At 46.6% G+C, this 144,179-nt stretch overlaps 1 protein-coding gene across 1 annotated transcript; it reads right to left on the bottom strand.

Annotated features, from left to right (window-relative positions):
* Nucleotides 1-36,948: 36,948 nt before the first annotated feature.
* On the bottom strand, nt 36,949-112,261 carry LOC144119724 (uncharacterized). Its single transcript, XM_077652275.1, has 7 exons — nt 112,091-112,261; nt 86,042-86,363; nt 84,497-84,808; nt 46,381-46,577; nt 42,608-42,929; nt 41,032-41,380; nt 36,949-39,319 (listed from the first exon to the last, which is right to left on the bottom strand). Exons 1-7 carry the CDS (start codon nt 112,259-112,261, stop codon nt 37,459-37,461), a joined length of 3,534 nt encoding a protein of 1,177 aa, XP_077508401.1. The 3' UTR covers nt 36,949-37,458.
* Between the last annotated feature and the right edge of the window lie 31,918 nt (nt 112,262-144,179).

Raw genomic sequence — 144,179 nt, 5'->3', positions numbered from 1 at the left:
GTGCTAAAACCGCATTCATATTTTTTCACGTGCTTGAAACGTGTTCGAAACATGGTTTAAGTGACGCATATTTCAGACGAATTAATTCAATATTTAGGAAAGTAAGTTTTTAATACATTGACCTGATGCTAAAACTGCATTCAAATTTTTTGACGTATTTGAGATGTGCATGAAGCATGCTTTAAGTGACTTATTTTTGGCAATTTTAGGAATATATTTCGAATAGCAAGCATAAAATTTCAGGAACATATTTCCGGCATATTTTTAGTGCATTCATGAATACAAAATATGTCTGAAATACGTATATATATATATATATATATATATATATATATATATATATATATATATATATATATATATATATATCCATAGCGAAAACTATTACGTTTGGAATACACTTCGGGATAACTGAGCTGCGGCGACGGCTGTCCAATCTGCTGCTTGCGAGGGTATTTAAGTTTACGGTTGGCCTATATATATATATATATATATATATATATATATATATATATATATATATATATATATATATATATATATATATCTGAGAAGCCAACAGGCTCTGAAACCAAAGAGCATAGGGGGCGGGCATTATTACTATTATTTGTGGTGTTGATTGATGGATGTTACTGGTGAATAATTTTTTTACTGCTTTTTAAGATAATTGATTATAAAAGCAGCAGAAAAAAACAACAACCGCATGCTGCCGGTGGGAACCCCACCCACGATCTTTCAATTACGCGTCCGGTGCTCTACCAACTGAGCTGCGGCGACGGCTGTCCAATCTGCTGTTTGCGAGGGTATTTAAGTTTACGGTTGGCCTAACATTGATAGTGTTCGCCAGCGCCACCCTCGTCCAGAAGCGGCGGACGTAGTACGTCCCTATTTACCGGTGGTGTGACGTGGAGCGCCACCGAACGGCGAGAGCGGAAGCTGTATGAGGACCCTCTTATGCTACCTATGGCATCAAGACTGCCAGTACCGAGACCCTCGATAAGCAAATAAGCAGACAAGGAAGGGGAAATAGGGGCTCGGTACACATATGAGAGAAGCCAACAGCCACAGAAACCAAGGAGCATAAGGGGCGGGCATTAATACTATTATTTTTGGTGTTGATTGATGAAGATTATTGTTGAATAATTTTTATTGCTTTTTTAATAATTGGTTTTTGGGGAAAGGAAATGGCGCAGTACCTGTCTCATATATCGTTGGACACCTGAACCGTGCCCTAAGGGAAGAGATAAAGGAGGGAGTGAAAGAAAGGAAGAAAGAGGTGCCGTAGTGGAGGGCTCAGGAAGGATTTCGACCACCTGGGGATCTTAAACGTGCACTGAGATCGCACAGCACGCGGGCGCCTTAGCGTTTTTCCTCCGTAAAAACGCAGCTGCCGCGGTCGGGTTCGAACCCGGGAACTCCGGATCAGTAGCCGGGCGCCCTAACCACTGAGCCACCGCGGCGGGTTTTATTGCTTTTTTAGATAATTGATTAGGAAAGCAGCAGAAGAAACAAGCACATGCCACCGGCGGGAACGGAACCCACGACCTCCGAATTGCGCGTCCGATGCTCTACCAACTGAAATACTGCGACTATCAAATCTCCTACCTTCGGGGGTATCTAAGTTTACGGTTTACCTCGCCTAGAGAGTGTTCACCAGCGCCACCCTCGTCCAGAAGCGGTGGACGTAGTACGTCCTTACTTACTGCTGGTGTGACGTGGAACGCCATCGAATATGTGCGTGTGCGTGTGTGTGCGTGTGCGTGTGTGTATGTGCGGTTTGAAAGGTCGTCCTCGATACAGCAATATATCTGTCGGAGAGGGCGGTCAAACGAACAAAAACACAAGCTAAAATAACTGCCAATTATAAATATATAGATGTGATTTTGTTCCTGTAAAATATAATGTTCTGCTCTTAAACGAGTTTTTTTTTTAATTAAGCACGCACCCTAACTGCGCCGAAATGAGCAAACACTGATCGCTGCCAATGGCTGCAAATGACAGAAACAAAAAAAGGCTGCCTTGATCTACGTTACTTGCTGATGAAAAATAGCGCCATTGAAAAATGAAGGATGGTTCCAACCAGCCGTAAGAACAGCAGCGGTAAAAGGTGGAGGAATACCCTGGAGTCCAAGGACGCAGTCGACACCCGAATGTAGGTAATACTGCCTGCGACCAGTGGTAGATTGTGTATAGCCCTTTGCTTCAATACAATTTCATCTTGACACCCTCTCTAGACGACGGGATATGCTAAAAATTTCGCCTATAAATCGCAAAGTTTTCAGAAAGCAATGCTTCTCACATGTGAATGGCCCTTTTCCAGACGATATTCGAGACATGCCTCGGTTGTTGTGAGCTACTGATTATTTGCCTCACTTCCCTTTTTGGTACTATCGCTCGAGATGTCGACACAAGAACGAAAATTGTTCCCAAGCTTGTAAATAAACCACAGCGAAGGATCAGTACAGAACACACAATTAAGAGGAATAGACTCTGTACATGCAGCATACAGAAATTTCTTTGCCAAAAATTAACACATTCCTCTACACAAAGTTTCACGAATTCTTTTGTTCTACATTATGCATCAAGATTTTGATTGTGATCTCCGAAATATACAAACAAGTTAATAACTCTGTCGTCATACATTGCTTTCGCAAATTATTAGAACGCTAAAGATTACCAGAGAGCCACTTTGCGGGCGAAGATCTGCTCAACAGCGGCAAGGTAGCCACGTCTACCCGAAGGCTAGTTTCACAGTTACTACTCATGGCAGATACCGAGACATACTCGATATTTCTGACAATGTAACATGATCTTTCGGCTTAGCCACGGACCTCATTAATAAAGAGGTGCGCCAGGTGGCTCGGATAACGGGAACCCTAATATAGCTTGAAAGACACAACGGTAACCAGCCGAAGCGTATCATGAATCCCGTAGATGCCACCACAGCCAAACAGCTTAACATCAGTCGACGACGGAAGCCTTACGCACGACCTGCATCATATACCCTTACTTTCGACCTTCTGGGCCTCGACAACAGAGGAAAACTTACGAAATCCACATATACTATAAGAAAACTTTTTGCGTACAGCTGAACGTGCACTGTTATTCCGCCACGCTAGCCAGTTTTTCTTTAGGTATAAAATATTCCCAGTAATAATTCTGGCAGACTACGCCTTGCATGCATTAGGAAATCAACGGGCACTGCCGTATTTACCGGAAATTAATATTTATCCTCCAGGGTCAACATTTCAGGACTTTTAACTTTTTTTAAAATCCAGATTAACCACGTGACTAGATTGTTTTGTAAATAAGTAAGTAGCATTCTTTTGAAAAAATATCGGCAAATCCCATGAACTTTAATTTCCGTGTCATATGCTTTTTTTCTTGCTTCCTGGCTTCATTTTCACCTGCACGAAAAATCAAAGCAGTGTATTCATTAGTATTGTGTAATCTTTATTTTGTTATTCTCATTAGTTTAGTTGCATTCTACTCTTTGTATTTAGATGCACGGATCGAAATATTTTTGATAGGCGTATTTGGGACCACAAGTTTTCCGCTGCCAAAGTGAGTGCTTGATGCGATGTCAAGCTGCCTTAAGGCAGATTTTATCCCAGCGCCCGCCAACATGTAATTAGTTATGACAAATAACGATAGTATTAGTATTCCTAATAATACTAATGATATTGGTGCATACTGCGCCACTGGACCGGCAATAGTTAGGATTTCGTGGTTTTACCACGTGTGCATAGCGACCATGACCCAGGCAGCAATTATGACAGATCAATGACGACTTCAGCCATTTGGAATTCATGCCGAGCTATATGTGCAGCAATTCAATTCAAGTACCTTTATTGTGGGGATGGCTCGAGGCCACAGAGGGTGAAGAGTGAATTCTTCGGGGAATAATAATGACCGCTTCTCATCCGAAGCACGAAAACGCGTCCAGTGCCTCTCTATGCCGCCCGCGAAGCCGAATATAGGATTTCCACCGCCGTCCAGCGCCTATTCCGTCTATCCAGTAGCAGTGCGAGCTAAGTATTGAAGAGCCGCAGGGCGCCCCAAGGCTAGCAACGTTCGCAGTCATACCGAGAAATTCCGGACAAACGCATTTTTCAACAGGAGAGTTCTTAACGTGCTTTTTGTCATATTTTTTAATATTTCACTGTTACAATCAATATATACGCAAGGCTTCTCGCGGCAGGCTTGCATTTTTTTCGCCATTAACGTTTTTGCTAGCTTCAGAAAGCTCCCCATTGTTTTTATTTGGAAATCTTAACTACTCGATGGGAACGACTGAAGAAGTTTAAAAGAAAGATTTTGCTAAGTGTCAGAAGAATGAACCATTAGTTTCAATATTTCCAAAACGTACCCTACAGTATTACAATATTCAAAATTCTTGTCCAAGAATCATGGACTTGTGTTTTCGCCTCGCGCTGAAGGACGGATATGCGTCATTGACGTCCACGCTTGAGTACGCACTGGTGACCATATAAGCTCACCACTGTGCAGGCAAAAACAATGCTGTCTGCAAAACATCTTACATCTTACATCGCACACAAAACTCAACCTGCCTGGCAGATAATTTCAATCGATCAGGCAAACGTGCTGCAACTCAAATCATCTACAACATGTGCCTGGAAGAATTGAAGGCGAAGGAGATAAAGGGAGAGAAAACCTTAAAATTCTGTCCACTCTGGAGTCGCTGGATCAAGCTAGGCAGTTAAGAACGCAGCTCTGCTCTGTCTGATGGCTACCAAGCACTCGTGCGGTGAGATCCAACTAGGGTGGTCATAGTGTGAGTCGGGTTTTGAAGATGGAACGCCCGATCTCTCCTTAGGGTAGGGTGCGTGTGAAGAAAAAAATTAGAAGTTTGTGCCGAAGTTCGGGTGTTGGCTGATTTGCGCGTGGCAGGACAAATGCGCACGTTTATTGTCAGATGGAGGCTGTGAATGTAGCCAAGGCGGCTCAGTATGCTGTGAAGTTTATAGATCTCACAAGGTAGGAAATTAATCTGCACTTTTGTGAGGAAATTAGTTTCGCTTGGAATGAGTTCTGGGGAAGAGAAAAAGGCGGTACGTATGTTGTTGAAGTTTGAGTGTTGTCTTACGGGTTTGCACGCTCGTCCTCGAAGGTTAAATCTTCAGATTATGCTAAAGCTTGCTCACGGAAGAGTCGCAGGAAGGGGATGTGACCCTTCCTTCCATTCAGCTTCTAGTTGAACGGGCCCCTTCATAGAAAGACGTGCAGGCAGGGATGATTGTGCAAGTAGGTCCGGCACGGTGAGTAGATATATGCTGTGGGTGTGTTGAGCATGAAGCCACTGAAGTTAATTTGACTTTCTATGCTCACTTTGATGATTATAGATATGTGTTGTGGGTGAGTTAACTGTGAAGCCACCCAGGTTGATTTGACTTTCTGTGCTCACTTTGATGATGTTAGCCAGGTGAGGGTGTTCGAGGGGGGAGAGGGCGGTGGCGATCATTTGTGTTTCAGCTGTTGTCGGGTAAGGAACAGCGGTATGGAGGCGGACGTTATGGTGGTGCGGGGAGCATATAGGCGCAGCTGCAGCGTAGGATTCTGAAATGGTTTCATCTTCGTGGTAGGTGCCATGGAGAGCAGTCTCCAGATTTCAAGCTCTGGCTTCACGGCATAGGAGTTTAGTCTTCACACTAATGCTCCCAGGAGTAGCAAAGATGATGACGTTGGGAAGGTGCCCCCATGGTGTTCGATATTAAGAGATTGAGATGGCCTCTAAAGTGCATTATTAAAGAGTTGTAAGTATTGCCCTACATTGGCGTGAGGGAATAAGCGACGTATTGTATCTTCATATGTTCTGCAGGTTTCTTCTTTAATGCGTAGTGTAACGCAGCCTATTTAATGAGAATTACAAATTGGCGTACTGGTACACGCCGCTTTTTAACAGTAAGAATATGGGGAAGATTGTTTCAGTTTTGCTGAGCTGACTTTTTGTTTAGGCTAAGCTATAGTTAAGTATTGTTATTACGATGAAAACTGCCGTGTGAACAATAGAGCTCATACCCACCTCGATGGCTCAGTAATTATGGCGCTCGGCTACTGATCCGGAGTACCCGGGTTCGAACTTGGCCGCGGCGGCTACGTTTCAATGCAGACGTAGCGCAAAGCCCCCCGAGTGCTGTCCGATGTCAGTGCTCGTTAAAGATCCCCAGGTGGTCGAACTTATTCCGGCGACCTCCACTACGACACCTCTTTCTTCTCTTAGTCCCTCCGTTGTCCCGTTCCTTACGGTGCGGTTAAGGTGTCCGCCGATATGTGAGACAGATACTGAGCCATTTCATTTCACCAAAAACCAATTTTCATTTCATTTTCAATAGACCTCGTGTTCATTGCCTTCTTGCTAGGCGAGGACAATGCGGACATGCGACGCACTGTTTTTCTGTCACGACTAGGGACGGCCTCACTCCATGCTTGCCATACTGTTGCCAGGTAAAGCCAATGATGTGAAAACTCCTTAGCGTAGCTTAGGAACACTATTGTGCATTAAGTTAATGAGAGCGATAGGTTTTAGGCAGCCCTACTCTTGCATTGCGGAAAGCCGTGCACGCGATTTTTCAGTTGTTCATTTGAGACCGCCTATGGTGGAGCGGGACTACGGGGCCTTATTGAACTGTACCTTCTTTATAGTCTCAGTTACCAAACGCGCACTAGGCCGGGATGCCATCCGCTTACACAACGGGTTTTGCGACCAGGAAGGCTGCGGTCTTAGCTGAAACATGCTTTATTAAGATAATATACAATGTTGAAGATAGGATAGATTACGTGGGTAAGAGTGGTTTAATAAGGAACAGTCACGACGACACATTAATTGAGGTTGAGACAACGAGGTGCTATCTAGAATTCAGTCGCGATATACCATCGGGGAATTGGAAATTGTTCATGTAAAACAAAGAAACAGAAAGACAAAAATCCAGTGTTCGGTGTTGTCGACTGCCTGTTCATGACAATCTTATGGAATAGATCCCTCTCCCCAGGGTAGATGGCAGGCGGGATCGCCTTTGCGTCAACCCGTATCTCTCATAGAAAGAAATGGGCTTGGGCAGGGCATGTAATGCGAAGGCAGGATAACCGCTGGTCTGTAAGGGTAACGGAGTGGGTTCCAAGAGAAAGTAAGCGTAGCAGGGGGCGGCAGAAGGTTAGGTGGGCGGATGAGATTAAGAAGTTTGCAGGCAAAGGGTGGATGCAGCTGGCAAAGGATAGGGTTAATTGGAGAGACATGGGAGAGGCCTTTGCCCTGCAGTGGGTCTAGTAAGGCTGATGATGATGATGATGATGATGATGATGATGATGATGTATCTCTCATTGATGGTCATCTTAAGTGCCGTCTGACATGTAAAAATTGAGGAGGAAGACCAGAAGAAGCGAGCCGTCGACCACGCTAAGTGGCTTCTTCAGTTTCAAGGTCACAGGGGAAAATGAACGAGCTACTTCTGGACGCAGTGGAAGCGAGCATAGAATAGCGGTTTCTTGTTGTCGACCCAATATTGTGGATTTCTTCGCTAAAACTTTGAAGATCACATGAAAGGCTGGAGTCTCTGCACTTTAGTATTTCTGTTCTCTAGGCTCAAATCGAATGGCGAGAAGCAGCACTTAGCCTTACGGAACCTACTTTGAAAGCAACAAATCCAGCAAACACTCAGTAGACTCCGACACGATTTCGTCTCATATTGCGCAAATCCCTTCCCCAGTGCACAAAATATCTTGGCACACGTTCCTTCGGATTTGGCGCATATTGTGGAGGGTTTCTGAAATCCTCTTAACGCATCGCTTGAACACCCTCATGAAATTGTCGAAGGCCTGCGTAAGATACAAAGAGGAATACCGATCCGCTGCAATTGAAAAAAAAACGCCTGAAGACTTAACTGCACGCTCTAGCCAGCAGCGTGCGCCTACAGGTGCATCTCTCGCCTGATGGAGCACTGCCCCGACAAACTGCCTATGCTAGGCGCACTATTTTGAAGACGGAGATTTCTTTTCGGGTAGAGAAAGGGTACCCTGTGAATATTTGCGCCACGTTGAGATTCCATCTTTACCTTTCCTGTGGATTTTTTGATAGTGAGTGACTACTGTTTTTTGTCCGGGCTTGTGAACTTGCACGACCCGTCAGTATGGTCAGCTAATTGGAGCGCTCCAAGAGTTCGAATTCAATGTTGCCTTCAAATATAGACGAAACGACTCAGATGTAGACTGGCTTCAGAAGAGTTTCTGCTGAACAGGATCCGTGAACTGACCAAGGCCAGTTTCGGAAATGCTAGCGCAACCAATTAGCTAAAGCAGGTGTACACAACCTCTGTCTTACAAAGCTTATTCCCATAACTATAAGCTACGTCATCTACAGCGACACCTTTGTCCATTCCAAAACAAACTAGGGCTTAACCAACATTCTTACATTCTTTTTGTCCTAAATAAGGGATCTAGAAATATTTCTGAACGTTTCATATAGATAACGGATTTACTCGCACCTTTCACGAGCTTGAAGGTCATTGATACAGGCGGCGGCTATTCGGTGACGTCGCAAGATGCATAAAAATAGACAAGATAGTCTGCCATAGAAGCCGCGACTGATCAATGCAAAAGTTCCTGAACCCTGTACCGCCATAGAGAAATGCTTTCCAGCAGATTTGAATGAGCCTGCTATGCACGTTTTCAGCGGTGACATTGGATAGGAACTGAACCGTGATTCGGATCCATAACCCGACTCTAAATGCGATGTAGGCACTTTGCCGAATAATAAGTCACTCAGCCTCACAACAGGTTTCACCGAACACGTCTCCTGTGTGATGTCACCCGCAATCTTCCCATTGCGGAAATTTTACAGCCAGTTTCTTCTAAGTCGACAGGAGCTATGGGTATATGCTGTGAAAGAGGTCAATGCTGACCACCTGCAGCGCATCTATGAACTACAGGCTCATGAATGGCTTGAAGAAAGCCAGTAAAAATATGACTGTCATATTTGGAATAGTTTGCAAGGCTTGCATTAAGCTGGAATTCAACCGGACAGAAGCCTTCGGATGGCACAACTGCTTGCGGAGTTTTCGCGACCATTTGCTGCCCTTTGACATCTTACTGCTTCATGATGCATACACCAATATGCTTGCGACGCAATTGTCGTGCTGAAGGCGCGCGTTAAATTGCTCGGCATCGGCTTGACGCTTCTCAGACCGCTCAAAAACGTCGTCCCGTCCTGCACTAATCCCACTAAGCCAACTAATCACCTGGCTGCCAAGTCCCCCTGTGGCTCCCAGTGTGTCATGTGGGCCTCTGTAAGAAACTATTGCTTTGTTACGTAAGTCCTTACCGCGTGTTGAGACAACTGAGCAACACGACCTAGGGAATGACTTCACATCACCCTGTGCTTCCTACCACAGCATCAACCTCAAAGGTTGTGCATGTCGGTCCTGTTAAACCCTACTAGTTCAACTCTTCGGTTCAGTGCGGACATGGACTGTGCTTCTACTGACAGGCGGAAAGGAAGAGGTAGTGTTGCGGTCCGCAGTCGCGAGATGAAGAGGGCATTACACTAACGGGGTACTGTCGAAGACGACAATGACGTTGCTGCCAGTGCTGGGGGGACCTGGTTTTTGTGCTCTCCCCGACTGCGGACTGTCACACCAACTACTCAGGTAAATCCTCTAGTATTATAAACACGATCACCTCAGGCAACGTGGACACAGGTTTTAAGGAATTAAACGCCGTGAGTATAACTTACAATTAGATGATGCCATTTTTAAAGAAATAATATTTCGAGTACATAAAACGGCAATTACACTGGATTAGTTTTTTTTTAGCCTACACGAAATGTTACTATCAGAGGAGCCCGTGTTATTATATTCCACGCTTAAAAGCTTTTAGCACTCATTAACATGAATTCGCGACACACCGAAAATGCAGCAGAACTCCTTTACTCGGGCAACTTTAGCAAATTTTTTGAATGACTAGGGCTATCAGAGGGCAGAGCTTTCTAAATGTATTCAGGGCACAGCTTTGAAGACACTGCGCGAAGCAAAAGAGATGGTCCATGGAAGACCGCTATGAAATTCATGCCAGTTTGGCGTTTCCCATCTTCAGTAACTTGTTGGCGGAGGGAGGAGACAACATAAGCACTACCATAAAATGGTGGCATTTATTGAGTCCATGAAAGCAGATTATGTCGTCACTAGACAACCGGCAAACGCCTTCTACTGAATTATAATTCGTTTCTAACTCGTCAAGAACGGGCGACAAGGTTCATTTGCGCCACTTGCCTTCTGCTCAAGAATATATACGGAAACTCAATGTACTCGATAGCTTTTCGTTTTTTCTGCAGCTGTAGAGTATAAATGTATGAATTTTGTAACACTGCATGTATTTTTAGTGCAAATTTAGGCTGTCATACCGAGAATATCCGTTAAAGACCCTTAACAGAAACCTGTTCACGAAAAAAAACAGTAGTTTCGGTTCTTGGGGCAGCTACGCCGGAAGTGTTATTAATTTGACCCTTCTCTTTAAAAAATCTTTTTAAAATGCATGCGGCTCATTATAAACTAGGTTGCTTATTAAACGAGTAAAGCAATTTAGAGAGGCAATTGTTTTCCCTTGTGAATGTGCACCGTACGCTCAGCGTTTTTTTTTTTTTCCTGCGACCCTGGATTCTCCAAGATGGTCGCAATTGTACTGCACGTGCGTTCTCTGCTGTTTTACCGATCAGACTTTTTGTGCAATAAGCTAAGCTAAGCACATTTCTTATGGTCTTCTTCTCCGCAGGAGTGGGCGAGGGTGCAATAAGACTGCTTTTTGGAGCACATACAGGCGGGCACTCACCGAAACTGGTGAGAATTCTCGAGTACCACTTGGCACTGCCGTAACCTACACGTTCGCTGGCGAGTGTTCAAAAATCATGCTAGTAATAAACCTGGAGTACTATTATTAGCGAGACCATTATCTCTTGCAGGTTTGTTAAATGTCGCCGTTTGAGACCCAACCTTGGTAGCTATGATAGCTGCGAAAAACTATCTATGGGTGTTCATATCAATTGTATTGTAGTCTTGCTTTATACAGATAGCCGCCTTCGATGAGTTTGCGTATTCGACCGCAATGTCTGTAATAATGCAATGTGCAAAATCGCAGATAAAACACCATTTGCAGGCTACAAAATATTGTCATCGACACAACTACAGTCCCTTGCAGGTTTTTATATAGGTTACTACTATCTCTGATTCCATAGAGAGCTGTGACATGTGCAGTATATATTAGGCATATATGTTTTCATTATTTGGCCGAGAACATTGAGATACTTTTGAGTGCGAATCATAAACGCGTCATTTACCACAGTTTTTGGAGGGGCACCAAGGAGGAGCCTTCAAGAACCATCCCCGCATTGGACGAAACGTTCCAGCGCTACTAATGTCACTTCAAACTTCATATTTAGAGTGTATCCTTACGTGTTTTTTTAAAGAAAAGTTTTCCACAAACCATAATGTGCACCTAAATAAGAAGAAAACAAAAGTTATACGCAAAAAAGCAGTGTGCGAAAAACGCAGTCTCGAAAATATGAGAAAAAGAATGAAAACCGAAAATACTAATTTCACCTATTTTTTGTGTTTGAGACGAGGAAATACGTCGTAAAAAACAACACGCTGGCAACAGAAAAACAAAACATCGCAGAAAACTTGTGTTTTTCAGAAAAAATATGTTTTATAAGGTACAGCAAGTTCGTATGTACTTTCATACTACGTTGTGTTGGGCAAGTTGGAAGTAATTCATATTGTAGACCAGCGCCATCGTCTCGCCAAGTGTACACTGCAAAAAAGCAAATAATTAGTTCTTCGGGAGGAAATCGAAAACTAGCATATACCTGTACTTCTGGAAAATAAATTTCGGTAATCCTTCTCCTGAAGCTCTTTTCGGAAACGCTACATCTTAATCAGCGTAAAGTTCGTTTTTTTTTATGGCGACAGTGTGCATGCTGGCATAAAGTACAATGTACAAAAACTGATAGACACTGGACTTTCAAAGGAAGTCCAGTAACGTCCGGTGGTGGGGCACAAAAATCCAGTCTTCTACATCCGGCGGTCGGCTCGTGGAAGTTCCCCAGGCAGAAACCCCGGAGCTGGTGTTTCTGTCGGATGCTACACAAAGAGGGCACGTCCAAAGCAAGTGTTTACTGTCCGCCACACAGGCAGCAGTGAGACATAAGGGGCAGAAGTCGCCGAAAGGGGCATTATACTGTTTCGGCCACGACCAGATTGACTCCGGGCTGTGGGCGACATGGAGGCGTAACCTTCGAACCAAGACCTCTTCCCAGCACGTAGGGCCACCCACCAGGTGGTTGCAGAAGTGCTCATTTGGCGCGAAGGGTTTTTTTAAATTTTTTTTCGAGGTGTACTGGTTACAGAGAAGTTGGGGCCGATTGAAGAAGACGTGGAGGAGCTCATTCGTGACTTGCTGCGTCCACCAAGGCTTGTGTGAGGTGGGCTTCTTGATGAATACATCTACATGTACTGTGAGGGAGATTTTGTCAATTATGTCCTGAATTTCCCGTGCCGATAAGTCGGTGTTCAAATCGGCCGCACATTACGAATTTCCTTTTTTTCCTATTCCCACAGAAGGGTCATTTAGACAGTTGAAATCATCACGGAATAAAGTTGAGTTTTTATGCGCAAAAGAACCTTGTGTACACAATGAGTTACACGGCGTCCAATTGAAAATCAACTACCGAGCAGTAAAGTGCTTTCTGGCTTTGTTGGCTCTGGAAGCCCTAATTGCACCCGTAAAACATGATGTACGGTACGGGGGTGGATTACCAAAGTCCACCAGTAATGTCTTTAGAAACAAGCTTTCTGAAGTAGGCAGGAAGGTTTTGCGGTCTTGTAATATCAATTGTATGGTGCACCGGAAGAAAGATGAGGCATCTTAGCATGTGGGCCGATGGTCGAATTGGTAATATTTAAATTTAAAGTATTACAGTGGAACGCCAGGTTTTAAATGCACATTTTTATTTCACTTTATTAACGGCAGTATACGTTTTCTCTTCATTTATTGGTTGGGCATCTGCATCGAATCAGAGCTTAGAGTTAGATGTAGTAAATTTTGGGGAGGTCCCGCAAGAATTTACTCTTTCTAAAGGCAAGGTATAGCTTTGATAGGCCTATGAGGGAGATCTGGATAGGTATCTTTAAAACCGCCGTGTCTATATTAAGCGCGCTGGACCCTGACTTACTGCAACTTTGTACAGTGTGTTATGTTGTAAACACCTTCTGCAACTCTTGCACAAGAGCAATTTGCTTAGTTGGTCGTTAGTGCGCTCCACGTCTCTGAAGCTGCTGAATTTCCTGGGATCGTCACAGCGGCTGCGCAGTTTATTCGCTGCCCACCCTTTCTTTCGAGTCACTCTTACTAGCCGCGGGCGGCGCATATACAGCAAAATGGCACTACGTTTAACAATACAAGCAAAGCAAACAGTTACATTCGGCACTGCCTGGTTTCACCAGTGGTGGTTTGTTACGATCTGTTCAACATGAAGGGAATACTTACTGCTAAGTTCAGTGAGTGCATGGAAGAAAACTGGCAGGCTGCGAAAATTGAGTAGAAATTTATGGTGTCGTACTTACCTTTATGATCGTATAACATCCCTTAGCGAAAAAAGGCTGTGCTATAAGTGCATTCCTAATTCATTGCATTGATTTCTTATTTTTGCATTTTTGTCCCTATGTCTAAATTGCCAAACGAATGATTTCTATGTATTCTAGGAGTACTACTTTGAACATTCTTACAACTGCACAAAAAGGCATTTTCTATCCGCTTAGTATAATATTTATACATAAAAAATTTAATGAAACATATAAACATATAGTAAAAATATAAAAATAATGTAATAAAATATGCTAAAGATACATTGAATACCTAAAGAGCATAATAAATAAATAAATACATTACTCTACATTAAAATACACTAAAATGTACAATTAATACATTGAAAATATAATCACTTCGGCTCGGCTTACAAAAGGTGTGCTAGTCGGATTCACCGTATAATGCTGATCAATGTTGACCACAGCAGAAGTAATGATTGAACTGGTTATAAGCATCAGGAAACATTTGTAAGATTGGGGCAATTTAAAAAAAATGAAAAATAATACGCCCTTGCCTGAATCACTGACGTACAACAAGCTTAATCCAATCTGAAAATAAATGAAAAGACCCGAAGGCAAAGATATAATTTTGCCGCCCGTAGATGGGGAAAATGAAAAAATGAAAAAGGGGAGGGGGTGTTGTAAAAAGGTACATAGCGACCCACAGCCGTGGGAGCGGGCCCGGGGAGACTCCCCTGATCTCCCCTGAGACGTAGCGGAAGGGGTTCGATGAGCAGGTTATGGGAATTGGGATGGGAATTGGGATGGGAATGGGGACAGCGAGTTTTTCGTTCAGATCCTTCGAATGTCTCGACTCCATTACTCGCCTGTCTGGCAAGGCCAGGGAGGGCGTCAAGATTGCCCAGCGGTGCGGCTCCGCTCACGGGATGCCCGACCACCCACAAACGCAACGGGAGCCTACCGCCGGACACAGGAAAATCTAACCTGGGATCAGCTACCTCGGGCTCCTCCACGACTTTGAGAGTCTGTTTCGGAACTGCCAGCTACTTGCCGTCGAGTGCTTTTCGCGGTATTTCAGACGATCCCAGAAAAACGCGTTGTCATCAAGAAGTGTATGCCATTGCAAAGTCACGTGACGGGGCCTGACCGGGAAAGATGTCGCCACGCAGCAAATCCCGACGGAAAGTGACGTCAACAAACAGGAACTGCTCCGGCAAGCGTGACATTTGGCTTGGCTTATATATACCCCCCTAGAGGACACACATTATCTTGCCCGGTGAGCTGCGTTTTGCGCGCAGACTGTAGGCCCCAAATTGCCGCCCCAAGTGTCAGAGTGGCCGCATTCGAACCTGCGGTCTATCTAGAGCCGAATTGTTAGTCGTAACTTGCGTCAGACACCGGTCAGGAGTCTGTCAACCAACAAGTACATAGGCGTCTATGGGAGCCGGTCGGCCTGGCCAGTCGGATTCCTTTTCGCTGGCATGTTCGGGCGCGGAGGCGCGCATGACGCCATCGCCGCTATAATGCTATCACGCTGTCGACACGTATTTTCATAATTTAAATAAGTGGTGATTGCTTTTCTGCTGGAAGTTAACATAAACGACGGAGCACAGAAAATTGAGATTTTTCAATCTTCCCGGAAACGTGATTTCGAGCACTAGGTTGTTCCACGACAGCTTGAAGTGTGCTGCAAATATGCTGACGCGGACAAGCCATTTTTTAGAATTGAAGTGTACTATGCATGAATTAATTTCGTATTTATGAAAGTACACTTTGAATGCACTGCCAACATGTCATTTCCCGAAACGCGATTTCCAGCACTCACTGTTCAATGGCAGCTTGAATTGTGCTGCAAGTACTATTACGCGGATAGCTCATATTTGTTTGAATTCACGCATACTTTCAACGAATTAATGTCGTATTTGCGAAAGTACACTTTAAATACATAGCCAACATGCAAAGGTCCGAAACGCGATTTTGAGTACTAGATTGTTTTACGGCAGCTAAAACTGTGCTTCCAATATGATTAACAGCACTGGCCATTTGTTAAATGTAAGTATACTTCAGGTGAATTAATTTCATATTTACAAAAGTACACTTTTAATACACTGTCAAGATGATAAAACCGCATACATATTTTTTCACGTGTATGAAAGGTGCTCGAAACATGCTTTAAGTGACGTTTACTTTCGATGAATTAATTTCATATTTAGGAAAGTACAGTTTTGAAATATTGGAAAGATGCTAAAACCACATTCATATTTTTACACGTGTTTCAAACGTGCTCAAAACATGCTTTAAGTGACGTATATTTCAGATGAATTAATTTCATATTTACAATAGTACATTTTTATATATTGACAGTATGCTAAAACCGCATTCATATTTTTTGACGAATTTTAAACTTCCTCGAAGCATGGTTTAAGTGATGTATTTTCGGAAAATTTGAAGAATATATTTTCAATACCAAGCATATAATTTCGGGAACCTGTTTCCGGCATTAATTTAGTGCATTTATGAATGCAAAATATGTTTAAATTACATTTAAAATATCCAGAGTTATATTCCATACGTATTGGTTTTCGCTAAGGGAGGCTGGTTCTTGTTTGAAGCGTAGTAATTTGCCCGCTAATGGATACCACACATGCCACTCAATATGTTTGTTATCTTGATGTATGCGAGGCGAGAGGTATATGTGTGCGAAATTAATGGCTTTCACAAAAAGGGTGACACGAGAAAACCCTGGCATTGGCAGTGACATTCAGAATAAAGACTTTTGACTTTGCTCCTGGACCTCACACCAATTAATTTGCTGTAATAAAATACTGCAGTTAAGATTTTCGTTTGAAGCGGAGAAACTTGACACTACGTAATTCTGCGTATCGCGTTAGGCGTGAGTGCTCGCAGTGAAAAAAATTGCTCAATTAACCGTATTTAAAATGCACAAGTTTTCTGCACATCGTGGCGCGAATTGACAATGCACTTGGAGGCGTTTGGAGGCGCCAGCATTTCTTCAGTAGTAATAGGATTCAATCGCACGTTTGACTGCTATATCAATGCTGCAATTATCCTGTTGCGCGCAATATCCAGCTGCTGCGAAACAACGGACTTAGCCGAGAGTTTATAGGGTCCCAGACTTAAAGCTTATCATTTTTAACAATACACTTTTCGAAATGCTGCGCACAAACCCTTATCAATTTTTGAAGTGCGTCAGTCTTAACTTTAGAAACAATAAGATTCTGATGATGATTGACTTTTAGTTTGTGAGCCAGATGTTGTAAATGTGTTAAACCGGACCTTTTGTTCGGTGCTCACAGCGAGCCAGATGAGGAGCTGCCTGATTTTTCGTGCTTTGTTTTCCCTGCTATGCGCGATGATTTATTCTAACAGCACGGTATTGTTAAAATATTTGATTCTTTGAAGCTAATCTCATCAGCAGGAACTGATAACATTATCTAAAATACACTAAAAACAAAACATGCCACTAGTGTTCTGTTGTCAGTTATCTTTGAATAATCTCTTCTTTCCGGCAGGCATTGTACTGCGTGTCCGGAAAGTGGGTAAAGTCCTTCCGGTACCAAAAAAAGAGCCTCGATCTACTCGTCATAATTACAGTTCGATATATATTACTAACGTTTCATCTCAGCTAAGTGAAATCTACTCAGCTCTTTTTATCAAAGACGTAAGCTCCAACCTTCATCTCAACATTCCAGTGGACGCCGTACGTGTTTTATATTTATAAAGGCTTTTGGCAATGTTCCACACTACATTACTGCAAAAACCAGCGTCCTCCAATTTCTTTCAACAAGAAACCAGTGCGCTTTTCGCGCTGACTTTGCTTGAATACACTGGCGGCCGACGGGAATGAAGACGAAGTTGTTCCAGACCAGAACGCTATCTCTTTGTGCCTGAAGTTTTATCGTTTTTTCTCACAACCAGGGAGGCGCCGCTCCCTCTTCGTGACGGTGATGGAAGTGGAGGACGTCAGGCCTCCTCTGAAACCGATGGGTCGACGGCAGCCGCCAAGAGGAAGCGCTTCTACCAATCGAGCGAGGCAAGCAGCAGGCCACCGTGCTGCACTCAGCCACAAGCGAGGACTCCTCGGCGGACGACGGGTTCGTCCCAGTGTTGCGCAAGAAAGCCAAGAGAAGACTGCGTAACAGTGAGGAATTGTCATCAAGTACATCTACCGTGATCACGACGCGTGGTGCATCAGCGCATGCAGTCCTGTTTACGCCTGAAACGCCCACCGACAACCTCAACCTGCTGAAAAGACAAGCTACTTCGGTGTTCCTCGAGTCTCGCGTCCCGGGGGTGATCAAGGACGTCAGGATAAACAGCCGAAGGAACCTCCTTGCCATCGATGTAACGGAGCGGAGCGCCTTGCAAAGTCTAGCCACCATCAAGAAGATTAGAGACATCCCCGTCTGCTCTCTTGTTCTTGAAAACAATGGCACAACCGCTGGCGTATATTACGAGATCGATGCGAACATCTCTGGCTCCGACCTGCCGATACTCATTAAACGAGCGACGAGCAGCAGCAAATTAACCAACGTTCAGCGCTTCGGCTAGTCAAGGTGCGTCAAGCTAACCTTTAAGGGCGATTGTATTCAATCGCACGTGAAGGTTGGCCACTTTCGACATGCAGTTCGCCCATTCGTCCCGAAGCCGCTTCAATATCGGAAGTGCATGAAAATTGGGTATGTAAGTGCTGCTTGCAATAACCCCATAGCGTGCCCGCGCTGCCCTGAACCACATAGCGGTGACAGTTGCCGCGCTGGTGTCTTGAAGTGCGCCAACTGCCGAGGCTATAATGACGCTTCTTCGAAAGTCTGTCCCCGCCTGAAGAAAGAACGGATGGTGTAAAGCAAATGATGCGAGACCATTCAATGCACAAAGTGGCCGCAGCTACGGTGCGTCGGCGTCGTTCTCGTCGTCGACGAACTGCTGGACAAAAGGCTGACAGCGGCAGGGAAGCCCCCATCGCTCCTGCTACTTCTCCTCCCCATCCACCGAGTAATGTAAGCCCGGTGACTGGTGAAGCCGGAACGAGTGCTTCAAAGGTGACATGGCCACCATTTCCGAAGCCACGCTCGACCTTGGTGTCTGAGCAGGCACCACGCCCCAGCTGACCCATGCCTACAGATGAGCGAGCACAAGGCAGAGATCCAGCCCTATGTGAGGAAGTGCGGGTTTTCGCCATCTTGAGGGCCGTTATGAACGCCATGCGTGTGATGCTGTCTATCTTTCACTCGCCGGCAGCAGGGAATGCATTGCAGGTACTAGACGAGCTAAATCCAGTCCTTGCAGCTTTCCAGTAGCAGACACAATGACTCTCCCAGCGTTACCATTTGAAAGCCAAGTCAGAGAAGCATCCATTTTCCAGTGGAATGACCGTGGACTCAATTCCCACGTTTCAGACAGTCGCGAATGCGTCTATAAACATAGATTTCCAAACCTTGTGATTTATGAGCCCAATTTACAAAATTCCATCCGAATTTCTGGCTATGAAGAGTTTCCATCCTCCTCGCACAAGGAAAATGGCCAGGTTATCCTCTACATTCGAAGAGAGCTTACTTACGTGCACCATACGGTTCCCCCTCACGACCATAGCCAGTACGTCTGTATAACGGCGAAAAGGCGAACCCTGACGCTTACGCTTGTGGGCGCGTACTTATCCCCAACAACAAGGTTTGACGCCGACAGACTGAGGGACTTGTTGGCTGTAACACCTGAGCCTTGAATCATCACTGGTGAGTTTAATGCGCATCACGCCAGGTGGAGAGGCATCCGGATGAATTCGAAGAGAAGAAGTCTTGTCTGTTTCGCATCTGACCCCGACCTACAATGCCTTAACGACGGTTCTTCAACGTACATTCGCGGGCTGTCTTACGGCAGTTGTCTGGACTTGGCGTTTGTGTCTCGGTGCCTTGCTTGACGCGTCCGGTGGTTTGCCGACGTAGAAACGTATGGAAGTGACCACATCCCCACATATATTATTGTTCCTGGTCTCCCTGGATACAGATCTTTCAAACGTTTGCAACGAATAGAATGGTCTATGTTTAAAACATTTATTGAAGAAGCCTAAAGAGAAAACATTAATACATGCATTGAAGAGCGTATCAGGCAGGCTACGAAACACGCGAGATGCTTCTTCACTTCAGTGCCAAAGTTCACAGACTTCGATGTGGAGCTGCAGCGCCTCCGATCACTTCGACGAAGAGAAGAGAGAAGACACAGGCGCACAAAGTCGCTGGACGACTTAAGGGATGCAAGGCGCACACAGAAGAAAATCCTGCGCAGAATTCAAATCTTGCAGGCTGACCGTTGGAAAGCATTCTGTGAATCACTGGATCCTCGAAACCCTCTCTCACGCATCTGGAATGTGGTGCGTGGTTAGCGAACATCTCCTCAGCAGCTCCAACCATTCAAGTCTCTCGCACTTCACCAAGGACGTAGCGAGGCGGAGATTGGTGAAGATTTTTGCGCAAGAATAGCAGGTCCGAGTAGCCAATCCAAAACAATGAATTGTTGCGAAATGCCTAGATTTGGGGAATGGCGAATGGACCTTCTTTTCTCCATGAAGAACTATACGCTGCCATGGCCGATTGCAGACGGTCTTCATCACCGGGCTCGATGGAGTAACAAACTCTGCACTTGCAAACCTTGGCCAGGAGGCTAGACGTGTTCTTTTAGACCACTTCAACTCATCATGATATGCGGGTACAGTTACGGACGCGTGGAAATAAGTCGTCTGGTTCCAGTCCTTAAACCTGGAAAATCGTCACTTTACCAAGCATCGTACCGTCCAATCGCATTGGCTACTTGCGTGGGCGAAATCATGGAAAGGATGGTACTTATGAGAATTGAGTGGTATCTGGAGCACTATCAAATATACCCAGATGTAATGTCCGGGTTTCGGCAGGGACGTCCGTCTATTGATAGCGTGATTGACCTGGTGTCATCAGTTCAGCATCAGAATCATCTGAAGCGCTTGACGGCGGCGTTGTTTCTGGATGTTAAGGGGCGTATAATAACGTAGCAGATCAAGCTATTTTGGACTCTCTGGAAGCTGCAGAACTTGGTGGTCGCATGTTCGGCTGGGTACGCAGTTAGCTATCCAACCGATCACTATTTATGCAGACTGAGGACGGACGAACATGTTCACTTTACCCTTCCCGTGGGGTCCCACAGGGTAAAGTACTCATCTTAACGCTTTTCAGTCTTGCGCTTGTCGGCATTGTCGATGTACTACCACAGTCGGCGAGAGTCTCAGTCTATGCAGACGATATTTTTATCTGGGCATCAGGAGTTACGCGACCACAAGTTCGAGCAACGCTTCAAAACGCGGCAAGCAAACTTGCGGCCTACCTCCTCCTGCAAGGCCTGGAGATTTCTACTGAAAAATGTTCCGTTGTTGCCTTTACACGCAAGAGCATATCCCATTACCACGCACGCATGAATGGGTCAACAATACCCTAAGAAAGAAGCCATCGCTTCCTTAAAGTAATCATCGATCGTAATCTCACATGGAGCCCACATGTCTCGTACATGAAAAGGCGACTGACATCGATCGTTCACGTTCTCTCCTTTCTCGCAGGGAAGTCGTGAGGAGCATCAGTGCAGTCGATGCTCCAGCTGTGCACCGCATTATTCATGGGATTCCTTCGGTACAGTATTCCTGCAATAGGAATCTTGAGGAGAACGAACATACGCTGTCTGCAGAGTGTTCAGGCTCAAGCTCTGCGGACGTGCCCAGGACTGCCAAAGTACGCGTCTACAGCCGCAACAGTACTCATCGCTCAGGAGAATTTAGTGACTGCCTTCGTCACAATCGAAGCCTTGAGAGCGCATATTTGTTACCTCTCTCGGATTCCCGCTTACCATCTTGCCAGTCTTCCTGCTAACCGGCCGAGTACATCGTTTGCGAAAATTATTGATGCCCATCGCGACTTACTCCCAACCCAATTTACACCAGCCACTGGACCGTCTTCTTCATTATGGGGTCTGCACCAACCTCGTGTGCTTCTTTCCATACCGGGCATCAAAAAGAAGGCTTATTTATCGACGAAAGCACTAAAACAGACCACTCAAGAATATTTGCATGAGAAACGCGGACACCGACTGCACGTATACGCCGATGGCACAGTGACCCCTTCCAATTCCTCGGGCTCCGTAGTCATCCCCGTAAGGACCATAGCTAAGAAAGTGAAAATATCACACCGGACTTCATAGACTGGTGCAGATCTTACTGCTATTCGTGTCGCCTTTGTGCATATCAGTGAAGAAACGCCCCATCAATAGTCTGTTTTCACTTATTCAAAGGCAGCCCTCCAAGCGTTACAATCTGTTCTTCGTCTTGGGTCCCATGAACAACTTGTCGCGGAAATCCGAGAGCTCCCCCATACAGGCATCAACAAAGGGCACGATATTGTTTACCGACGGCTGCCATTACACAGCGACATCGCAGGCAACCACCGCGCGGACGAGGCCGCGCGAACTGCTCACCATGAGGGTGATCGCGTGTCCATCCCCATCTCGAGAGCCGACGCAGCGGGTAGGCTTAGACCACTGTCGCGGGACATCACGCTTGCCGCGTGGAATTCTGGCCAATGCTCGCATTCGCGTTTAAATACCTTGGACCCAGATCTGAAGCTTCGGCTTCCATCCGGCCTACCACGACGTGAAGCAACTTTGTTGTGTCGCCTGTGGCTTGGTGAAGCTTTCACCAAGCACTACTCATTAATAAGTATGGCTGACAGCCTTGCATGTGCCATCTGCGGGTGTGATGAGACTATAGCACACATTCTTTGTGAATGCCCTGCCTACAGCGCCGAAAGACAGTTTCTCTGCCGTGCACTGGAGAATCTAGACCTGCGCCCACTGACGGAAACGAAGATTCTCGGCCACTGTCCGCGGCGGTCACCGGCGGTGAGGGCCTTCAAGGCACTGCTCCGCTTTTTGAGGACTTCTGGCCTGCACGATACGCTGTGTCTTTTCGCCTTCATATTTTTCTGCCCTCACCCCTTTCCCTCCGTGCAGTGTAGCAAACCGGATATTCGTCCGGCTAACCTCCCTGCCTCTTCTCCTCCTGATGGTCGGCAAAATTGACTGCAGCTGCGATGGGGAGACACTGTTTGAGGTGGTACCTTAGTGGAAAGCGCAGGAATCTGCTTTGCGGCGCTGGATTTGCCACTGGTATAACCCTCATGGCTCTGGAACATGCGCTGCTTGCGATAAGACTGCGCTAGTACCAGTATCATTTTGTAAATAGCCGGCAGTCCTGAAAGTGGGAGCCGGAACGTCAGAGAAATGAAAAATATTGTGCCAGCAAGCACTGTCTTTTTTTCTGTTGTCGTATTTCGTAGCTCAATAGAGAATGAAGGCAATTTCTTGTTATTTCCAGTGGTTAAATTGGCGAGCCGATAGTTGTTCAGCACTGCGATCGACGTTGCGCTGACCGTTATGTCAACCATTGGCGAGCGGCTTGCCACAAAAAAGTGAAATAAAAAATGTAGGCTATTATCAGAAACTTGAAGCATATGCTTCAAGACACTGAAATTCAATGGTTTCCCTCAAATCTGCCCAGCTAGCTTCATCGTACCTAGGCTTCAAACGAGGCCTACGAAGTAGCGAACGTATGCTTTCTATCTTTCCAACATCGGCCAGGTGGAATGAGCAGTGCAAATAGAATAATACAAGCGAAAAACCGCCTGCCAAACAATGGACCAGTGTAAAAATGGAAAGAGAGCAAGCACACAGCGCATGTGTGTACGATTACCTCCGTGTTTTTTTTCACTTTTGTACTCTTTCTTATACTAAGTATCAACTGCCGTGCCGTCGATCCCCCAACGCATCCTGAGATGTCAGCATATTTAAAAGGCTTAGTTAGAGCACAACCTTCGCTGCTCAGTAGGCCGGTTGTGAAGGTATGTCGCGCAATATGCCACTAAGTTTTGCGCTGGAGTTCCGGGTGTAGAGACAATTCTGTGCTCAGTCACGGCACGGCCAAGCAGCCAGCACTGTTGAAATTGTCACTTTAAAATGTTTCCGTGCATACCACTGTGTGCGTAGAAAATGAGAACATCAGTGGCCAGTCCCGAGAGCCGTCAAGCAGCTTCAACTTTTCAGTGGCGGTCGCAACTTCACTTCAGGGCTTCTTTAGCCGCCGCGGTGGCTGAGTGGGTACGGCGCTCGGCTGCTGGCCCGAAAGACCCGGGTTCGATCCCGGCCGCGGCGGTAGAATTTCGATGCAGTCGAAATTCTAGAGGCCCGTGTACTGTGCGATGTCGGTGCACGTTAGTAACCCCATGTAATCGAAATTTCCGGAACCCTTCACTACGGTGTCCCTCATAGCCTGAGTCGCTTTGGGACGTTAAACCTCTATAAACCATAAACCAAACTTCAGGGCTTCAGCCGGCGGCGCTGAATGATTAACGCGATGAAAATCCGGCTTCGTCATCGGTGTCGTTGACTAGGAGCGAAAAATCTGAAAAATTTCCTCAGAAGCAACCAAGGAGGCAGATGGGCCACCTAGGTCACGAGACTTTGCGGTGGTATTACAACATGCCCAACAGATTGTGAGCAAACTGCCAACTGTGACAGTTAAATTGATGATTGGTGGCTCGGGAAGCGCAACTTGGGTCGCACACGGTCCACACCTTCCATCCCCGGGGACTGGCGCATCGTTTAGCGCTGCACCACTGCGCAAAAAATGGCATAAGGAGTCCTAAGGATCTATGAACGTAACGTAGAGAATGGCCAAATCTGCATGCATAAGAATTAACCCACAACGATATCCTGTTATACCCATTAGGCGGAGCTTGAGTGTCCCCACCAGTTTTCAAGTCTGACGTTACATGCAAAAAGTAACCAGCTTTCGGCAGTTATCACCTCGTTCGTCTAAGAATCTGTGCGTCTTGGTTTGGAGGTTTATGCCGAGAGGGACTGGAAGCCTGAATGGTTGCCAGTTCTTATCGCATGTGTATGTCTCCTGCAATTTCGATGCTTATGTGGAGTGCACTGTATGAAGACATGACAATGAGTGTCTGCATTCCGGAATAGTACGTGTGTAAGTAAATAATTTGATAGCTCAGCGGGTTTGATTTTCATGGTTAGCGTTTCGGGAAGGTAGTCAAAAGGTGCTTGGTTCGAGTGCTGCTGCGGGCGACATTTTTTCAAACATTTTTTTTTATTTTTCAAGATCTTTTAGGTTTATCAGAACTTTTTATGGTTTTTAACTTTTTAAGTCGCGGCATTTTTTTGCATTTACTTTGGCAACTAGTGCTGCGTCCCCATATGTATCTCAGTATGCCGCGCCCAGTTTACGGCGCACACTGGGCCCATAATGAGGTATGGCGCAGAGACGGTCGCCCTAAGCGGCACTGCGTTTTGCAAATAAGGAAACTGCTCTTTTTTAACTTTCACGTCTTGAACTCAATTCATTTGTTCTTGACTGGCTTCGAAATATTCTAACCAATCGGTAACAGTTTGTTCTCGCTAATAAATTCTCATCGTTCCGCTCCTGTTTTATCTGGGGTACCCCAGGGCACAGTTTTGGGGTAACTCCTTTTTTTTATTTATATAATCGACGTGCCAGCTTACATACGCTTGTTTTCTGATGATCGTGTTGTTTACAGCCCTATAATTACTAACAGTGATCACCAGCCCACCGAGATTGCATATTATCTTCGCGCGATAAATGGCTAATGTTCCTCTGTACTTTCCTTTCATACGCGTCACTCAGAAAAATCTTCCAAGTACTTTATTGCCAACTCACAGATCGCCCCTGGAAACACATATAAATACCCAGGCCTTCATTTAACGCCTCATCTTAGATGGACATTCGACGCAGCATAAATCTCAAAAGCAAATCGCGTTCTCGGGTATTTTCGCCGAACAATACATCTAGTTCCGGCGTCATTAAAATCTTTAGCCTTAGCAGCAGTTATACAGCCCAAACTGGAGCATTCTTGGGCGATCTGGTACAGTCATCAAAATAATATTTTTAATTAGCCAGAAGCAATAAAAAACCACGCCGCTAGGTTTAACTTTTCTGTTTATTCTAATCATAAAATCCTCACCAAACTGAAATGCAAAGCTCTAGTCACAAATTTACCTAACCGTCGTCACATCGCAAAGCCATGTCTATATCACCAATTCTATTATTATGCCCTGCACTAGTCTCAAGCCTGCCTACAACACCTCCAGCCGCACGAACCATAAAAAGATCACTTTTCCTTTGCCTGCCCGCTTAACTGCACCTATGTCTTTACTTTTTGTACACACTGCGAAATACTAAATAGGTGCGACGTTGAGAGACAAGCAGAGCGCAGAGTGGGACAGGAAACAAACGCGGTTTAATTAAATCCTAGTAGAAATCAAGAGAAAGAAATGAGCTTAAGTGGACAGGACATGTAAGGCGAAAGGAAAGATAACCGCTAATCCTTAAGGGCAACGGAGTGGATTACAAGCGAAGGCAAGCATAGCAGGGGACAGCAGAAAGTTAAAGAAATACCACGGTGAGAAATAACACAGGAGCTATGATCATGCTGCAGCCGATTATTAGTAAGAGCCGGAGCAGTCTGCTACTTCTCTAAATGGCTGCGCTGGGAGAATCGGGGCTGCGAAAAGCGCCCAGATTCTCACAACCCCCAAAGTATTGAAAATCATATGATAGTACAGAGAGGAAGAGGAAGACGAATACGTTGTTCGACGTACTGTCGCCTCACCTCTATTTCTTTACCTAATTTTGCCTAATTTACCTAGTTTTATTTGAATATTCGAAGACGGCAGCAACTTGAAGGCGGTACTGTCCCTATGGAAAGATTACGGCTGCTCCGGCGTCGGCAAGTCTAAAGGGACCACGCCAATCTTATGAGGCTGACTCGGAAGAGGCGGCCATGGCTTCCCAAGCTGTGGAGCGACCAGAACGTGGAGACGACCACCCGTCCAGCGAGACCTCGTCGTTCAGTGGGGATGAGTCAACGATTGTGGACGGTGACGAGGCAGCGGCCGATATGGCTGACGTGGACAACGAGGGATTCAAGCTGGTGAGTCATCACAAGCAACGCACGGTCGGTATCCTGGCAGTGGTTGAGCCCATAGAGAAAGGGATTGATTTAAGAGAAAGGGGGGTGATCTGCAGGGTGATCTCGCCCTTTGTCGCCGAGCTCAACGACAAATAAAGCGCCACCTAGCGAGACTAGGGAGAGAACGTAGGAGGCAGTTCTGTTCATCGCTGGACCCTCGCAAACCACTGTCGCGTATTTGGCATGTAGCCAGGAGCTTGCGTTCACCCCCGCAGGAACGCTATCCTTTCCATGCCCTGTCTATTTACCAACGCCGTAATAATGTAGAGGTAGCAGAAGAATTCTGCAAAATGGTTGTGGGCACAACTATGATACCATCAACCAGTTTGGAGGCTTTTGTACCACCTTCACTAGATGACCACTACGACATGCTATTCACGATGCCTGAACTAGAAGCTGCTCTTTCCTCGTGTAGGCGTCCATCTGCACCTGGTCCTGACGGGATTTCGTACGCGTCCCTCTCTCACCTTGGCATGGAAGGCCGAACTGTGCGGCTCAGTTACTACAATGATACATGGGCTTCCGGAATCGTTCCAGAACACTGGAAGATCAGCCGCCTGGTTGCACTTTTGAAGCCTGGCAAACCTCCGTATGAGCTTACCTCATACCGGCCAGTTGCACTAGCAAGCTGCGTCGGCAAAGTTATGGAGCGAATGGTGCTAGCGCGGCTCGAATAGTTTTTAGAGCAGAATGCTCTCTATCCGGATATGATGACCGGGTTCCGGAGGGGACGTTCTTCGATTGACAGCGTAATCGACCTCATCTCGACAGTGGAACATGAAAAACGTAGTCGCCGACTCGTCGCTGCTGTCTTCTTTGACATCAAAGGGGCCTACGATAATGTACTTCATGACGCCATCCTTGATGCCCTTGACGACATTGGCGTTGGCAGCCGGATGTATTCGTGGATTGGGAGCTACCTCAACGGCCGGTCTGTTTACATGTCAACGCCTGATGGGGAGACTGCCCGTCATCAGGTTTGCCGTGGAGTTCCTCAGGGAGGAGTTCTTAGCCCAACCTTATTTAACGTGGCATTGATTGGACTGGTTAATGAATTTCCCACTAACATTCACATTAGTGCCTATGCTGATGATATCTGCATCTCGGTGTCGGGTTCGACACGTCTGCAAATGCGTGCAAGATTACAATGTGCCGTGTCATCTACTTCAAGGCACCTACGGCGTCAGGGTTTGCACTTGGCAGCTGAAAAATGTGCTGTGGTCGCATTCACGCGCAAGTCTGTCTGCCACTACCCGGTAACTCTTCAAGGGGTTGCAATACCATACGTCTCCCACCACAGATTTTTGGGCATTATCATTGACCGCGATATGTCATGGCCGAGGCATATAAACATGCTAAAGAAAAGACTCACCCTTTTTTGCCATGTGCTTCGCTTTGTGGCAGGCATTAAATGGGGCCCAACGGAGCGCTCCTTGCTTCGACTTTACTATACCCTCTTTATTGGTTACATTCGTTACAGCCTTCCTGTACTCTCTAACATGATTATTTTCTGCTTGCGGACATTAGAGAGTGTCCAAGCACAGGCGCTTAAGATATGCCTCGGATTACCACGTTGTGCCTCGAACAAAGGCGCGATTGAGGAATCTCGTGCGTGCCCAATATCGGTCTACCTGTCACACGAACCACTTCGTGTATATTTACGTGCGCTTACACGGCACCGCTGTCACCTGCTGACGAAGATTTTTGATGATCAACCGGACAGCAGTTTTGCACGCGCACTGCGCTTCCATCGCTCCGAATTGCCATCAGACTATGCCCTGCCGCATCATTCCTTGCAGCCCCCATGGGTAATGACTTAGCTTTCAGTCTGCCTGCATGTCCATGGCATAATCAAGAAGTCTGCGATGCCGGTTAGCGGACTGAAGCAACTCGCACTTGCCTACATCTGGTCAGAATACCACAACTGTGTGCACGTCTACACGGATGGATCTGCGTCTCCAAATGCATCAACAGCAGCTTTCGCAATCCCTGCACAACAGACGACCCGCAGATTCATTTTGGGACACAAGTCTACTTCAACCGCTGCAGTGCTTGTGGGCCTTCGGGAATCGATTCGCCACATCTGCGGAGAACCGCCTCAGGAGTGGTGCATTTTCACCTACTGCAAACCTGCGCTACACATTTTAGGAGGCTTCCTACGCCACACAGCCTACCAAGCTCTGGCTCTTGATATCATTAGTCTCGTGTCATTTGCTCAGGGAAACGGCCACCGTATAGTGTTTCAGTGGATCCTCGGACACTGCGGACTCGATGAAACTGAGACCGCCGACGCTGAAGCAAGGAGCGCCTTCAGCAGTGGCCTGCGTACAGCTGTACCGTTCTCTATAGTGGACACAACTTGTCTCCTTTCGGAATTGATGAGGAGGGCGACGGCTAGGTACTGGGCCCTGCCAGACACCCGCCACATCCGCCTTAAACGGATAGATCCGACGATGACCTTTTCAGTTTCTCGCGGAATACCTCGCCCTATTGCATGCGTTATCCGTAGACTACGTTTAAACGTAGCATTCACGCGCAAATACTTGCACTTAATAGGACAAGCGGACTCCCCGGAATGTACCACATGTGGCGTGCTAGAGACTATAGAACATGTTTTATTGGAGTGTCCAGCGTATGCACGTGAAAGACTCATACTCGCATCTGCTCTGAAGCCTGTGGACACATCGCTCCTCTCTGAAGATTTGATCCTCCACGCTTGGCCAGATAGTTTTAGAACTGTAAAGGCAACGCGAGCGCTCTCACGCTTTTTGAGCGACACGGACCTTGTCTCGCGTTTGTGATGTCAGAAAGTGTGCCTTGTTTTTTTTTTTAAGTAGTTTTTCATCTGCCTCCTCCCATCATCATCGTCCCCCATCGTGACCTTCTTTTATCTCCTCTACCCGTCCCGCAGAGCAGAGTATCAGGCCAGATATTTATTTTTCAGGCCAACCTCTCTGCCTTTTCCAATCAATAAACCCTCTCTCTCTCTCCTAAGAGAAAGGAATCCCATCTTGCTTTTCGCGGCCATTCAAAAACTTTTGGGATCAGCTCCGATTTGTAGTCGGTTCACCAGGCACGGGGCTCTTCAGCTGGAGGTCTCGACGGAAGAGCAGGTTGACAAGCTCCTGCAGAGCTCTCAGATTTTTGGCATCAAAGTTAACGTGCGGTTGCCCATTGCTACATGATGAACACCTGTGTTATTAAGGGTGCACCAAAGTGGTATTCAGAACGCGAACTACTTGATTATTTTAACCCACAAGGTGTTCTGCACGTGAAACAACTTGTGCGTCGTGTGCAGTCTCCAGGAAAAGAATGGGCTGCGAAACCTACCAACTCGATCGTGCTGACATTCGCTCCCAACTCAGAGCGCCCCGAAAAAATTGATCTGGGATTCACAAGACACGCAGTTGCCGATTTCACTGAAGCTCCTCCACAGAGTTTTAGATGCCAACGGTTTGGCCGCGTGGCTAAAGTTTGCACAAAGGATCGATGCTGTAAGTGGTGTGGAGGCGACCACGACTTTAAGACCTGCAAGGCCGAGTTTTTGCGCCAATTGCGGTGGTGATCATCCAGCGAGTTTCGGAGGCTGCCCCTTCCGTGTGAGCGCTCTGCACCATCGAATATCCTTCATTGCTGGTCCAAAAACCCCACCGACTGAGACGCCTGTCCCAAGATTAGACGAGTTCCCAGTGTTGGAGTCTGATGTTGCGTTACCCAACAATGTCCCTAAGAGACCTGAGCCCATAGACACAAAGATCCATTGCGTGCGAGTGGGTTGTTCGACCTCCAGCAAAAAGTGTCCATGTTGCTGAGCGACCGGATCACAGAACGACTCGACGGCGAGGGAGAGAGAGAGAGAGGGTTGATTGATAGTAAAAGGCAGAGAGGTTGGCCTGAAAAATAAATATCCGACGGCAAGGGGACTCTCATATGCACAAGTGACAAAAAAAGCAGCTAATGCGGCCAAGAGTGTGTCCCCATCGGCATCTTTTTTCGATGTTGTAAGAAAGTGCGTTGCTCAAAAAAAGGAGCTCAAGAATCAAGGTATGTCTGACCTTCTTCCTGGTTTGTTTGGAGCCCTGCGTTCACATGTTCGAGCGACGGCACCTGGTAACCTGAAGAACTTCCTACAGCTGGTGCTTTCTTTTGAGTCCCTAATTACCACCTTCGCAGCGAACTTCCTTGCGATGTAATATGGATGGGCTTAAACATCTAGGATCTAATATGCACCGAAAAGTGCCATTTATATTGCAATGAAACTGCGCTGGGATTTGAAGTCGGTTAGCTGAACTAAAACTATTCTTGAAAGAGACACATGTTCCAGTATTGGCCTTGTCGGAAGCTGGCCTGCCAATCTGGAGCTGTTTGACTGGATATGTCACACATTAAAACTGCAACATAAAGTCATTTCCTGCAGGAAGCGCCGCGCTTTACATAAGAAGGGAAATTCCACACGTTTCACTAAGCGTTGCCAATCTTTGCACGGATGACATTGATGTAGCGGCTCTGAGAATTCAACTCGGCTTTCGAACCTTTTCTATTGCATCCGTGTGTGTGTCCCCGCGCAAGAAGGTAGCATTGGATTTGTTTCTACAGCAGCTCTGCGACCGCTGCCCAGCTCCTCGAATCATCCGCGGTGATTTAAACGCCCATCATGCCGTCTGGGGTGAGCGGAACACGGATTCCCGTGAACGCAAACTCGTAGATGTTATTGACAGTTTGGACCTGTCTGTTGCCAATGACGGAAGCGCCACGTTCTTCCGGCCTCCAGCTTCTGCGAAAGCTATAGACCTGACTCTGCATTCACCTGACGTCCGCGTGAGGTGGTCAACAGCGCCTAACCGCATGGGAAGTGATCACTATCCAATTTTTGTGTTTGCTGCCGATTTTCTTATGCATGGTCCTAAAATTAGCAAAGTGGTCAACTGGGACAAGTACAGAGAGCACCTAGAACGTCTTTCTGGTGATGTTGTTGACAAAATTATTTCTAGTAAGCTAGCAGCAACTACGGCGGTCTAGTTACCTGGTCATTTTCCGGCCCCGGATTTGAAACTCAGGAACCTTTCCGCAGCGAGAAGGAGGGCGGAGCGCCAACTTGTGCGGAAGAAGGACGACAGGCAACTGAAGACGACCTTCAATAGGCTCAATTCGGCTATTAGACGGCACACGAACAAGCTCTACAGGTTGCAATGGGCCCAATTCTGTGCAAGTTTGACTCTGTTCTCAACGATGACTATAATATGGCGAGTTATTGGCAGCCTTGCTGGAGAATCTCGCCCTTCGAAGCCGTTTGAAGTTCTTGCAATACGGAAGGAAAAACATTTTGCGTGCTTGGCAGAGGAACTTGCAGACGCACTCGTTCGTGCTAATTCTGGAATAGATATATATACACCATCTGCTTCCTCCAGGTCTATCATGGACGTCCCGTTCACGCTTCGTGAGCTTCAGGCTGCGCTCAGTGGCCTGCGGCGCCGGTGCGCACCAGGTCCCGACGGCATCACAATCAAATGCTGAATAATCTGCCCTTGGAACTCAGGAAGGAGCTTCTCAAATTCATCAATCGAGTTAGGGAGACTGGCTATGTTCCTCCGTCATGGAAGGTGGCACATGTAGTTCCAGTAATGAAACCTGGCAAAGACATGACGGACCTTGCCTCGTATCGCCCTGTGTCATTGACCTCTTGCGTAGCTAAGTTGATGGAGAAGCCGGTAAATGAACGCTTATCGCGGTGGCTGGAGGACAGCAAGACACTGCCAACAAGTATGACAGGATTCCGCCGAGGTCTTAGTGCCCAAGATAGCGTCTTAGACTTGCTGAGTCACATTGAACACCAGAGAGCTTTCGGCATTTCCACCATTGCCATTTTTCTTGACGTTGCGAAAGCTTACGACAACGTGCTTCAGAGCTCAATTCTAAACAGTTTGCAAGGCATGGGCATACATGGCCGTATGTTAAGATTCATTTACAAGTTTATAAGTGATCGCACGGTTCGTGTACGATTAGGGAGTACATTAAGCACCAAAAGGGTTCTATCACGAGGTTTGCCTCAAGAAAGTGTTCTTTCCCCCACGCTCTTTAACGCCGTAATGGCTGGCCTTCCCGATTCGCTGAAAAAAAGTTGCAGGCAAGTGCGTATGTCACTTTAAGCTGACGACATCTGTATTTGGATTACTGGCTACCAACACAAGCGATTAGCCCTGATAGCTCGACAGGCTCTACTTTCGGCACAAGCTTACCTTCAAAGTGTGGGGTTGTCTCTGTCAATGGAAAAATCCGGCTTTGTTCTGTTTCCAGGTGTAGGAAGACGTCAAGCGCGGTTGAAGATAGACCTCGATCACTCTTGGATCCGCCAATTCAACGACACGCGTCTCCTGGGCGTCATTATTGACTCCAGTCTACAGTGGCGAAAGGCTGTAGACGCGATTGTTTCATCTATATCTTCTGGTCTCAATGTGGTCCGTAGAATTGCACGTGAACAATGGGGAAACCATCTACCGGTGCGTTATTCGGAGGTCGTAGGTTCAGATCTCACCGGCGGCATGGTTGTTTTTTCTGCTGGTTTATAAGTAATTTTCTTTAAGCCAATTGATTGTCATTACAAATTAAAAAATTAGCAACATTCCTCTTGAACCTTCGTTTAGGTGACTGTTGGCTTCCTTAATATATTTTCCAAACGAGCCCCTCATTTCATTTGCCTTGTCTGCTAATAGGTTAACGGGGGTCCCGGTTCTGGCAGTCTTGATGCCATAGGCAGCATAAGAGGGCTCTCGCACAGTTTCTGCCTTCGCCGTTAGATGACGTTCTACGTCACACTCGCGGTATTACAGGACGTGCTACGCCCACCGCTATGGACGAGGGTGGCGCTGGTGAACACTCTCAGGTTTCGCTTACACGCAAAATTATAAATACCCACGGAAGCAACAGTTCGGACAGCCGTCGCCGTAGCTCAGTTGGTAGAGCACCGGACGCGATATTCGTATGTCGTGGGTTCAGATCTCACCGGCGGCATGGTTGTTTTTTCTGCTGGTTTATAAGTAATTTTCTTTAAACCAACTTATTGGCATTACAAATTTTAAGAAATTAGCAACATTCCTCTTGCACCTTGGTTTCGGTGACTGTTGGCTTCCTTAATATATTTGCCAAACGAGCCCCTCATTTCATTTGCCTTGTCTGCTTATATATATATATATATATATATATATATATATATATATGCGCTTTGCCTCAGTGAATTGCACTCGTTATGTAGAGCGCTAAAAAGACGCAAGAACGACAGAAGGAAGCGAGGAAGAACACGCTCCAGAGACGCTTGAAGAACGCGCCGCACTGCTCGAGAAGCGTCGTAACGAAGATGGGGCTAGAAGTCGTGCCACGTCCCGCAGTGACTCTGCAACTGCGAAAGAAACCGGTTTCAGTTCTCGATAGCGTCGGAATGAGACGCTGCGTAGACGACGTGCTGAGGAAACGAAGCTTTCGCAATTCAACTAGCGTTAGCCAGACCTAAACCACAGCCAATTTTTTCACATTCATACATATCGAGCGACGTTTTCGAGCCGACAAGTTTTGCTGACGCATTTTGCTGACACGTTTTGCCGAGAGAGCTCAGCCATTTAATTCTTTCGGAATAATAAAGACGTTCGTCACAGTTTATAAGAGCCACCTGTTTATATTTTTCAGTCCGTTTTCTTTCAGTAGATCCAGTTCGGATTCAAACGCTTGGAAGCGCTGCCTGCATATGTTTGCGACAGTATCTGCAAACTATATAGATCTATTTCCTATACCCGGGAAGAATATAGTGAGAAAGGCGAATTCACTGGGTAAATACTAAATTTGGCACAAGGTTGAGATATCATCCTTGTTGGAAATGAGAAGGTACCCAGACAGTTCTATGATCTACCCTACGTTGAAGTTGTAGACTTAACGCGACAACGTTAAGAAGCTCGTGCCGCTGAAAAGCTGGTGTAGGCGTTGTCGACGTCAGAACAAGAGAACCTAAAAATAAATCAAAATCACATGTAGATACGGGAAATAGATCCAAGGTCTTTGAGAATGCGAGGCGAGCACGCGCAGAACACGCTACAAAGGCTCTTTTTTTAGCATGTTTCTTATTACAAGCGTTTGTATGCAGAAAAGACCTGTATACATTATTTACAAAGTGATCACCCAGTAGCCAAGCAAGTGAAATGAAAACAAAACCACACCTGCTCGGACTGCACAGCCTGTGGAAAACGCGCACGTTGGACCGGAATGCTGAGCCTGTCGTCTCCACGAGCACTAATTTTGGCCAGATGGTATATCGGCTGAAAGACACTTACGAAGACTATCAACCGGGCTGGTTCCCGTTATTGATGTGTATCTTTTCTTGCAACCGTTTTTGTTGAGTTGTGTTAAGACGTGTGTTTTGGTAGTGTGGTGGTCTTTGACATCGGGAAGTGTCTTGTATACTTATGCGTACTGTTGTGTACTGATCTATTAGTAATACCCTGGCAGCGCCACAACACGCTCTCGCGTTCCACTCATATAAGCGAAACTTATTCGTCCTCCAATTTTTTGAAACAAACAAATGGGCTACATTGCATGATTATAATCATCGGCGGCAGAAGAATACAGCGAGCAACCAACATCTCTACTTTTTATTGATCTAGTTTGCCTTTTTTACACGTAGAAAAGAATATGCTGAGATTGATCTTTACCCAAAAGGCAGAAAAGAGAGCACACCTTAACTGCATTTTTTATATTGTTTGCCATTTTTAAATAAACGTTAGCAGTTGGCGCTACCTGACAGAACTGCATTCAGTATCCTACAGGAAAGGTTTCACTGAAAGGGCCCGCTTGCCTTTTTAAACATCGCAAATTCGCTGCCATGGTAGACAGACCGCGTTGTGACAAGAACATCTACTCTATAATACATCTTCACACGCAGCAGGATACGTAAAATCACCAACGAACGATCGGTCGCACTTCAAACCTCTCCCTATCTTACGAGTAACGCGTGTATCTATATCGCCATCAGATACCACGTACGATCTGATCCACTTTTCTTACATTTCAGATAAAACGCATCCGTTCTGACGCGGAAGAACCTCCGGAAATCAGCACTGTGTTCTTAGGCAGCGTTTACTCAAGAACTACGACAAAAGCTACGCTCCGAGCAGCCTACCAAGATTAGTGTTTCCTATTGGAGTTATGCTCCCAGCGGCTAAGTCGCTCTCGAATGACTCGCACTTCGCAATTAGATTTTTAATATCTATTCTAGAACTCAATTAATGGTTATGGATTTACATGTGCCTCATAAGACTGCCTTGCATGATGATAAAGGCACAGAGCCCCATTGAATAGCGCGAAGAGAAATGCCAGAAAAAACTGCTGGGCCTAGAGCTGAGGCTGACTTGAGATGCATGTTTTTATTCACGCCAAAAAATCGAAAATTAGCGCGTGTCTGACGAGGTTGTAGGTTTCTAGAGGGCTATATTGTAATGAATTTTGTCATACACAAAGCATGAGCTACAGGTGCGGTCAGAGTAATACGGAGCATGCGATAGGCGGCAAAACTAGGAGAAACAGAGAAACTGCATATAACCGCCACCTATCAACGTCAGGAAGGAACACCTCGCTGTCCGCGCGAAGCGAGAGTGCCCGCCAGCGTGCCCTCCCCCCCCCCCCCCCCCTCCCTCCTTCAACCCTGGCGTTGTCAACGTTGGAAAGATGCCCAGTCGTTTTGAACACCAGCAGTGGTTTCCTTCTAAACGTGTTCAGTTTAGCGTCGATGTCGGGCTGAGTTAGAGTGGGCGAAGTGATGGCCACACGGCTGCGAACGGGCTAGATAACTGCTAGTGCCCAGCGGCAGTCTTGCGCCCGTTCCCAGCGCGAGCCACTCCTTATAGAGAGCGACGAACCGGTCTCTGCTGCCAGCGGAATATCATTTAAGCGGGGATGCTGTTAGGCCTACCGCAAAATGTAAGTCCGTGCCACCGGCGCCCTCTATACACGTCTGAACACAGATAGTTCATGACTCCACAGCTAAGCAGCGCGTAGAAGCAGTTATCCGTAGTCGTGCGGCAGTTCCTGCGCTCCGTATTATTCTGGCTGCCACCGTTCGTAGCAAAGTTGAATCCCAAGTATATACCAGGCTAATCATGGCCGCCAGGAAAATTTCCTGTGGCACTACTTCAAGTAACTGTCTCCCTGAAAAAAAAGCGAAGAAACATTGCGAGCACATATTAGTAGAAATTGCGAGGTTGGGGAAAGGAGCAGAGGGCGTTTCAATTTTTTATTTTTCCTTGCGTCCTATTTTAAGGTTTGAAAAATAATTAAGAACTAAGAATTTTAAAGAACTTAGGTTGCACAAAAGGATAAGACTTTTTAAAATATGCGAAGAAAAACAGGAATCGGACCAAGTTGAGAAGCCGCACTAAAAGCGAGTCATACTGTCTCGCATTTTTCTGCCACACCGGCGCGAAAGACTTCTTACTTGTAGCAGATACAAGCCGAGCAAATATGAGACGGTGTAGAATATAAAACTTTTATTACCTAACGCAAACGGAAACTGGGAAACAAAACCACTGGGAAACTGGGAAGCATGGAAATTTCCATGGACATGTATTTGGCCTTGGCAGTTTAAAAATAGGCACACAACACACAATCTGTAAACGAAGTTAAAATCTCGGTAAAGTACTCGTGGACTTTGTTCCACGGACAGCATTTGTAAAGCCAATAATGACCGCGAGAATGTTTGCCATAATAGCAGAATTTTCGGTGCCTTAAGCGAGCACATCGGGATCTTGATTTCTGAGAGCCTCCTGCAGATCCTTGCACAGCTTAGAATATCGATTCTCTTCCTCGTAATAAACGGCTCGTACAGTACTGTTCAACGCTCTGAGGCGCTCACCATATCGCCCATCGTAGGGTTCTGAAAATGGAGGCTGTGCAATCTCACTCAACCTCAAGACCTCGAAGACGCTCTGCGTCTCCTCGTCCACGTCGTCGGAAGTTCCAGCCTCGCCTACTTCGGACAAAAGACCACCCGCAAGTTCTTTTGTGAACACCAATTCTGCTTCGATCTTCTCAGTGCTCCACCCAGTCATGATCATTATCCACTTTCGAAGTTCGGGCAGGTCCTTAACTCGATTAAACGTCCGGGAGCGAGGGCGAGTGAGATGCACGTCGTAGCCAACCTCACCGCTGCCTTGGGGCAATTCTCGTTGCTCAACCAGGTCGGCGACAAGTTTCGCGGCGTCGGAAAGCAACTTCTGGTTACGTCTAAGCACCGCTGGGACTTTATCAAGGAAAACCTCTTCACGTTCCGTCCCGTGGGTGACACGGAATTCTAGCAGCGAGGAAATGTACTTCAGTGCATTAGGCAACTGATCTATGAAAGCGGCATTGCCTTTGTCGGCCACATTGGTCATGTGAATGTGCAGACGCTGCAGGGACTTGTTTGCCTGGCACATGTGTTGAAAGAAAAGGGGAGCAGGAGAAGCAAGGCCCCAGCCACTCATTGTAAGCTGGCGAATGGACACGTTGTCGGCCAGCCCTTCAAACAGGAGAATGGAGGTGATCTCGGAGGAGCAGTCGCCGAGCGTCAAGGTTAGGTCCACAAGGGTCTTACTCATGCAGGCCAGCATGGCGAGACCCACGGCTCCTTCATCCGGTATTCCGCAGGAATTCGATTCGATGGATACTGTCTCAAGCGTGTTCAGTGTAGTGCAGTAGGGAAGCAGGGCAAGTAGGTGTCCGAACTCCATTATTCGAGTGTTGCGATCTTCGTCAGGGTTGAGGAGGAAAACAAAATTGAGTTTTTGGAAAGTAATGTCGCTACAAAGCGCTGAGATTAGGTGCATGAGTTCCTCGGGAAAATGGTCTTTCACCACTCGGAAAGGGGCTGTGGGACTCTTCTCCGAACGGGCAGACCTTTCCGGAAGTGTCGCAGTCAAGTTGTCTACTATGGTCTTGGTGACGGCCCAGTGAGTTGAGCGCTCCGTTGCAGAGATTGCGCCGACATCCAGGACTTTGAGGAACCGGTTGTACTGAAGGCTTTCCACTAAAATGCTGAGCTTGTCGCAAGAGAGGTTTTCTCCTCTAAGGTGAAGTTCTTTCAAGAACGGTCGCTTTTCGGAGTCCTTCATAGCGGGATCGGAAGTAGCCTTACACACAAACTTTCCGTTCATCTTCAAGCCATTAGCTATGGCGCGAATGCATTTCTCTGTGAACAAAGTATTGTGGAACTTGAGCATGTCCAGTGCTGCCTCCTCTAGGAATGAAAGCAGAAGGACCTCGTACGATTCGTCTTTCAGCACAGACTGCATGTCAAGGGAAATGACTAGACGCCTGAGAGCGTTCTCCAATCCGGTGTTTCCCAACAGAGGTATAAGGTCCCATGCCTCTGACACCTTGTGAGTGATCTCGAGCTCCGTGACACATTGGTTTATAGCAAGGTATTCGAGAAATTCGCGATACGACGTATCAATGTGCAAGCGCAATTTTCTGAGGTAGCAAGGGTGGCCCAGCAAGCTTTCGAGCTTCAAGTCTTCGCTGCTAGAAGAACCAGGTTTCTCAACAGACAGGACCAGCTCTTCGAGGTCTGGCAGACGTGTAGCAGCGTGGACGATCTGTTTAAGGTTGCTAGAAACGAGGAAACAAAAAAACAAGTGAAAACAGACTCGTTGTCGGCAGGACTCACAGTTATACAATTGTTGGCTTTGGCTTTCAGAATGTGGGCTAATAGATAAGAGAATCCTGTTTTCGCAATTTCGCAAGAGTATCACTGATCCATGCCAGTATAAAGGAACGCGCATGCCTCATCCGGAAATATTAATACGGCGCGACTGCTTCACAAAAAAGCGGTGCTATAAATTTCGTCAAGAGTGCCTTCGTCCATGCGTACGCTCGCTATCACAGCCATCGCGTGAAATTTTGTGGTGAATATATGTATCATTTGAACGCCAAGTTTCAATCGCCAGCGTTTGGCAACTGGCATGATACTCCTTATTCAACCAGTACTGAAGCATTCGGTGTTGAATGTCCTATTCCTTGAAACGTACTTAAAACTATGAAAATGCCTATAATCTGTGCTTGGCCAACGTTACCAAGTTCACTATATATTAGGCCTTTTCTTCACTAAGCATTGAAAGTGGCTACTGTCGTGATTGTCTTTACTGCTTATTTCTGATCGAGGAAATGATTTGTTCACGTCTTTTATATTTTTAATATCTTTACAGCGATGCAAATTAGCAGAAAAAAGACAGTCAAAGGAAACCGCTGCTGAGTTGGGTTGCTTCTCCCTTTAGTCGCCAGCTTCTACATACAAACTGGTTTGCCTGTTGCCGTACCTACACTCACAATCCTCTATCTTTAAAAAGTGCGTTGTCTGCTTTACGCACATGATTGGAAATATCAAGTTTTCAGGCACCTTTTGCATCCTATGGAATCTTAGGTTTACATAGACTGGAAGCCCCTCGGCAATTTTTAGTGCAAGCCCTATCGTATTACCTCATTCTCCCATATGCGTCGTAATACAAACAAAATCCGCTCCGGTGTTATCTTGCAGTGTATATGACGAAGCGATATCCGTGTGTGAAATCTTCGCTAGCGCCATTAAAGACTGCGATATGAATAAGCTGAGCACATGTTATTCGCAGATCAGCGCGTAACTTCGCAAGGCATTGCTATGTTCCTTTTCGCCACCAAGAAGTCGCAGCACGGTTAAAATAGCCGGAAAAGTGTTGTTCCAGCGCAGCGATTTGAGGCGATTGTGTGAGGAGCAGAGTCGGTGGTAAAAGGTATACGCAGACATGAACCGTGGCTTCAGGAGTTTGCTCTCATACATCGCGGTGCACTGGCTGTTTGGTACGGTGGCCTTTCGTTCGGCCTCGGCTGCTCGCACGACTATTTTCGCCGCTACGACCATTCGCTTCAACCTCAGCGGCTCGATTATTTTAAACTTAACGTCACTGCTCTTCTTAGGCAGCATTCCTAGCTTGATCTGGGTGGCGCCGGCACTTAGCTTCAGCGCAATTACGTGGCATCTCAGAAGAGACTCGCAACTTCGCATGGCCTATGTGCTAATTGCAGGTGTTAACTCACGACACACAATAGAGTTCCAATTTATATACCCTTGGTAATCATGTTTCCAATGCATACAACAAAACAAAAGCGTCGCATGAGCCGTGTATTTGGTACGTGATCACGTTTTATGTTACATCAACGCTAGACCCAGTAAGCGCGCCCTTAATCGCTGCGTTGCAAAATTATTTCTGGTTCTTCACATAACGGGACCGCGGTTTCTTCAATATGTACCCGATCCGAACAGATAGTTCACAAGGCGACTACTGTACCTCTGATGATCGTGACACCGCTGAAAAGAGAGCTTACGAATCCGATCGTTTGATACCACTACGCTGTGGATCCGGACGCCATCCTCTTCGTTGAACATGTGGATCCCGAAGAGTGAGAGCTCTAAGAGACCCGTAGTGTCGCAGAGGAGATTGGTGAGTTGTTGGCAACGTGGTGATTCGCGTCCGGAAACGCCAATGTGGATGCTCCTGTAATTTCTGTGAAGTCTGAGGGCATCGCAGAATTCCGTTGGAGATTCTGTGATAGCCGTAAGGTCGAGGCTGAGGCAGCGAATACAACGGTGGACACGCAGCAGCCACTGCACAAGGGCATCCCGACCAGCGTCCATTGCTGCATGGAAAAAGGTGCGTAGAAAGTTACTTTGACACTCCTAACCTTTTAGGTATTATTAAGATTGGTTATGGTAAATGATTTAATGATTTGTGCATTGCGTTCTGTTAAATTGATACGCTGCACAGTGTCGACACTTGTCGGGTTAATTGCCAGTGCCATTCAAAAAGAACACGGTACTGCTACATTTAGATTGAACTGGCATTTGTATTTCGGTGAAAGCATTTATGCCGATGCTTTCGAATGCCAGGATGTCCACCCGGTACCTTAACTTTCACACCCAAGTGTGGCAAGCAATAACGAAATATGCACGAAATGTTCTGCCCACTTCTTAAATTAATATTGCTAAGTAGACAAAGAAAACGATTTCCCAAATTTTCAGTAAGGGAGGAGGTTGCCATTGCGCAGCGCAGAATGAATTTCGACCTTGAACACGACACGCTCCATGTAATTTCTGCACAAAGTATGGATGACACCTGCTATAAGGCTACTTCGACTGCTGGTTCATAGGTTGCAGGTGCAACAGTCTCTTTCCTTTCCTTTTTAAGCGGAGCATAGATTAAAATTATATGGGCTGAAATTTTGATTTGCAGTATTATATCTTAATATTTGTAACGAGGCTACAACGTCAGCCAGCTGGTGGTTGGAATTTATTTCGCTTCATGCGGGAGATTGTTGGAATCAGTATGGCTGTCATCCCAGTGTGTGTGGCTACCGGCGAGCCTACTCTTGAATGCATGTTGAAAACATGTTGAATGCATAAGAAATTCTCTCCTATTCATGGCTGCACAGCAGGACGCTACCTTGAAGATTCTCTATGAGGAGGTATTGAATGGCACGGAGAACATGTAGGCGAGTTGGCATCCAACTTCAACGGAGGTAATAGATTTACCTCTGGAGGTATGGAGAGCGAAAACTACTTCACTGCAGTTGTCATTCTCCTCTTCATTAACTGCTTTGCAAGGGACGCATTTTTTGGCCGTAAATTTTTCAGAAACACAGCAAGAAAACAAGCATGTGGCAAGCCATGTTCAGTCTCCAAAGATGAAAAAGACTCCGTCAAAGGGTCATCATTCCTTGACAATCGTAGCTGTCAGGGAGTTGCAGTTAAAGACAAATCATCACTGGCGAAGTGCTCAGATACAGTGGGAAAGAGGGCTGCAATGATTTTTTCTAATGGAACAGTGCAAAAGTGCGAAAAATTGTGTTAACAAAATCGCCGCTCACGTGTGTTGGGGCTACCTTCCGATGTCGTGCCGTGTCCCAGATGCCGCAGCGTGTAAGTGTTACAGTGCAGCTCGACGATCTCAAGGTTGTGCAACACCAAAATTTCGTTCAGGGCGTCCTCATGCCTTAGGAGCCAACAAGCATTGTACAATGTGTGGGTGCAAAGGGAATCCAGGGAATTGTCATCGCGCTCCTCAATGGTATGACCGATGTTCAATATGGAGCGAAGGGCACTCTCAGGCTCCGGGAATAGAGATGGGTGTTCCTTGTGGAGCAACGCCGAAAAACTGCCCAGGTTCTGCATCGTCGCATCTGACTGTTCCTGAAATGAGATATAAAATTGCACCAGAGGCAAATACAGGATATTTTGTTTCTTGCAAAGCCGCGAGATGTTTCGCACTTCAACCACTTTGAAAGACTGCGCTTTTATAGGAATATAGGATGCGTTTTAAGATACCCAAGAAAGCTCTCGCACTTGCACCTCCTTGTGCTTAGGGGGTACTTTCCACGACTGCATGACACTTTCCATGTGGACGAACTGAAATCCTGCTCTGTCGATTCTAGATCCTTAAAGGCATTGCTTACTGCTCAACAACAAGCGCTGCACCACAACTACGCACCATGAAGGAATTTCTGTAAATCTTAACTATACCAGGTTCTGCACATGGAACATGCAGAAAACTGAAACTTGGTACACTTAACACAAAAGTTTCGGATAAATTGAGAGACTTTTTCCAGTGCCCAGCAACGGAGTCGAGCAGTGATAGCTGTCAGGGCAAGCCATCAGGGTAGTGCAGTAGTACTACTTATGATGGGCATTAAGAAACTTACGTCCTAAACGCATTTAACCAAACGGCCTTTTCTCTAAAGGCCTTATACGTAACGGTCTTCTGTCTAAAGGCCTTTACCAGCAAAGCATTTACCATGAAGGCCTTCACCCTAAACCTATTTACCATAAGGCCTTTGACCTAAATGCATTAATCTAGAAGGCTTTCACCAAGTTTGCGCTTCACCCGTGTGAAGCCCTGGCAGGTGTACAAGCCTTTTGTCGCAAAAGGATTTGGTTGGCTCCGTTTCATGAGCACCGGCAATTTATCGCATGTATATATTTGCAGTATGCCGAGATGTGCTATCGGTGGCGGGTGCTCTTACATTCGCCCCTGCTGGTGCACATTGTGTCATTAGAAAGGAAGAGCTGCTCGAATAAGCCAAGTTGTAAGTATTCTACTCTACACATTGAAGTGTTGGTCGTTTGAACACTTAATTACATCGAAAACTCTAAAAAGCTATTGTACTGATAGTTATCCTCTTGCACTAAAATGATATTGTGAGCGACACACGAGAAGGCGTGCCTGCTTTTCATTGTGCTCGGCTTCGCGAAGGAGCTTGCGTGACTTCAGCGATATTTGATGTTGTTATCAGTTGGCATCTTACCGCGGAGATTGGCCTATTTTGTTTTCAGTAGCACGTGGCAGCATGAGGAGCGGGCATAGAAAGACAGAAAAACAAGCAACATATTGTCATATTCAAGCATATCTAAAGTTCAGTGCGCACTTTTTCTTAGTCCTTTGCCTCAGCGCTTGTTTGCCTTAGTGTATTTCTCTGCGCTATCATCCTGCTTTCATGCGTTGCTGAAAACGATTTCACACCAACTAGCCCGCCAGCTTGTCTTTTAACTATTTGTCGAGGTTATACAGTGCGACTGGTCCACCTAAATTAATTGAGGTTGCACTGTCACCAGATGCGCCTACAAGAACCCCGGTTACGACGGTTCATACTAGGCGCCTCCGTATCTGCCTAAAAACGAAGCTAAATTTCGCTTCATTTTAGGTCTACAGTTAAATCAGCTGGAAATACCACGTCGCAAATTGCCTACTGTGCTTGTGTAAGATTTGCATCGGGCCGATATATGCGGCGTGACCTCGGATCTTTAAACGAAAGAAAGAAACTTCCTTTAGGTACCGTTTATGGTTTATGGGGGTTTAACATCCCAAAGCGACTAAGTCTGTGAGGGAAGCTGTTGTGAGGGGCTCCGAAAATTTGTACAACCCGGGGTCCACTAACGTGCTCCGGCATCGCACAGTACATCAGCACCTAGAATTTCGCGTCCATCTAAACTCGACCGCCACGCCTGGGATCGAACCCACGTCTTTCGGGTCAGCAGTTGAGCGCCATAACCACTTGGCCACTGCGGCGGCTTTTTAGGTGCCATACAACGTTAGCCGGAGAGGTGACAATCTACAAATTGTGATTTCTTCTGTTATTTACGTTCCTATACTTGCGCAAAGGAAATAGCTGAGCGTCACTAAATATCAAACAACTAATCTTAATTATAAAAACACAGGCAGCTTGAGTTCCTTTCCACCATTCGATACGAACAGAAAAGACACTTGCAAAAGTCGATCAACCCTTCAGGCCCTGCTGGCGTGAGTTGACACAGAAATATTCCGCTCGCGTCTAAGTAACAGAGGCAAATGCCAATAATCCTTATTAGGATAGTTCTTCCGGAATATTCGTTGCTATCAGCACCGCTGTTCCAACCTTTCCATTGGACTGTGCGGTCCAAGGAAGAAGCGTATAGCGAAGTATAGCGAATTTATAGATATAATGAGCCGGGAAAGAGCGGCGGCAAAGGCCAATGAGCTCCTGGAAGATGGCCCACCCAAACATTCTGTACATTAACCGTTTTTCTCCTTTTTAAATCTAAGTAGCAAGAGCGTTATCTAAGTTGTCTAAGCTGTCAGAGCGTTAAACGTTTTATGTTTAAACCGATTATCTAAGCATATATCTGCGTCGCAAATATTATTGAATGTGTAGAGCCTGCGCTGCAACACGTGGTTGACATGCGCGATTATGACACCACCGGGGTTCAACAGTTGACAGTGGCCGCTATTGTACGATAGCTTATCTTTCTAGAAGGAGTTTTGGTAGTCTTTTTGCGGATGCCCCGTATACTGAAAAGTTTGTTGGATTCTGGAATAAATTTTTCTCGCGGCTAGACGACGAAATCTTTTAGCTTTGTGATGAAGTTGAAAATAGAATTTTTAGCTATCGTAGAAGGTAAGCTTTGGCATCGAACCTCGCAATGACAATGCGGATTTCGTTGGACACCAGCCGGAGCAAAGGAACTGGGGGGAAAAAAATGAACGCCTGACCTTTGCGCTTTTATTTCTTTTTTCTACTGCTTTCCCCCTCCTCTGAGCTGCAAAACGCTAGGGTGGCATTTGCACTGCCACTCATGCACCGCTGCTCCCGCGGCACGTGTGGCGTACCCTCAACGCTGGGAACGATGCGGCGCGTTTGGCTCAGCGTGCCGCTTTCCCCTGGGCGCTTTCCCATCATTCATCATTTGACCTTGCTCTTGTCGTCGACAGGTTTGTGTACACTCTGATAATCCATCCCATGTCCTTGGTCTAAACGGCCGAACGCCTTTGCCACTAGAGCACCAAGGCTGGTGCATATCATAGATGACCATCATAAAGATGTAGGAGCGATGATGTGCAGCTCGATACATTTAACAGCGCAGTCAGCATGCATATGTATGCATTCATAAGCTGTACACAAAAGCAAACAACACAGACCCGCCTAAGCATTGAGTGTCAACTCCTGAAAGGAAAAACAGACCGCGGAAGCGTCAAGTCCACTCATAGCAACATTTATTGGACTTAAATTATTAGAGAAGGCCAAAATGAAATGAGGTTTCTGTACCTGTAGCCAATGCCAGTGATGCATTGAAAGTCACGTAAAAATTAATTTACAAAACTTGCACTAACCGTGTGGCTGCTGCTTCTGCTGAAGGAGCCTCCGCAGCGGATGACGGCCCTGGCGCATAGAGTGATGGTGCGATCTGAACTTGCGGGACGCCAGCGCCTGGTGACGTCACAGGGTGCGGCGCGGAGATCGATAGCACTGTGCCTGGGAGGCCGGCACGCAGGCGACCGTTCGTTCTCTTCAAAATCGCCTGACCTTCCTGCCAGCACGACAAGAAGCGCCACAGCTTTGTCATGTCTTCCCCGTCGGGCAAACCTACCCTTTGATGAATGTTGCAATAAAAACGACGCTGTCAAGATGCTGACGCCCTTTATTTACGATCCATGTACTGTAGTTACATATTGACCCTGGGATATGCGCATTTTTTCCATCACATTTTAAACAGCGGAATCGCAGTCGCAGCAGCCTTTTAAGGACGTTTAGTGTCGAAAAGCCATTTGGAGACTTCTTATTGCACTTCCACAATCTACAAATTACGGTCAAAGCACGGGATGTTTTACATTGTGCGCAAAAGATTACGAGGACGCTTAAGCTTCGCCTTTAAGAGTGGAGCACGGCGGCGTGTTGCAGCACTGCCGGGAGTCCACAAACACCATCGCCCTTTCGGCGCCGGCGAGTAGCCGCCATCTGTCGGGGCAGCGCCGTACATTGCTCGGAGGGGGTCTTCTGTGTTTGCCGCATGATGGCGATGTGTGCGCGCCAAGCGCAGTAAAAATATAGCGCGAACGTACTTCGCTACTCGCTTAACTCCGACTCCTGTAAATTACATGCTTATAATTACCGATATACACCGCAGTATAACATTCTCAGGCACATTTCTAAGTGGCACATATAATAGGGAGTCTAAAATAAAAATTATGAAGGAAAGAGGTTTGAAGAAGACGGCGTGGTTTAACCGAAGACTAAAGAAGGTGAAAAGCAAGCATTCGGTGTCTGGAGAGAGATGATTGGTGGAGAAGAGAAGAAGACGATGACAAGGCTTACGTGGACTAACACAAGGCTATAAAAGGGCGAGGGAGAGCGAGGCACGGGGTGGGGGGTGGGGGGGGGGGGGGTAAGAAGAAGAGAGAAGCTGAGGCTCCGGCGGGCCAGGGACGCTTCGGCTGGAAGAGAGCGGCGCCGGCTACTGCTCCGGTGAGCTCGCGTTCTACGGCTTCGTATCGTGGACTTCCCCCGTTCCTGAGCTAAATATGCATTCCCTGTGCAGAAGACCACTTACTAATTGATATTCGAATGACGTATGACTCTTCTTTCTTTTCTCTTTTTCCCGGCTCTTTCGAAGCAGGCCTTCAAGCCCGGGTCTTCTCTTTCCCTAATTGCACATTCGTCCGGTGCTGCGCTCAGGCACATCGTAACAGGAGTAGAGAGCGGACGCTGCGTTGCTCGGGCTGTCGCTTGAGCTCTTGTCTGCATTGCCGATGACTGCACCCGTCTGAGCTGTCGCGGGCCTTTCCTCCTTTGGGTGTTCTTCAACGTCGAGCATCCTCCACTCGGGATCGGGGTCTTCGACACTTCTTGCACCCGTGATGTATCCCATGATGGGATGGTAGAGGGGCGAGCCCTCTCATCTGCTTCGCGAGCGTCTGCGCGTTTTTGCGCCCTTTCCTCTCTGCCTATCTGCCTCCTCTTTCTGCCCCTTTCCCTCCTCGTAATAGATACGCATCAGGAGACACCCTTGGCCATAGCAGGTGGTAGCGTCCTCCGTTGACTCCCAGGAACGTGCTCAGGAACGGCAGGAAGTCCACGATGCGAAGCTTGTAGAACGCGAGCTCACAGGAGCAGATTTCTGTGAGTGGCTTGCTTGTCATAGTGTCCCTTATTTCGTTCGCGCGCCCTTTCCAGGCCTTGATGTTCAAGCCTGCATGTTTCGTTCAACCTGTCCCGCAACTCAAGAACGTACGAGTATGTTGACTTGAGATCTGATGCAATCTCTCTTTATTACCCCACTGCTCCTTGAGTATTGCGAGTGGCGTTCTAACGGTTCTCACATATAACATCTCGAAAGGCGAGAAACCAAGACTCGTTTTCGGTACTTCGTGTTGAGCGATCAAAAGAGCTGGGAGATATCTATTCCAATCAGTAAGTCTCTCCTGGCACATTTTCTTGATCATATTTTTGAAGGTACCGTTGAACTGCTCTACAAGCGCATTACAGATGGAGTGGTAAGGCGTCGTCAGTAACTGCCTTATTGACAAAAGGCGGTTAACCTCCTTCATTAGTTCCGATGTGAAGTTCGAGCCCCGGTCACTCAAAACTTACCTCGGGAACACATAACGCGAAAACATTTCCACAAGACCCTCCGCCACTTGGATACTGTCAATAGTTCTCGGGGGAACAGCGTCAGTATAACGAGTAGCCACATCAACCAGAGTAAGCACATATCTATTGCCTTTGGCGGATACTGGAGAGATTGGCCCCACAATGTCAATAGCCACTCGCTGAAACGGTTGGTCGATGTATGGTATCTTGCCCAGAGCTACGGGACCAACTCTTATCTTCGGAACTGTGCGCTGGCGCACGTCGCATGAGCGAACAAAGCGCTTAACGTCACTCTAAAAACCCGGCCAAAAGAACTCCTCGGTGATCATAGACACCGTTTTTTGAACACCCTTGTGTCCGGCCATAATGGCGTCATGTCCTAAGCGTAGCACGGTCTCTCGCATATCTCTCGGTAACACCAGTTGTTGGACCCGCCTTCCTGAGCTAAATAGGCATTCGCTGTGCAGAAGACCATTTACCAATTGATATTCGAATGACGTACGACTCTTTTTTCTTGTCACTTTTTCCCCGACTCTTTCGAAGCAGGTAGCCGCAGCGGTGTCTATCTAGTTATGGCACTCGACTGCTGGCCCGAAAGACGCGGGTTCGATCCCGGCCGCAGTGGTCGAATTTCAATGGAGGCGAAATTCTAGAGGCCCGTGTGCTGTGCGATGTCAGTGCACGTTAAAGGACCTCAGGTGGTCGCAATTTCTGTAGCCCTTCACTACGTCGTCCCTCATAGCCTGAGTCGCTTTGGGACGTTAAACACCCAAAAACCATAAACCATCTTTCGAAGCAGGCTTTCAAACTCGGGTCTTCTCTTTGCCTAATTGCAATTTCGCCCGGTGTTACGCTCAGGCACATCGAAACAGGAGTAGAGAGCGGACGCTGCGTTGCTCGGGCTGTCGCTTGAGCTCTTGTCTCCAATGCCGACGAGAAACTGACTGCCCCATCACCCGCCTGAGCTGTCGAAGGGCTTTCCTGTTTTGGGTGTTCTTCTACGTCGAGCATCTTCCACTCGGGATCGGGGTCCTCGACACTTCTTGCACCCATAGTGTTTCCCAAGAAGAGATCATATAAGGGTTGCTCTACGCATTTTGCCACTGGCTGTCCAGTATAATATGGCGTAGACACTAGAATCCTGGCTTCGGGAAGGTACCTTACTGTGCTATCTACAACAGTAACGGCCGACGCTTCCCCTGTAAGATCCTCGTCCTTCACCAGGCTTCTACGAACCGAAACTGTGTTGGCTGCGCTGTCTCTAAGAACCAATATAGGACGGTCCCCTATTTCCCCAACCACCATCGGCGTTGCTGCTTTCGACTTGGGTGTTCCATTCACCGTTCCATTTCCTAGCGGTGTTTGCTCTTCTTTTAGCTGCGGCACTTCAGTAGGTTGACAAGTTCTGCCCGAGAGTCGATAACGCACGCGGCTCGGTCCTGCATTCTGTATCGGCACTCATCCATAGTATGACTCCTCCTCTTGCAACCTTGACACACAACCTGTGTCTTTTGGACAACGCTACTAGTCCGACAGTCATCTGCACGGTGTCCGACCTTGCCGCCGAGAAAACACCTTACTGGCGCCTTAGATGCACCGCCATATGCTCTTGGTATTGTAACATCTGTCTCTAGGACCTTTTGGCTTTCCTCCTTTGCCCTATTCAAATTTCTCGCCCCTTGATCCTCGAGGAATTGGTCTGCAGTGTCGGCAACTCTTCCAATGAACACAATTTTCTTTGTTCCAGGAGTAGCGCTAGCTTTCAGCTGCAACACGCTAAAAATTGCTCTGTGACCAGCTTGTAACGCACCCCTTCATAACTGTTTTCTGTGTTTGACGTATCAAGCCACCTATCAATATAGTTGGGCAGCCTGCAGGAAAACTCCTTAGCGGTTTCCGAAACCTCAGGTTTCGCGGTGCGAAATCTCTCACGAAAACCCTCTGCCGTAAGCCTGAATCTTTGAAGGAGTGCTTTTTTGACTTTCTCGTAGTCCATGGAATCAGCCGCAGGCATCCTTCCAAACACATTCAGCGCCTCTCAGACTTAACACATGCTCAATGCCGTGGCCCATTCACTGCGCTCCCCGCCTTGCCCCAAAGCTATCCGCTCGAATCGTTGCTGATATGCGCCCAGATCATCTCTTTTGTGATCGAAGGGAGCCATCAGCTTCCTTGTACAAACTCTGGCCGGTCTAGGAGAATCTCTACCGCTAAAGAACGCTGATCACTGTCCGTGATCTCCTCATATCCTCCCGCGATATGCGCCTGTTTCCACAAAATAAATTCATTCTCCCGTTCTATCCTTCTTTTCTCCTGTTCTACTTCGCGAGCTCTTCTATCTTCTCTCTCTTCTGCCTCGCGAGCTCTTTTCTCTTCTCGCTCTTCTGCCTCGCGAGCTCTCTCATCTGTTTCGTGTACTCTTTTATCTGCTTCGTGAGCGTATGCGCACACTGGAGCGGCCGGGGACGGCAGGGGCGGACCGCAAGCCTGCGCCTTAATATGGTGATGAACGCCGGTGGTGTCGGCGCCGCAAAACGGAGAGCGAGTGTGCTGCCCGACAGAGACGCCGACACCATCGGCACCGTTGACTCCGCCGCCGCTAGCAGCTCCTCCGCCGTCCTGCGCCCGTCCACACCGAAGACCAGGCCGGAGCTTCGGTTCGAGTAGGAGGCTCCTTGGCGCAGACCGGCAGGCCGCGGATGACGGCTGTAGATAGCAGGGCCTGGAGAGCATCGCTGCTCCCCGCGTCCACTGCCACCACATTCCGCCGCATGTTTACCCGGACGGCGAGGACGCCCGGGCGGGATCCGATCTCCTCGGCCAACTCATAGCCCTGTTCCCTGGTGAAGGCGGTGCTCCGGTTCGCCGGCCGAAACAGCACCATCCCCACCAGGCTGGACGGGACCTCCACGGCAGCCGCGGCTTGCTCCAGGGCAGCTCTCCGACGCCGCTGCGCCTTGGTAGTGATGGTGCGCCACGGGACCAGGCTGGCCCCAGCATCAGCGTCACCGCTGTCTGCGGCGCATTGCTGCGGCGCGCCGCGGAGTTGGGCGCGCTCGTTGCCAGCAGACGAAGCCCCAGCCGCAGCCTTGTCTCGTGCGGCGGAATTTGGAGAGGTCGCACCCTGATTTCTTCCGGACGCCGTCGCCCCAGCAGCAACAGCAGCAGCATCAGCAGCAGGCTGGAGGTGGGCTCCATGGGGCTCGTGCTGGGCAGGCCCTGCTCCTTCGAGTATGGAGGGAGAGGGAACAGTGACGGTGGGGGGGGGGGGGGGGCTTCGAGCTTCCTGCCTGGCCACCGCGATGTCCCTTTTGGTTTCCGAGTCCCTTTCCTCCTCGGACCCCGTTGAGCGTCGCCGTTTCCTGAGAACAGACTCGTCCATCGGGGTGCACATGCTCTCCTCGGCTGCAGGTGCCCGCAGTGAGCCCGCAGCAGCAGCGTCAGGGGGAGAGTGTATCACAGCCGGTTCCCCAGGTGTAGCAATGGTGGCAGGAAGCGCAGGGGTGGCCAGAAATGGCGGGGAGGGAGCCGCCAGGGAGTTCTGCCTCTAGTGAGCGAGCGCCATGGCGTCCCTCAAGGCTAGAAAGCGTGAGTCCGCCGGCGATACGTCCAAGGTCCCGAAGACGGACTCGAGGTTCTCCGAGGTGGTGATGAGCGCCGCCGTCAGGCACGTCACCGTGTCCCGCAGATCAGCGCCAGCCTGGGGCACGCCACCGAGGTGTGTCGCGCTACTGCCCGATGCACGCGCTGCGGCGGGCCGCACGAGCGTGGTACCTGCGCGAGCAAGCCCCGCTGCATTAACTGCGGGGGGCGGCACGCAGCCATTGACCCAGCGTGCCCGCACTGGCAGCGAGAGCGTCACGTGGCCACTTTAATGGCCACATCCATGGCACCGATGTCCAGGCGGGTTGTCCGAGCCGTCGTCCAGGCTGAATCAGCGGCCCCGCCCCAACCCAGCAACATCAGTAGACGCCCCTGGCCGTAGCAGGTGGTAGCGTCCTCAGTTAACTCCCCGGAACGGGCTCAGGAACGGCAGGAAGTCCACGATGCGAAGCCGTAGAACGCGAGCTCACCGGAGCAGTAGCTGGCGTCGCTCTCTTCCAGAAGCGTCCCTGACCCGCCGGAGCCTCCGCTTCTCTGTTCTTCGCCCCCCCCCCCCCCCACGTCCTCCAGCTCGTGCTTCGCTCTCCCTCGCCCCTTTATAGCCTTGTGTTAGTCCACGTAAGCCTTTTCGTTGTCTTCTCCTTCTCTTCTCCACCAATAATCTCTCGCCATGTTACCGAATGCTTCTTCACCTTCTTTAGTGTTCGGTTAATCCACGTCGTCTTCTTTACACCTCTTTCCTTCATAGTTTTATTTTAGACTCCATATATGTGACACTAAGACAACACCGCATTCACTAGAGGCTTTTTTGTTCACCCCAAACCAACGAGCTGGCGTGGCGGAGTGGTTAGCGTGCTCGTCTCGCACTCCGGGCTCGATTCTCCATCTCGACCAATTTCCTACCCGGTTTTATTTAGCGAAAAATTCTGGGATTTCTCGCTCATGCCGTGCTTCTGAGATTTTTAGCTAACGGCCGACGCCAACGACACCGGCTTTTGTTCGACATGAGCTCCTGAACGCAGCCGCGTTAAAAAGAATACCAGCCGATTCATAACTACTCCAAAGGGCAGTAAACCGTTTTGAACCTGCAAAGGTACAAACAACAATCTGCAGAACTGATGGTTCCTCCTTTTCCTACCTTCTTTCAACGTGTCATTTTATTAACATAGAATATTAACCACCCCAAAGAAAAAATTTTTGTATGTTGCAGATGTTTCTACCACGCTTCGGAAACTGATGCTCGTATCAAAAGCGTTGAATTGCAGAATATCCGGCACTCAATTTGCCCTCCGGGCGCAAGGCGGACAGCTTGAAAGCATTTGGCCCGTTTACTTTACCAATGAATACCATTTTGATTGCTTCCCTAGCTCATTAGGCCCCATTTGAGTCCTCAACGTAAGACAGAGACATGCATTTGTATGAAGTATCTCCTCCGTTCCGCGAACCAATTTCTGCGCCGACGCTCCTTAACACCTCTCAAGAAATTACCTGCCTGCCCAAACCCACATGCTTCAATTACACCTGGGTGGTTCCACGTAAGATTGTACAAAGGGTGGCTGGAAAACCTTATATTTATTTGATATTTTTACGTATTGTTCCCTAATCACTGGGAAAAAGCGATTCGCAATTTTTTTTTGTCCCGGAAATTTTTTTCAAGTACGCCAAAATACTAATGCGGGAGAGGTGGAGTTCCGAGTTTGTGTGCTCTGCTGTTTTGAACAACTTTAGTTATGAATTACAGAAAATAATGCTAGGTACCTGAGAAAATTCTAAGTAAATATACTGATGTTTTTATTTGAGCCCCGTTATTTTTCTGTCTGCAAGCTATAGAAGTATATAAAATTTGTCAAAGTCCGGCCAAAGAACGTTTCTCTATCTGGTTTGCAAGTCATTATATCAGAAACGACTTGAAGGAGAGTCACAGTAATTGTGCGTTATCTATGCAAACAGACATATTAGACTGGTGAATTTGATATTTGATCAAGATATATGGTCATGCTAATTGCAAGAAAACACAGAACAATAAAAATTTCTGACAGCAGTAAAAAACGCTTTTTATATTTTTAAACTTTGTTCATATGTTGTCCTTTATAGCAAACATTGAAAGCATTAAAACTTGTTGAAAAAAGTTGGCCTAAAGCTTAGCTAAAGTGCTAAGTCTGGATATCTGGAAGCGAAAATAGTTTAGCAAGGCGTGCCTCTCGTGATTCTGGAGTTTCAGCCGCTTGTTTAGCCTTGCACTTTTCATATCTTCGCTGCTTTTGAGCCAACTCCCACGCTATCACTTCTGGGTCTTCTTCCCCTCCTTCCATGGCGAAAGTTGAGACGACGAAGGCAGCGCGCGGCGGCGACGACGGTTGTGGCAGCATCGACCACCTGCGCTTCGCGTGACGTCACTCGGATTCACGGTAAGACAACGGAGTCAGCGCGCGGTGGCTACGACGGCTGCGGCAGCAGCGACCACCTGCGCTCCGCGTGACGTCACTCGGTTGGACGCTAGCGTAGCTGTGGCAAATCTGTAGTGTACGTGGCTCACGCGAAGCCCGGTGTTGAACAGCCTAGTCAAGCTTCTCGCTTCAAAATTTTGTTTGTCTACTAGTTACAATCCTTCCAATGAGACCCTTGAGCAAGTATTGACATATGATATGCTCATGATAATATCTCGCCTGTTTCCACCACCTGGAACCTACGATGTATATTGGCGTTAATGGTCCAGGGCTTATTGTGGGCTAAGAGGTTGTGATTGAGAGGTTCCGATTATTTCCGACGACTAGTGATTCCTTTCCACGCGCTGACATAGCGCAGCAAGCTACAAGGCCACGTTGAAATAGAACGCTGCCGCTGTGCCTAGAACAACGCTTCCGATGTACAGGCAATAGAACGACTGCACGTTTCGAAGCCATGGGCTGCGCTCTTTTACCTTTTGTACTCTTGTCGCATCCATAAAATGGTGACTGTATGCCCTGTCTTTTAGGTGTCAGCACCCACTCGTCCCTGTGCCCTGTATTCGTCTAAAAAAGATTTCCACTCCGCGTGTCGATGAAATTTCATAAGCAGGCCTGGTGTGCGGCCTGAAGTCAGTGACCAGAACCGACAACGCACTCCCTCACCAGATCAGGATTTGGCCACCCTGATGTAGTACTTGGCCACAACCTTCTATGAACAAACCAATTACCCTCGGCCCTCAGTACCCAACGGCTGCGGAGAAACTGACTAGAGCGGCGGTCAGACCTGTTACGGAGCGGAGGGTGCAAAGAATTTCTGGCTCCGAACAGGCCGCCATTAGAATCTCAACCTGGCAACGTTTAACGCTAGAACCTTGTCTAGTGAGGCTAGCCTAGCAGTGCTGTTCGAACAACTAGCGGGCATTAGATTGCATGTCATAGAGCTTAGTGAAGTTAGGAGGACTGGTGAGGCGTATACAGTACTCAGGGACGGGCACATACTGTGCTATCGCGGATTAGCAGATGGATCAGAACTTGGTGTGGGATTCCTCATTGATCAGGATGCAGCTGGCAACATAGAGGATTTCTATAGTATTAACGAAAGAGTGGCCGATATTGTAATTTGTGTTATTAAGAGGTACAAGCTGAAGGTGGCGCAGGCCTGCTGATGCAGGTCGTCATGATGACCAGGTTGCTGAAAGCTTCTATGAAGACCATGGAATCGGCAGTGAACAATGTAAAATCATTTACACTGTGCTGATGGGTGATTTCAATGCGAAGGTGCGCAAGAAGCGGGATGAAGACCAGGCTGTAGGCGACTACAGGATAAGTTCTAGGAATACCAAAAGAGAGCAAATAGTAGCGTTCCCAGAAAGAAACAATTTGCGGGGCAGAAACGTGGAGGCTAACGAAATGGGCTCAACTTAAGGACAACACAGCGAGCTATGGAAAGGAAAATGATAGGTGTAACGTTAAGCGACCGGTAGCGGGCAGAGTGAGTGAGGGAACAAACGCCTGTTAATGACATCCTTGTCGCAATAAAGAGGAAGAAATGGGCTTGGGCAGGGCATGTACTTCGAAGGAAAGATAACCGCTGGTCCTTAAGAGAGACGGAGAGGATTCGAAGAGAAAGCAAGCGTAGCAGGGGGTCGCAGAAGATTAGGTGGGCAGATGAGAAGTTCGCAGGCATAGGGTGGGCGCAGCTGGCAAAGGGCAGGGTGGATTGGAGAGACATGGGAGAGGTCTTTTCCCTGAAGTGGGTGTAGTCAGGCTGCTGCTGATGATGTGATGATGGATCACGCCTGTAAATTATCGCGAAAATTTAATCTACCTGCAGATTTTATGAACTACTTACTTGTCTTCCCGTGGCTCATCCAGCATTCCTTCTGCCAAGCAGGCTTTTTCCTCCCCGTGGAGGTAAGGGACTGCGCTGTTTACTGAGCAGTGATCTTTGGAGGTGGAGGCACCTGCAGGTGGACAAGCAGTTAGAGTTAGCACGATAATCCCCGCGATTTTGGTAATGTTGAATACAACATCCACAGATAACTCAGCTTCTTCATTTGGGCACTTAAATGCGTTTCTACTAGTTACATTGTCGCGCTTAAGAATAAATATATGAGAAAATTCTTACTAAAGCTGAAAGGCACGTCTATTAGGCACGTCATAGCAAAAACGCCTAATAAGTTTAAACTCTTGAGGTAACTTTCGAATCATTTCATATCATGTGGATGTTTCTCTGAATGCATATTCACTTTTATGCATCAACTGGCATTCAACTTTGACTGCATGCAGCATACTGTAGCAGTTAAAGGACACCGCGATGCTTTCCTCAGTGCCAAAAAGCTCATTACACGTGTTCATCATGAATTCAAGAGAGCAGTGAAAACAGACTTACTTGAAACGGAGCTTGAATACAAACGAAACTTTACAAACTTATACAAACTAAAGACACTTTTCACTCACCCAGTACTGAGACTGGGCGCTACCAATCTGAACCGCCTCTAGCACACACGCAGCGGAAGCTTGCATGAAATTGTTGCTTTGCTGGGTAGGTCCACAGCCGCGCATTTTGAGGGCGTCGTCCCCCGTTGCACGCGCCGTAGACAGGGCCCGTGTGACTAAACAAAGGAAGCTCCCCGATGTTTCTTCGTTGATATAAATGGAAGGCTGCCAACCCCCTTTCCCGCCCTCGCCTTCTGTCCGGCATTTCTTTTCCCATTTTTGAGCAAGGCGTGCGGACCATTTATTTTTTCGCTGGTTTCTTGGTGTTGTTAACAGCGTCCGCCCTATCAAAAATGAAGCGGAATGCAAAGTGTTACCCCGGCCGTTTCTCTTATTAATTTTCACTCCCTTTCACTGCTTATTTTCAGTTTTTGTGGCATACGAACAGCTTGCAGCACTCAGACATATTTTGGATTCATTTGCAGTGTATAAAGAAACGAGATTCAAGCTGGATGCCCAACCAATCAGAAAGGCACCGGCCAATATGAATGCCACCTCATTTCCGCTGTCGAAAGTGGACGCTGCGCTGGACATCATCGGCTGGAAACCAGCGTTTCTAGAGAAATTAAAACATTAATTATTACCATTTCGGTCACCTCTTGGGACATCCAGGCATCACAATACCCCTTATTCTGCATAATAAGAAAGAATTGATGCTTTATCGACGTCGCAGGGACCTTTTAAGTTCTAAGGGACCTAGAAATATTCATTGTATGAAATTAAAGGCAAGACTATCAAAGTATCATTTCTGCAGAACAGCAGGTTTACAAAGTGTCTGGGTTAAAGCTCCAAGTCATTTAAACACACACTGGCTTGATAATTTCAAACTGACTTTTATTACCTGTATGGGTGGCCTCCGACATGGGATCGCCGACAAGTTCAGAAGATTCGCTCACTTGTTCTGGGTGCTCTCCACCTGCTTCCTTTTGCTCTTGGCTCTGCTGCGGCTAAAATGAAAACGATGCTATCAACTCCCGTATCGCGAAGAGCAGTATTAACGGTCATGTGTTTCGAGTGTTAAAAACGTTACGCTGTACGTAATTACGATATTTATCGGCTGAGAATTTGCCAAGTGGCTCAGTGTTAGCTGGTACTTGTATGTGCTGGAAACATAATGACAATGCCATATGAACGTATTTGCAACAGCTGCCTTGAAGACATGGAAGGTGTCGACCTTAAAATCATTTACCGATCGAATTTCTGCATTTATAAAGCATTTAGAAGAAAAAACAGAAGGCACGGGCTAAAAAAACTTTTTTGCCTTTTTAGTATTCCTGTGCTTCGTTATAGACGCTGACTTCCGAGTCAGTGAATCAGCTAAAAGTGAAGCTGTTCCTGTCTTCGCAGTCATATCTTGACGATAATGGAATTTACTAGTCAAAGGCAGCTTTAGTCAAAGAGCGCCGTAGTACAAAGTATTTTCGTCTGCACATGGTGGGGAAAGAGAACTATTTCCCAGGATTTCGCCCCAGATAAGCGGAGCAGCAGGCGCAAGGAAACCTTGTACGATTCTATCACCAGTGGGAACCCGGCGGCAGCGGGGATAGAGCCCTGCACCTCCCGCAAGACAGGCAGGCTGATTGTGAAACCTCTAGACCACCACAGAAGTAGACTAATTCATATCTTGGCACTCGTCTCACATTCTAGATGTGCCTTTGATTTATGTTGGTCTAACGTCCCAAAGCGACTCAGGCTATGAGAGACGCCGTAGTGAAGGGCTCCGGAAGTTTCGACCACCTGGGGTTCTTTAACGTGCACCGGCATCGCACAGTAAACGGGCCTTAGAATTTCGCATCCATCGAAATTCGACCGCCGCGGCCGGGATCGAACCCGCGTCTTCCGGACCAGCAGCCGAGCGCCATAACCACTCAGCCACCGCGGCGTCTCTCGATGGGCCTATATTAGCGAAGGATTGTACTTTGACAAAGAACGTTGATCCTCTAATATAATCGATTTATACAGCAGTCCCCCAGTGAAGTACTCACAAGGAGTGTGCAGATGCAAGTGAAATATTCGCAAGGAGTGCGCAGACGCACCGCCGTGGTTTCGCAACATACTCTTTATTCAACCCCTTGTTCAAACTTGAGAAAATCTCATATAGATTGCGTAAGACAGTAGAAAAACAACGCATCCATAGAGTTGGCACACCGAGGTTTGAAGGTGACCGGTGAAAGACTGCAGCGATCAGGAGCTAATCCTGGTAAAATTCGATGCATGGGACTGCTGCCGCAAACACTGCAGATATTCGCATGGCAAAATTAGCGGACCTGTAGCGAAGGCGGTCGATGCTTTAAGCAGTGCAGCGGTGTTTGGCTCGCTCCACCTGCAGCACAGCTATCAGACAGTGGCGACTGTAGCGTGGTTCTTGCATAAGAGCAGGTTGAAGGCGTCATCGGCAAACACCGACAAGAAATTGCCGCTTTATCGGCATGGTACACGTTGCTATCCAGCTTGCTGGTTTGGTTTGGTGTATGCGGGTTTTACGTCCCAAAGCGACTGAGGCTATGAAGGGCGCCGTGGTGAAGGGCTCCGGAAATTTAGACCACTCGGGGTTCTTAGACATGCACTGACATTACACAAGATATGGGCCTCTAGAATTTCGCCGGCATCGAAATGCGGCCGCCGCGACCGAGATTGAATCCGCGTCTTTCAGGTCAGCAGGCCAGCACCATAGCCAATTAGCCACCACAGCGGCCCTACAGCTTGCGGCTGAGACCTAGGGCTTCTTGGATATCGTATGTAGGACAGCTTGGTGGACTGCACCCGAGAAGCAAGATCTTTAAACGGTGAGCTTTCGGTCAACGTTCTCGGCAAAAAGCTTTCAAATGTTGTCTTTGGAGACGTCCTAACTAGTGAAGGCTTGCTCAAAGGCACCCAGACGCGCGTGGTATCCTCCACTTTCAAAAGGACATTGTCTATCATGACTATAGCGTCCAACCTGTTATGTCTGCTGACGCATTCATACATGACAAGGCAGCCGTCTGCATTGGTGCTACAGAACGGCATCGGATTCTACAACTTGTAGCGGGGTTCTGATATGCGAGTCTGTGGAGGTCTTGAGGCCCCAGACGGAGCTCAAACCTTAGGAAGGACATTATCACCGTTGTTCTAAGGTAGCGACCTTTCCAACCTTCAGGCTGTCATTGTATAGTGCACGTAAGACCTCCATCAAATTACTACTCTGAGTTATCAAAGCAGCAGGTATGGCAGCCCGGGGCAGGGAACATGGACAGCCTGTTTACGTTGCAAGTAGCTCCAATGTCGCGTAGTAAAGAGCGCAGACAAAGACGACGGCGTAGTCTTGCGACTCCGTACCGACTCAGTATCTTTCGTTTCCAAAGCAATCAAATATGTTACAAAATATAACCATTCCTTTCGGGATTGACGGCAGGTAGTGACCGCAGATCCGTACCACATGTCCGCATATAATGAAAGCAATATCCTCAATAGCAAGAATACAGCAGCTGTGTCATAACACTACTCATCGATCGGGCAGAAACACAGAGGCTAACAAAAAGTGTTGAACCTAGATTGAAGACAGCACAGAGCGGTGCGAAGGGAAAATTATGGGTGTAACATTATATCACAGGAAGAGAGCGCAGTGGATTAGAGAACAAATAGTAGTCAATGATATTCTAGTCGGAAATGAGAAGAAAGGAGCATGGGCTGGGCATGTATGCGATGGCAATATAACCGATTGTCGTTAAAGGTGACGGACCGTATTATAAGAGAAGGCAATCCTTGCAGGCAATCGCTAATGAGATTAAGAAGTTTATGAATATAAGGCACGTGAAGCTGGCACAGGACAGGGTTGACTGCAGAGATGAGAGAGGCGTTGGTCCTGCATTCGGTGCAGTTATGCTGACGATGAAGGTGGAGCCATTACATGGCATTGTGTCACAAGAGTCAGCTGTCGTAAGCGTGCTTCGCGCAGAGTACTCAAGCGTTGCGAGCCCCCTAAGGATTGAATAGACCTATTGTGCTGTGACAGAAAACGAAAGCGTCGTCGACATCCAGCACTAAATTTAAAGCTTTCGTTTTATGGGTTAGCCTCCCCAAGTGACTCTGGCTTTGAGACACGCCGTAGTGGTGGGCTCCGGATAGTTTCAACCACCTGGAGCTCTCGAACTTAGGACTTGATTGCAGGCCAGTTGGTAGGACATCGTGAGGAACAAAACCGCAAAACAGGACGGGACTGCGTCAGTCCCGTCCTGTTCGCAGCTTTTTCTCCCCCCGATGTTCTCCAACATGCACTTATATCGCACAGAAAACAGTTTTATACCGTTTTACCTCCATTGAAATTCGACCGCTGTGGCTTGGACCGAACCCAACTCTTTCGGGTAAGCAGCCGAGCACCAGAACCGCCATGCCTTCATGGCGGCTTTGGTGAATGCGATTTATATAATCGTTGATTTAGAAGAATACCATGCTTTGCATGCATAGGCATGCATAGGATCAAAAATATTTCTAACATGAGATCGCAATAAACCACCATAAAGACAAACCATTATTACCCAAGCAAGCCGCAAGTTAGACAGGAGAAGAAAACACAGTTCAAAGAAAGAAAAAGGTAAAAGTGAAACAAACAAGACAAAATAACAAAGGCAATCGAAGTTGACGCCATGGATTAAATAGTGAACAAACAAGAGCACAATGAACGCACTTCGACATTCAGTATAGGCCGCGAGAATGATACAGTTGCACAGTTAACGACATCCGCGGTTTTCGTATTCGACCGGCGAGCCATTCTAGGATTCTTTAAATGTATTAGCTTCGCAGGCATATTATTCAAACTTGCTAAAGTGACAGGAACGGGTTGCATGCAGTTTAGCGGCTTTAATGTGACATGTCATAACAAAGGAAGCAAAAACGTTTTTTATCGGGTTCTCTTAACGCCTTGGGGCCAGGTTGTGAAAGTTAGAGTCTAATAGTGGCTGTTTGCGGGATGCTGGCCAGTTAATGTTAATGTTATAAACGAAGTAGGTAATGTTATGAACGAACATCACCTACTTACGTTGTACAATCGGCCGGAAAAGTAAATGGATCACCACTGAAGTTGGCGGAGCGCCAGCGAAGCGAGACCGCGGCGCTGCTATCTCGCGTCACTTGCTTGTGGCCGGAGTGCGCCCAGCGACTGCCAACTTGGCTCTAGCTCTTTCATGGGGATTTGTTAAGCTTAATCCGATTGTAGAGTACACCGGGTATAAATTGCCATGCTTAAAGGTAATGAAAAACGAGGGTCAAGTTAAACTTGTCGGTGTTATAAAAAGTGTGGTCTGTCGCTCATTGCAGTCTTCAGAATGCAGTGCAGCCTCACTTGTCCCCTCGCCGCTTGACTTGACATAGATGCATTATCGAATACGAAGTGGTTCATTCTCTCGTGCTATACACAAGCCTCAGCAGATTTTTGGATTGATTATGCTTCTAGCCTTGAGCTTTTTCTTTTTTTTTTGCAACAGAATTTCCTAGCTCTTTGTATTCGAATGTTTTTTGTATTCACTTTTAAATATATATTTAAAAATAAGATAAAAAGCTCTTCAAATTCTAGGGGCGGCATGAGTTAATGTTAGCTGTAACATGCTTGCTCTCTACATTGCCCATGTGTCTGAGTACGACCGCAGTGTGGCATTTTTAATAGAAAGCATCGTATGGCTATGCCCCGAGTTTGGTGTGATTAAAACATTATTCCTATGATTACGTCGTTCTGTTAAGATAAATGTGCAAAAGTTTGATTGTGTTAGTCCCTGTGTGATGAGAACTCACTGTGGGAAAAATTTGATGGATGTTGTGTAATTACTTAATTAAACGCAAAAATTACACTTCGTCACAATAGTCATAGACGTTGACATAGCTTCTCTGCACGGTTGCGTCGTTCTGTAAAAATATATGTGCAAATGTTGGGTTGTGCTGGCTATAGTGCGTGATGAGATGTGAAAAAATCTTGATTCAAGAATTGTAAAAAATGAAGCAGGAAAATTACTTTGCTGTCACAAAGCCCGAGTTCATGTTCAGTGTTTCGTGTCAGCAAAACTTTCTCCGCAAGGTTACATCGTTCGTTTAAGATAAATCCGCAAAAATTTGATTTTGTTAAAAAGTGCGTGATGCGATCTTATTGGGGGAAACATTTGGTTGATGAATAGTACTTACTTAATTACACTTCAACGACACAATAGCCACTGACATCGAAATAGCGCCTGGACGTGAAAATTAAAATTATTAAAAACATAACAAACAAGAAAAACTAAATTGAAAATGAAAAAAATCAAAAGAATAAAAGATCGCGTACTGGAGTTGTGGAAAAAATCCGCGTTCTAGAAGGTTTCATGCTTGCATTCCTCTATGTATGCAGACTAAACTGCCCCAGTAATTTTTATTCTTAGAAAGGCAGCACTGTCGGACGACGCACAAAGAAAAGAAGTAGGCAGAGCAGTTGTGTCCACTTGTCCACCGTCCGCCAGCGATGTCAAGACGAGTAAGCCGTCGACGGCAGTTTTTCTTCGCACTGAGGACACTCATGCCAGTGGATGCAATTTTTTGTATCGGCTTCCTCAGAAACTTTTATGACTAACTAATTTTTGTGATTAGACTTCTATAAAATTTCTTGACGATACCCTCCACAAGGCAGTTTCATAAGAGACCGAGTCTAGCAGGCAATTAAAATATTTTTCAGAAGAACACGCTGAACAAAATATGAAACCGATTGATACTGCCAGTGCCGAAAAGACATCATCGAGCGAGCAACAGCGCCTGCAGGAAAGCTCGGTGCTTTTGTTACTTAACGCACGGGCGAGAAAAAGCGCGAGTCACGGTGTGGCCGTGCGTCCTAAAATCGAGGAGAGACGTACGGAGGACGCTGGAAAGTTATGGCAGCATAGCTGGCCAGAAACAAAACGGGTTTCCGTTACATCAGACAGCAGTGGTTTGATACCGTGCGGTCGTTCGCTTTCTGTGTTAAAACGAGACAGCAGTGTGCTGTACGACAAACGATGCGTGAACCCTTTCGTCGCGACCGTCGGCAGAAGAACAGGCGGCTGCCACACTAGAAAGATATCATGCGTCACAAGCAACCGCGCGAGGGCGAGGCCGCAGGTTGTTGTCACTGTAAAGAGCTTCACCCTACAGTGGAAATTAGCGGGGCTGATTTATTCAAACCATTGGGGTTTTAAGATTGTGAAGGAAAAGTAGATTTTAAGCGGGTTGAAGTGACCAAGCTGACTGGTGGCTAAAATCAAGTAAGAGTAAAATTTTACAAGTCATAGCTAGGTGGCTTTAAACACCGCCCTATTGCATCCATCCATTCAGCCATCCGTCCGTCCGTCCGTCCGTCCGTCCGTCCGTCCGTCCGTCCGTCCGTCCATTAATGCATATCCATCCATCACTCGGGGCATTCTTCCCGCAATAGCTGTGCCGGCCTGAACAGTTGTCCATTTAATTTTTCCACCGATAGTACGCTTTCAAGTCTAGTGATGATCATTTTTCTGTAGGTGTTCCAAATAGCAGCAGCATATTTCAGTAGCGGCCTAGCGTATGTTTTATGGCCGAAAGTTAAATGCTTACTGCTGATTTTGACAATGTTTTTCTCAAGTGCATTCAAAAAATTGGCATTGCCTTATCTCCGCTATGTCAGGATATACGTAGTGGGAGGTAGGTTTCTGTGGCTGAGCTTGTTGGCACTGTATGTTTAGCAATAAGAGGCATGTCCGCTTGAAATATCCGGGTCGCAGATGCACTTTTGGAAACTCTAATGGTGTGATCGGCCACACGATGGGCCTTAACACCCTCTTCTGTTGATTCCCTTTGACTAACGCCTTCCATGGACTTCACCTCGGCGCCTATGCGGCGTCTATTACGCTCGGCAGTCTAGCGTCTCCGTTTGGCAAGGCGCTCCTCTCTCTGTTCAATCGTCTCCGCTGCTCTGACTCTCATTCTCTGTTTGTTGAGAAGCCAACTGCCAGGCTACAACCTCAGGATTGAAAGAGTTTATGTTCTCTTGAACATACCGCCGTTTAGCAGCGGCTGAACTCTCCTTCAGTGCATCCATATCAAGCGTTGCGATAAAGCCGCCGATTAGATATCCGCTTTTTATACGGAATGCTGCGCATGCGACGACGTGCGGTTCTGGTGATGAACGTAGTGTGACCTCATACCAAACGGCGGCGGCGGCAGATGGCGCCGCGAGATCTCAAAGCATAGTAACCGTCCCACATATCTCGGTGGACACCCGAACCGTGCCGTAAAGGAAATAATAAATGAGGGAGAGAAACAACGAAGCGCGCGGTGCACCCACTCCTCCGTGATTGCAATGGTAACGGCGCATGCGCACAATTTACCTCCCGCATGTACCATGGTAGCGCATGCGCACAACTGGCGTCTCGCCTGTACCGCGAAATCCTCGACTGGTAGCGTAATGTAGCTCCCGCTATAAAACGGGATGTTTAGGACCAAGGAATGGGCAAGAAGCCTCCAGAATTTCATGATTAGCGAGGCTGCGGTCTGCGTGGGAGTTATCTAGAACAGAGAAGACGCCCACAGCGGCGACCCGGAACTTCTGTCACTTACGCCTACAGAGCGCCTACTTGTTTGTTATCTACCCTGCGGTACGATGTCGCACACATGGGTACAATGACTGCGAATTTATCTCACACTGCAAATATTTTAGATATGTGTTAAACACTGCACCTGCCTCTACCGTTCTGCTGTACATTTTGTTACTGAAACTATGTCGAAATATTACCGTCCTCAAAATTTACTCCTTACCGTAGCACAGCATGCGGCTCGGATATATGGATAGATTATGCATAATTCCAGAAAAGGTTTCCCGGAGAAAAGCATGAATGCTTGGTTTGGTTTGGTTTATGGGGGTTTAACGTCCCAAAGCGGCTCAGGCTGTGAGAGACGCCGTAGTGAAGGGCTGCGGAAATTTTGACCACCTGGGGTTCTTTAACATGCATTGACATCGCACAGCACACGGGCCTCTATAGAATTGCGCCTCCATCAAAATTCGACCGCCGCGGCAGGAGTCGAACCCACGTCTTTCGGGCCAGCAGCAGAGCGCCATAACCACTCAGCCACCACGCCGGCTAAAGAAAAGAATGAATGCTTCCTTTTCCAAAAGGTACACGTAATAGACTGAAGTCGACGTCTCAATACAGTTAACTAATTTTCGCGTGGCATAAAAGGTTGCACTCACCTGCACTTCGGGTAACGACTCCCTGGATGATGCGGATTCCGTTTCTTGTGAAACACTTGAGCTCGATTGTCCGGTGGAATCAGCCGTCGGCGCCGTGTCCGTTAAAGGGGAACGCTTCCGAGGGCGCTTCTTCGGACTAGCGGCAACAGCATCGGCGTCGCTTTCTCCATCTCGGGCTCTTGGTATACTGACAACGCCCAAGGCACAGCTCTTGCCCCGCCGAAAGCGTAGAAATAACTAGCCCGGAAAGCTAATCTGTTTATGCGTGAGCGAGAATATAGCATGCGCACTCAATGTCCGTTTGGGTGCCGTTTTGGGCGATAGGCGCACAAGCGTTGCGTATCAAATCACCCTGATCTATGAGTATAGCTCGCCACATCTCCGTGATTCGTTGGTTAGATAAACAAGCAAGAAGGCGCTGATGCCACGAGGGCAAATGTTGCATGTGGCCATGTCTCTGCGTATTAGAACATTCTGATCGTTGTCGCTTTCAGGTTAACTTCCTTGTCTTCAAGCTGAATGCCTGTACACAAGCTTCTTTTCAGCTAAAAAATTCTTAGACTGAATGAAGAGACTCATCGAGAGAAAAGGAACGGAATGAGAAAGCATTTTTTCCCTCCTACATTTCCATCGTGTGAATTATTTGCCTATTAAGTTCAACTAAGCGATAAGTGCGAGTTTAGGTCAATTCAAGCGACGGGCGCGTTGAACTCGAGGGCCATTGCGTGTCTATCGATCCAATGTTTTATGCTGTTGGGTCTCAGGTAGCAGCATCGCACCGCTGCCGCCAATTTTTGGGATTCAGGTAGCATGACTGGGCCGGAGAAAAGACGAGGACGATCGGAGGAAGAAAACTTGAAAAACTTTATACAAGGACTATTTACATTATGTACAAGTACGGGCAACTGAGAGTGCTTCTCAGTAAAGAGAGCTTCTTAGGAGTCGGGAGTCTCTGATACCTCTCAAGAAGGGGGCTCTCTCTGGCATCAAACCAGCAGCTCCTTAAATACTCTTAGCATTCCACGGCAGGGCGGTCCTGATGCTTCTTCGCAGCTTGGTCGAGGGAAAGGGAACAGGACCCAGTCACGTTGTCGTCCCCGCGGCTTCCAGGTGGCCGCGCACGTGCGTCCGGAGGGCAGCTGCATGACACAGGAATGCAGGCTGTCTCCCGCAGGTGTCGAAAGAGCTTGACTGGTGACCGGAACGCGGAGGCTCTGTCGCTGGTGCCGCACTCGGGCAATTGTTCAAATCCAGCGTGACTGAAGGGGACCACACTGATACCGCACTTCGTCGTGGCGAGGACCGTAACGAATACGCTTATGGTCGTCGCTGGCATTCCTGTTGAACTCTATCGTCGCTATGGGGACGCTATCGTCGCTGCTTCCGGCATACCTGTTCGAATACGTGGGGACGCTATTGTTGTCGGTCCCTCTGGCAGTCCTGCAGACACGTCCACTTCGCTGAATTCCACAGCAGGAAGGAATCGCGAGCAGAACAATGAGCACATTTCGTTCTTAGCTTTCGTATTTCTTGGAGAAGTTTTCACAAGCAAAAAAATAAAACAAAAGCACCACTGCGTTGTGATCTGGCTAACTAGCTCCGCTCCTGGGGTCAATACATGGAAGCGTTTCCCGGCCATGGCACCAGCATTTCGTTGAAGAGGGAGAAATTCATTGTTCCCTATTATGTCATCGGTTTTGATTAACCTAAACTGACTGAAATAATACGGAACACGCACGACAACGCCCCTTTTTTTCTGGCATAATTCAGTCTCATCTGCATGCATTCCCTCGCAGCGCGGTGGACGTGTCTACAGTTGTCGAGAAAGTTGCTCCATATTTTTTTTCCTGTCAGCCATTTAGCATTTTGTAACCAAACAGACGGTCTAAATAAGCTCTATTCTCGAATGTTAATCGCGAAAGCGAACCCTTACTAGTCTAATTAATTTCTAAGCTTCTTCTCTAACCGCTTGAACTCTTCGATATCTTGCTGACAGGATGCAGTAAGTTGATCAGTGTGAAAATTTTCGAGTTTTTAAGAAGCGCTTTCGTTCAGACTATTTTTTGATAGCATTTTGCCAATGTTACGGTAAGTTGGTAGCCATGAGTTGCTCGTTCTGTGCGGTAAGTTTTTTCGGCTTAAGACACTTATTCGGCCCTCCCATAAAGGCGCTAATTTCTTTTCAGGAAGCAAGAGCGGTGTCCAATGGCCGACGAAAGCGAAACTTCTCGAGAATGGTGGAGTCAACCATTTATGCACCCTCTCGCTAATTTTGGATATGCACAAGTCATGTCCTAAAAAGTAATCCACTTCTCTAAATTTTGGAAAATTGTTGAATATATCGAGAAAATTGTTAGAAAAGCGCGCGTTTTAAGGAGCACAGAGGAAAGAAATTTTCTCGCTCCATGAGTCGCATTTGATGGCTTCAGAGTAGAATGAGATTGATTACGACCTTTTGCAACGTGCACTTTTCACAATATGTTTGCTAATGGCCCCGAATGCACAGGCACTTGTAATATGACGGTCTTAGAACGGAATGAAAACATGTGCTGCATTTCGTCGCTCAAGTCGAAGTACAATAAAAAATAAATGCCTTTTTGTTAACGCAGGACGCACTTTCCATAGAATAACGTAGAAGCATGCTACGTTTGATTTGGTGGGAAGGAAGCGTCACGAGCAGGACAAAATGGCGCTAATGGCCATCGCAATCATCTCTCCTCAAAGGTGTCTATTTTGTTTTTACGCGGCCACGACTACTGCTAGCTCAAAGAAAAGACTAATCCGCGCATAAGCATCGGCCCCTAACATTAATGGAAAATTGTTTTCGCGGGAGCACTAATGTCACCCTTGATATAGTTTCATGTTGCGTCTCTAGAAAAAATCTATGACCCTCATTAAGGAGAACGGCCTTTTTCCTCTAAAGGCAGCCATTTGCCCATTAAACATTGTGATGGCATCGTTGCCAGAACAGTCCTAACAAAAAGACAGGGCACCGAAGGCACCTTTGTGGTGCTGTGTGCTAACGACACTCTTCGGGCGAGTTTCCGCCCCATATGACTCGTGTTGTCCCAGCATGAGACCATTCCTTTCCCTTCGAGAAAGCGAAACTTCACACCGGTCTCTATAGGCACATGAGATTCCATTGCGTTGGAATCGCAGTAGTGTCATTAAAGCATGGTTTAGATTTTCACTGCCACTCGTGGCTAGCCGAAAATTTGGGTTGGTTGATTTGCGCGCGACATCTATCGAGGGACGACAGACGTATGTCGGCGAATTTCATCGTTCTATTTATTGCCGCATACTTGCTCTACACTACCACATTCGACCATCTGCGCGATAGAAGTACAAAAAAAAACTGTTTCGAAGCATTCATGATTGCTCACAAGAGCAGTGAGCAGTGCATAAGCACTATCTTTATTTCCATGACATACGTGGAAGTGGCAATGGTAGCAAGAGCGCCTTCGAAACTGTTACGTTGAAAACAGACATTAGTTTTTCCGCGAATTCCTCTCATAACGTTAATACCAAACGTTTTTTCTAGCTTATCTTTTTTTTCTGCTTCTTTGTTTTCATCAGTATGGCCCGGTAACTTGGTGGGGTCTAAACAGGAAAAACAATATAAAAAAGTACCTGCTAGTTGCCGCCAAACTTCGCCTCTAGCAGTTTTGCTTGTACTTTACGTTTAGGCAGTGTGCTCAGAAAACAGCGCCTGCTTTTGAGAGCATCTTGCAACACCAGCAAGATGTTTAAAAACTAACAAAATCAAATTTAGAATTCTCGGCTCTGTCAACTGAAACTTGAGCCAATGCAGTTTCACATGCAGTTAACGAATGCAATGATGCTTATAAACAACATGGAGCAAGCTGTGGGCTTTTGGTGAGATTGAAAAGCAACATTATATATTTTTGTGCTTTGTGTTTACCTGATTAGCGAAGGCGTCATTGTATGTGCAATGATGATAACTTATCATTCTTGCAGGCGCATATATTTGGCAGTAGCTTGCAAATGACATGTTGCTGTAAAACATATGGAAAAGAGAGAGAAAAATGAGATTGAACACTATATTTTTACTTTCTGTTCCTCACTGAGCTCCAAAATAGATCAGGCGGTGACCGAATTTGACTGCGAGAACCCAAGCATGTTGATAAAGCTTGCTGCACCAAAGCTGATGTGCCTAGGTCTACGCACTTACTAACGACGTCTAAATATGACTGCAAAGCCAAACATCAAAGCTGCGACAAAAGTAGAACTATAGAGATAAGCAATATACGCACTGGTCTTTGTGTCCTGCATCGTCATTGCTAGCAATACACGTGACATGCATACATATGACGACAGTTTCAAACCATGCTTAAAGGCCTGCAACTACCGGCTTCGGCCGGAGTTTGATATCAGTGAAAGTAATTCTCTGTTTCCCCATGAACAATCTTTATTGGATCGCTATCTTTGCATGAAGGAATTCGATTTGTCGTGACTATGAGCAGGCCGAATTTTTTGTAAGATCTGTGTTCAAGGCAAAGAGTTCTATTATACAGGCGCAGCACATGTAAAAGAAAAGCATTGCATAAATTTGTTGAGCTTAGAAAAAAAAAGTAAACCTGTGTGAACCGCAGAAATTAAGCTTATGTCGTTTAATATTCATTTAAAGCACTTCTTCCGCTCTAATAACGCTTGTTGCTGGGCTAGTCGGTGCATAGTTCTATGTGCAAACGTTAGCGCAAAATAAGACACATTCACAAGATTCACAACATTCACAAGATTCACAACATTCACATTCACAACGCGCTACTGACAACTGATTTTTATTGAAACAAACACATAATACATAGGTTCACCGTCACACCACCTATCAGCTGCAGCAAACATCAGGAAGATGAATATGGTCATAAAAGCGATAAAAGACAAACACTAAAAACATGACTTAGTTAAAAACTAAGATCGGAGAAAGAACAATAAAAGGCATGACACGTGGTGTAAAGGGCCAAAGAAACAAGACTGAATAGGATCTGAAAGGATGAAGACAAACCAGAATGCCTTAAAACTGTAAAAACCATAAAAAGCACGTGATACAAGAAAACCATCTTATCAGCTTTGTGCAATCAACCCTTCAGATTACACTGGGGGAAAAAAACCACAGCACCTATACACTTGTTCGTATCTGGAAAACTTTCTTAAATGGCTTCTTCGCTTCTGTACAAGAAGATAGCAGCATGGCTAACGGCACTGAGGCCCGTTTTCCTTATTAAAAAGGCTTTTAATTCGCGGGACACTCGGTCCCGTCCTCTACCTAAAACTACAGTTCTTTCAAGAATGGGTCCTCAGCTGCTTTGTTCACAGTGCTTACAGTGAAGAGGCAGATTAGAACCTGTTCCCGTCCCCATCGAACGCTCATGCTCCCTCAGCCTTTCATTTAGGCAACGCCCCGTCAGTCCAATATACACTTTCCCACAAGCGAGTGGGATCTGGTAAACAACTCCTTCATTGCATTCTACGTACCTACGGGCATGCCTGGTTCCGCAGGTTTTTTCTCTTCTTTTTTCTGAGTTTACACGAGGACATAATGAGGTCAGCTTACAGGGAGCAGAGAATACAACTGGAACTTTGTATTGAGATGCACCTTTTTTCAGGTTACGGGCAACGCGGTGGGAGTTGGGCACCACTTCTGGCCTAATCCGCTTTTTCACGACGCGACTGCGCATGCGCCCATCCCCTGGCGGCGGTGTCGCGAAACATATTGGAAGTGTCGCGCGCTCCACTCGAGACCGCCCGCGGAGTGTAAACAAACCGGGTTCCTACGCGGGGTGCGTTGCTGTAGCCGTCGGGGGTTCAGCGCGACGCATTTGCCGATGCCTACGACATGTGTTGCATACGGCTGGAATGCCTAATGTGTAAAGGGAAGCAAACTCGGATTTTTTCGCTTTCCGAACGCTTCCCGGGACCAGCTTCGACGCGAAGCGTGGATAAAAGCAATTCGCCGGCTCGACGATCGTGGCCGCCCTTGGGCACCGTCAAGAACGTCAAGACTGTGCGGGAATCACTTTGTGACAGGTACGGACAAAGTACTGTGTTTAAATGCGTGTTCAGACTATCACGGAATGTTTTATTCATGACCCGCAAGGCCTCGAATATCAGCGCGGCTCCCAGACTTCGTTCCGACGCTTTTTGCTTTCTCAAGCAAGAAAGCCAAATGGGCGAGTGCTGTGAGCCGCTTTCAAAGGGCGATGAAGCGGACAACGAAAAAGAAGCTACGATAACATTCACGCATGGTGCTAAAATTTTGTCGCAATCTCCTATGAAAATTTCCTTGTTTATTCCACTACACCTTGGCGAATCCCCCGTCTGGGTATGTGCCATGTATTAAGAGGCAGAAGAAGAAGAAGGTGCATTATGCGTTTGTTCGCATCATAACCATGATGAATAGCTCTGCGTGGTATCGCTGGTACGGCTCAATGTGAGCCTCTCGCGCTCATCTTTGTGGACACGCTTGCTTGTTTAACCTATGCAGCGGTGTGCTGTGGGAAAATAAAGTGAAATGCTAGCAGAGCATCCATGTTGCGAGTACGCTTGTGCTTTTGTAGCTCGTGTAGCTATTCGGCAGTGCTTGAGCACAACGATTGCTTGCGAAAACTGCTGTCCCCAGTCGTTTTCGATGCTACGGCGTGCACGATATAGTATCCACCTTTCATAGATGGCAGGCATATACAGCGGAAAACGCCAACCTCACTGATCGGGGATACTTCGTTGAACAATATATCCCGAATGTAGCCTCCATCTCTGAAGCTGCGGCCCTTGCCAAGCTGGCGATCGCATCGCATGCCGGATGATCAGAGACACTGAAGAATTTGCTCTGCGGTGGGCTCAGCAGCCTGCCTCGGACTTCGAACCCAGCCATCACTCAATCCTAGAAATACTCCAGGTACCAGGTGCTGCCCACGACATGCCATCGCTGACAGATTCCAACAAAACATGCTCCGCAGCGGCACTCAGTCAGGCCGGGATGGGCGCACAGTACCCATCCAGTGAGCTTTCAGCGTTGTACGCGAGGTGGCAGCACAGGAAAATAAAAAGGCGGATTCTATCCTCAACAGGCATCGGCTCTTTACGTTCCACGCTTTTTATGCTCTGAAGAAGGGACTCCACCACACTAGTCAGAACAGACTGAGGGAAGCCTCCATCCTGAAGCCTTACCATCTGCAACTGGAAGCCCCTTTCCATGGTATGACAAGAGGATTTCGCAATGGTGGCGTTTAAACCAGACGTGGCAATGGCTCTCTTCACTGTCTTAGAGTGTGCCGATCCATATGACAAAATCCTTTCTGGGCACGAGGGTGGTACAACCAGCATAATTTCTCTTTGGATATGGAAAGTTACAGATCTAAGAATTGCAGTTTATCACTTTCAGGTAGCTCCTGTGTAAATTCTAACCCTTCTCCGTTCTCACTAAAAATTTCTAAAACCTCGTTAACTGTACCTATGTAGGACTGAGTGTCCTGTTTTTTTAGTAGGAATAAAAAGTTGTCAACGTATCTGAAAACTCTCATTACCCTATCCTTGTCTAACAGCTCATTCGCACTTCGATCAATCATTGTAAGGAAAATTTTTCTCAGAACCGGGGCCACACAGGAGCCAATACAAATCCCTTTCTTCTGTATAAGCGATCCACTTTCAAACTGTAGAATTGTGGCATTAAAATAAAATTCTAACAAAGTCATGAAATTCCCTACTGACACACCAGCTGCGTTTTGAAAAGATGTAACCCCCCCTTTCCTCAATGCATGCTTGAACGGCTGTGAACAATTCTTTATGGGCAATGGAATAGAAAAGATCTTTAGCATCATCAGAAAGGAAATACCCAATTTGCCGATCACCTTGAAGAAATTCAATTTTATCCAAAGAGTTCTTTGTTGCGAAAGGATCAGTGACCCCAAGCTGGTTAAGATAGTTCAGCAGGAACTAACAAGGCGTTGCCATGATCCCTTTTCGCTTACAGTACAACGGAATGGTACACCTTCTTTGTTGTTCTTAGCTGCAAAAAACATGCTAAGAGTTTTGCCCTTACAGTCAATTATAGACATTGCTAACCTTTGCAGCTCCAATTCGTTGCAGAGGGCAAAGGCTCTTGACTTAGCCTTCACGGGCTTGAGTTCAGACCGTTTGGTTTTTCTCAACTGCACGGAACGCTTTGCCATTATATACCCCTTAGGCACCACCACAAAAACACCTTCCTTGTCGGCTTGCAGCAAACGAATGTTGTTCTCTTTGAAGTATTTCATCACTTTATTGACCGTAGACCCATATCCACTGGCTCTCTTGGAAGCCTTTCTGGCTAGCGCGTCCGATGCCTGCTGGAAGGAGATGCAGGCAAACCCTAGCTCAGTAGTGCCGTAATGAAGCTTTAACGGAACAAAAAAATCTTTTTCGCATAGATAAGCCACCCAACTCAGCCCTCAGGTGGGAAAGGTATTTAACTTACGTGTCTAAATGACTACACAAGCGTACTGAGGGTTTCCTAAAAGAAATTCTTCCACAAGGATCTTCTGCACGTAATGAGCAGAAACCTCCAAGATTCTAGAATCTGGTTTCTCCGATTAGTCATCACACGCACAACATATTGCTTACTAACGTGGACTATTCACACATGTGGCCAGAGGAACAATCCGACGTAATGAATTCTTACTCGCTTCAATTTAACTCGGGAAATGAAAGTAAAACTTCCGAATTTTGGTGATCCCAGATCTTCACAGAGGTCTCTCATAACAATTACTGCCGAAGATAATAAAAAACTTATTGAAAAGATGAAATTATCAAGCAGGCCGGGTCGTGATGGCATTTCCGCTAAAGTACTCAAAGCAACATAAGTCCCGCAAAGTCGTATATTGCAGATAATATTTACCCAGCCCTTTGCTGAAAGCGCTCTTCCCGATTACTGGAAGATTAGCAAAGAAGTTCCGGCATTTTAAAGTAGTAACTCGTCGTATCCATCAGATTATGTCCCAATGCCTTTCACATGCACTGCGTGCAAACTAAGGGAACAGATAATTATATTCTTCACTTTCCTTTCACCTCGACAACAACGCATTTTTCTTCGCTCTTCAATGCGGCTTCTCTCGCTTTCCAGTGTATTGTAGCATTTTAATTCACCACGAACCTTGATTTAAATATTGATTTTATTGTTTCAAACTCATGTAATATTCTTAGACTTTTGTTAGGTTTTTTGATGATTTTGGGGAAAGTAAATGGCGCAGTATCTCTCTAGCATATCGGCGGACACCTGACCCGCGCCGTAAGGGAAGTGATAAAGAAGGGAGTGAAAGAAGAAACACACAAGGTGGGTTGCCCTTTGAGAGCCTTCATCACGGAGACTGGTTCACGGCAGAAGAAAGTAAGAAAGAGATGCCATAGTGGAGGGCTCCGGAATAATTTCGACCACCTAGGGATCTTTAACGTGCACTGACATCGCACAGCACACGGGCGCCTTAATGTTGCGCCTCCATCGAAACGCACCCGCCGCGGTCGGATTCGAACCCGGGAACTCCGGAATTTAGCCGAGCGCCCTAACCGCTGAGCCACTTCGGTGTTTGTTTTAATAGGCGTGTTCGGCATTTACGATTCATCTGTAAACTTTCTTCCCTTAGCCTAGACCCTTTATTTTATTTTGCATTATATGCTTCCTTACCGACGCTTTCAGTCCACCGTTAAAGGAGTTCGTCCATCAGCCTTAACCAAGGTATTTTCTGGAGTTCCACAATGCTCAGTTCTTGGCCCACTTCCTTTACTCATCCATATTGATGACTTCTTCAGTGCTAATTTATCTTCCATACGCCTCTTCGCGGATGACTACGTCCTTTACCACTGAATCTCACCTCTAACCGAGAAGATGTAGCTTCAGGATGGCTTAGTTTTAATAGATAACTGTTGCAACAATTGGCTGGTGCAACTTAATATTTATAAATCCAATTTTCCCGCAAGCGTTGTAACATCACCCAGGTGTGCTCATTAAGCTCGTTCAAAATTTCATAAGTTCACACCTATTGTTACCTCCGCGTCTCAGTCATAATTGATTTCAATTGGTCGAAACATCATGAAACTGGTCACTGACAGCTCTAAACAATAGGCTTTATCACAAGGACGTTATCGTTTTCCCCTCCTTCCGTCCGTAAACTTGCATATGAAACCATCGTACTATCGAAACAAGAAAACGCCTCCGAAATTTGGTGTCCGCAGCAGACTTACCTAAGCAATGCTTTAAAATATGCCCAGCGCCGTGGGGTTCACTTTATTTTTTCAATGTACGGCTAAAAAAAAGAGTATCGGCAGCAGTAATCACCGCTTGACTTCATATTTTCAATGCACAACTACAAAATCAGTATCGGCAGTAATAAATTATCACTTTATCTTCCCACATTGGTTTCTCGTCGCACAATAACGCGACTATGCTCATTTCAGAAGTTATTCTGTCGTTTCGTGCATCTGCGCCAATCTCTTTTTTTGCACACCAGAACGTTCATCATGACGTTTGTTCAATAGCATATGTTTACCGCGTGTGTGTGTATAAATGTCTGTTACAATAAATCATTTCTACCAACATCAATGCAGGAATGGAAAGTAAAGTATTCTAGAGTCACGGAGCGTGATCATGGTAAATTTCAATGGCTGTTACTGTCTAGCTTTGAAGAATAAGATTATCATAATTTCCTTTCACATTCCAAGTTTGAGGTACTTGAACAACTCGTATGTACTTCCTTTACTCTATTTGAGTGCATTCTTTGAGTGTTTTAACTGGATGTTTATTAGATTGTATTGTGTTTTGTTGATTGCACTAATATTTTATTTATAATATTCATTGCATATTTAAACTGTTTTACTAAACGTTTTTTACTCTTTTTTGATTCAACTCTTTCGACTTTGTCTTCCATATATTGTTAAATGGGCGTCGCCACTCCCCCCCCCCCCCCACCGTCTTTATGTAATACCCTGAAAGAGTCCTAAGGGTTAATAAATGGTGAATGAGGAAGAAAAAAGGTAGTTAGGATGTGAAGAGATTTCAAAGGATGTTGGAAGGCTTAGCAATGGAAGATGGGAGAGAGATGACGATATAGTTAGCAACAATACGAGTAACGGTGGCTCAGTGGTTATGGCGCTGGTTTCCTGACCCGAAAGAAGCAGTTTCAATCCTGGCCACGGCGAGAAATTTCGATGGAGACGAAATTCTGCTGGCCCGTGTGCAGTGCGATGCCAGTGCATGTTAAAGAACCTCAGGTGGTTGAAATTTCCGGAGCCTTTCAATACGGCATCTCTCATAGCCTGAGTCGGTTTGGGACGTCAAACCTCCATAAACCAAACCAAACCATCGGGAGATCATAAGGCATTCCTCATTATTGACTGAAATTCAAACGCTGGGTTGCTGAGCTCCCACACGTATAAACCTTTTCCCTTTAGCAAGCAATCTAAGGAAGAAAAAAGAAGCTGAGATGCAGAATTGTGTGATGCGGAACATAAGTACTGTCTTCCCGATCTAAAATGGAGAAACAAATTTCAGCAAGGGAAAACACTTCGACATTCAGATTTCTAGCCAGTAGCTGGAAATGGCGTCTTCCAGCCGGAAGCTGACGGTATTTTGACTGGACCTAACTTGAAATGGCCATTTTCCAGCTAGCTGTATGTTGTATGTACGAAATTTCAGCTGGATGAACAAACTATTCTTGATTCACTCGACTTCTAGACTTTTAACCAGTCTCAGCAGGTTACGGTTACGAATCCCTGCGGAAATTAGAGCCGAAGGTTTGTAATATTTCAAAGCCCAGAATGGACTGTAAGGCTATAGTTTTTAACGACGCACAGTTCGTATCCTAATATAAAAGATAGTTAATAGCAGCTGCCATAAAAAACTAATTATCTGATTTTCTCCACGTTTGCTCATTTTCTCGTGTAGAAACCATTCAATTCTAAACCCGCCTGGCGCCTGCTCCGCTTGAACGTAACACAATAGGCATTCCAGTGCTTCTTGACGTAGGAATTTAAGCTTTTGTTTCGGATTGGCAAGTAATCACAGCTTCTTGTCTAACCGGTGAACTATTTTGTAGGTCAAGCATATTAGAAAACGAGTGGTGCCTTTCGTCTATCTTTTTGGCAGATCCGATCATCCACTATTAAGAAAGGAAGGCGCTTTACTTCCCTAACATGTTGTAGGTGTCTGTGCTGTGTTCCGCTCTACCCTTTTTCTTTATGGCTTTTCTTTTTAAGCCCTCTGTGTACCATGCTATAAGAAGACGCGTTCATGCACTGTATGATCATTCTTGACAAAGACAAGTCCCTGGTCGAAACGTTGAATAAATTCGTTACGTTTCTCAGTGTGACTTCCCCAACTTACTATATATATATATATATATATATATATATATATATATATATATATATATATATATATATATATATATATATATATATATATATATATATATATATATATATATAACCGATTGATTGACACTACAAATTAAAAAAAATAACAAACATTAACCTATGCACCTTGGTTTCGGTGCGCTTTTTTAATAAAGCGCACCGAAACCAAGGTGCATAGGGGAATGTTTGTTGTTTTTTTTAATGTGTAGTGCCAATCAATCGGTTTAAAGAAAATAACTTATAAAGCAGCAGAAAAAACAACCATGCTGCCGGTGGGATCTGAACCCACGACCTCCGAATATCGCCTCCGTTGCTCTACCAACTGAGCTACGGTGACGGCTGTCCAATATGCTGCTTTCGTGGGTATTTATGATTTTGCGTGTAAGCGAACCTTGAGAGTGCTCACCAGCGCCACCCTCGTCCATAGCGGTGGACGTAGCACGTACTGTAATACCGCGAGTGTGACGTAGAGCGTCATCTAACGGCCAGGGCGGAAACTGTGCGAGAGCCCTCTTATGCTACCTATGGCATCAAGACCGCCAGAACCGGGACATCCGTTAAGCTATTAGCACAAGCTCTCAAATGTCTCGCACTTTGCCATTAGATTTTTAATATCTATTCATGATCTCATTTAATGGTTATGGATTTACATGTGCCTCATAAGACTGCCTTGCATGATGATGGCACAGAGCCCCATTGAATAGCGCAAAGAGAAATGCCAGAAAAAACTGCTGGGCCTAGAGCTGAGGCTGAATTCAGATGCATGTTTTTATTCACGCCAAAAAATCGGAAATTAGCGCGTGTCTGACGAGGTTGTAGGTTTATAGAGGGCTATATTCTGATGAATTTTGTCATACACAAAGCATGAGCTACAGGTGCGGTCAGAGTAATACGGAGCATGCGATAGGCGGCAAAACTAGGAGAAACAGAGAAACTGCATATAACCGCCACCTATCAACTTCAGGAAGGAACACCTGGCTGTCCGCGCGCAGCCTGAGTGTCCGCCAGCGCCCCCCCTCCCCCCTCCCTCCTTCAACCCTGGCGTTTTCAACGTTGGAAAGATGCCCAGTCGTTTTGAACGCCAGCAGTGGTTTCCTTCTAAACGTGTTCAGTTTAGCGTCGATGTCGAGCCGAGTTAGAGTGGGCGAAGTGATGGACACACGGCTGCGAACGGGCTAGATAACTGCTAGTGCCAAGCGGCAGTCTTGCGCCCGTTACCAGCGCGAGCCACTCCTTGTTGAGAGCGACGAACCGGTTGCTGCTGCCAGCGGAATATCATTTAAGCGGAGATGCCGGTAGGCCTGCCGCAAAATATAGGTCCGTGCCACCAGCGCCCTCTATGCACGTCTGAACACAAATAGTTCATGACTCCACAGCTAAGCAGCTTGTAGAAGCAGTTATCCGTTGTCGTGCGGCAGTTCCTGCGCTCCGTATTATTCTGGCTGCCACCGTTCATAGCTAAGTTGAATCCCAAGTATCAAGCAGGCTAATCATGGCCGCCAGGAAAATTTTCTGTGGCACTTCTTCAAGTATAGCTGTCTCCCTGAATAAAAGCGAAGAAACATTGCGAGCACATATTAGAAATTGTGAGGTGGGGGAAAGGAGCAGAGGGCGTTTCAATTTTTTATTTTTATTTTTGTCCTATTTTAAGGTTTGAAAAATATTTAGGAACTAAGAATTTTAAAGAACTTCGGTTTCACAAAAGGATGAGATTTTTTCAAATATGCGAAGAAAAACAGGAATTGGATCAAGTTGAGAAGCAGCACTAAAAGCGAGTCATACTGTCTCGCATTTTTCTGCCGCACCGTCGCGAAATACACCTTACTTGTAGCAGATACAAGCCGAGCAAATATGAGACGGTGTAGAAGATAAAACCTTTATTACCAGACGCAAACGGAAACTGGGAAACAACCACTGGGAAACTGGGAAGCATGGAAATTTCCATGGACATGTATATGGCCTTGGCAGTTTAAAAAAAGGCACAAAACATGCATTCTGCAAACGGAGTTATAATGTCGGTAAAGTACTCATGGACTTTGTTCCACGGAGAGCATTTGTAAAGCCAATAATGACCGCGAGAATGTTTGCCATAATAGCAGAATTTTCGGTGCCTTAAGAGAGCAGATCGAGATCTAGAATTCTGAAAGCCTTCTGCATTTTATAGCACAGTACAGCATATCGATGCTCTTCCTCGTAATAAATGGCTCGTACAGCCCTGTTCAAGTCTCTGAGGCGCTCATCATATCGCCCATCGTAGGGTTCTGAATCTGCTTGCTGTGCAACCTCACGCAACCTCAAGTCCTCAAAGACGCTCTGCGTCTCCTCGTCCACGTCGTCGGAAGTTCCAGCCTCTCCTGCTTCGGACAAAAGACCAGCCGCAAGTTCTTTTGTGAAAGCCAGTTCTGTTTCGATCTTTTCAGTGCTCCACCCAGTCATAATCATTATCCGCTTTCGAAGTTCGGGCAGGTCCTTAACTCGATTAAACGTCCGGGAGCGAGGGCGAGTGAGATGCACGTCGTAGCCAACTCCACCGCTGCCTTGGGGCAATTCTCGTTGCTGAACCAGGTCGGTGACAAGCTTCGCGGCGTCGGAAAGCAACTTCTGGTTACGTCCTAAGCACCGCTAGGACTTTATCAAGGAAAACTTCACGTCCCGTGCCGTGGGTGACACGGAATTCAAGCAGCGAGGAAATGTACTTCAGTGCATTAGGCAACTGAGCAATGAAAGCGGCATTGCCTTTGTCGGCCACATCGGTCATGTGAATGTGCAGACGCTGTAGGGACTTGTTTGTCTGGCACATGTGTTGAAAGAAAATGGGAGCAGGAGAAGCAAGGTTCCAGCCACTCATTGTAAGCTGGCGAATTGACACGCTGACGGCCAGCCCTTCAAACAGGAGAATGGAGGTGATCTCGGAGGATCTGTTGCCGAGCATCAAGGTTAGGTCCACAAGGGTTTTACTCATGCAGGCCAGCATGGCGAGACCCACGGCTCCTTCATCCGGTATTCTGCAGAATTTCGATTCGATGGATACTGACTCAAGCGTGTTCAGTGCAGTGCAGTAGGGAAGCAGGGCAAGTAGGTTTCCGAACTCCTTTATTCGAGCGTCTCGATCTTCGAATGGTGGAGGATGAAAACAAAATTGAGTTTTTGGAAAGTAATGTCGCTAAGAAGCGCTGAGATTAGGTGCATGTGTTCCTCGGGAAAATGGTCTTTCACCACTCGGAAAGGGGCTGTAGGATTCTTCTCCGAACGGGCAGACCTTTCCGAAAGTGTCTCAGTCGAGTGGTCTACTATGGTCTTGGTGACGTCCTTGTGAGTTGAGCGCACCGTTGGAGAGATCGCGCCGACGTCCAGGACTTTGAGGAACCGGTTGTACTGAAAGCTTGCCACTAAAATGCTGAGCTCGTCGCAAGAGAGGTTTTCCCCCTCTAAGGTGAAGCTCTTTCAAGAACGGTCGCTTTTCAGAGTCTTTCAAAGTGGGATCGGAAGTAGCCTTAAAATTAAACTTTCCGTTCATCTTCAAGCCATTAGCTATGGCGCGAATGCCTTTCTCTGTGAACAAAGTATTGTGGAACTTGAGCATGTCCAGTGCTGCGTCCTCTAGGAATGAATGCAGAAGGATCACGTACGAATCGTCTTCCAGCACAGACTGCATGTCTAGGGAAAGGACTAGACGCCTGAGAGCGTTCTCCAATCCGGTGTTTCCCAACAGTTGTAGAAGGTCCATGCCTCTGACACCTTGTGAGTGATCTCGAGCTCCGTGATGCATTGGTTTATAGCAAGGTATTCGAGAAATTCGCGATATGACGTATCAATGTGCAAGCGCAATTTCTGAGGGAGCAAGGGTGGCCCAGCAAGCTTTCGAGCTTCAAGTCTTCGCTGCTAGAAGAAGTAGGTTTCTCAACAGACAGGACCAGCTCTTCGAGGTCTGTCAGACATGTAGCAGCGTCGACGATCTGTTTAAGGTTGCTAGAAACGAGGAAACAAAAAACAAGTGAAAACAGACTCGTTGTCGGCAGGACTCAGTTATACAGTTGTTGGCTTTGGCTTTAAGAATGTGGGCTAATAGATAAGAGAATCCTCTTTTCGCAATTACGCAAGAGTACCACTGATCCATGCAAGTATAAAGGAACGTGCATGCCTCATCAGAAAATATTAATACGGCGCGACTGCTTCACGAAAAAGCGGTGCTATAAATTTCGTCAAGAGTGACTTCATCCATGCGTATGCTCGCTAGCACAGCCATCGCGTGATATTTTGTGGTGAATATATGTATCATTTGAACGCCAAGATGCAATCGCCAGCATTTGGCAACTGGCATGATACTCCTTATTCAACCAGTACTGAAGCATTCGGTGTCGAATGTCCTATTCTTTCAAACGTACTTAAAACCATGAAAATGCCTATAATCTGTCCTTGGCTAACGTTACCAAGTTGACTATATATTAGGGTTTTCTTCACTAAGCATTGAAAGTGGCTACTGTCGTGATTGTCTTTACTGCTTATTCTGATCGGGGAAATGATTATTTCACGTCTTTTATATTTTTAATATCTTTACAGCGATGCAAATTAGCAGAAAAAAGACAGTCAAAGGAAACCGCTGCTGAGTTGGGTTGTTTCTCCCTTTAGTCGCCAGCTTCTACATACAAACTGGTTTGCCTGTTGCCGTACCTACACTCACAATCCTCTATCTTTAAAAAGTGCGTTGTCTGCTTTACGCACATGATTGGAAATATCAAGTTTTCAGGTACCTTTTGCATCCTATGGAATCTTATTTTTACATAGACTGGAAGCCCCTCGGCAATTTTTAGTGCAAGCCCTATCGTATTACCTCATTCTCCCATATGCGTCGTAATACAAACAAAATCCGCTCCGGTGTTATCTTGCAGTGTATATGACGAAGCGATATCCGTGTGTGAAATCTTCGCTAGCCGCCATTACACACTGCGATATGAATAAGCTGAGCACGTGTTAATCGCAGATCGGCGCGTAACTTCGCATGGCATTGCTATGTTCATTTTCGCCACCAAGAAGTCGCAGCACGGATAAAATAGCCGGAAAAGTGTTATTGCAGCGCAGCGATTTGAGGCGATTGTGGGAGTAGCCGAGTCGGTGGTACAAGGTATACACAGACATGAACCGTGGCTTCAGGAGTTTGCTCTCATACATCGCGGTGCACTGGCTGTTTGGTACGGCGGGCTTTCGTTCGGTCTCGGCTGCTCGCACGACTATTTTCGCCGCTACGACCGTTCGCTTCAACCTCAGCGGCTCGATTATTCGAATCTTAACGTCACTGCTCTTCTTAGGCAGCATTTCTAGCTTCATCTGGGTGGCGCCGGCACTTAGCTTCAGCGCAATTACGCGGCATCTCAGAAGAGACTCGCAACATCGCATGGCCTATGTGCGATTGGCAGGTGTTCATTCACGACGCACAGCAGAGTTACAATTTATATACCCCTTGGTAATCATGTTTCCAATGCATACAGCAAAACAAAAGCGTCGCATGAGCCGTGTATTTGGTACGTGATCACGTGTTATGTTACAAACATCGACACTAGATCCGGTAAGCGCACCCTTAACTACTGCGCAGCAAAATTCTTTCTGGTTCTTTACATAACGGGACAGCGGATTCTTCAATATGTACCCGATCCGAACAGATAGTTTACAAGGCGACTACTGTACCTGTGATGATCGCGACACCGCTGAAAGACAGCTTACGAATCCGCTCGTTTGGTACCACTACTTTGTGGATCTGGACGCCATCCTCTTCGTTGAACATGTGGATCCCGAAGAGTGAGAGCTCTAAAAGATCCGTAGTGTCGCAGAGGAGATCGGTGAGTTGTTGGCAACGTGGCGATTGGCGTCCGGAAACGCCAATGTGGATGCTCCTGTAATTTCTGTGAAGTCTGAGGGCATCGCAGAATTCCGTTGGCGATTCTGTGATAGCCGTAAGGTCGAGGCTGAGGATGCGAATACAACGGTGGACACGCAGCAGCCACTGCACAAGGGCATCCCGACCAGCGTCCATTGCTGCATGGAAAAAGGTGCGTAGAAAGTTACTTTGACACTCCTAACCTTTTAGGTATTATTAAGATTGGTTATGGTAAATGATTTAATGATTTGTGCATTGCGTTCTGTTAAATTGATACGCTGCACAGTGTCGACACTTGTCGGGTTAATTGCCAGTGCCATTCAAAAAGAACACGGTACTGCTACATTTAGATTGAACTGGCATTTGTATTTCGGTGAAAGCATTTATGCCTATGCTTTTCAATGTCAGGATTGCACACCCGGTATTTTTAACTTTCACAGCCAAGTGTGGCAAGCAATAACGAATTATGCACTAAATGTTCTGCCCACTTCTTAAATTAATATTGCTAAACACACAATGAAAACGACCTTCCAAATTTTCACTCATGGAGGAGGTTCCTATTGCGGAGCGCAGAATGAATTGCGACCTTGAACACGACACGCTCCCTGTAATTGCTGTACGAAGTATCGATGACAGCTGCTATAAGGCTACTTCGACGGCTGGTTCGTAGGTTGCAGGTGCAACAGTCTCTTCCCTTTCTTTTTTAAGCGGAGCATAGATTAAAAGTAATATGGGCTGAAATTTTGATTTGCATTATTATAACATAATATTTGTAACGAGGCTAAAACATCAGCCAGCTGGTGTTTGGAATTTATTTCGCTTCATGCGGGTGATTGTGGGAATCAGCATGGCCGGAATCCCAGTGTGTGCGGCTACCGGGGAGCTTACTGTTGAATGCATGTTCAAAAGAATGTTGAATGCATAACATCAGTTATCTGCTTTTCGTGGCCGCCCATTAGGAGGCTACCTTGAAGAGTCTCTCTGAGGAAGTGTTAAATGACACGGAGTATAGATAGGCGAGTTGGCAACCAACTGCAACGCAGGTAATATATTTACTTCTGGAGATATGGAGAGCGAAAACTACGTCACTGCAGTTGTCATTCCCCTCTTCATTAACAGCTTTGCAAGGGATGTATTTTTTGGCCGTAAATGTTTCAGAAACACAGCAAGAAAACAAGCATGTGGCAAGCCATGCTCAGTCTCCAAAGATGAAAAAGACTCCGTCAAAGGGTGATCATTCCTTGACCACCGTAGCTGTCTAAGAGTTGCAGTTAAAGACAAATCATCACTGCGGAGTGCTCAGATACAGTGGGAAAGAGGGCCGCAATGATTTTTTTCTATTGGAACAGTGCAAGAGTGCGAAAATTTGTGTTAACAAAATCGCCGCTCACGTGTGTTGGTGCTACCTTCCGATGCCGTGTCTAGTCCCAGACTCCGCAGCGTGTAAGTGTTACAGTGCAGCTCGACGATCTCAAGGTTGTGCAGCACCAAAATTTCGTTCAGGGCGTCCTCATGCCTTAGGAGCCAACAAGCGTTGTACAATGTCTGGGTGCAAAGGGAATCCAGGGAATTGTCATCGTGCTCCTCAATGGTATGACCGATGTTCAATATGGAGCGGAGGGCACTCTCAGGCTCCCGGAATAGAGATGTGTGTTCCTTGTGGAGCAACGCCGAGAATCTGCCCAGGTTCTGCATCATCGCATCTGACTGTTCCTGAAATGAGATATAAAATTGCATCACAAGCAAATGCTGGCTCCTTTGTTTCTTCCAAAGACGCGAGATGTTTCGCACTTCAACTTTGAAAGACTGCACTTTTAAAGGAATATAGGATGCGTTTTAAGATACCCAAGAAAGCTCTCGCACTGACACCTCCTTGTGCTTAGGGGGTACTTTCCATGACTGCATGACACTTTCCATGTGAACAAACTGACATCCTGCTCTGTCGATCCTAGATCCTTAAAGGCTTTGCTTAATGCTCCACAACAAGCGCTGCACCACAACTACGCACCATGAAGGAATTTCTGCAAATCTTAAGTATACCAGGTGCTGCTTATGGAATATGCAGAAAACAAACTCGGTGCAGTTAACGCAAAAGTTTCGGAGAAATTGAGAGAGTTTTTCCAGTGCCCAGCAAAGGAGTCGAGCACATATAGCTGTCAGGGCAAGTCTTCAGGGTAGAGGCATGACGTGACAGCGTTGAGATTATTCAGCTCGTGAGACCGCGGTTGCTCTTCCCGAGAAACCTCTCGTGAGCAATCATTAATTTAACTGCCGCCAGCCACGGTGGGCATTTTGCTGACAATCCGACGGCAGATGGCTCCCTGCCAACTAAGAAGTTTCTCTTGGGGTTTTTCGAGGGCCTCGCGCTCACGGCCGACGACGACGACGCTGGTTCTTCTGCTACACGGGCTTCTTAACGCTATCGCATTAAAAAGAAAATTGGCAGATGGTTTAGCATAGCTAAGCGCGGAATATAGTGCAGTAGTACTACTTATGATGGGCATTTAAGGCACTTGCGTGCGAAAGGCATTTAACCGAACGTCCTTTTCTCTAAAGGCCTTCTACGTAACGGTCTTCTGGCTAAAGGCCTTTACCAGCTAGGCATTTACCATGAAGGCCTTCACCCTAAACGCATTTACCATAGGGCCTTTGACCAATAGGCATTCACCTAGAAGGCTTTCACCAAGTTTGCGCTTCACCCGTGTGAAGCCATGGCAGGTGTACAAGCCTTTTGTTGCACAAGGATTTGGTTGGCTCCGTTTCATGAGCATTGGTAATTTCTCGCATGTATTTGCAGTATGCCAAGATGTGCTTTCGGCAGCAACCTAAAAACTCTTAAAAGGTGCGATATAAGAATCACTGTCATTACGGTACAAAGGAAGACGACAGACGGACGAGGCGCTGGATTCAGCACTGACCAATAATCTTACAATAACGCCATCAAAGTTGGAAGCGTCAATGGAATTTACCAGGCTTTACACAACAGAAAAAAACGGCACGACCATTTTCTTTACAAACCTGTTTTTTTTCGCTCTAACTAAACAGCCAGGTGTGAGAAGACTGTGCGTGGAGAATGTATGCAGTGATTACAGACTACACGATACATTTTATGCACCGCGAATTAACGGGACTGGTGGCTGGGTAAGGAGAGAAAAGCGCATGGTGAGCGCACTGCGGTAATTCAGAATCTCTTTCTCTGCAAACTCAAGGCTCGCCAGATCGAATCAAAGATTGCCATTACACCGACAGCTTTCAAGGCATCCAGCAAAAAATCGCCACAGCCCTTCCTTACCGGAACTGGCACGGCCTCTTCGTCATGCGACCCAGTTGGCTTTTGAGGAGAGCGCTGGAGGGAAGATGGAGAGGTCGAAGGGCTGCGGCGCGAACTAGACGGGACGGGAGTCTCAGGAAAGGGGCGTTCGAACACTGCATCATGGGTGGCGGATTCAGGCGTTGTTTTTGCTTTCTTAGCTAAAGCCGCTCCTTCGTCCTTGTCGCGTTCGCTAGCGACACGCCTCTTCAGTCGACCAGGAAAGCTGAGTAAAAGATGCATAGTGCGTGAAAACCTACAACAGGTCAAGCGTTTAGCTCACTGTGCACAATCGGGGGCAAATGTAAGAGACCTCCCGTCTAAGTTCTGGCCCGTGCCTCTCTGCTTGTGGGCGTCACCTGACAAGCCATTTCTGGTGTAGAGACCGGCGCAGTGAGCCCGTTTAAACTCCAGAAGTGTTTTGTGAGATGACCCCCCTACGCAGAGTGAAGACGGTTATGGATTTTTATGGCGCAAGGGCGTCTATGGCGAAAGAGCGCCATGGCACAAGGTATTTTTCGACTTCTCAAGGTGGGGCCGAAGACCATTTCCCAAACATCTCACCCTAAATAAGCCGTGCACCAGACCAGGGGAAAGCTTGTACCCATTGCATCACCGGTGGGTACCCGGCAGCACTGGGTATCGAACCCCACACCTCCTGCATGCGAGGCGGATGCTCAACCACTTGGCCACTGCTGCGGTCCTACGCAGAGCGGCTCGGGTTGGAACTTGGAGGTGAGGTGGGGGGGGGGGGGGGGTGGCTCTTACTTTTACCCCTGCTGGTGCACGTTGTGTCAATAGAAAGGAAGAGCTGCTCAAATAAGCCAAGTTGTAAATATTCTACTCTTCACGTTGAAGTGTTGGTCGTTTGAACACTTAATAACATTGAAAACTCTAAAAAGCTATTGTTCTGATACTTGTCCTCTTGCACTAAAAGGATATTGTGAGCGACACACGAGAAGGCGCGGCTGCTTTTCATTGTCCTCGGCTTCGCGAAGGAGCTTGCGTGACTTCAGCGATATTTGATTTTGTTATCAGTTGGCATCTTACCGCGGAGATTAACCTATTTTGTTTTCAGTAGCACGTGGCAGCATGAGGAGCGGGCATAGAAAGACAGAAAAAACAAGCAACGTCTTGTCATATTCAAGCCTATCTGAAATTCAGCGGGTACTTTTTTTTAGTCCTTTGCCTCAGCGCTTGTTCGCCTTACCGTATTTCTCTGCGCTGTCCTCGTGCTTCCATGCGTTGCTGAAAACTATTGCACACCAACTAGCCCGCCAGCTTGTCTTTTCCCTATTTGTCGATGTTATACAGTGCGACTGGTCCACCTAAATTAATTGAGGTTGCACTGTCACCAGATGCCCCTGCAAGAACCCCGGTTACGACGGTTCATACTAGGCGCCTCCCTATCCGCCTAAAAACGAAGCTAAATTTCCCTTCGTTTTAGGTCTACAGTTAAATCAGCTGGAAATACCACGTCGCAAATTGCCTACTGTGCTTGTGTAAGATTTGCATGGGGCCGATATATGCGGCGTGACCTCGGATCTTTAAACGAAAGAAATAAACTTCCTTGAGGTACCGTTTATATTTTATGGGGGTTTAACATCCCAAAGCGACGAAGTCTGCGAGAGAAGCTGTAGTGAGGGGCTCCGAAAATTGGTACAACCCGGGGTCCTCTAACGTGCTCCGGCATCGCACAGTACATGAGCATCTAGAATTTCCCGTCCATCTAAACTCGACTGCCACGGCTGGGATCTAACCCACGTCCTTCGGGTCAGCAGCTGAGCGCCATAAGCACTCGGCCATCGCGGCAGCTTTTTAGGTGCCATAAAACCTTAGCCGGAGAGGTGACAATCTACAAATTGTGATTTCTGCTCTAATTTATTTTCCTATTCTTGTGCAAAGGAAATAGCTGAGCGTCACTAAAGATCAAACAACTAATCTTAATTATAAAAACACAGGCAGCATGATTTCCTTTCCGCAATTTGATACGAACAGAAAAGACACTTGCAAAAGTCGATCAACCCTTGAGGCCCTGCTGGCGTGAGTTGAGAAATATTCCGCTCGCGTCTAAGTAACAGAGGCAAATGCTAATAATCCTTAATAGGATAGTTCTTCCGGAATACTCGTTGCTACCCGCACCGCTGTTCCAACCTTTCAATTGACCTGTGTGGTCCAAGGAAGAAGCGTATAGCGAAGTACAGCGAATTTATAGATTTGGTGAGCCGGGAAAGAGGGGCGGCAAAGGCCAATGGGCTCCTGGAAGATGGCCCACCCAACCATTCTTTGCATTAAACGTTTTTCTCACTTTTTAACTCTCTGTAGCCATTGCATTTTTTCTTCACAGAGCGTTAGCCGTTTTGTCTTTAAACCGATTATCGAAGTATATATCCGCGCCGCAAATATTGAATGCGTAGAGCCTGCGCTGCAACACGTGGTTGACATGAGCGATTATGACACCACCGGGGTTCAACAGTTGACAGCGGCCGCTATTGTCTGATAGCTTATCTCTCTAGAAGGAGTTTTGGTAATCTTTTTGCGGATGCCCCATATGCTGAAAAGTTTGTTGGTTTTCTGGAATGAATTTTCTTCGCGGCAAGGAGACGAAATCTTTTAGCTTTGTGAAGAGTTTGAAAATAGAAATTTTAGCCATCGTAGCAGGTGAGCTTTGGGATCGAACCTCGAAATGACAATGGGGACTTCGTTGGACATCAGCCGGAGCAAAGAAACTGGGGAAAAAAAATGAACGCCTGACCTTTGCGCTTTTATTTCTTTTTTTCTACCGCTTTCCCCCTCCTGTGAGCTGCAAAAAGCTAGGGTGGCATTTTCACTGCCACTCATACACCGCTACTCACGCGGCACGTGTGGCGTACCCTCAACGCTGGGAACGATGCGGCGCGTTTGGCTAAGCGTGCCGCTTTCTCCAGGGCGCTTTCCCATCATCATTTGACTTTGCTCTTGTCGACAGGTTAGTGCACACTCCAATAATCCGTTACGTAAACAACAGACCTGCTATGAACGTTCTTAGCCTACCTGGAAAAGTGCATTGCAACGAATGGAGGCTTTCCGAACATCTATATCAACCTCTTGTGTCGTGCTTTTGCAAGCGCTTCAGTGGCGTTAAGCATGCAGCCCAGCACAGCCACGTGCTCAGCAGTGACGAAGCACAGTGTATGTGGCTCTCGCCTGTTTTCAAACTAGGTTGTCGCAGCGTAGAAGTTCATCAAATGCAATACAATCTGCAGTGTCTGCATCTGGACCGAATAGTGTTCTGTAGAAGAAAAATGTGATTTATAGCCATTATACAGCGGTGGTATTTCGTGTCCAAGAGGAAACCAGAACGCGTTTACGAGAGCATCGTATATGCACGTAGGCTGCGTAGGTAGCGTATCCTACACAGCGGCGATTTACTTATTTACAGCGTCGAGGACGCGTCATACTTTCTGCACGAGCTACAATACGCGAGCTGCATTGTACATACCCAGGCCACTACCTGTACATCACTGGCGATGTTCACAGAAAAGAAAAACAGTGGTGCGAAAAAAAATTGAAAGCGAAAGGTCTCAGGTTCTTTCAGTCTCATTGTTCATTTTCGCTGTTCGGCGTCACCAATATTCACAGTGGCATTGCGTAGCTAGATTCAAATACTTGTTTTGTACGGTAGCCGAAACTTTTTCGCCTAAAATGGTGAAGGTTATTCTCTCTAAGCGCTGCGAGGAAAAACGCTCACAGAAATACAACGAACTTCTCAGTAGGGGTACGTATGTTAAAAGGTAAGTAGAACATTCTCTACGGCAGACGGACCGTCACCATTTAATGGCAGCCAGTTGCAACCATTTGAGCCCTGGTGGCATCAAAACCGTGCATGTCAAAAATGGACGCAGCGATGCCGTTACATATCCGAGCACTTATATTTTGCCATTTTGAGCTTCGGAAATCATTACGCACAACCTACAAAAGTATACAGCAAAATGTTCATCACGTTAAAGATCACCAGGTGGTCGAAATTATTCCGGAGCCGTCACTACGGCACCTCTTTATGCCTTTCTTCTCTCACTCGCTCCTTTATCCTTTCCCTTACGGCGCGATTCAGGTGTCCAACCATATATGAGACACATACTGCACATAAACATACACATGCACAGACACATACACAAAAAAATCAAGGGAAGGCTATACACCTCCAAAGGGAACCACTGAGCGCTAGCTCTAGTTAAAAGGAATATAATTTTTAAGGCGTATTTCTTCTGTCAAAAACAGCAGCGGATGAATCCGGACTTGCCCAAGACTAGTGCTGCGCTGCAGTGGGCTTGTGTTTCGAACCAACCGTCTCCCGCAACCGAGGCTGAAGGCCAAGTCACTATTCGACCAGTCACTTCAAACCCTCTTCGTTTTTCTTTCCTCCCTTTCTATCTGCTATGCCCTAAAATTGGTGAGGAGGACTCGCTCTCTCCAAGTCGCTGCTCTCCAAGCTAACGTTTGAAATTTATTACCACATGCGGGCAAATTGAGATAAAAAGAAATAAGCAAGCGGGTGCCCAGTACTAGGAAACAGCTTACCATTTTAAATCGAGGAAGGCATAAAAGGGTATATGACAGATTCCGCCATTGTAAACGTAATCTGTGAAAACGAACCGAGTTTAATATGGGTGGCTTGATTGGAATACGAAAAAAAAAGTTAGTGATGAGTACTGAACGCAAGGTTTTTAGAAAACTAGAGGTTTTTCAACTAAGCCACTATTGCGGTGGCGTCTCTTGTTCTTAGAGGACGGACGGTAAGGTAAGCGATTTAACATCCGATAGCTGTGCAAGGTTTATGGCACGCGCCGCAGTGAAGAGCTGCACCATAATTAGGGCCACTTGGAGATATTTAACATGCACCGACGTCCAACCCTATAAAACGACGGGAGTCTTTTGCATTTAACCTCCATGTAGCCGCCATGGCTGGGATTCTGTCCCATGTCCTTGGGCTAATCGGCCGAACGCCTTTGGCACTAAAGCGCCAAGGCTGGTGCCAATCTTAGATGACCATCATAAAGATGCAGAAGCGATCATGTACAGATCAATACATTTAACAGCGCAGTCAGCATGCATATATATGCATTCATAAGCTGCACACACAACCAATCAATACCGCCCCGCCTAAACATTCAGTGCAAACATCTGAAAGGAAAAAAAAAGACCGCAGAAGCACCAAGTCTACTTATGGCAACAGGGATTGAATTTAACTTATTACAAAAAATCAAAAAGAAACGAGGTTTCTGTACATGTAGCGAATGCAAGCGATGCATTGAAAATCAAGTAAAAATTAATTTACAAAAGCTTGCACTAACCGTGTGGCTGCTGCTTCTGCCGAAGGAGCCTCCGCAGCGCATGACGGCCCTGGCGCATAGAGTGATGGTGCGCTCTGAACTTCCGGGACGCCAGCGCCTGGTGACGTCACAGCGTCCGGCGCGGAGATTGATTGCACTGGTCCTATGAGGCTGGGACGCAGGCGACCATTCACTTTCTTCAAAATCGCCTGACCTTCCTGCCAGCACGACCACAAGCGCCGCATTTTTGTCACGTCTTCCCCGACGGGCAAACCTACCCTTCCTCGAATGCTGCAATAAAAACGACGCTGTCAAGATGATGACGCCCTTTATTTACGATCCATGTACTGTAGCATACATAGTGACCCTTGGGTATGCGCATTTTTTCCATCACATTTCAAACAGCGGAATCAAAGTCGCAGCAGCCTTTTAAGGATGTGTAGTGTCGTGAAAAGCCATTTGGAGACTTTCTATTCAACTTCCTCCATCTACTAATTACGGTCAAAGCACGGGATGTTTTACATTGTGCTCAAAAAATCTGGAAGACTCTTAAGCTTAGTCTTTAAGAGTGGAACGCGGCGGCGTGTTGCAGCACTGCCAGGGAGACCACGGAACACCATCGCCCGTTTGGCGCGGGCGAGTGGCGCGCCATCTGTCGGGGCAGCGCCGTACATTGCTCAGAGGGGTCTTCAGTGTTTGCCGCATGATGGCGCTGTGTGCACGCCAAGCGCACAAGAAATGTAGCGCAAACGCACCTCGCTACTCGCTTAACTGCGACTCTTGTAATTTACATGCTTATAATTACCGATATACACCGCAGTATAAAATTCTCAGGCACATTTCTAAGTGGCACATATAATAGGGAGTCTAAAATAAATATTATGAAGGAAAGAGGTGTGACGACGAGACGTCACACCTATAGAAGGTAGGTGAAAAACAAGCTTTCGATGACTTGGAGAGATGATTGGTGGAGAAGATAAGGAGAAGACCACGACAAAGATTACGTGGACTAACAAAAGGCTAAAAAAGGGCGAGGAAGAGCAAGGCACGGGGGGGGGGGGGTATGAGAGAGAAGCTGAGGCTCCGGCGGGCCAGGGACCCTTCGGCTGGAAGAGTGCGGTGCCGGCTACTGCTCCGGTGATCTCGCGTTCTACGGCTTCGTATCGTGGACTTCCCGCCGTTCCTGAGCTAAATATGCATTCCCTGTGCAGAAGACCACTTACTAATTGATATTCGAATGACGTACGACTCTTCTTTCTTTTCTCTTTTTCCCGGCTCTTTCGAAGCAGACCTTCAAGCCCGGGTCTTCTCTTTCCCTAATTGCACATTCGCCCGGTGCTGCGCTCAGGCACATCGTAACAGGAGTAGAGAGCGGACGCTGCGTTGCTCGGGCTGTCGCTTGAGCTCTTGTCTGCATTGCCGATGACTGCACCCGTCTGAGCTGTCGCGGGCCTTTCCTCCTTTGGGTGTTCTTCAACGTCGAGAATCCTCCACTCGGGATCGGGGTCTTCGACTCTTCTTGCACCCGTAGATGGGTTGGTCTAAGCATTTTGCCACTACCTGTCCAGTATAATATAGCATGGACATTAGGATACTGGATTGAGGAAGGTACCTTACTGTGCTATCTACAAGAGTGACAGCCGACGCTTCAACTCTAAGATTCTCGTCCTTCACCAGGCTTCTCCGAAACAAAACTGTGTTGGCGCCGCTGTCTCTAAGCACCAATATAGGATGGTCCCCTATTTGCCCAACTACCACCGGCATTGATGCTTTCGACTTCGGTGTTTCATTCACCGCCTCATTTCCCAGCGGCGTTTGCTCTCCTTTCAGCAGCGGAACTTCAGGTGGCGTGATAAGTTCTACCCTAAAGCCGACAACTATTGCAGCTCGGTCCCGCGTTCTGTATCGGCACTCATCCAGAGTATGACCCCTCCTCTTACATCCTTGACACACTACCTGTGTCTTTTGGGCAACGCTACTAGTCCGACAGTCAACTGAGCGGTGTCCCACCTTTCCGCAGAGAAGGCACCTTACTGGCGCCTTAGATGCACCGCCATGTGCTCTTGGTTTTGTCGCATCTGTCTCTAGGACGTTTTGGGTTTCCTCATTTGCCTTACGCAAATTTCTCTGCTCTTGAGCTTCGAGGAATCGGTCTGCAGTGTCGGCGAACTCTTCCAATGAACACAACTTTTTTCTGAAATAGCGCTAGCTTTGATCTGCAACATGCTAGAAATTGCTCTGTGACCAGCTTGTCGCGCACTCCTTCAAACCTATTCTGTGTTTGGCATATCAAGCCACTTATCGAAATAAATGGTCAGCCCGCACGAAAACTGCATAGCTGTTTCACAATCCTCAGGTTTCGCAGTGAGAAATCTTTCACGGAAACTACCTGCCGTAAGCCTGAATCTTTGGAGGAGTGTATTCTTGACTTTCTCGTAGCCCATGGAATCACAGCAGGCATCCTCCCAAACACATTCGGCGCCTCTCCAACTAAACACGTGCTCAATGCCGTGGGCCCATTCACTGCGCTCCCAGCCTTTCCCCAAAGCTATCCGCAAGAATCGTTGCAGATATGAGTTCAGATCATCTCTTTCGTCATCGAAAGGAGCCATCAGCTTCCTTGGACAAACTCTGGCCGGTCTAGGAGATTCTCCACCGGCGAACGAACGCTAATCACTGTCCGTGATCTCCTCATATCCTCCCGCGACATGCGCCTGTTTCCACAAAAGAAACTCCTTCTCCCGTTCTAACCTTTTCTCCTGTTCTGCCTCGCGAGGTCTCCTAAGCTCTCGCACTTCTGCTTGGCGAGCTCTCTCTCATCTGCTTCGCGAGCTCTCTCTCTCTCTCATCTGCTTCGCGAGCTCTCTCTCTCTCTCTCATCTGCTTCGCGAGCTCTCTCTCTCTCTCTCATCTGCTTCGCGAGCTCTCTCTCTCTCATCTGCTTCGCGAGCTCTCTCTCTCTCTCTCTCTCTCTCATCTGCTTCGCGAGCTCTCTCTCTCTCTCTCTCTCATCTGCTTCGCGAGCTCTCTCTCTCTCTCATCTGCTCCGCGAGCTCTCTCTCTCTCTCTCTCATCTGCTTCGCGAGCTCTCTCTCTCTCTCTCATCTGCTTCGCGAGCTCTCTCTCTCTCTCTCATCTGCTTCGCGAGCTCTCTCTCTCTCTCTCATCTGCTTCGCGAGCTCTCTCTCTCTCTCTCATCTGCTTCGCGAGCTCTCTCTCTCTCTCTCTCACATCTGCTTCGCGAGCTCTCTCTCTCTCTCTCACATCTGCTTCGCGAGCTCTCTCTCTCTCTCACATCTGCTTCGCGAGCTCTCTCTCTCTCTCACATCTGCTTCGCGAGCTCTCTCTCTCTCTCTCACATCTGCTTCGCGAGCTCTCTCTCTCTCTCTCACATCTGCTTCGCGAGCTCTCTCTCTCTCTCATCTGCTTAGCTCTCTCTCTCTCTCTCATCTGCTTAGCTCTCTCTCTCTCATCTGCTTAGCGAGCTCTCTCTCTCTCTCTCATCTGCTTAGCGAGCTCTCTCTCTCTCATCTGCTTAGCGAGCTCTCTCTCTCTCTCTCTCTCATCTGCTTAGCGAGCTCTCTCTCTCTCTCTCATCTGCTTAGCTCTCTCTCTCTCATCTGCATAGCGAGCTCTCTCTCTCATCTGCATAGCGAGCTCTCTCTCTCATCTGCATAGCGAGCTCTCTCTCTCATCTGCATAGCGAGCTCTCTCTCTCATCTGCTTAGCTCTCTCTCTCTCTCTCTCTCATCTGCTTAGCTCTCTCTCTCTCTCTCATCTGCTTAGCGAGCTCTCTCTCTCTCATCTGCTTAGCGAGCTCTCTCTCTCTCATCTGCTTAGCGAGCTCTCTCTCTCTCATCTACTTAGCGAGCTCTCTCTCATCTACTTAGCGAGCTCTCTCTCATCTACTTAGCGAGCTCTCTCTCATCTACTTAGCGAGCTCTCTCTCATCTACTTAGCGAGCTCTCTCTCATCTACTTAGCGAGCTCTCTCATCTGTTTAGCGAGCTCTCTCATCTGTTTAGCGAGCTCTCTCATCTGCTTCGCTAGCGTCTGCGCGTGTTTGCGCCCTTTCCTCTCTGCCTATCTGCCTCCCCGTCATAGAGAGGCATCTCCTCTTCCTTGCTTAAACCTATCTTGAACGCCAGTTGTAACGTTTTCGCCAAATCCATACTTTCCGCCGTCGAGAGATCGGAAAGATCTTAGAGCAAAAAAGAAGCAAGGAAATGAATCCTAGCACAGGCTCGCCACTTATCTTTGTCACGGATCTTCCCACAGAACACTCGACAGGAAAGAATGGACTAGGCGACAGGTGTACCCACAAAGACGCGCATTTTATACACCCTACGTGACACACACACCAGCACACAAACCTTGCAAGCTAACACAAAACACAAACACCATATATACACGCGACCCGGGAACACCGCTCCCAGCGTCTAGTACTAGCGTTCGTGCTCACTGTTGGTTCGGTGCGGCTGCAGCGTTGTACGTGTCCAATATCCGGCGTCGGGGTGGCGTTCGACGTGCCTGGGCTGGCGTCTCTGGCGGCGTCGTTGGCTGCGTCGTACAAGCTGCCGGTCCAAGCGCCCGTGGAGGTGATGCCGGTGTTGTGGGCGTTGGGGACACCACCCGGATGGGTGGCAACAGCGCTGGAGACAGCCCTGGCCGTAGCACGTGGGAGCGTCCTCTGTTGACTCCCCGGAACGGGCTCAGGAACGGCAGGAAGTCCACGATGCGAAGCCGTAGAACGCGAGCTCACCGGAGCAGTAGCCGGTGTCGCTCTCCTCCAGCCGAAGCGTCCCTGACCCTCCGGAGCCTCCGCTTCTCTGTTCTTCCCCCGCACCCCGTGCCTCGCTCTCCCTCGCCCTTTTATAGCCTTGTGTTAGTCCACGTAAGCCTTGTCGTCGTCTTCTCTTCTCCACCAATCATCTCTCTCCACCTCACCGAATGCTTCTTCACCTTTAGTGTTCGGTTAATCCACGTCGTCTTCTTCACACGTATTTCCTTCATAGTTTTATTTTAGACACCATATTATATGTGACACTAAGACAACACCGCACTCACTAGAGGCGCTTTTGTTCACCCCAAACCAACGAGCTGGCGTGGCAGAGTGGTTAGCGTGCTTGTCTCGCACTCCTGGCTCGGTTCCCCATCTCGGCCAATTTCCTACCCGGTTTTATTAAGCGAAAAATCCTTGTGGTATTTTTCGCTCACGCCGTGATTCTAAGATTTTTAGCTCACGGCCGACGCTGACGACCCCGGCTTTTCTTCGACACGAGCTCCTTAACGCTACCGCGTTAAAAAAAAAACACCAGCCGATTCATAACTGCTCCAAAGGGCAGGAAACAGTTTTGATCCGGTAACAGTACAAACAATACTCATCAATACAAAGTGAAGAACTGATGGTGCCTCCTTTTCTTACCTTCTTTGAACATGTCATTATATTAACATAGAACATTAACCAGCCAAAAAAAAACAATTTTTTTTATGCTGCAGTTGTTTCTACCAAATTTCGGAAAGTGATGCTCCTATCAAAAGCGTTTAATTGCAGAACATCCGGCACTCAATTTGCGCTCCGGGCGCAAGGCGGACAGCTTGCAAGTATTTTTTCCGTTTACTTTACCAATGATTACAATTTTGATTCCTTCCCCAGCTCATTAGGCCCCATTTGAGTCCTAAACGTAAGACAGAGACATGCGTTTGTATGGAGTATCTCCTCCGTTCCGCGAACCGATTTCTGCGCCGACGCTCGTTAACACCTCAAGAAATTACCTGCCTGCCCAAACCCACATGCTTCAACTACACCTGGGTGGTTCCACGTAAGATTGTACAAAGGGTGGCTGGAAAACCCCTTAAATTTATTTGATATTTTTACATATTGTTGCCTAATCACTGGAAAAAAGCGATTCGCAATTGTTTTTCCCCGGATTTTTTTTTTCAAATACTCAAAATTAATAATGCGAGAGAGGTGGGGTTTCGAGTTTGTGAGCTCTGCTGTTTTGACCAACTTTAGTTATTAATTACAGAAAATAATACTAGGTACCCGAGAAACGTCTAAGTAAATATATTGATGTTTTTATTTGTGCTCCGTTATTTTTCCGTCTGCAAGCTATAGAAGTTTATAAAATTTGTTAAAATCCGCCCAAAGAACGTTTCTCTATCTGTTTTGAAAGTCGTTATATCAGAAACGACTTCTAGCAGTGTTGCAGTAATTGTGCGTTATCTATGGAAACAGACATATTAGACTGCTGAATTTGATATTTATATCTTTTCGATTAAGAGATATCATGCTAATTGCAAGAAAACACAGAACAATAAAAATAACTGAGAGCAGTAAAAAAACGTTTTTTATGTTTTTAAACTTTGTTCTTGTGTTCTTTATATCAAACTTTGAAATCATTAAAACTTGTTGAAAAAAGTTGGGCTGAGGCTTAGCTAAAGTGTTAAGCCTGGATTTCTCGAAGCTAAAAGCGTTTAGCAATTCGTGCCTCTCGTGATTCTGGCGTTTCAGCCGCTTGTCTATTCTTGCACTTTTCATATATTCGCTGCTTTTGAGCCAACTCCCACGCTATCACTTCTGGGTCTTCTCTCCTTCCATGGCGAAAGCTCAGACGACGGAGGCAGCGCCCGGCGGCGGCGACGGTTGTGGCAGCTGCGACAACCTGCGCTCCGCGTGACGTCACTCTGTTTGGCGCATGCTCAGCTGCGGCAGATCTGTAGTGTGGCTCACGCGAAGCCCGGTGTTGACGAGCCCAGTGAAGCTTTTCGCTTCAAAATTTTGTTTGTCTACTAGTTACGATCCTTCCAATGACACCCTTGAGCAAGTATTGGCACATGATATGCTCATGATAATAACTCGCCTGTTTCCACCACCTGGAACCTACGATGTATATTTGCGTTAATGTTCCAGGGCTGATTGTGGGCTAAGAGGTTGTGATTGAGAGGTTCAGATTATTTCCGACGACCAGTGGTTCTTTTCCACGCGCTGACATAGCGCAGCAAGCTACAAGGACAAGTTGAAATAGAACGCTGCCGCTTCGCCTAGAACAACGCTTCCGATGTGCAGGCAATAGAACGACTGCACGGTTCGAACCCATGAGCTGCGCTCTTTTACCTTTTGTACTCTTGTCGCATCCATAAAATGGTGACTGTATGCCCTGTCTTTTAGGTGTCAGCACCCACTCGTCCCTGTGCCCTGTATTCGTCTAAAAAAGATTTCCACTCCGCGTGTCGATGAAATTTCATAAGCAGGCCTGGTGTGCGGCCTGAAGTCAGTGACCAGAACCGACAACGCACTCCCTCACCAGATCAGGATTTGGCCACCCTGATGTAGTACTTGGCCACAACCTTCCATGAACAAACAAATTGACCTCGGTCCTCAGTACCCAGCGGCTGCGGAGCAACTGACCAGGGCGGCGGTCAGACCTGTGACGGAGCGGAGGGTGCAAAGAATTTCTGGCTCCGAACAGGCCGCCATTAGAATCTCAACTTGGCAACGTTTAACGCTAGAACCCTTGTCTAGTGAGGCTAGCCGAGCAGTACTGTTCGAACAACTAGCGGGCATTAGATGACATTTCATAGAGCTTAGTGAAGTTAGGAGGACAGGTGAGGCGTATACAGTACTTAAGACGGGCACGTACTGTGCTATTGCGGATTAGCAGATAGATGAGAACTAGGTGTGGGATTCCTCATTGAGCTATTAACAATGGTAGCCAAACAGATGCCATTTTTATGGATTTCGCCAAAGCGTTTGATAAGGTCTCTCACAAAAAGCTGCTTTCCAAAATTAATAGCACACTCAGAAATAACAAAATCATTAATTGGATTTCAGCATATTTGAATAACCGTCAGCAATATGTCTCTTTTGGGGAACATTCCTCTCAAACTGTTTTTGTTGACTCTGGCGTCCCTCAGGGCTCAGTGCTTGGGCCACTCTTGTTTATCATTTACATTAACGACACCGTGAAAGACATTCCAGTTAATATTAAACTATACGCGGATGACTGTGTGCTATACTCCGAAATTAAAAATATGTCAGATCAGGTAAAACTTCATGAGGCTTTTCAGAAAATTAGTGCCTGGTGTGATGCATGGCAGATGCCTTTCAACTTTCAAAAAACCGTGTATATGAGAATCACTCATAAGAAAAGTCCACTGATGTTCCAATATTAATTTGACAACAATATTCTTTCCGAAGTCTCACACTACAAATATCTAGGGCTATGGATTACTAACAACCTTGACTGGACTAAACACATTGATCAAACTGTAAATAATGCAAACCGTAGACTTGTCGCAATCCTTGTCGCAATCAAGAGGGAGAAATGGGCTTGGGCAGGGCATGTACTTCGGAGGAAATATAACCGCTGGTCTTTAAGGGAAACGGAATGGATTCGAAGAGAACGCAAGCGTAGCAGGGGGTGGCAGAAGATTAGTTGGGCAGATGAGAAGTTCGGAAGCATAGGGTGGGCGCAGCTGGCAAAGGGCAGGGTGGATTGGAGAGATATGGGAGAGGTCTTTGCCCTGAAGTGGGTGTAGTCAGGCTGCTGCTGATGGTGTGATGATGAATCACGCCTGTAAGTTATCGCGAAAATTTAAGCTACCTGCAGTTTTTATGAACTACTTACGTGTCTTCCCGTGGCTCACCCAGCATTCTTTCTACCAAGAGGGCTTTTTCCTCCTCGTGAAGGTAAGGGACTGCCCTGCTTACTGAGCAGTGATCTTTGGAGGTGGAGGTGGAGGCACCTGCAGGTGGCAACAGCAGTTAGAGTTAGCACGATAATCACCGCGATTTTGGTAATGTTGAATACAACATCCAAAGAAAACTCAGCTTCTTCATTTGGGCACTTAAATGCGTTTCTGCTAGTTAGATTGTCGCTCTTAAGAATAAATATATGAGAAAATTCTTACTAAAGCTGAAATAAATTGTATCAGGCCCGTCATAGCAAAAACGCCTAATAAGTTTAAACTCTTGAGGTGATTTTCGAATTAGTTCATATCATGTGGATGTTTTTCAGAATGTATATTAACTGTCATGTATCAGCTGGCATGCAACTCAGTGCATGTAGCACACTGTAGCACTCAAAGGACACCGCGATGCTTTCCTCAGTGCCAAAAAGCTCATTACATGTGTTCAACATGAATTCAAGAGAGCAGTGAAAAAAGAGTGACTTGAAACGGAGCTTGAATACAAACGAACCTCGACAAACTTATACAAACGGAACGCTTTTCATTCACCCAGTACTGAGACTGGGCGCTACCAATCAGAATCGCCTCTAGCACACACGCAGCGGAAGCTTGCATGAAATTGCTGCTTTGCTGGGTCAGTCGACAGCCGCGCATTTTGAGGGCGTCGTCCCCCGTTGCACGCACCGTAGACAGGACCCGGGTGACTAAACAAAGGAAGCTGCCCGATGTTTCTTCGTTGGTATAAATGGAAGGCTGCCCACCCCCTTTCCGCGCCCTCGCCTTCTGTCCGGCATTTCTTTTCCCATTTTTGAGCAAGGCGTGCGGACCAGACTTTTTTTTCGCTGGTTTCTTGGTGTGGTTAGCAGCGTCCGCCCCATCAAAAGTGAAGCGGAATGGAAAGTGTCACCCCTGCCGTTATTCTTATTAATTTTCACTCCCTTTCACTGCATATTTTCAGCTTTTGGGCATACGAACAGATTGCAGCACTCGGACATATTTTGGATCCATTTCCAGTGCATAAAGAAACGAGATTTAAGCTGCATGCCCAACCAATCAGAAAGGCACCGGCCAATTTGAATGCCACCTCATTTCCGCTGTCGAAAGTGGACGCTGCGCTAGACATCATCGGCTGGAAACGAGCGTTTCTAGAGAAATTAAAACATTAATTATTACCATTTCGGTCACCTCTTTGGACATTCAGACATCACAATACTTATTATTCTGCATAATAAAAAAGACTTCATGCTTTATCGATGTCGCAGGGCCCCTTTAAGTTCTAACGGACATAGAGATACTCATTGCATGAAATTAAAGGCAAGACTATCAATGAAATCATTTCTGCAGAACAGCAGGTTTACAAAGTGTCTGGGTTAAAGCTCCAAGTCATTACTGGCATGATAATTTCAAACTGACCTTCATTAACTTTATGGGTGGCCTCCGACATGGGATCGCCGACAAGTTCAGAAGATGCGCTCACTTGTTCTGGGTGCTCTCCACCTGCTTCCTTTTTCTCTTGGCTCTGTTGCGGCTGAAATGAAAACGATGCTATCAACTCCCTTATCGCGAAGAGCAGTATTAACGGTCACGTGTTTCGAGTGTTAAAAACGTAACGCTCTACGTAATTACGATGTTAATCAGCTGAGAATTTTCCAAGTGGCTCAGTGTTAGCTGGTACTTGTATCTGCTGGAAACATAATGACAATGCCATATGAACGTATTTGCAACAGCTGGCGTGAAGACATGGAAGGTGTCGACCTTAATATCATTTACCGGTCGAATTTCTGCATTTATAAAGCATTTAAAAGAAAAACCAGAAGGCAAGGGCTAAAATTTTTTTGCCTTTTTAGTGTTCCTGTGCTTCGTTATAGACACTGACTTCCGAATCAGTGGATCAGCTCAAAGTGAAGCTGTTCCTGTCATTGTAGTCATATCTTGACGATAATGGAATTTACTAGTCTAAGGCAGCATTAGTCAAAGAGCGCCGTAGTACAAAGTATTTTCGTCTGCACATGGTGGGGAAAGAGAACTATTTCCCAGGATTTCGCCCCAGATAGGCGGAGCAGCAGGCTCAAGGAAACCTTGTACCATTCTATCAGCAATGGGAACGCGGCGGCACTGGGGATCGAGCCCTCCACCTCCAGCAAGCCAGGCTGATGGTGAAACCTCTAGACTGCCGCTGAAGTAGACTAATTCATGTCTTGGCACTCGTGTCACATTCTAGATGTGCCTTTGATTTATGTGGGTCTAACGTCCCAAAGCGACTGAGGCTATGAGAGACGCCGTAGTGAAGGGCTCCGGAAATTTCGACCACCTGGGGTTCTTTAACGTGCACTGACATCGGACAGTACACAGGCTTCTAGAATTTTCGCCTCCATCGAAATTTGACCGCCGCGGCCGGGATCGAACCTGCGTCTTTCGGGCCAGCAGCCGAGCGCCATAACCACTCAGCCACCGCGGCGGCTCTAGATGGGCCTTTATTAGGAAAGGATTGTACTTTGACAAAGCACGTTGATCTTGTAATATAATCAAACTATACAACAGTCCCCCAGTGAAGTACTCACAACGAGTGCGCAGACGCACCACCGTGGTTTCGCAACATACTCTTTATTCAACCCCTGGTCCAAACTTGAGAAAATGTCACATTGATTGCGTAAGACAGTAGAAAAACAACGCATCCTAGGGTCGGCACGCTGCGGGTTGAAGGTGACCGGTGACAGACTGCAGCGATCAGGAGCTAATCCTAGTAAAATTCGATGCATGAGACTTCTGCCGCAACCGCTGCAGATATTCGCACGGCAAAATTAGCGGACCTGTAGCAAAGGCGGTCGATGCCTTAATAGTGCACCGGTGTTTGGCTCGCTCCACCTGCAGCACAGCTATCGGACAGTGATGACTGCAGCGTGGTTCTTGAATAAAAGCAGGACAAAGGCGTCGTCGGCAAACACCGTCAAGAAGTGGCCGCTTTATCGGCATGGTACAAGGTGCTATCCAGCTTGCTTGTTTGGTTTGGTGTATGCGGTCCCTCAGTCCCAAAGCGACTGAGGCTATGAAGGGCGCCGTGGTTAAGGGTCCGGAAATTCAGACCACATGGGGTTCTTAGACGTGCCTGACATTACACAGGATATGGGCCTCTAGAATTTCGCCAGCATCGAAATGCGGCCACCGCGTCCGAGATTGAACCCGCGTCTTTCAGGTCAGCAGGCCAGCACCATAGCCAATTAGCCACCACAGCGGCCCTACAGCTTGCGGCTGAGACCTAGGACTTCTTAGATATCGTATGTAGGACAGCTTGGTGGACTGCACCCGAGAGGCAAGGTCTTTAAACGGTGAGCTTTCGGTCAACGTTCTCGGGAAAAAGCTTTCAAATGTTGACTTTGGAGACGTCCTAACTAGTGAAGGCTTGCTCAAACGCACCCAGACGCGCGTGGTATTCTCCACTTTCAAAAGGACATTGTCTATCATGACAATAGCGTCCATCCTGTTATGTCTGCTGACGCATTCATACATGACATGGCAGCAGTCTACATTGGTTCTACAGAAGGACATCGGATGCTACAGCTTGTAGCGGGGTTCTGATATGCGAGTCTCTGGAGGTTTTGAGACCTCAGACGAAGCTGAGACCTACGGAAGGACATTATCACCCTCTTCCTAAGGTAGCGACCTTTCCAACCTTCAGGGTGTCATTGTATTGTGCACGTAACACCTCCCTCAAATTACTACTCTGAGTTATCAAAGCAGCAGGTAGGGCAGCCCTCAGCCGGGAACATAGAAAGCCTGTTTACTCTATAAGTAGCTCCAATCTCGCGTGTTAAATAGCACAGGCAAAGACGACGGCGTAGTCTTGCGACTCCGTACCGACTCAGTATCTTTCGTTTCTAAAGCAGTCAAATATGTTACGAAATTTAAGCATTGCTTTCGGGATTGAAGGCAGGCAGTGACCGCAGATCCGCACCACTTATCCGCATACAATGAAAGCAGTATCCTCAATAGCAGGTATACAGCAGCTGTGTCTTAACACTACTCATCGATCGGAACGAAACACAGAGGCTAACAAAAAATGTTGACCTTAAATTGAAAACAGCACAAATAGGTGTGGAAAGGAAAATTATGGGAGTAACATTAAAAGAGAGGAAGAGAGCACAGTTGATTAGGGAACAAACACTAGTCAATTATATTCTAGTCGGAACTGAGAAGAAAGGAACATCGGCAGGGCATGTATGGCGGTGGCAATATAATCGATTGTTCTTAAACGTGACGGACTGTATTCGAAGAGAAGACAATCTTGGCGGGGCATGGCAGAAAGTTAGGTGGGCGAATGAGATTACAAAGTTTAGGAAGATAAGGCAGGTGAAGCTGGCACAGGACAGGGTTGACTGCAGAGATGAGAGAGGCGTTGGTCCTGCATTTGGTGCAGGTATGCTGACAATGAAGCTGGAGCCATTACATGGCATGGTGTAACAAGAGTCAGCTCTCGTAAGCGTGCATCGCACTAAGTACTCAAGCGTTGCGAGCCCCCTAAGGATTGTAAAGACCCATTGTGCTATGACAGAAAACAAAAGCGTCGTCGACCTCCAACACTAACTTCAATGCTTTCGTTTCGTGGGTTAGCCTCCCCAAGCGACTATGGCTATGAGGCACGCCGTAGTGGAGGGCTCCGGATGGTTTCAACTGCCTGGAGTTTTCTAACATAGAAGGACTTGGTTGTAGGCCAGTTGGGAGGACATCGTCAGGAGAAAACCGCAAAATAGGACGGGACTGCGTCAGCCCCGTCCTGATCGCAGGTTTTTCTCCCCCCCCCCCCCCCCCCGATGTTCTCCAACATGCACTTATATCGCAGAGAAAACACTTTTCTACTGTTTTACCTCCATTGAAATTTGACCGCTGTGGCTTGGACCGAACCCAAATCTTTCGGGTAAGCAGACGAGCACCAGAACCGCCATGCCTTCGTGGCGGCTTTGGTGAATGCGATTTATATAATCGTTTATTTAGAAGAATACCGTGCTTTGCATGCATAGGCATGCATAGGATCAAAAGTATTTCTAACATGAGATCGCAATAAACCACCATAAATACAAACCATTATTACCAAAGCAAGCCGCAAGTTAGACTGCAGAAGAAAACACAGTTCAAAGAAAGAAAAAGGTAAAAGAGAAACAAACAAGACAAAATAACAATGGCAATCGAAGCTGACGCCATGGATTAAAAAGTGAACAAACATGAGCACAATGAACGCACTTCGACATTCGGTATAGGCCGCGAGAATGATACACTTGCACAGTGAACGACATCCGCGGTTTTCGTATTCGACCGGCGAGAAATTCTAGGATTCTTTAAAAGTATTAGCTTTGCAGGCATATTATTCAAACTTGCTAAAGTGACAGGAACGGGTTGCATGCAGTTTAGCGGCTTAAATGTGACATGTTTTAAGAATTTCACCCGGTCATAACAAAGGAAGCAAAAACGTTTACTTTATCCGGTTCTCTTAGCGCCTTGAGGCCAGGCTGTGAAAGTTAGCGTCTAGTAGTGGATATTCTGGGGATGCTGGCCAGGTAATGTTGATCTTATAAACGAAGTAGGTAATGTTATAAACGAACATTATCTACTTACGTTGTACAATAGGCCGGAAAAGAAAATGGATCACCACTCAGGTTGGCGGAGCGCCAGAGAAACGATACCTCGGCGCTGCTATCTCGCGCCACTTGCTTGTGGCCGGAGTGCATCCAGTGATTGCCAACTTGGCTCTAGCTCTTTCGTGGTGACTTGTTAAGGTTGATCCAATTTTAGTGTACACGGGATATAAATTTCCATGCCTAAAAGTAACCGAAAACGAGGGTCAAGTTAAACTTGTCTGTGTTATAAGAAGTGTGGTCTGCCACTCATTGTAGTCTTAAGAATGCAGTGCAGCCTCGCTTGTCCCCTCGCCGCTTGACTTGACATAGATGCATTATCGAATACGAAGTGGTTCATTTTCTCGCGCCATGCACAATCCTGCACAGAATTTCGGATAAGTTACGCTTTTAGCCTTGAGTTTTACTTTTTTTTCAACAGGATTTGCTATCTCTTTGTATTAAAATGCTTTTTGTATTCACTTTGAAAGATATATTTAAAAACAAGTTAAAAAAGCTTTTCATATTCTAGGGGTGGCATGAGTTAATGTTAGCTGTAACATGCTTGCTCTCTGAAATGCCCAGGTGTCGAGTGCGCCTGCAGCGTGGTTTGCAGTGGGCGCTGCTCGTTCATTGTCTAGGGCCCTATGAGTCGCGACAGTCTCGACCCACTCGTGCGGATCGAAGACTGGTTTCACAGGGCTGTGTTACGTAGAAATTTTCCTCGAGCACTTGATTCCATGTCTCCTGGACGGCCTGTTCCCAGATGCCTGCTACATAACGAGCAAATATTAACCCCATCAAGAACATCTTAGGAATCTTGAAGTAGCTGGTTTAATGCTTCTTTTGTGGTAGTTCAATCGATCAGCTGCGGCAAGCCGTCAAGGAAGAATGGCTAGTGGCGGCGCTCTAAGATTCGATGCCAAGCAAGGAATGTTGCTGCTCGATTTGGCTGGCATTTTTAATAGAAAGCATCAGATGACTATGTCCCGAGTTTCGTGTGAGTAAAACTTTATTCCTATGATTACGTCGTTCTGTGAAGATAAATGTGAAAATGTTTGGTTGTGTTAGGCCCTGTGTGATGATCTCACTCTGGGAAAAATGTGGTCGATGTGGTGTAATTAGTTATTGAAACGCGAAAATTACACTTCGTCACAATAGCCATGGACGTTGTCATAGCTTCTCTGCACGGTTGCGTCGTTCTGTGAAAATATATGCGCAAAAGTTTCGCGGTTTTAGCTAGTGCGTGATAAGATCTTGCTGTGTAAAAAATTTGATGCATGAATTGTAAAAAATGAAGCGCGAAAATAACACTGACGTCACAAAGCTCGTGTTTATGTCCCGTGTTTCTTGTCAGCAAAACTTTTTACGCAAGGCTACGTCGTTCTGTTAAGATAAATGCGCAAAAATTTTGTTGCGTTAGAAAGTGCGTGATGCGATCTTGCTGTGAGAAACATTTGGTTGATGAATCGCAATTACTTAAGAACGCTTCGACGATACAGTAACCACGGATGTCGACATAGCACCTGGACGTGAAAAGTAAAATAATAAAACTTGACAAAAACAAGAAAAATTAGAAAAACACAAAAGCCAATAGAACAGAAAGATCGTGTACTGGCGCAGTGGAAAAAAAGCCCCGTTGTTGAAAGTTCCATGCTTTCGCATTCCTCCACGTAAGCAGACGAAAGTGAACTGGTAATTTTTTTTCTTAGAAAGGCAGCGCTGTCGGACGGCGCACAAAGACAAGAAGTAGGCAGCGCAGTTGTGTCCATTTTTTCACCGTCCGCCAGCGATGCCATTATTAGAAAGATGTCAAGACAAGTAAGCCGTGGACAGCAGTTTTTCTTCGCACTTAGGACACTCATGCCAGTGAATGCAATTTTTTGTATCGGCTTCCGCAAAGAAACATTTATGACTAACTAATTTTTGTGGTTAGTCTTCTATAAAATCTCTTGACGATACTCTCCAAAAGGCAGTTTCATAAGAGACCAAGTCCAGCAGGCAATTGAAATAATTTTCAAAAGAACACCCTGAACAAAATATGAAACCGATTGCTGGTGCCAGTGCCGAAAACACATTATCGAACGAGCAACAGCGCCTGCAGGAGAGTTCGCTGCTTTTGTTACTTTACGCACGGGCGTGAAAAAGCACGCGTCACGGTGTGGCCGTGTGTCCTAAAATCGAGGAGAGACGCACGCAGGACGCTGGAAAGTTATGGCAGCATAGCTGGCCAGAAACAAAACGGGTTTCCGTTACATCACACAGCAGTGGTTTGATACCGTGCGGTCGTTCGCTTGCTGCGCTAAAACGAGACAGAGCTGTGTACTGTACGACAAACGATGCGTGAACTCTTTCGTCGCGACCGTCGGCAGAAGAACAGGCGGCTGCCACACTAGAAAGATATCATGCGTCACAAGCAACCGCGCGAGGGCGAGGCCGCAGGTTGTTCGTCACTGTAAAGAGCTTCACCTTACAGTGGAAATTAGCCGGGCTGATTTATGCAAACCATTGGGGTTTTAAGATGGTGAAGGAAAAGTAGATTTTAAGCGGGTTGAAGTGACCAAGCTGACTGGTGGCTAAAAGCAAGTAAGAGTAAAATTTTACAAGTCATGGCTAGGTGGCTTTAAACACCGCCCTATTGCATCCATCCATCCACCCGTCCATCCGTCCGTCCGTCCGTCCGTCCGTCCATTAATCCATATCCATCCATCACTCGGGGCACTCTTCCCGCAATAGCTGTGCCGGCCTGAACAGTGGTCCATTTAATTTTTCCGACCGATAGTACGCTTTCAAGTCTAGTGATGATCATTTTTCTGTAGGTGTCCCAAATAGCTGCAGCATATTTCAGTAGCGGCATAGCGTATGCTTTAAAGGCCAAAAGTTAAATGCTCACTGCTGATTTTGACAATGTTTTTCTCAAGTGCATTGAAAAAAATTGGGATTGGCTTAGCTCCGCTATGCCAGGATACACGTAGTGGGAGATACGTTTCTCTGGCTGAGCTTGTTGTTGGCACTGTATGCTTAGCAATAAGAGGCATGTCCGCTTGAAATGTCCGGGTCGCAGATGCACTTTCGGAAACTCGAATGGTGTGATCGGCCACACGAAGGGCCTTCACATGCTCTTCGGTTGGTTCCCGTTGACTACCGCCTTCCATAGGCTCTACCTCGGCGCCTATGCGGCGTCTATTACGCTTGGCAGTCTGGCGTCTCCGTCTTGCAAGGCGCTCCTCTCTCTGTTCGGGCGTCTCCGCTGCTCTAATCGCCTTCTAACGCTCATTCTGTCTTTGTTGAGTAGCCAACTGCGAGGCTAGAACCTCAGGATCGGAAGAGTTTATGTTCTCTTGTACATACCGCCGTTTAGCAGCGGCTGAACTCTCCTTCTGTGAATCCATATCAAGCGTTGCGATAGAGCCGCCGATTGGATCTCCGCTTTTGATACGGAACGCTGCGCATGCTACGACGTGCAGTTCGGGTGATGAACATGGTGTGACTTCATACCGAACGGCGGCGGCAGATGGCGCCGCGAGAGCGCAAAGCATAGTAACCGTCTCACATATCTCGGTGGACACCCGAACCGCGCCTTAAAGGAATTAATAAATTAGGGAGAGAAACGACGAAGCGCGCTGCGCACCCACTCCTCCTCCCCGGTTGCCATGGTAACGGCGCATGCGCACAACTTACCTCCCGATGTACCATGGTAGCGCATGCGCACAACTGGCGTCTCGCCTGTACCGCGAAATGCTCGACTGGTAGCCTAATGTAGCTCCCGCTACAAAACGGGATGTTTAGGACCAAGGAATGGGCAAGAAGCCTCCGACATTTCATGATTAGTGAGGCTGCGGTCTGCGTGGGAGTTATCTAGAACAGAGAAGACGCGCACAGCGGCGACCCGGTACTTCTGTCGCTTACGCCTACAGAGCACCTGTTTGTTATCCACCCTGCGGTACGATGTCGTACACATGGGTACATTGGCTGCGAATTTATCTGACACTGCAAATCTTTCAGATATGCGTTAAACACTGTACCCGGCTCCCCCATTCTGCTGTACGTTTTGTTACTGAAACTATGTCGAAATATTACTGTCCTCAAAATTTACTCCTTACCGTAGCACAGCATGCGGCTCGGATATATGGATAGATTATGGATAATTCCAGAAAAGGTTTCCCGGAGGAAAGAATGAAAGATTGGTTTGGTTTATGGGGGTCCCAAAGCGACTCAGGGTATGAGAGACGCCGTAGGGAAGGGCTCCGGAAATTTTGACCACCTGGGGTTCTTTAACCTGCACTGACATCGCACAGCACACGGGCCTCTAGAATTTCGCCTCCATCAAAATTCGACCGCCGCGGCCGGGGTAGAACCCGCGACTTTCGGGCCAGCAGCCGAGCGCCATAACCACTCAGCCACCGCGGCGGTTAAAAAAAAGAATGAATGCTCCCTTTTCCAATAGGCACATGTAATAGACTGAAGTCGACGTCTCAATACAGTTAACTAATTTTCGCGTGGCATAAAAGGTTGCACTCACCTGCACTTCGGGTAACGACTCCCTGGATGATGCGGATTCCGTTTCTTGTGAAACACTTGAGCTCGATTCTCCGGTGGACTCAGCCGTCGCCGCCGTGTCCGTTGTCGGGGAACGCTTCCGAGGGCGCTTCTTCGGACTAGCGGCAACAGCATCGGGGTCGCCTTTCTCCATCTCGGGTTCTTGGTATACTGACAACGCCCAAGGCACAGCTCTTGTCCCGGCGAAAGCGTATAAATAACTTGCCTCGAAAGCTACTCTGTTTATGCGTGAGCGAGAATAGGGCATGCGCACTCAATGACCGTCTGGGTGCCGTTTTGGGCGATAGGCGCACAAGCGTTGCGCATCAAATCACCTTGATCTATGAGTATAGCTCGCCACATCTCCGTGATTTGTAGCTTAGATAAACAAGCAAGAAGGCGCTGATGCCACAAGGGAAGACGTTGCATGTGGCCATGTCTCTGCGTATTAGAACATTGTGATGGTTGTCGCTATCAGGTTAACTTTCTTGTCTTCAGGCTCAATGCCTGTACACAAGCTTCTTTTCAGGTAAAAAAATTCTTGGACTGAATGAAGAGACTCATGGAAAGGAAGGGAACGGCATGAGAAAGCATTCTTTCCCTCCTACATTTCCATCGTGTGAATTATTTGCCTATTAATTTCAACTAAGCGATAAGCGCCAGTTTAGGTCAATTCAAGCGACTGGGCGCGTTGAACTTGAGCACCACTGCGTGTCTATCGATCCAATGTTTTAAGCAAACATTTTGTTCTTAACTTTCGAATTTCTTGGAGAAGTTTTCACAAGCAAAAAAATAAAACAAAAGCACCACAGCGTTGTGAGCTGGCTAACTAGCTCCGTTCCTGGGGTCAATACATGGAAGCGTTTCCTGGCCGTGGCACCAGCATTTCGTTGAGGAGGGAGAAATTCATTGTTCCCTATTATGTAATCGTTTTTGATTAACCTAAACTGACTGAAATAAAACGGAACACGCACGACGGCGCCCCTTTTTTCTGGCGTAATTCAGTCTCATCTGCATGCATTCCCTCGCAGCGCGGTGGACGTGTCTACTGTTGTCGAGAAAGTTGTTCCATATTTTTTTCCTGTCAGCCATTTAGCATTTTGTAACCTAACAGACGGTCTAAATATGCTCTATTCCCGAATGTTATTCGCGAAAGCGAACCCTTACTAGTCTAATTCATTTTTAAGCTTTTTCTCTAACCGCTTGAACTCGTCGATATCTTGGTGACAGGATGCAGTAAGTTGACCAATGTGAAAACTTTCAAGTTTTTAAGAAACGCTTTCGTTCGGACTATTTTTGTGACATCATTTTTCAGTATTTATGGTAAGTTTATGGCCATGAGTTGTGCATTCTGTGCGGTAAGTTTTTTCGCCTTAAGGCACTTTTGCGGCCCTCCCATATTGGCGCTAATGTCTTTTCAGGAAGCAAGAGCGCTGCCCAATGGCCGAAGAAAGCCAAACTTCTTGGGAATGGCGTCCACCATGTATGCACCCTCTCGTTAATTTTGGACATGCACAGGTCATTTCATAAAAACTAATGCAATGCGCTACTCTCACTTCTGGAAGATTTTCGAATATATCGAGAAAACCATGTTCGAAAAGCGCGCGTTTTAAGGAGCACAGAGGAAAGAAGTTTTCTCGCTCCTTACGTCTCATTTGATGGCTTCAGAGTAGGCTGAGATTAAGTTCTTTTCCAACGTGCACTTTTGGGAATACGCTTGCTAATAGCCCCGATCGCACATACGCTTTCAATATGACAGTCTTAGAACGGAATTAAAACATGTCCTCCATTTCGTCGCTCAAGTCGAAGTACAAGAAAAAATAATAAATGCTTTTTGTTAATGCAGCACGCACTTTACATAGAAAGACGTAGAAGCATGCCACGTTTGATTTGGTGGGTAGGAAGCGTCACGAGCTGCCCCCAATGGCGCTAATGATCATCGCAATCATCTCTCGTCAAAAGTCCTTTTTTTTCTTGTACGCGGCCAGGACTACTGCTAGCTCAAAGAAAACACTAATCTGCGCATAAGCATCGGCCCTTGAAAGAAAACTAAACGGTATTCGCGAGAGCACTAATGTAACCGTTTATATAGTTTTATTTTGCGTCTCCAGGAAAAATACTTGGCCCTCATTAAGATGAACGCCGTTTTCCCCTAAAGGCAGATATTTGCCCATTAAACATTATGAAGGCATTCTTGCCAGAACAGTCCTAACAAAAAGACAGGGCCCACGCCACCGTTTGTGCCGACGACATACCTCTTGCTGTCAAACGCTACAGGGCGAGGCACAGAAGGCACCTTATGTGGTGTTGTCTGCTAACGACACTCTTCGGGGGAGTTTCCGCCCCATGTGACTCGTGCTGTACCAGCATGAGACCATTCCTTTCCCTTCGAGAAAGCGAAACTTCACCCCGGTCTCTATAGGCGCATGAGAATCCATTGCGTTGGAATCGCAGTAGTGTCATTAAAACATTGTTTCGATTTTCACTGCCACTCTTGGCTGGCCGAAAAGTTGTGTTGGTTGATTTGCGCGCAACATCTATCGCGGGACGACAGACGTATGTCGGCGATTTTCATCGTTCTATTTATCGCCGCATACTTGCTCTACACTACAACATTCGACCATCTACGCGATAGAAGTACAAAAAAAAACTGTTTTGAAGCATTCATGATTGCTCACAAGAGCGCTGAGCAGTGCATAAGAACTATCTTTTTTTCCGTGACATACGTGGAAGTGGCAATGGTAGCAAGAGCGCCTTCGAAACTGTTACATTGAAAACAGACATTAGTTTTTCCGCGAATTCCTCTCATAACGTTAATACCAAACGTTTTTTCTAGCTTATCTTTTTTTTCTGCTTCTTTGTTTTCATCAGTATGGCCCGGTAACTTGATGGGGTCTAAAGAGGAAAAACAATTAATCTTAAAAGTGCCTGCTCGTTCCCACCAAACTGCGCCTCTAGCAGTTTTGCTTGTACTTTACGTTTAGGCAGTGTGCTCAGAAAACAGCGCCTGCTCTTGAGAGCATCTTGCAACTCCAGCAAGATGTTTAAAAACTAAAAAAATCAAATTTAGAATTCTCGGCTCTGTCAACTGAAACTTGAGCCAATGCAGTTTCACATGTAGTTAACGAATGCAATGATGCTTATAAACAACATGGAGCAAGCTGTGGGCTTTTGGTGAGATTGAAAAGCAACATTATATGTTTTTATGCTTCGTGTTTACCTCACTAGCGAAGGCGTGATTTTATGTGCCATGCCGAAAATTTATAATTCTTTCAGGCGCCTATAGTGGTCAGTAGCTCGCGAATGACATATTGCTGTAAAAAGTATGGAACAGGACAATATAGAGAAAAAAATTGAGGTTGAACATTATTTCTTTCCTTTCTGGTTGCCTCCGGAAACCCAAGCATGTTGATAAAGCTTGAGGCACCAAAGCTGACGTTCTTGGGTCTACGCACCTACTAACGACGTCTAAATATGTCTGAAAAGTCAAACATCAAAGCTGCAACAAAAGTAGAACTATTTTAAAGACGCAAATCAGATTCGCAAGAAATGTGGATAGGCAATATCTTTGTCGACACAGCGTAGCTCCAAGCCAAGAGTTCGAGAGCGTCATCTTCGTCTTCTTCGCAAACTGAACTGCGTGAGCTTCGTCTTCTTCAGCTTTCTCTCCGGAGGCACTGGCCGCTGGGGCACCAAATGTCTTACAATACCCCCGGGGTGAAAAGGCGCCATCCTGGCGGCCTAAGGGCACGAGATGATAGCGAGGTCGTAAGAGGGTTTCAGGCGGTCGAAGTGGACGATTTCGCGGCCGCGGCGTTGATGATCAGGCGAAGGCGTGAGGGGCTCGACGAGGTAGTTAACTGGAGATATCTGCTGAACTACGCGATAGGGGCCGTGGTATTTGCTTAGCAGTTTTGTCGACAGGCCCGGGCTGGAGGAGGGCACCAAAAGCCAAACTAAGGAGTCAGGAAGGTAAGCTGGCGGCAGACAGGTAGAAGTGGCGCGGGCACTTTTCTGAAGGTACTGCCTGTTCCCACCCTGGAGCTACAGACCTCACGTATCTACGGACCTGAAGATCTACACCCCTTACCAGCCTCTACCACGATGACTGACACCCAGCCCCAGCCTGTCTCCACTGTTCCCGCCGCCGTCGTCTGTTCCGGTCCCGTGCGTCAGCGCGACCCTGCGATCTTCAGCGGCACGGACGACACCGACGTCGAAGACTGGCTCGCCTCCTATGAACGCGTAAGCGCCTATAATAAATGGGACGATAGCGTCAAGCTGACAAACGTCATCTTTTATCTGACCGACGTCGCCAACTTGTGGTTTCGCAACCACGAAACCGATTTTTCTACCTGGGCGGCCCTCAACACCAGCCTTACCGATGTACCGTTTCAAACCATGGACCGTTTGAAACCATGGTTTCAAACTGCCGGTGCCGGCCGGAGTTTGATATCACTGAAAGTCATTCTCTGTTTCCCTATGAACGATCTCTATTGAACCGTTATCATTGCAGGAAAGAATTCGACTTGTGACTGTGACCAGGCCGACTTCTGGGTGAGATCTGTGTTCAAGGCAAATAGCTCTATTATACAGGCGCAGCACACATGAACGAAAAGCACTGCTATAAGCTTGTTGAGCTTACAAAAAAAAAGAATTAACCTGTCTGAACCTCAGAAATTAGGCTTGTGCTGTTTATTATTCAGTTGAAGCACCTCTTCCGCGGTTTCAGAAAGATAGGGATTATTTTCGTAGCCTGAATGTTTGAAAGTTAAAGCAAATTTTGCGCACACAACTAAGGCCTAAGGACAACTGACTACAGAAATTTTGAATATTGTCAAGAAATGAGGAAGGAAACATGCTTTTCCAAAACAGTGCAGACCCTACAACGATGCTCGAAAGAACAGTATGCACACCGTTTATTGACAAGTAGCACAGGTTTTCACGAGTAGTTCTTACAGTTGAAAAGTTGACTGCTGCTTTGTGTTTGGAAAAACGGTAGTTTGCTCCGTTGTGGTTTTGGTGGCAATACATGTAGAGTCTCAGCCATTTTGAGGCTACCAATGTGACGTAATATAGCATGTACGCTGGGTGCTAAACGAACTAGACAGCGTTTCAAGAGTTCTTTTCGTTGCCCTCGCTCCAAGACATAATAGAATGAAATCGTGATATCCTATATTCTGTTGAAAACTAAAAAAAACAGGAAGAATCAGAGGTACACTCTTAAATAAAAGGTAGTAAAAGGGTAGTAAAAAGCTAGTAAGTGCAGCAGTTACTAACTCTGACTTCGTTTTACTACTTTTTACTATCTGCTACCATCTTCAGGGTATAGTTAGTAAAAGTAGTCCTTGCTACCTTTTTACTAACTATGGTTAAAGGAACGGTTACTATCTGGGTAGCAACTAGCGACCATATGTAGTTAGTAAAAGTAGCCCTTGCTGCCTTCTTACTAACTATGGTCGCTAGTTACTACCAAGCTAGTAACCGTTTCTTTAACTCTAAAATAATGTCAAATAATAAAACTGACACAGATTGTTGTGTGAATAAATTGGTTTTGTAATTAAACATTTCTGCAGGGGCGTGCGGTTAGGTACACTAAGCTGTTTCTGCAATCTGAACTTCATAATTAACGGTGGTGGCTTTGATCAACCGATAAGGGCGACTTGCACGTAACGGAGACTAAGCGGTTTCTACAATCCCAACCTCCAAATTAACGCTGGTATCTTTGATCAACGTGTAAGAGCCACTTTCACGTAACTCAGATTCAGATTTACGGCGTATATAAGACTGAGAAAGATTTACCTGTGCATGCGCAGTGTGTGCATGTGACTATTTCTGGTTTGTGCTTTTCTTAAATTCAGAACCTTTGTGTGCGCCCAGTAAAGTTGTGTGACGCCATAACTTCGCCTTATTTGTGCATGTAATCCGCAGTAAGTCTGAACCTAAGTGTGTGTGTGATTTACTGCCTCCACGCTCTGATAGCTTTCACTGGTTTCGGAATTTAATGAAATTGACTTTGTATCATCTTTATTTTTATATTATGTACAGATTGAATAGGCCATGCTTGCACGCCGTACGAAAAACCTGACATATTATGCGAAAGTTTCGTTTCATTTTCTTCGTAAATACTATTATAGCTTCCCGTTACTAACTGCGGGTAGCAGCCTTTACTAACTCAGTGGGTTAGTAACTGTTACTAACTTTCCTGTTACTAACTGCAGTTACTGAAAGGGTAGTAACATATGCGACAACCAGTTACTTCTGCAAAGTTAGTATAGATACTACTACCGTTTTTCTAAGAGTTTACAGTTGCAAACAAGCCGATCAGTAAAGCTCTAAGAAAGGCCTCTTTAGTAAATTGCACCAGAGTGCCGCAGCAAGTTTGACGATATGCTGCCACAAACGATACTCAACAACGAAGGACCTTCGCCCTATAGAACTGGTACCAACTTGAAGCCTTGGGGATTGCCGTCAAGGTACTTGCTAGGCGGGAAGTTTTTGGATGGTTTAATATGAAAGCCCGGATGGTGGGGCAAGCATAAAAGAGCACCACGTTTTAGGCATGTTCGCCTGCCGTCCATTGCACACCACCTATGAGTGGTAAAGTGGTCACAGGGTGTACATGGTGCACTTCCTTCTGCCTTTGTCGGAGCTCTTCCGCACACTTCAGTGCAGACTGGTGGTAACGGCTGATCGCGTGGGAATGACGTGCGCCTTGGTATTCAGCACCGTCCTCCCGGCCGAGCCCATGCAGGCACTACCCTTCAACGACTCAACCTGCTGGTTTCCTGAACACCACACGACGAACAGCCACGAAACCTTCCAATGACTTGTTCCTAGCGTCGACAGCTTTTCGCCTGGCAACAAAGTGCTACTATCACCGCGAGAGATCCGCCTAGCCTAAATAATCTGTCGGCAACAGAGGCCACTTGGGGCACGCCGACGAAATCGAGGTCTCAAAGATGCTCATTTTGCTTCACGTCAGGTATCTTCCGAGCGCTAAATGCATTTGGCGTAACGATCCTTTCCTACTTGCGGTGCCGTGCCCCCTTGACATCCCCAGAAGTTGGCAGAGGCTGTTAAGCTCGATGCTTTGTTCTTTTTGTGTCAATGCACACCTAGTTTTTCTCTTACTTGCTTTTTCTCGATGCATTGAGTTGAACCCTGGACAATCAAAACCTCGAATCCATACCAGGGGCTATTTGACGAATAGAGCTTTCACAAAACACTATTAAACAAACACTATTCACAAAACACTACGTTGCCCGAGCTTGCTTTGATGAGTTCTGCCCAAACAAATATAGAAATCATTCTAAGCCATTTTTCCAGCCATGCTGACATACTTCTGTAGAAAAAAAAGTTGAAGCTTGCCAAGTAGAAGACTTACCTGCCACTAACACTCTCAATATAAAGCATGCCGCAGAAGTCAAGGTGCTCGTAAGGATCGCGGCGATTTGAGAAACCACCCTCACTGCAACAACATGCATTTTTTCTGGTATCCCGGACGCCAGTGACGAAAAGAGGACGAAGTTGGAATTGCAAGTGGTGTGTGTCCGCGCTGAGCGTCTTAAAGTACCTGTCTAGAGCCCAGATATTGAGCGAGCTCAGATTTGGCTGCTTCCGCGAAGATAAAATACGTCCCATTATTGTGATATTATCCGGCTTTAAAACCAAGTCGATGATTCATTGCTCCGGATCTAAGCAAAGGGAGACCACATTTTTGATTCGGGACTTCTATTCAGCACCTGTATATAAAACTCAAGCAATATGCTATACTCGTGCGACCTTGATAGCAGCTTACCTTTTTTGATACGCTTTGAAAAGTTGATCATGGGGGAAAAAAGCAGCACACCTACGATGTCGAGTCACATTCTGTTCACGAGTTGAAAATGCAGCGTTCACTGAATAGTTCAAGGCCCCCACAGTCTTCATCGCATCAGCCGGTGCGACGTCCCGTCCACTCACCAGGGGGCCACGTAATATCAGCTGTTCTTTCATAGCTACTGAACTAAAAGGAAATGCGTCGAAACCAACCTTGACGATACCCTTAATGATATAGCAGTTTTGACGGAGGCATGGCCAGTCCCTGATATCTAATCTGATGAGCTGCTGAATAATATGTCAGTCATAGTACACAGGCCTGACAGGGTGGGATGAAAAAGCGGTGGTGTCCTAGTTCTCGTAAGTCTTGCTTTAAGTTACTATTGATGCTAACAGGCACCACGAAATTCTCAGCGTGAACATATTTCTCCCTGAAGCTCTATCATACTCATCGCTTGCTATCGAGCACCTGATTGGGGCCATTCCTTCGTCAACGAACTCTACTCGGTTCTTCTAGATTTAAACAGCCGTTTTACCAGAGAAAATTTGAAATTTTGTGGCGATTTAAATTACCCGGACATAGTTTGGGACAATATAACCGCTCCTTCTCATTCAAAAAAGTTTATTGGTCTTGCAATTATGTTTAACTTTACTGAGTAAAGATTACAACTTGGATCAACAACACTCTTGACCTAGTTTTTGTTTCAAATCCAGAAATAATCGACTCAATGAATGGTACGAGCCAAACCAAATGTTATTTAATGAAGCAGTGCCGAAGCCTCTCCACTACCCTTGATCTAACTTCATCTGGGATTATAAAAGCAAATTTCCCTTCTTGAAAATCGAACTGAACAATTTCTTTCACTGTTTTAAACAGCTCTGCTTCTTCCAGGACGGTCAACCAAAATTTGTTCTTATTCGAGAACAAACTGTTGCCAGTGATTGAAACCTATTTCTTAGTCCTTTCCATCCGTGATGATGCAGGAAAACCATAGTTTTATAGTGCCGTAAGCAAGCTTAAACGGAACAAAAAAAAACATCTTTTTCGCTTAGCAAAGCCACCAAACTCAGCCTTCATGTGGGAAAGGTATTTCACGTACGTCTCTAGAAGACTACACAAGCCTAATGAGGTTTTCCTAAAAGAAATTCTTCCACAAGGATCTTCTGCACATAATGAGCAAAAATCTCTGAAAAATTCTAGAATCTGGTTTCTCCCATTAGTCATCAGATGCACAACATATCACTTTCTAACGCGGACGGTTCACATGTGTGGCGAGAGGAACAATCCGACGTAATGAATTCTTACTTCGCTTCAATTTTAACTAAGGAACTGGAAGTAAAACTTCCGAACTTTGCTGCTCCTAGATCTTCACAGAGGTCTCCCATTACAGTTACTGCCGAAGGTATTAAAAAGTTAGTGAAAAGCTGAAAGTATCAAGCAGGCCGGGACCTAATCGCATTTCCGCTAAATTACTCAGAGCAAAAGAAGCCCGAAAAAGTCGTATATTGCAGAAAATATTTACCAAGCCCATCGCTGAAAGCGCTCTTCCTGATTACTTGAAGATTTGCAAAGACGTTCCGGCATTTTAAAGCAGACACTCGCCGGATCCATCAGTTTATCTCCCAATACCTTTTACATGCACTGCGTGCGAACTAACTGAACAGATAATTTATTCTTCAGTTTCCTTGAACCTCGACAACAACGCATTTTTCTTCGCTAGTCAATGCGGCTTCTTCTTTGGTGTTTTCTGTGTATTGCAGCATTTTAATTCACCACTAACCTACATTTAACTCTTGATTTATTGTTTCAAACTCATGTAATAATATTAGATTTTTAATAGCCCGACTACTGATCCGGAGTTCCCGGGTTTTTCTTTAATTTAATTGGCTTTTTGGGGAAAGGAAATGCGCAGTATCTGTCTCATATATCTTTGGACACCTGCACCGCGCCGTAAGGGAAGGGATAAGGGAGGGAGTGAAAGAAGAAAAGAAGAAAGGGGTGGCGTAGTGGAGTGCTCCGGAATAATTTCGACCACCTGGGGATCTTTAACGTGCACTGACATCGCACAGAACACGGGCGCCTTAGCGTTTTTTCTCCATAAAAACGAGCCGCCGCTGTCGGGTTCGAACCCGGGAACTCCGGATCAGTAGTCGAGCGCCCTAACCACTGAGCCACCGCGGAGGCTCGGAGTTCCCGGGTTCGAACCCGACCGCGGCGGCTGCGTTTTTATGGAGGAAAAACGCTAAGGCGCCCGTGTGCTGTGCGATTTCAGTGCACGTCAAAGATCCCCAGGTGGTCGAAATTATTCCGGAGCCCTCCACTACGGCACCTCATTCTTCCTTTCTTCTTTCACTCCCTCCCTTATCTCTTCCCTTACGGCGCGGTTCAGGTGTCCAACGATATATGAGACAGATACTGCGCCATTTCCTTTCCCCAAAAACCAATTAATATTATTAATAGGTTTTTCTATGATTTTGGGGAAAGGAAATGGCGCAGTATCTGTCTCACATATCGGCGGACCCCTGAACGGCGCCCTAAGGGAAGGAATAAAGGAGGGAGGGAAAGAATAAAGGAAGAAGGTGGTGCCGTAGTGGAGGGCTCAGGAATGATTTCGACCACCTGGGGATCTTTAACGTGCACTGACTTCGCACAGCCCACGGGCGCCTTAGCGTTGTGCCTCCATCGATACGCAGCAGCAGCGGTCGGATTAGAACCCGGGAACTCCGGATCAGTAGCCGAGCGCCCTAACCACTGAACCACCGCTGCGGGTGTTTTAATAGGCGTGTTCGGCATTTACGACACATCTGTCAACTTTCTTCCCTTAGCCTAGACCCATTATTTTATCTTGGATTAAATGCTTCCTCACCGGCGCTTTCAGTCCACCGCTATAGGAGGGCATCCTTCAGCCTTAACCAAGGTATTTTCTGGAGTTTCACAATTCTCAGTTCTTCGCCCACTTCCTTTACTCATCCATATTGATGACTTCTCCTGGGCTAATTCATCATCCATACGCCTCTTCGTGGATGACTACGTCCTTTACCACTGGATCTCACCTCTAACCGACAAGATCTAGCTTCAGAAGGCTTAATTTTAATAGATAACTGCTGTAACAAGTGACTGATGCAGCTTAATATTTCTAAATCTAAGTTTCCCGCAAGCGCTGTAAGATCACCCAGGTGTGCTCATTAAACTCGTTCAAAATTTCATAAGTTCACACCTATCGTTACCTCCGCGTCTCAGTCATAATTTATTTGCATTGGTCGAAACAGCATGAAACTGGTCGCTGACAGCTCTAAACACTAGGCTTTATCAGAAGGACGTTACCGTTTTCCCATCCTTCCGTCCGTAAACTGGCATATGAAACCTTCGTACTATCGAAACTAGAAAACGCATCCGAAATTTGGTGTCCGCAGCAGAATTACCTAATCAATGATTAAAATGTGTTCAGAATTGTGCCGTTCACTTTAAACTCTCAATGTACGGCTTAAAAAACAGTATCGGCAGCATAAATCATCGCTTAAACTTCATATTTTGAATGCAAGACTACAAAATTAGTATTGGCAGCATTAAATCATGACTTGATATAGCCACATTGGATTTTCGTCGCAAAATAACACGACTATCCTTATTTCAGAAGTTATTCGATCACTTCGAGCATGTGCGCCAATCTTTTTTTTTTTGCCCACCAGCACGTTCATCGCGACGTTTGTTCGATAGTATAAGTTTACAGCGTCTGTATGTATAAACGTTTGTTTTTAATAAATCATTTCTACCAACAGCAATGCAGGAATGGAAAGAAGTAAAATATTCTAGTCACGGAGTGAGATCCTGGTAAATTTCAAGGGTTGTTACTGTCTTGCTTTGAAGAATTAGATTATCTTAATTTCCTTTCACATTTCAAGTTTGAAGTGCTTGAGCAACTCATATGTACTTCCTTTACACTATTTGAATGCATTTTTTGAGTGTTTTAACTGGATGTTTATTAGATTGTATTGTGTCGTTGATTGCACTAATATTTTATTTATTATACTCCTTGCATATTTAAACTGCGTTACTGAACGTATTTTACTCTTTTTTGTTTCAGCTTGTTCGACTTTGTGTTTCACATATTGCTACATGGAGGTCACCCCCCCCCCCTTTATGTAATACCCTATAAAGAGTCCTAAGGGTTAATAAATGATGAATAATGAAGAAGAAATGTAATCCGGATGTGCAGAGATTTCAAAGGCTGTTGGAAGGCTTAGAAATGGGAGAGAGATGACCATATAGTTAGCAACAATGCGAGGAGTGGTGGCAAAGTGGTTATGGTGCTGGGTTTCTCACCCGAAAGAAGCAGTTTCAATCCTGGCCCCGGCGACAAATTTCGTTGGAGACGAAATTCTGCAGGCCCGTGTGCTGTGCGATGTCAGTGCATGTTAAAGAACTCCAATTGGTCGAATTTTCCGGAGCCTTTCAATACGGCATCTCTCATACCATGAGTCGATTTGGGACGTCAGACCACCATAAACCAAACCAAACCATTGGGAGCTCATAATGCCGTCCTCATTATTGCCTGAAATTCAAACGTTTGGTTGCTGAGCTCCCACACGTATAAACCTTTTGCCTGTAGCAAGTAAGCTAAAGAAGAAAAAAGAAGCTTAGATGCAGAATTGAGTGATCCAGAACATAAGTACTGTCATCCCAATCGAAGAGGGAGACACAAATTTAAGCAGGGGAAAACAGTTTGACATCCAGATTTCTAGCCAGTAGCTTGAAATGGCGTCTTCCATGCGAAAACTGACGGTATTTTCACTGGTGCTAAATTTAAATGGCAATTTTCCAGCTAAATGTGAGTGTATGAATGAGATTTCCAGCTGGATGCAGAAACTGTTGTAGATGCACTCGACTTCTAGGCTTTCCACTAGTCTCTGCAGGTTACGGTTATGAATCCTTGCGGAAATTAGAGCAGAAGTGCTGTAATATTTCCAGGCCCAGAATGGACTGTGAGGCTATCTTTTTTAAGGACGCACAGTTCGTATCCTAAAATAAAAGCGAGTTAATAGCAGCTGCCATAAAAAACCAGTCCTCTAATTTTCCTCACGCTTGCTCGTTTTCTCACGTAAAAACCATTCAACAATTCCAATGTCGCTTGGCGCCAGCTCCTGTTGAACGAAACCCAAGAGGCGTTCGAGTGGTTCTTGCAGTAGGAATTGAAGCTTTTCTTCAGAATTGGCGAGTAATCACAGTTTCTTGTCTAAGCGGTGAATTATTTTGCAGGTCAAGCATAATAGAAAACGAGTGGTGCCATTTCGAGTGTCTTTTTTGGCAGATCAGGCCGTCGCACTTTCAATTTTCTCTGAAATACTTTTGGTGATGTTTGATGGGTATATTTCACCCTGACCGGTATTTTTTTAGCATTCCATGCCTCGAGAGGAAACCAGAAGGACAGTTCTTCTCCAAGGTTCTTGCTTTTTAAGGCTCTCTAATCTCTACTCTCACAACCAAGAAAAAATATGAAGCACAGAGCATGAATTTGGAGACACCGTAATCACAGACGTATGTAACAAGCTCACATAGTAGATGACGACGCTATTTTCGTCATCAAGAAGTGCAATTTTTTCTCTCGAAAACCGCGAACGGCTGGTCAGCAGGACAGTGCTGGCTGCCAAGTTTAATGGAGCCCTAGACTGAGTGATCACCCACAAATAACTCGTTCTTATCCAACTTTTTTTCCTCCACTTCCTAGCCGGATGAACACATCTATTTCCTTTAGCACACAGTATGCTGGTTATGTGTTGGGTGTTAACAGGCGCCCTTTTTTGAACTCCGGACTAACTGCGCAGTAATACAAAACGGCACCTCTAGAATGCTAAGACCATTATGTCTCACCTTATGGGATAAACAGCGGGTATGTGTGTACCGTGAGCAATCGGAGAAACCTAAAAATCCCGTCTGGCCACACTAGATTCTCTGTTCAGGGAGCCGTGTTAACGGCTATAACTACTTGTTTTTGTGGAACTTCATATTGAAAGGTACGAGTTGTGCTAGAATGATTCTGATTTTTTTTATGGACAATACATGCTACTGCCCGTGGGGCATGACAAAAGGAGGTAGTTAGTTTCCTGGCGAGGCCCTGGCCCCACTGTGCGCAACAGCCACCCGTAAATAATAAATGCAGATAGTGCGCATTCAACTAGGTACAACAGTAATCACCGTACAGAAATACACATGACACATTGTACGCAAATAAAGAAATAAGAACACAATAACATTACAATTAAATATCTGGGTTAGTCATATTCTGCATATAATTTGAAATAAAAAAGAGATTCACTTCGTACAAATATAAAGAAATCTGAACACAATAACGTTGCAATTATATATCTAGGTTAGTCATCATCTGCACATTATTTGAAGTAAAAAATTAATGTGTTCTGCTTTTGAATGTTCGCATATGTTGCACAGATTCTATCGATGTCGAGGATATCAGGATAATTATTACATAATTTTATTATTTGCTGATCAAGTGTCTGTTTACCATGATTTGTCCGTGGTTTGTATACAGCAATGAAAGTCCTACGCAAATTGTGACCAGTTTATCTATTCATATAGTGATCAGAAAATCTGCTGTAGTTGTTTGACACTTCAGAAAATATGTTCACAGATAGCTTCTGTTTGTATATCTCGTGAAAAGGTAGAATGTTATGTGTTCTTATGAACGTTACAGTGTCTAAATTTTCTTTATATAATGTTCTACCTGCCTTTCGCAGTAGTGCCAACGGTCTATCATTATTAGTCTTAATTCCGGTTCCCCATACCGAGGAACAACAATTAAATTGGAAGTGCACAAGTGAGAAAAAGAAAGTTGCTTTTTGAACCTTGCAGGCATAATATTTCGAAGGCGGCTTAACATTGCAATGCGCATTACTACTTTCATTGTTACATTTTTTACATGATAGCACCATGTTAGGTTCTACTGACAAGTAACACCTAAGAATAAATAATGGTCTACGCGCTCAAGCAAAGAATATTTTTAGTACAGGTTTATATTGAGAACAATGGGCTTGTTTTTTGCAAAAAATGTCAAGTATTTTGTTTTCTTTTTATATATTTGAAGCTCGTTTGTAGATACCCATATACTAGGCTTATGCAGCCATGCGTTTTACGTGACCTGAAGCTCCTCAAGACTCTTCGAAAAAAAAAAAAACTTCTATCATCAGCGTACAGCAACATTTCGCTCACTGTCAAAATGTAATTTCGTTTATATAAGCAATGAATAAAAGCGGGCCAAGTATAGAGCCCTGAGGAACGCCGCATTTGATGTTACCGTTCCCCGATACAATGCCATGTATGGATGTGAACTGAGCCCTCGAATGTAGATAGCTGCGTAACAGACTTGGTGCTGTGTCTCTAAAGCCATATGTTTCAAACTTACTGAATAAGATATTGACACAGTGCATTCCGCATGTTCGCTTAGCGCTGACCTGAAGCACGCGCCGCCTCAAAAAAAGGAAGTGGAAATGACAGCGATCTGGAGCTGTGGTAAAGACGTTCGTCGAAGCCTGCTGCTGTCTCGTGTAATCAGCGATCTCCCGCATTCACGCGTGACATCTTGTTGGAGGTGCTGGGTGTCGATCCCAGTGCCATTCTGGTTCAAATCCACAGCAGTCGAGAACGAGTCATCGCTTATGCCAGCCGCTCTTTGTCTCACTCTGAAAATAACTACTCAGCATCTGATAAAGAGTGTCTAGAGACAGTGTGGGCGACGTCGAAATTTCGACCCTGCCTTTATGGAGAACGTTTTACTGTAGTTACGGACCATCATGCCTTGTGTTGGCTGGCAACCCTCAAAGATCCGTGAGCCGGCCTTGTCAGATTCAGTCTGCGCCTTCAAGAATACGAAATGACAGTGGCGTACAAGTCCGGCCGGAAGCACTCGGACGCCAATTGCCTCTCGCGTGCCCCAGTCGAATCCCCAACGGAGGACTGTAACTACCACGACGACCTCACCTTAAATACGATCAGTGCAACGAGCCTCGCTGAAAAACAATACGCCGACCCTGAACTTCGGCACCTCATGGAGTTTCTTAACGGTACCAACCCGACTGTCCCGAAGGCTTCCAAGCGCTCGGTAGTGTCACTCTGCAATCGCCGTGGTGTCCTCGTGGAGAAAAATTTCGCCGCAAACAATCAGCAATACCTTATTGTCATACCGACGAGCTTACGTGACGAAATAGTTCAAGATTCGCACGATGAACCGACTTCTGGACATTTGGGTGTAGTCCGCACGCTTGCCAGGATCAAAGAGGAGTATTACTGGTCCCGCCTTCAGTCGGACATTGCAAACAATGTCATAGCGTGCCGAGGCTGTCAGCATCGCAAAGTGCCCTCAACAAAACCAGCTGGATTCTTGAAGCCTATAGTACCACCATCGCGGCCTTTCCAGCAAATCGGGATGGACATGCTGGGCTCATTCCCTCTTTCTCATTCGGGAAACAAGTAGGTCATTGTGGCAACTGACTACCTGACACGATACGCGTAAACATCAGCTCTGCCAAGCGCCATAGTCCTTGATGTGGCAAAATTTTTCATCCATCAGATCGTTTTGCGTCACAGTGCACCGGAGATCCTAATCACCGAGAGGGGTACAGCATTCATGGCTGACCGCCTACAGCAGATTTTACGCCACAGTCATACAGACCATCGAAAGACGACATCCTACCACTCTCAGACGACCGGTTTAACGGAACGACTAAACAAAACTCTAGGTGACATGCTCTCAATGTATGTCGACGTTCAGCACTGAACATAGGACGAAATGCTCCCGTACGCCACCTTCGCATGCAATATGGCCGTACAGGAAACGACAAACATGCCACCGTTCCACCTCAACTATGAGGTCGTTTCTGACGGATTTCGGAAGTCTCGGCGCTCCCTGCACCCTGATGTGGTACACGTTGTCCGTCTCAAGCCTTACTACAAGCGGTAGCGGTAGAGCTGGACTTTCGCGCGCACATCATGCTTCCCCTAGTGAACTTTTTTTTTTAAACACACAGGCTACGCATCGCGATGATGCTCTTTCTTTCTGAAGGGCCAGTGACAACGTGCATTCCGCATGTTCGCTCAGCGCAGACTTGAAGCACGCGCCGCCTAAAAAAGAGGAAGTGGAAGTGACAACGATCAAGTGACAGCGATCTGGAGCTGTGGTCAAGATTTTCATCGGAGCCCGCCGCTGTCTCTTGTGATCAGTGATATCCTGCATTCACGCGTGACAAAATGATGTATAGAATCGCATACCTTCAAAAAATCTAAGTTACGTTCCAATTGTAAATAACCCGCTTCAATGTTCCGAATGATTTTGTCTTTAATGCGCAGGAGGGCCATTTCGGTCGACTTAACTTCTTGAAATTCGTACTGCTGTTCAACCATTACTTTCGTTCACGGTAAAAAGTTACTAAACCATTTATATAGTTCACACTCTGCGACTTTGGAGAACAGTGAAAATGAACTCTAGTTTTGCCAGCCGCCGCGGTGGTGGAGTGGTTATGGCGCTGGCTGCTGGCCCGAAAGACGCGGTTTCGATCCCAGCCGCGGCGGTCGAATTTCGATGGAGCCGAAATTCTAGAGGCCCGTGTATTGTGCGATGCAGTGCACGTTAAAGAACCGCAGGTGGTGGAAACTCCCAGAGCCCTTCATTACGGCGTCCCTCATAGCCTGGGTCGCTTTGGGACGTTAAAACCCCATAAACCATAGTTTTTTGCCTTCTTTCGTCAGCTTAATGTGCCATTACGCGTGTTATACGTTCCGATTAAAATAAAGTTATTATGCTTTCAACTACGGCAACTATCAAAATAGTGGGCTTTCTTGTATTTTGAAGATGAGCTGTGGAAGTTGGTCTTCTTATTCCGCCACCTTACTTTCAGGGTCCTTTTCATCGCTTCAAATTGTTGCTCAGTGCTTTCTACCATCTAATAACACCCCCCCCCCCCCCCCCCCCCCCCTCCCTCAGAATTAAGCTTTGAACTATGTTTGGGAAAAATATAAGTTCCACATGCAAGTAGTTACGATGCACGTACCAAACGCAGGATGTAAATGCTGTGTTTTTTTTTAACTTATACTACTGGCGGAAACGTATTGTTATAATAACCGTGCATTGAATCGCCTTTGAGCTACAATAATTGTTACTTAAACAGTGTGTTGTACGTCACTGACGCAATTTACTTGCGAAGACTTGTCGGCAGTGGCGTTCAAAGCACCCGTCCAAGAAGAAATTATGAGCTTAAGTCATAAGCAGTAATATACGAAATGTGAACGTTGCATCTTCGATGAAGTTGACAGCAAACACTAAAAAAAGCAGGAAATATTTGAAGCTCTGTGGACTTATAAGTAGTTGCTTATGCTTGTGTATCTTATTCCGGCTGGGTCACCAATAGTGCACTACTGCTCACTCTGTAATCACAAAACACCCCACCACACAATGATAAAGAGCTTTCTTTACATTAATGCCACAATTTATTGTAATTTGAGAATTGGAAAGTGACAACAGAAATTCACAGCAACCATGATAAACACATTTGTCCTGCAATGTCTCTTCTGTTTGCTGGAAGCGGCGTGACATATGTGGCTTAAGAAGCAGCTGCATACAAAATAATGAGGATTGCGGACGAACGGTGACGCACAAGAGGCCGACATGGCTGATAGCAACCAAAAAATCAGTTGTGCTTTCGTCCCGTGAACGTGAACTTGTTGTGTGTTGTAGAAATCTATATTTACTTCTACATCGCAGATGCTTCGGCCGGGAGCATTAGCGCCTTTTTTAACCGCCGCCTGGATTATCACGTCGATGCTCCCGCGATTGTTCTTCCTCAGCTTGAAGTTGGGCGCTTGCTCCAACTTGGATCCACAACACAGTGGACGGGCTGAGGCACACAGAACAAGCCAAACTGCTAGGCGGCCGGTGAAAGCGCCGGCAGAAAAGCCCTTTGGCTCGCGCTGCTCCCCATCGCCGAAAGCAGAGTGGATATGTAAGATGCATGAAAAAAATATTCTGATGGTTAAGACGCTCCCAAAAATATAAATTGGGATTATAATTAGTTATGGAGGAAAAACGCTAAGGCGCCCGTGGGCTGTGCGATGTCAGTGCACCTTAAAGATCACCAGGTGGTCGAAATTATGCCGGAGCCCTCCACTACGGCACCTCTCTCTTCCTTTCTTCTTTCACTCCCTCCTTTACCCTTCCCTTACGGCGCGGTTCAGGTGTCCAACGATATATGAGACAGATACTGCGCCATTTCCTTTCCCCAAAAAACAATTATTATTATTATAATTAGGGGAGGCGAGACCCAGGCCAAAATTTATTCACAATTTCTCGGTAATAACGCAGGCGTGTACTGCATGGATGCAGTGGGTCAAAGCGTGTAGGCAATCTGCATGGTTGCGGTGTTGCTCGAGTGAGACAGGTGAACGGGTTCTCGGTAAAAACTAGCGACGCGCTATTACTGGAGAAAGCGGTGATCGCACGCCCAGGCAACCACTCCGATGCATCGTACATACTGTCGGACTCGCGGCAGGACTGCTGAAATTACGTGCGGGATAGGACAGCGCCACACTCCCGCAGAATACTGTTGGCGAGTGCAAGCAATTCGCTTTCGGTTACTAGTAAAAAACCAATTTTAATGGGTTTCCACTCACCAGGACGTGAACGGGAACAAGGCCGCCCGAGCTTTCCTTCCCCGTGGGTCCGAGCAACACCCCATTCAGCCTCAGCACATGCAAATTCCCCTGATTTCGTACGGTGAGATTACAAAACACAGAAGAAGCCTATGCAGGAGGGTGCTGTTAAGACCCGCCGGAGTCTCATCAGAACCGAGGATGGCTACCTAACACGAGTTTTTTTAAACGAAATTTATAGCCCTAGGGCATCAATGATAGGTGAAGTTGTGATTAATGGTGTAGTAGAGATTAAATGAATAGAAAAAGGTTAATTGATTTGATGAAGTCCAGTAGACAACGATGGTACGGTGCCCTCGTCCAGGCAGTGTATGAAGCAGGTTTGTTTGGTGAAATACCTGCTACCATCAGGTGTCGGATCCTTGTAGGCTCAATTGAGAGCTGGGCAGTCCCACAGTAAGTTATGTATGTCGGCTTCAGTGTTTTCGTGTTTACATATCGGACACCCTGGCCGAGGAGACAAATCTCGGTACTGAGGCCACTTCCAAGTGACGGCTTGTGTGAGGGCAACCCCGACCCGGATCCTCCTAAGCGCAACCTCCTCTGCACGGGTAAGACCACAGGGGAGGGTTACCGCACACGGAGGGATGAGAGCACGTGTGCGGCGCCGGAGGAGTTCCTTTCTTGATAAAAGGTGGGCAAAATTGTCCAAATAAAGGAGCCGAGGCAGTGATGAGTTTGTATTCGCAAGGCGGGTAGCTTAATCTGCCTGGCTTTGAAAGGTCAGCAGATCCCGTGGGACCCACTCAATACGTACTGGCTGCGGGATGCGTGCCGCGAGCCGGCGGATCTCCTGACATATCGTTGGACAACGGGTAACACGTCTTAACAACCGGACAACTTGAAGGGCGTCAGTGCGGATGACAACGCGGGCCGCAGGGAGCTTATTTATGTCGGCCACGGAGCAGAGTGCTTCTTGAACTGCAACGAGCTCAGCGCAAAAGGGCGAAGGGGGTTCCGTAAGCTGAAACCAAGAGGTTTGATTCAGGGCAGGTCTGCACGGGCAGTAGATAGCTGTTGTTTTTTTGCAGTCTTGTATGCTTGCTTCTACGTAGACAGCAATGGATCCGTCAGGCTGGGAAGCATCTTGTTCCTCAAATATCTGGTGAGAGCAACGATGCCGATTTATCAGGTGTTGGCCGGCGATTATCTGTTGGCTTGTTCTCGCTGAGCTGTAAAAAACTTCCATGGGGAAGAACTGGCGTTGGCGGCTGAAGAATGGAGTGTGACATTGCATAAGTCCTGAGTGCATGCGTGGAGTGTGATAGACTGGCCTTAAGGCTGCGCTCTTCACGGCATTGCTGCACCAGCTCATCAATGGTATTGAGCTGCGCATTCTCTTGTAAAGCTATGACCGGTGTGATGCGTGAAGACACGTAATGGTCCTCATAGCCTTTCGGTTCACGGCTTCAAGGCGATCCTATTGGGCTCTTGTAAGATGTTGAAACTGAGCTTGACTTAAATTCGACTTAAACACGACTTGAATTCGGATCTTTCATAAATCCCGCCACATTAAAACACGACAACCTCACATTCAAGAGAAGGCGCAAATTCTGCAGGCAGCATGCTGACCTATACCACATGGTGTAGGCCTTCCAGTTAATTACAAGTATAGACAGTATAAGCAAGCCAACTAGCGAAGGCTTGGAGGCGAAACTGCCCAGCCCGAACCTCGGTGCCCAGCGGGCCGTCGTCCAGAGAGCTCGGGCAGCGGCGGCGGCTGTTGGCGTCCCCTGAATACGCCCTTGCCAGTAAGCGCAAAAACCCTCCCCAAATCCCTTTTCCAAATCATTATATTGTTTCAGTAACCGTTTTCTCCTGCTCCTCCTCGGGCTACACACGAAAACGGGATACTTCATATAATGATGATTTACCCATTTATTGTTCGTGTTTCTGTTAAAAACGTGTTAAAATAACGTTACGAAGCCATGCTTCTTATCTGGGTAAGTTCATTATTGGCCGCTTCACTCGTATGAACTCCAAAATATACGAACAATATAAACAGTCTGGCGTCATTGACTGTTTTTGCGAAGTTGATCTCGAGTAAATACTTCATGGCCGTCACTTTCTCGGTGGACATTTACGCGACAAGGAAGTCCCACTACGATATACTCAGACATATCTTCGAAAAGTTTGACAAAGTCACGTTCTCCTTTTTTAATGCAATCCACGGATACCTTGAAGGGAAAGGTGCGTCAGGTGTTTTGCACAACGAGGACCTTAAAATTGCCTCCAAAGACGCCACGAATAACAGCAGACGGGAAAAACGAGTTCCCTGGCTGTCTGCGCTTCCAAAGATCTTCCCGTCAGTCGGCATCGGAGGTTTTATGCATGAAGTGTAGCAAATATTCTTACTCCCCGCCTCTTTTACGAATGACGCTGAAGCTTCTTATAACGCGTAGAATTGCATTCGGAGTTGAACATCATCATCATCATCATCATCATCATCATCAGCCTGACTACACCACTACATGTACGGCGAGACCATCTGCACCTTTCGCCACCACGCAGGTAATTGGCCCGCTTTCATGGTTTCACAATGAACGTGCTGCGACCATGACCAGAGCGACAACTGCTATAGAGGAATGCTGACTTGTGCCAGTTAGACATCATACCCAGCGATCTGTCCGGCTTTCCGTCGCAATGTACCCTACACTTTGCATGCACAGCAACAGTGCGAATAAGTATTTTGAAATAAATGGGGATCACTAATGGAAGGAGCATTCAAGCTGGCTTTTCTTTACACTAAAAGGACTTACATACTTTATCGTCCTCGAAGCATGAAATCGCTGTAATCACCACATTACCTCGGAAGTGAGAAAGCACATATAAGACTGCTTGCCAAACACCTGACGTCGATACAGAGACTGGCTAATTTTGACGTCAGACGCTGAACAAACTCCACTGTCTAAGCTGCAAATTATGATTAAACACGCTTTAGCCAACAACCCCTCTCGGACATCATCCAACGGACATTGAAATAGACTGAATTGAACCCCACGTTCTGCACGATATCTAACTGCACTACCATTTGTTGATGAACCGTTAGATATGTTATCTTTAATTCGATTACACAGCCTCTGGAAAATACGCATGATCGACCGACAATGCGAATCTGTTGTTTCTGCTAAAGACCTTTTTTGTAGGTTGACTGCGCACCTAAAACAGTCGTATGCCAAGAACGAGTTTGAACCGGAGTGGCACTCATTTTAGTTCTGAGATGTTCTTTGCCTTTTTTCTAGTTCTTTGTTGCTTATATGTGTCATCTTATGATGTATTAGCTTTGCGCTCCGAATTGACTCTTCTATCGTGCTTCCTTGGTTTCGTGTGATGATTTGCCACTGTCCTTTCAATTCTTGTAGATAGCTCATGTACAGAAAACGTGTCATCCATGTAATAAGTACCAGGTTTTGGAAAAAAAACCCTTCGTGGCATATGCGTTGCATGACCGCCGGGCACACACAATGCTGCGTTAGAACCGCAATACCTGCTAATTTCTTTTTTTTCGAATGTTCATTTTGTTGCGGACACGCTCTGCTGACAGGTCCTCTGCACACCGCTCATGAGAAAACAAATTCTTTCGCAATAATACCGTTTTAATCGTGCCACGGCCGGGTTGCCAGATCATATTCCTAGTTTCGGAACGTTCTACTCGGTGTTATGGCAAGCTAATAATTATGGGATGTGGGACATCAAAAGTTGCCACAGAGTCACGCTGAGCTCAGCAGATGGAACTGCTCAGATCTTGAAGGAGAAGGGTACGCGCTGCGGGAGGCAGTAGAGTGAAAGTAAGGGTGTTGACTGACTGCAGCGTCGACAGAAAAAAAATTGGCGGTGGTTTAGCTATGATTAAACATGGAGTGGCGCGATAGCTACAGCTGGTCGAGTGGAACTTGCTCCGTTAAATTGCAAAGTCAGTCTTTCGCCGCTCCGTTTCGCTGGGCGTTCCTTCTTCATCTTCGTCCGACTTCATTTTACTTCATCTTCGTTCCAGTGCCCGCTGCGCGGCGCCAGCAGCAGCAGCTGATCCGCACAACGTGGCTGGCCACGTGGCCAACCATGTGACGAACCACGGCACCGCGCCGCCGACAGCTGCTCCGCACCACGTGAACAATCATGTGACAGCGTGGCGGCGCAGCCACAGGGTGCCGGTGCCGCCACGCCGAATGCTCGAAATGCTACCGTAATATAGCTATCGCTACAGTACGCATATTTAATGCCTGCAAGTGACTGCAGGCGTTTCAAGGGTGATAGGGTGCTTAGTAAGCGGCTGTTGTAAATCTCACAAGGCAAAGAATTAGTTTTTTTTTTATTCGAGAAGTGTGCCATGAGGCATAAGTTGTAAAAGGAAAGGGGGGAAGGAATGCACGGGATTTAAAGTTAAAAGAAGGAGTGAAGAACCGTTGCGCTGAGGTAGTCGCAGAGGTTGTTAATGAAACGGTTGTCTATTGTCCACTTCACGAAGTCACTATCGCGGTTTCACCGCAGGCCCACCTCCCTGAGGAGCCGTTTTCTGATAGCAGCCGTCGCTGGGCACGTCCACAACAAGTGCCGCACATCACATATGTCCGGTGCAGCGCTACAGTGAGGGCACCTGTCAGGTAGTGGCAGATCTTTGGCACGCCACCGATGACGGACAGATGGTGTAAGAGCCGCCCCTGCCCGAATCCGGCGCACGGATACCTCCTCCTGCCGAGTAAGACTACGGGGGAGAGGGTGCGAACACGAAGGAATTAGAGCGCGTGTTCGCTGGCGCAGAACTTCGAATCGGAAACGTGGGACAGGAACGGATCTGGGGGAAGAGGGGAAGGTGGCGGATTGTCTAATTTATGAAGATGAGTCATAGCATCCGCTTGAATGTTAGGTGTATCCTGGGCATGGCCGCGAATCCAGTGTATGCGCACAGGACATGAATACTTTGCGCAGAGCACATGAATAGATTGTGAAATCTGGAACGTTCGTCGAACAGCCTTAAGCTGTTTAAGGGTGGCGCGGGAGTCGGTGTAAATGTGAACTGTATTGAATGTTGGAACGAGCGGAAGGGAAGCAATGGCATTGTAAATGGCTTGAAGTTCCAATGCCAGGGGAGTGCACGTATCCGCAGTATACGTCGCGCGAGAGTTGAGATGCGGATGAGATGGACTATACACAGCAGTAACTCCCCTCTCTGCAGAATGAGATGCATCCGTGTATAATATGCACCCTTCAGGCAGATACGCTGCTGATACCGACGGGGAAACAGTGGGGCGATTCTCAGTGAGCTGGCAATAGGACCACGGTGGAAGTGTCTTTAAACGATGAAGTTTGAGAGACTGTTTTCGAGCTCTATTTGCCACCCGTGGTCGATGATTTCACTGAGTGTGTTAAGTTGGGCGAACTCCTGTAGCACAGGTATGGGTGTTAAACGAGGCAGATATGTTATGACGCGCATAGCCTCACGATTGATAGCTTCAAGGGAGTCTCACTGTCTGCGGGTGAGACGTTGAAATTGAGCCTGATATACTATCCGTGGCTTAAGGATAGAGCGCACATGCTGGCGGGCCGTATGAGCACGTGCGCCACCAGAGCGCATAGCTATGCGACGAATCAGACCTAGAGTAGCGTGAGCCGATTTACGGGTAGCTATCAGCCACGGGGTGCCAGTCCCAGATGTATGGAGGAGAAGACCAAGAATACGAACAGTTTCTACCTGAGGAATCAGAGAATTATGTACCGTAAAATTTAAAGGGGAAACTTTCCGTAAGGCGGCGTTATTTCCAATTCGAATGGAACATGATTTAGTAGGAGAGAGTGTTAGACCCAGAGGTGGGAGGCGAGATGTCAATACATCCAGCGCGTGTTTAAGGACCGACTGATGAATAGACGCATCTGGATGACAGCACCGCAAGGTGATATCATCGGCGTATGCAAACATGCGGATAGAAGGGATGGTCTCTAGGGCTCGAACAAGAGGAATTAAAGCCACAATAAATAATGTGGGGGCGATAACGGAGCCCTGCGGCACTCCTCTATTGGAAGTGAAATTACCAAAGGGCTTTCCGTGGACACGCACGCTGAAGGTTCGATTTGCTAATAAGGCGTGAATGGAGAGGAGGAACCGGTGAGGGAGACCAAGAGTTTGAAGGGAAGCAAGAATGGCAGAGTGAAGAATGTTATAATATGCCTTTGTTATGTCTGTAGCGATTACGGTTCGTACAAGGTAACTCTGTGGAGAGTGGTCAAGCACGTCAGCAGCCAAAGTAGCAAGGCCGTCCTCCATTCCAATTTGTTGGCGGAAACCAATTTGGGAATCTGGGTAACAATCATGGGATTTCAGCCACCATGATAAGCGTGCGGCTAGAATGTTTTCATAAAGCTTGCAGATGGTAGGGGTAAGAAAAATTGGACGAAGGGCCGAGAGAGATACTGGAGGCTGACCTGACTTGGGTATTGGAACCACAATAGAATGCTTCCAGTCTCCCGGCATGACGCCAGAAAGCCACACTTCGTTAAAAGTATCAAGTAGGATTTCCAAAGCCCTCCCTTCCAAGTTACGGAATAAGGAGTTAGGTATGCCGTCGTGCCCGGGAGTAGTAGTAGTTTTTAAACGGTCAATGGAGGCCAGCAGCTCTGCTATGGTGAGGTCAGAAGTAATCCCATCGGTGGGCTCTGTTACCGATAAGTCAGGTGGAGACGTAGCGGTGCAGTCATGGTTTGGAAAAAATTGACGGGCCGCTTGTTGTGCAAATGTGTCCTCATCCACATTTAGCGCGAGGCGAATGCTCTCTGTGTAATCTGCAACCTGAGAAGGGCGCTCCATGGCGTGAAACACTCTCCAAAGATGTCGATTGCCCTGCGTAGAGGACAGGCGGGCACACCATGCAGCCCAGCGTTGCCTGCCCAGCCGCTTTGCATAGCGCCGCGCCCGTGCGGTAGCGCGGTGAAGAGTAGGAATAGCCGAACGGTCATCGGGGTGACGAGTAGCGTAAAGATCCGCCTGGCGACGAAGAGCCCACAGATTCAAGAGATGTATGTCCGGGTTTGGGTCGTCTTCATTTACAGTAGTGGTAATAGTTTGCACTTTTCCAATGTAAATAGTTTCGCGAGACAAGAGTTTTGGTGAAAGAGAAAAAAGTATAGGCGGGATCGAGCTGTTTGCAAGACCCGCCTGTGCTCAGGGAAGAAACGGTTTCACGCACGCTGAAGTGCGCATTCGTCCTTTAACACTGGGGTAACTGCTGTACAGATTGAAACAATGCGGATTTCATTATTAGAGGAGCGTCACAAACGAGCTGACGAGCACGCCCATTGGTACAAGGACTGCAAAAGAAAAACACGTACTGACCCAAGAAATGCAATCCAAGCATTTGGCAAGAAAATAGGAGCGACCCTAAACAGCAGCGAATATTGCTGTTGTTGAGTACAAAAGCAGGTAAACTTGTAGATGTGACGCTGTTCAGATGGGCAAAAATACAGAATGTCCTGAGTTGGATCTTGTGCTCATTACATATTGCTCATTAGCCGAACACAAGGCTCAAATCCCCCAATTCCGTATCGCAAGGAGAAAGGCCTAAAACAATAGATCATGAAGGTTTAAAGATGCTGTTTTCATCGCGATCTATTCGTTTGTTTCCTTTCTTTAAGTCGACAAAAAAAGTTCGCAGATTTTGCGTGGCAAATATAATGTTAAACTGAATGATGCATTCAGTGCGATGATTTTTCAGATTTTCTTGTCGTTCACCTCGTTCATGCTAGATACGTTGCACTTGGAGTATGCATACCAGTCCATCTGGTGGTACCCCGTTAGGTGGTTCATATTGCAGCTCTTTTCCCATAATCTTATCATGTCATTCCATATAACGTTAAGTCATCCTTCTACATATCTGTGGCCTACAGATTTTCACCGCACAAATGTAGCAATAGCGTAATGCGACTCAGCGTTTGGTAGCGACTGCCCGTGTGCGGTAAATGAAGAGCATACTTTCGTGCTTCCAATGGACCACGAATTTATAATTCATTTCGCTTGGCGCGAGCAGCATTCTCCTAAATGTAAATTATTGGGCACTTTTGTCCCGTTACGGAAATCTACTGGATTATCAGTGCGCGCCAAACGGTGAGGAAAGTAAAATGCGGCCGCAAGAAATTCAAAATTTTTTGTAGAAAAATCGATGACTTTGTCAATGTTCATTCTGCCCAAGAAAAAAATCGCCAAGCACAAGTCGTTTGCTTTCATTGACGTACGCTCTGCTAGTTCTTAGTATCACCGGCTCGAACCAGCTCTCACAACACATGTATTGTATATTTTCACCCGTGCGGGCATACATGCAGCATACCTAAAGCTTGCGAGAACTCAACACAAGCGATTTGTTAATGTTTTTTGCCAAATCTCACTGAAGTTAAGGATCTGCGAAAGGGCTTATTCGATAAATTTCTGGCGCTAAGAGAGATTCGAAAAATGTAGGCAATGCCGGCAGACCAGTCTAAGAAGAAATATTACAATACCTTCACGAAAACCACACACCTTGAAGTTCCCTACAGAAAGAGTTTCGATTTTTGTGGGGAAAATTATGTTCAACACCGATGTTGACATTTAAGACGCAGCCACCTGTTTAAGGTGTAGCCAGCTGTTTAAGCTATAGTTCTTTTCATTTACTAACGCGTAGTTTAGATATTTACACCTGCTTTGGCTCTTTACCAATATGTGTAATAATATCTGCAAATTCTAAAAATTTACTTGCAATGCTTGAGAAGATTGAATAGGAAATTTGTTTTTATGAAAAGTGTCCCCTTAATGACGGAGCTATTGAGCTCTTGGGCACCCATTGCTCAGGAATTGTGTGCACTGCTTGTGCAGTCACATGAAGCCATCAGCGAAATTCAAAAATAATTCTTAGTTGCAAACATAATATCACCATGTGTCGGTCTTAATGCATGTGATGACTTTTTTTATATACGTGCCTTCTGAGAGAGGCCTGAAGAATTTTAAATGTGAAGTTAAATTTTCCACAGCCATTACGAAGTCAGTACATCACTTCTGGACAAATTCTGCCAATTAGCAAAATGTCAGGGAGTCAAATTCCAAATACCACCCTTAAAATCTAAATTTCAGCGAGTGAGGCGACGCCAATTATTCTGTGTTAGCAATCTATTTCATTAGTATTTCAGAGCACGATGTCGTATGCTCGCATCGAACAAAAAAGTGTTTCTCTTTTTGTTCATATTGGCGTCGAAGGCAACTGTGCGTTCCCATTAGAGCCATACTTCATGCTCCGAGAAGTTTTATAATGCAGAAAATGTGGTAGCAGAGAGTTTCCAGCTGAGAGGTACTGGTGTGGATGTACACCAAAATAACGTATGCCCACTGCGCATGTGCCGCGAAAGGTACGCGCTCCTCTTTGTTCCACCACTACCTAAAGCAGTTGCGCCTAACACATACGTTGTTTAGATCTTAATAAGCAAAGTACTTGAAAAAGTGTGGAGTAGGCATAGTTCGGGAATCGTAAACATGATCGAAAACATCGCCTAGAAACAAGAAAAGTCACAGACCTCACCATGTTTTAGTGGTGTCTTTCGTTTGGTGTTTGTACGCGCAAGTTTCCGCGAGTTTTAATAAAGAACTCGGGTATTTTTAAATGCTTTAACTTATGACCACACTGCAGTTTTTCAAGTTCAATCTCCAAACTGCCTTTATTACCTTCATAGGGTAGGGACTTTAAGGCTCCAAAGTGTAAAAACAGAAGTACGAAAATCTAAATTGGCCTAGGTGGCCGAAGGATCGCTTTTTAACTAGGAAAGATGTCATAATAGGCTCTCGAGATGTTTCCGATGAGCATTAAAAAGTCTGCTATTTTCCTCGTTCATTGAGCGCGCAGGGGTTGTGACGTTCATGCAAACTAAAGGCATGCTTACTAGCATCGTGGAGCTGCCATCGCAACACGGCAGTCAGTGATGTACAAACCCCATCATAAAAGCAGTGGCATGATGCTTTCTCCAGTAGTGGGCCCACGGAGAGCTGCTGCAGTCTCCACAGGGGCCTTGAACTAGGGGCTCCATCCATTATTCAGGAAATGCTTCGTTCGACTCAATAAACGTTTGCCATTCATTCATCCATTTTTCTAGAGGCAATCGATAAAACAATGTGCACGAGGCTCGCAACTCCTTTTCAGGTAACAAAGCAGGAAACATTCACACGGGCCCATATTTAATCATAGATGGTGACGAGAAAGAGAGACAAAAACATGTTTTGCGACCCTGGTCCGGGTAGCCTTCTCAAGCCTGCCCGACTGGGTCCGTATCGCCCAACAGGGGCGCCATATGGGCAACGAGGAGTGGCCACAGTACTGGGCGGAGTACGACGGGCGGAACGGCCCAGCTCTCCCAAAATAGGATGCCTGTGTGGGCAGGAATCGGAGTTGTAGGCAGTGTGGCAGTTGGGCAAGTCCAATTCGTGTGTGTGTTCTCAGGGCAGACGCCATATACCTGACAGTGGGGGCAGCTAGAGCGCTTGATTATGTGGTGGTTGTACGGATGACATGGTAGAACCTTTGTGCTTATGTAATGAAGGTAGACTCGCGGCGAGTAAGATGTGCAGGAGAGGAAGGAAGGACGTGGAGAAAGGAAGCGGCGGGAGTGTCATAGGTGTTTTCGGTGCGTGGTCCGCTCATCCTTGGGGTTGTAATCGTCCGGCCATGGAGACGCGTCGCTCGGAGACGTGTCGCGAGCAAGGGCATGTTCCCGTCCGTTTCCTTCTATTCTCTTATGACCGGGAACAAAATCAAGAAGCAATAAGGTGTTTTGTTTGGTGTGGGCATGTCCCTGGAGCATGTTCCCGGCGAAGTCACAGAAGGCGTTCTGGCTTCCCGTGCGCACGGTGAGGGTGTGTTAGTTTGGTGACCATGGTGAAGGATCGCTTCGGCACTTAGTTGCACTTCAGCTGTGGTCAAATCAGGAGCGCCAGTGTGTTGACTCAGTCACTGATGGTGGGGGCCTACGGAAGAAGTTAAAGCATTCCAGTCAGCGAAGGTTGCGTCTGTGCAGTAGATGTAATGTGATCACCTTTTCAGGTGTCATGCTCTTCCTTCTCGGCGTTCCGAATCCCTCTTCGAGTTGCGGGGTATAGGCAGTAAGGTGATACGGGATAGGTGGTCTCATTTTAGGGAAATCGCGGATTGGTGGGATGTCCGACGTGTTGTGTCTAAGCGTTTCGAGTACAGCGCAGCCGTGACGGGAAGTGGTCAAGCGGTGGTGCTGAGCTTCTTGATGCAAGGCAGCCTTCGCCACCAGCGTGTTGTGCAAGGCGGTTTGATGAATCAGATGGTTCGCTGCGTAAGTGAGGGGCACCTGCCTCTTTCCGTAAGCAATTGATAATTGATTCGATCATCAAATTTGGGTTTAACGTCCCAAAGCGACTAAGGCTATGAGGGACACTGTAGTGAAGGGCTCCGGAAATTTCGACCACCTGGGGTTCTTTAACGTGCACTGACATCGCACAGTACACGGTCTCTAGAATTTCGCTTCCATCGAAATTCGACCGCCGCGGCCGGGATCGAACCCACGTCGAACGGGTCAGTAGCCGACTGCCATAACGACTGAGCCACCGCGGCAGCCATTTGATAATCGTGTTTCAATTTTGTTGAATGGACCTTTCGTTAGGGGGAAGTAGGGGTAAATATACATGATCTGTGAGTACACCGTGGCCTCGACAGCCTCGTCGAGCTCGTGTTGAATGACGTGCAATATAAAGGTCATCAGATTTCAAATTAAAGAAATAGTATTAGACATTAGCGGGCTTCATATTGTTCTTGAGAACAACCGTGTAGGATGAGTTGTCGAGCTAGCATTCGAGATCCGCGCCGTCTGCGTAGGGTTTAATAATGTCCAGGGTTTGCTGAACGGTAGCTTCTTCACATCCTGGGTTACCATGGGCACAGAGCGTGATGCCATCCGCATAGATAGCATGTAGAAGGTGGGGAACGGTGGCATATTTAGCTGGAATATTTTTTATTACCATGTTGAGCAATGCCAGGATTAGAATCGAGCCTTTGATTGGGACAGGTAGCGATTGGATTTTTTTTTATTCGAGAAGTGTGCCATGAGGCATAAGTTGAAAAAGGAAAGGGTGGGGGGGGGGGGGGAAGGAATGCACGGGATTGAAATTTAAAAGAAGGAGTTAAGAACCGTTGCGCTGAGGTAGTCGCAGAGGTTGTTAATGAAACGGTTGTCCATTGTCCACTTCACGAAGTCGCTTTCGCGGTTCCACCGCAGGCCCACCTCCCTGAGGAGCCGTTTTCTGATAGCAGCCGTCGCTGGGCACGTCCACAAGTGCCGCACATCACATATGTGCGGTGCAGCGCCACAGTGAGGGCACCTGTCAGGTACTGGCAGATTTTTGGCACGCCACCGATGACAGACAGATGGTGTCAGAGCCGCCCCTACCCGAATCCGGCGCACGGATACCTCCTCCTGCCGAATAAGACTACGGGGGAGAGGGTGCGAACACGGAGGAATTAGAGCGCGTGTTCGCTGGAGCAGAACTTCGGAATCGGAAACGTGGGACAGGAAC

This window comes from Amblyomma americanum, chromosome 2 (assembly GCF_052857255.1).
Source record: "Amblyomma americanum isolate KBUSLIRL-KWMA chromosome 2, ASM5285725v1, whole genome shotgun sequence".
Lineage (NCBI taxonomy): Eukaryota > Metazoa > Arthropoda > Arachnida > Ixodida > Ixodidae > Amblyomma > Amblyomma americanum.
This window is presented reverse-complemented; position numbering and strand designations above follow the sequence as displayed.

What these genes read in the sequence shown, in the direction of transcription:
- LOC144119724 (XM_077652275.1), bottom strand. Translation starts at nt 112,261, where the DNA reads ATGGAGAAAGGCGACCCCGATGCTGTTGCCGCTAGTCCGAAGAAGCGC. An exon ending in GGTACCAAACGAGCGGATTC is followed by an intron (nt 46,578 to 84,496) that starts GTAAGCTGTCTT and finishes TCGTGCTGGCAG; the next exon opens with GAAGGTCAGGCGATTTTGAA. An exon ending in GCAGAAGCAGCAGCCACACG is followed by an intron (nt 42,930 to 46,380) that starts GTTAGTGCAAGT and finishes ATCTCATTTCAG; the next exon opens with GAACAGTCAGATGCGACGAT.